Consider the following 144179-nt stretch of genomic DNA (forward strand, 5'->3'; position numbering starts at 1 on the left):
CTTACGAAAGTTTTTCTTAAAGTTTTTCAGAAGTGTCCATACTATTTTTCCAAAGTGTCCATATTATTTTTCTAGAGAGGCCAAACCACATTATATTCCCACCAACAGTTAATGTGGGTCCCCTTTCATCACATCTCAGCTAGCACTGATCGTTTCTGGACCTTTGAAGTTAGAATTTTCACTGATGCGATGTGATACATTATCAATTGTTTTTATTTGTATTACCCTGATAATGAGTGATGTTGAACACTTTTAATATGCCTGCTGAGCATCTGTATATATTGTCTGAGGAAGTGTGTACTGAACTAATATCATGTATGACGTGTTAATATTTTCACCAGTTCATTGTGGTGTCTTTTGATATTTGGAGGGGGGCACATCTGGCTATGTTCAAGGGCTATTCCTGGCTCTGCACTCAGGAATTATTCCTTGTAATACTTGGGAAACCATATGGGATGCCAGGAATTGAACCTGGATCAGCTTGTGTGCAAGGCAAATGTCCCACATACTGCACAATTGCTCTGGCCCCTCATGTCTTAAGATTTCAGTCATTTCTTTCATAAAAAGACACTTTTCACTTTACTTTCTCTTTACTTTGATTACATTCAATATTTCAACAAAAAAACTCACTATTATTGTTTGGAGTGGTTCTTGGTGGTGGAATATGTCCACTGGTGAAGGGATGGGTGTTTGAGCATTGTGTAACTGAGACTTGAGCCTGAAAGCTTTGTAACTTTCCACATGGTGATTCAATTAAAAAAAAGACACTTTTCAGTTTGTCTACTTCTGCTAGTAAGGTTCGTCTTATTGAAGACAACTTTGAGTTAAAAAAAAACTTGGAGAGTTCTCACTGATGTTTTTAATGAATTTTAAGAATGCACTTGATTTTATGCCAGCCCTGTAGATAAAAACGGTGGCATACTTAATAAGTAACTGTAAAACGATATTTTATTTTATCAAGGACATGTTTGATGGTCCCAAAACTGGTATATCAGTATCTTGGTAGAGAGTGAGAGCCAGAGGTCCTGGGTGCACCTCTATCTGATCACATCTTGAAAGTCTAGGGTTGATGGGAAAATATCGTCATGTCTTCCTGAGAACTGGCAATATTGAAGCTGTTACAATGAGGAGGGCTTTAAAGCAAAGCATGGGTGTTGAGTTAAGGAAAGAATCATGGGCTTTGACCCAGCAATACCACTGCTGGGAATATATCCCAGAAAAGCCAAAAAGTATAGTCGAAGTGACATATGCACTTATATGTTCACCGCAGCACTGTTTACAATAGCCAGAATCTGGAAAAAACCCGAGTGCCCTAGAACAGATGACTGGTTGAAGAAACTCTGGTACATCTATACAATGGAATACTATGCAGCTGTTAGAAAAAATGAGGTCATGACGTTTGCATATAAGTGGATCAACATGGAAAGTATCATGCTAAGTGAAATGAGTCAGAAAGAGAGAGACAGACATAGAAAGATTGCACTCATCTGTGGAATATAGAATAATAGACTATAAGACTAACGCCCAAGAATAGTAGAAATAAGTACCAGGAGATTGTTTCCATGGCTTGGAGGCTGGTCTCTCATTCTGGGTAACTCAGGGAAGGGACCACCAAGTAAAATGTGGTTGAAGGTCATGTGGGGGAAGCGTGATGCGGGCCGAATACAGACTAGAGACTGAACACAATGGCCACTCAACACCTTTATTGCAAACCACAACACCTAATCAGAGAGAGAGAACAAAAGGGAATTCCCTGCCATAGTGGCAGGGTGGGGTGGGGGGGAGACGGGACTGGGGAGGGGGGAGGGATGTTGGGTTTACTGGTGGTGGAGAATGGGCACTGGTGAAGGGATGGGTTATCGAACTTTGTATGGGGGAAACATGAGCACAAAGATGTATGGATCTGTAACTGTACCCTCACGATGACTCTCTAATTAAAAATAAACTAATAAAAAAAAGAAAGAATCATGGGCTTAAGTTTTTATCTTCCCAGGATGACTTGTACATGGGACGGTGTCCTCAGCCTAGAATTATCCGGGGACTATCTCCCATTCCCCTTCATGACTGTCTCAGGTGGAAACATTTGGTAACAGAGAAATAAATATTGCATGAATGAGAAAAAAAGAATGCACTTGATTTTTATGGTCATAAATCTATTTTGAATTAAGTTTTGCAACTTGTTTAAGTATCTAGTTCTCTCTCTCTCTCTCTCTTTTTTTTTTGCATAAGACTCATCAGTTTTCCCAGCACCATTATTTTATTTTTGCTTTTTGGGTCACACCCCGCGATGCACAGGGGTTTCTCCTGGCTCATGCACTCAGGAGTTACCCCTGGTGGTGCTCAGGGGACCATTTGGGATGCTGGGAATAGAATCTGGGTCGGCCTCTTGCAAGCAAATGCATGGCCAGCTGTGCTATCACTCCATCCCCCCCAGCACCATTTTTGAAGAGGCTTTCCTTGTTCTTCTTAATGTGCCTTGCTTATTTGCCATAAATTAACTATTCACCTGAGGTCTTTCATCTGTGCCTTCAATTCTACTATATTGGTATCAGAATGTTTTTAATCATGTAGTCTGTTTTTAAACAGTTTTGATTACAAATTACTATATCTGTATAGTAAAATTTAAAATCATGGAATATGAGTCTTCTTACATTATTATACTCAGAATTTCTTGGTATTCTGAGTTTTCTAGCTCCATATACATTTTAGTAGTATTTGTTCTATGTTGTTGCAAAACATCAAGGGAATTTTGATGGGAACCATGTTGCATCTGTATAGATTTGGTAATCATTTTTTTGTTTTATTTTGGTGCCTCTTCTGATGATGCTTATGGACTACTCATGGCTTTGAACTCAGGGATCATTACTGGATCATTCCTGGAAGGGATTTGAGGACCTTAGGGGTGCTAAGGGCCAAATTTAGGTCAGCTGACTAAAATACCCTCCATACTCTCTCTTTAGTCCCAGTTTGGTGGGCATTTAAATATTAATTCATCTTGTAAATGAACAAGGAAAGTTTCCATTTCCATTACAGGGACCTAAGCAATAATACAGTGAGTAAGATGCTTGCCTTGAACGCAGCCAACCCAGGTTTTTGATTCCCAGCATCCCATGTGATCCCCAAGCCCCACCAGGAGTAATTCCTGAGTGTAGAACCAAAAGTAACCCCATAGCATTGACAGGTATTGCCCCAAACCCAATAATTAAAAAAATCAACATTTCTTTCAATAGTGATTTACAATTTTCACTAAATGAGTATTTCACTGTTTTGGTAGGCTGATAACTATGTACCTGCTTTTACCATAGCCATAAAAGACGATTGTTTTCAATTCTTTCTCGTCTACATTATTTTTTGCTTATAAAAATGCTACCAATTTCTTTGCCTTTATTTTGCTAATTTATTGTATATATTTACTGTTGCTAGAATATCTTTAGTAGGGTATTTAGGTTTTTCTATCATAGCATTTGTGAATAGTTACAGTTTGACTTTTTTGTTACCAATTTAAATTTTCTTTCATTCATTACTTGCCTACTGCTGTGGTGAAAACTTCCCAAATTGTGATGAATACTAGGGGGTGGGAATGAACATACTTATCATGTACCTGATCTTAGAGGAAAGGGTTTCAGTTTTTCACCAATAAGTGGTGTTTGGTTGCAGGTTGTGGCTTGGGGCTTGTAGATGTTGGTTTGAGGTTTGTGGTAAATGATCTTTACTGTAATAAGTTTCTTCTGTTCCCATATTATTGAGGGCTTTTATATGAATGGTTACTGAATATTGTTCAATTGTTCAACCTTTTCTTTGTATCTATTGATATGACCATATGATTTTAATGTTATATCATATGATACACTGCACTAACTGAATTTCATATACTGAACTCTCCTTTTATCTCTGCGATAAATTCCACTGCTGATGATGTAAGATCCGTGTCACACATTGTTGAATGTGGAGAACTATGAATTTGTTGAGGATCTTTGAATCTGTGTTCATTAGGTAAGCTGGTCTGTAAGTGTTTAGTGATATTTTTGCACTTGATAGATGAAGTCATAGAAAATGGAAATATTCTGTTCAATTTTCTTGGAGAATATGAGGATAGGAAATAGATCCTCTCTAATGATTTGGTAGTACTCAGTAGCTGACCCATATTTACTTTTTAAAATTTTAATTTGAAGTGGAAAATTTGGAAGGTTTTTTTCCCCATTATAGTGTTTGCTTTTTTCTTTCAATTTTGATATAGGCAATGTGATTTACAATATTGTTAAAAGTACAGTTCCATGTTTACAGTGTTCCAACTCCATACCCAACACCAGTTATAATCTTTCACCACTGTCATGCAATCTCCTCCTACCCTCACCCCATTCCCTTGGACAAATTTTCTAAACAATTTTATTGATGTATTGAGATGTATTATACAGTTAATCATACTTTTCATGGATAAATCATTTCAACACCACACCTACCACCAGAGAGCTGACTTCTCTTCATCAGTGTCCCAAGGACCCCTCACCTCCCCATGTAAGTTCAGTTCTGTAGACAAATTCTTTAGTTCAAATGGTTTTGATCATTTTTTTGTTACCTTAATATGCTTCTTTTTCTTTCTCATATATGGGATTCACCCCTCCCTCTCTCTCTCCCTCCCTCCCTCCCTCCCTCTCTCTGTCTCTCTCTCTCTCCCTATCACATATAGGTTCCCTATATGTGATACCTACACATATAGGGAACTAGGGCTAATCTGGAATTCCACAAAACTGTAAGTCAATGATGAAAAGGTGAAGTATTTTTTTCAAAACCTGTAGCTTTTTTACAGGAATATAAATTAAAAAATTAACATTATGAGTGCCTGTCGAGTTGACAGGTGGGGGTGGAGTGGGGATTGGATGGGGAGGGAATCTGGGAACACTGGTAGAGGGAAGTTGACACTGTAAAAAATGTAAAAATGTGTGTTTTAAAAAATCATGCCATCTTTGGGCTGGAGATACAGTACAGTGAGTAGGACACTTGCCTTTGCATGTGGCTGACCCAGGTGGAATTTCCAGGACCACCTGTGGGTCCCTGAAGTCTGCTAGGCACAGAGCAGGAATTAAGCCCTGAGCAGTGCCAGGTATGACTCAAAAAATGACTTTTTAAAAAGTGTGTCATCTTGACTAAGGCTTTTATTTTGTGTGAATTTTTTATTAGTCATAATTTGGTGGTATTAATAGGTCTTTTCAGGTTTTCTATTTCCTCCTTAATCTGTGGATATTTTAGGAGATTAAAGGTGTATTTATCTCAGATTCTCAAATATTATTTGTATTCCTGAGGTATCTGTTAAAACTTAATCTCTTATTTTATTCAACTTAACAATTTTGCCTCTTTTTTTCTTGAGTCTAGCTACGAGATTCTCAATCTTGCTTATTCTTTTTAAAAATGATTCGTTTTACACTCATCTATTATATCATGTCTTTTATTTCTATATTGCTATTTTCTATTCTAATTTTATTATTTTACTCTTACTTTCCTCAGAATCCCTTTGTTGCTCTTTTTAAAATTTCTTGATATCTGAGATTAGGTTATTTACTTGCCTTCTTTCTTGTTTCCCAATGAGCACCTCTACTGCTATAAATTTTCCTTTTAGTACATTTTGCTGTGTCCAGTATGTTTTGTTAGATTGTATCTTCATTCTTATTTACTTCCAGGAAATATCTGAGAAATTATTTTATTTCCTGTTTGACCTAATGGCTTTTATGTAATATGATGTTTATTTTACAAGTGTTTGAGTTTTCCCTAAGTTTCTTTTTACTGTTTACTTTCACTCTATGAACTGTGATATGGGAAGATACTTGATATGATTTATACCTTCTTGATTTTTGAAGATTTTTTGTCTAAGTATGTGGTTTATCCTAAAGAATAAACCATATGATTTGGAGTAGAATATGTGAGAGGTTTTGTGAGTCAATTTTTCCTTGTTGATTATTTTGTCTGGTTGATCTGTCCAACAGTGACAGAGGGGTATTAAATTCTCCAAGTACTATGGGCTAGAGAAATTGTTCAAGGGGTTGTAGGGCATGACTTTCATATAGAAGGCCTGGGTTCTATCACTGGCACCACATGGTCCACAGAATACCTCTTAGAGTGACCCCAAAACTAAACTAAATTTCTTTCTTTTTATTGTGTTGCTGTAAAAATTATCCTTTAAGCCTGTAAGTAATTTATTTTGATGATCCTTCATTTGGTGCATACATGTTGATGGTTGTTTCATTCAATTTTAAAATTTTATTTAACTAAAGAACTGAGATTTACAAAGTTATTGATAGTTGGGTTTTAGGCATATAATATTTCAAGACCAATCCTACCATCAGTATCAACTTCCCTCCACTAGTGTTTTCATCCACCCTTACTCCCAGCCTGCCACCTTGACAAGTACTTGACAAAGTTTGGTGATTGCAGCTTAGATCTCATGTTCTCAGTGTTTCTGAGTCTATGATTTTTTTAAATTTTATTTTATTATAATGAATCACTGTGAAAAAGTACAAAGCTTTCAGGTATAAGTCTCAGTCATATAATGATTGGAACCTCATCCCTTCACCAGTGCACATGTTCCACCACCAAGAACCCCAATATACCCCCTCCCACCGAGCCCCCACCTAAGTAGCTAATGATCTTCATTTAATTCTCTATATTTTGAATACATTCAATATTTCAATAGAGAACTCACTATTACTGTTTGGAATTTTCCCCCCAACAATCAGGCCTGCTGAAAAGGCATCATTTAATACATGCAGTTCTGTAAGAAGCCACTCTGGGTGCCAACATGGGTTAGAAGACCTCTTGGATCATAGTCTTTAGGAGCAGAGGGTCTATTTCTCGAGCAACAGCTCCGGATCTTATCTGAGCCCTGAATCTGTGATTTGTATATATAGTTATGCCACATCCCCAAATCGCCAGTATTAGGGAGGCCGTTGAACTTTACTCCCCCATTACCTTCCTTTCTCTTCATCCATACCTCTGGATTGTTAATGACATATGGTGTATTCTATATGCCAAAAACAGTAACAACAAGTCTCATAATGAAGACCTTATCGGTGCCCGCTCGAGCAATCAATGAACAAGGGGTCGAGGGGTCGACAGTGCTACAGTACTACCTGTCCTTTATTTAAAAAAAAATATTTCTATTGAAGACACATTGCTTCAAAATACTATGTTTTTGCATTTAATCATTATAAACCAACAACTGTATATATAACAAAAAAGAGTAAGCAAATTTTTTGTTTAGCTGTAGAATACAAATCCTAGCAGTATAAAACTTTTTGCCCTATTTTCATTGAGATAAAAAGATTTCAAACTTCAGAATTAGGTGTTATTAATAAAATGGTGACAAAGCCACTTTTCTAACTGCATAGGGACACAAAGCATATCACTTTCTGCTTCATCTTCATCAATCCTTTTGGTTTACTTGAAATTTTAATATTCTTCAGTAGTTTGCATATACACCGAAATTTTATAAGTATGTGATTTCTATATATCATTGTACATGAATATTTAATAATAAATCTGCACAATTCCTAATTTTTTCTTTTCTTGAATCACCGTGAGATAGTTACAAGCTTTCATATTTGGGTCACAATCTCACAATGATCAAACACCCATCCCTCCACCAGTACACATTCCCCACCACCAATATCCTGGGTATACCCCCCCTTTCCCACCCTCCGCCTGCCTCTAAGGCAGACAATATTCCCCACACCCTTTCTCTACTTTTGGGTACTATGGCTTGCAACACAGACACTGAGAGGTTATCATGTTTGGTCCATTATCTACTTTAGGCATACATCTCCCATCCCAACTGGTTCCTCCAGCCATTATTTTCTTAGTGATCCTATCTCTATTCCATATGCCTTCTCCCCTGTGCTCATAAAGCAGGCTTCCAGCTATGGGGCTATCCCCCTGGCCCTTTTTTCTACTTTCCTTGCATGTCAGCCTCATGTGATATTATTTTATACTCCACAAATGAGTGCAGTCCCTCTCCGTCTGTCCCTCTCTTTCTGACTCACTTCACTTAGCATAATACTCTCCATGTTTATCCATTTATAACAAATTTCATGACTTCATCTCTCTTAACAGCTGCATAGTATTCCATTGTGTAGATGTACCAAAGTTTATTTAACCAGTCATCTGTTTTAGGGCACTCGAGTTGTTTCCATATTTTGGCTATTCTGAACAGTGCTGCAATGAATATATAGGTACAGATGTCATTTCTACTGTGCTCTTTTGGAGCCTCAGGATATATTCCCAGAATTGGTATTATGGTGCTTATGGAAGCTCAATTTGTAGTTTTTGAAGGACTGTCCATATTCATTTCCAGAAAGGCTGGACCAGTCAGCATTCCCACCAACAGTGAAGGAGCGTCCCTTTTTCACCACATCCATGCCAGCACTGGTTGCTTCTGTTCTTTTGAATGTGTGCCAGTCTCTGTGGTATGAGATGATATCTCATTGTTCTGATTTGCATGTCCCTGATGGCTAGCGATGTGGAGCAATTTTTCATGTGTCTTTTAGCCATTTGTATTTCATTTTTGAGGAAACTTCTGTTCATTTCTTCTCCCCATTTTTGATGGGGTCGGAGGTTTTATTTTCTTATACAATTCTACAAGTATCTTGTATATCCTGGATATTAATCCTTTATCAGATGGGTATTGGCTAAATATTGTTTCCCATTCTGTGGGCTCTTTCTGTATTTTGGTCACTGTTTCTTTTGAAGTGCAGAAGCTTCTTAGTTTGATGTAGTCCCATTCGTTTATATTTGCTTCCACTTGGTCAGTGCTGTTTCGTCCTTAAAGATGCTTTTAATTTCAATGTCATGGAGAGTTTGCCTACATTGTCTTCTATGAACCTTATAGCTACATGTCTGATATTAAGGTCTTTAATCCACTTTTATCTGACTTTTTAATTTTTTTTTAAATTTTATTGAATCACCGTGAGATAGTTACAGACTTTGATGTTTGGGTTACAATCTCACAATGATCAAACACCCAACCCTCCACCAGTGCACATTCCCCACCACTAATATCCCTGGTATAGCTCCCTTTCCCACCCTCCCCCTGCCTCCTGGCAGACAATATTTCCCATACTCTCTCTCTAATTTTGGGCATTATAGCTTGCAACACAGACACTGAGAAGCCATCATGTTTGGTCCATTATCTACTTTAGGCATGCATCTCCCATCCCAACTGGTTCCTCCAGCCATTATTTTCTTAGTGATTCCTTCTCTATTCCATCTGCCTTCTCCCCTCTGCTCAAGAAGCAGTCTTCCAGCTATAGGGGAATCACCCTGGCCATTGTATCTACCGTCCTTGGGTGTCAGCCTCATGTGATGCTACACCACACTCCATAAGTGAGTGCAGTCCCTCTCCGTCTGTCCCTCTCTTTCTAACTCATTTCACTTAGCATGATACTCTCCATGTTTATCCGTTTATAAGCACATTTCATGACTTCATCTCTCCTGACAGCTGCATAGCATTCCATTGTGTAGTTGTACCAAAGTTTATTTAACCAGTCATCTGTTTTAGGGCACTCGGGTTGTTTCCATATTTTGGCTATTCTGAACAGTGCTGCAATGAATATATAGGTACAGATGTCATTTCTACTCTGGTCTTTTGAATCCTCGGGATATATTCCGAGAAGTGGTGTTACGGGGTCATATGGAGCTCAATTTCTAGTTTTGAAAGACTGTCCATATTGTTTTCCAGAAAGGCTGGACCAGTCAGCATTCCCAATAAACAGTGAAGGAGCATCCCTTTTTCCCCACATCCATGCCAGCATTGGTTGCTTTTGTTCTTTTGAATGTGTGCCAGTCTCTGTCGTATGAGATGATATCTCATTGTTGTTTTGATTTGCATCTCCCTGATGACTAGTGATGTGGAGCATTTATTCATGTGCCTTTTGGCCATTTGTACTTCTTTTTTGAGGAAACTTCTGTTCATTTCTTCTCCCCATTTTTGATGGGGTTAGAGGTATTTTCTTATACTGTTCTACAAGTATCTTGTATATCCTGGATATTAATTCCTTATCAGATGGGTATTGGCTAAATATTGTTTCCCATTCTGTGGGCTCTTTCTATATTTTGGTCACTGTTTCTTTTGAAGTGCAGAAGCTTCTTAGTTTGATGTAGTCCCATTTGTTTGTGTTTGCTTCCACTTGCATGGTCAGTGCTGTTTCGTCCTTAAAGATGTTTTTAGCTTCAATGTCATGGAGAGTTCTGCCTACATTTTCTTCTATGAACCTTATGGATTCATCTCTGATATTGAGGTCTTTGATCCACTTTGATCTGACTTTTGTGTGTGGCATTAGACAGAGGTCAGTGTTCATTTTTTGTAGGTAGCTATCTAGTTTTCCCAGCACCACTTGTTGAAGAGGCTTTCCTTGTTCCACTTTGCATTTCTTGTTCCTTTGTCAAAGATTAAGTGGCCATATATTTGGGGGTCTGTGACAGGATGTTCAACTCTGTTCCATTGGCCTGCAGGACTTTTTTTTATCCCAATACCATGCTGTTTTAATTACTACTGCTTTGTAGTAGAGTTTGAAGTTTGGGAAGGTGGTGGCACCCATCTTCTTTTTTCCAAGGATTGCTTTAGCTATTCGTGGGGGTTTATTGTTCCATGTAAATTTCAGGAGTGTTTTTCTATTTCTCTGAAGAAAGTCATGATTATCCTGATAGGGACTGCATTAAATTTGTATAGTGCTTTGGGCAGTATTGCCATTTTGATAATGTTAATTCTCCCTATCCATGAGCAGGGGATATGTCTCCATTTCCTAGTGCCCTCCTTTATTTTTCGTAGTAGTGTTTTGTAATTTTCCTTGTATAGGTCCTTCACCTCTTTAGTTAAGCTGATTCCAAGGTACTTGATTTTCTGAGGTACTATTGTGAATGGGATTGTTTTTTTAAATGTCTCTTTCTTCTCTTTCATTGTTTGTATATAAGAGAGCCATGGACATTTGGGTGTTGATTTTATAGCCTGCCATTTTACTATACCGACTTATTATTTCTAGTAGCTTTTCTGTAGAGTCTTTAGGGTTTTCCAAGTATAGTATCATATCACCTGCAAATATTGATAACTTGATCTCTTCCTTTCCTATATGTATGCCCTTGATATCTTTTTCTTGTCTAACTGCTATGGCCAGGACTTCTAGTACTATATTGAATAGGAGTGTCGAAAACGGGCAACCTTGTCTTGTGCTCGATATTAGAGGGAATGTTTTCAGTTTTTCCCCATTGAGAATGATACTTGCTGTGGGCTTTTGGTAGATGGCTTTGACTATATTGAGGAAACTTCCTTCGATGCCCATTCTGCTGAGAGTTTTTTTTATCATAAAAGGGTGCTGAATCTTGTCAAATGCCTTCTCTGCATCTATTGATATGATGATATGGTTTTTATTATTTCCTTTATTAAAATGATGAATTATGTTGATAGACTTGTGAATGTTAAACCATCCTTGCATCCCTGGGATGAATCCTACTTGGTCATGATGTATGATCTTTTTGATGAGAGTTTGGATTCTATTTGCTAACATTTTGTTGAGGATTTTTAATTGGTGCGTTTAACCCATTGACGTTGAGAGAGATTATTGTTATGGGGTTTTGTCCCATTTTTCTGTTGAAGTTTTGTGTATTTGATGGCCCTGTCTTGTGTTGGTCTGTAATTCTTTTTCTTTGTGGTATCTTTGTCTGTTTTGGTATTAAGGTGATATTTGCTTCATAGAAACTGTTTGGAAGTGTTTTTGATACTTCAATTTCCTGGAAAAGCTTAAAGATGATTGGGAGTAAGTCCTCTTTAAAGTTTTGGAAGAATTCACTAGTAAATTCATCTGGGCCAGGACTTTTGTGCTTAGGGAGACTTTTTATTACTGTTTCAATTTCCTTGATGGTGATAGGTCTGTTCAGCTATTCCAGGTCTTCTTGGTTCAACCATGTGAGGCTATAGGAGTCTAGGAATTTATCCATTTTCTCAAGGTTTTCATGTTACGTGGCATAAAGATTCTCAAAATAATCTCTGAGGATCCTTTGAATTTCTGTAATTTCTGTTGTAATGTCCCCCTTTTCATTTATAATTTGGTTTATTAAGGTTTTCTCTCTCCCTTTTTTTGTGAGTCTTGCTAGTGATTTATTGATCTTGTTTATTTTCTGAAAGAACTAGCTCTTGGTTTCATTGATCTTTCGGATTGTTTTTTTGGTTTCCATCTCATTAATTTCTGCTCTGAGTTTTATTATTTCCTTCATCCTGTTCGGATTGGGCTCCTTTTGTTGGTCATTCTCCAAGCTCTTAAGCTGTAAGGTTAGGTTACTTATGTGGATCCGCTCCTCCTTCCTGAGGAATGCTTGTAGAGCTATGAACTTTCCTCTTAACACAGCTTTTGCTGTGCACCATAGGTTTTGGTAACTCGTGTCCTTATTGTCATTCATTTCCAGGAATCTTTTGATTTCCTCTTTGATTTCCTTTCTAAGCCACTCATTGTCCAATAGTAAGCTGTTTAATTTTCAAGTGTTTGATTTTGTTTTCTGTTTGTGTGCATGATTTATTTCTAATTTCAGCACATCGTGGTCAGCAAAGATCGTTGATACAATCTCTATCTTCTTAATTTTATGGAGGTATGTTTTGTGGCTCAGCATGTGGTCTATCTTGCAGAATGTTCCATGCACACTTGAGAAGAATGTGTATTCAGCTTTTTAAGGATGAAGTGTCCTGTATATATCTACTAAATCCCTTTCTTCCATTTCTCCCCTCAGATGCTGTATTTTCTTGCTAAGCTTGAGTCTGGTTGATCTATCAAGAGGTGATAAAGTGGTGTTGAAGTCTCCCACTAGTATTGTGTTGCTATTGATGTCTTTCTTCAAGTCTATGAGTAGTTGTTTTTAGTACTTTGCTGGTCCTTCATTAGGTGCATATATATTTAGTATTGTTAGTTCTTTCTGTTGTACAGATCCCTTTATCAATAAGAAACTACCTTCACTGTCTCTTGTGGCCTTCTTCAGTCTGAAATCAATGTGGTCTGCTACTATGATGGCTACTCCAGCTTTTTTATGGGAGTTGTTCACCTGTAGGATTGTTTTTCAGCCAGTGTTTGCTTTGAGCCAGTGTTTGCTCTGACTGCTGAGATGTGTTTCTTGCAGGCAGCAGAATGTTGGGTTCAATTTTCTAATCCATCCAGCCACTCTGTGTCTTTTAATTGGTGCATTTAACCCATTGACGTTGAGAGAGATTATTGTTATGGGGTTTTGTCTCATTTTTCTGCTGATGTTTGGTGTATTTGAGGATCCTGTCTTGTCTTAAAGTAGCCCATTCAGTTGTTTTGTAACCATGGTTTTGAGTCTATGAAGTTCCTGAGCTGTTGTTTATCTGTGAAACTGTGTGTTTTTTCTTCTGTTATGAATGAGAGTCTAGCTGGGTAAAGTATTGGTGAGGCATTTATTTCATTGAGATTTTTCATTATATCACACCACTGTTTTCTGGCCGTGAAGGTTTCATCAGACAAGTCAGCTGTGAATCTTAAGGATGCTCCTTTACAGGCAATTTCTTTCTTTGATCTTGCTGCTTTCAGGGTTTTGTCTATATTGAAGGTTTTGGTCATTTTGATCAGGATGTGTCTTGGGGTATTTTTATTTGAATTTCTTCTAGCTGGTACCCTTTGGGCTTCCTGAATGTGGTCACATGTTTTCTTCTGCTCTGGGAATATCGTAGCAATGATGTCTTTAACAGTTTTTTCTTCCTCAGGGTTTTCTTCCTGTCCCTCTGGGACTCCAATAATTCTTATGTACTCCTCTTGGCTTCATCATGATATTCTTTTGCCTTGTGTTCCCAGATTGTCAGTCTCTTTTCCACTTTCTGTTCTTTTCTAGAGAGTCTCTGGACTTCATCTTAGAGCTCACTAATTCTGTCCTCAGCAGCTGTTACTCTGCTGCTGAGGCCGTCCAGTGAATTTTTTAATTCTACTACTAGGTTTTTCACGTCTGACATTTCTGTTTGTATTTTCTGCATCTCTACCTTCAAATCTTCTTGTTTTTATTGGTATTACTTCCCATTGTTTATTTTAGCTCCCTAAACATCCTCAGTAGCTCCTTTCTAAATTCCTTATCAGAGAGGTTGCATAGCACTTCATTGCTGTTGGAGACTTTTGGGCTAGTCTCTTCAACAAGCAAGCTTGGTGGGGATCTGAGTTGTTTTACCATTGTGACCTATGTGTCTCAGCCCTTCACACTCACTGTTACTATTCTCTTTATGATTCAGTATTAATTATGGTGGGCTTAATGATATTGGCTAATGTGTTTCTATGGTTATGCTAACCTGGTGAAAGTTCCAGCTAAGAGGGTAAACTTCTGGCTCTTGTGGGATATGGAGGGAAGAGAATAACTTGCAGTCGCTAAGCCCCGACCCGGGCTGGTACCTGAAGAGAGTGGCAGAAAGCATGAACACGCTTCCTATTTATATTGCTAACATGTTTCAACAATATTAATGAAAAGAAGCCAGGATATTTCTATTAAAATATATCTAAAGCATAAGTGTTAACTAAGAAAGGAAAAAGCAATTCGTCTAAATTGCATGGCAACAGAGATATTACACAGAAAGTTGTAAATGTTAGAGAGAATGTCAGAATGTTAGAGTAAATAAGGTTATTATGTTTACAACTTTATACATACCTCTTCACATATTTTCTGAAAATTATATGTATCTATTTGTTTATGTGCATGTATATACCCATATGTTATTTACACATATCCATCTATTTGTGTATATATAAAATATATAAAATATTAAATTTTATAAAATATATAAAATATGAGACAGAAATATTTATTACAGAGGGCTGATATTACTAGTGAAATAGGTTATGTCCACATTAAATCTTTATCACCAAATACTAGATTGCCTGAGGAATGACCCTATATGCTTTTCACTATATCAACTTCTGTTTATGCCTCTATTTATTTCTGGCCACCATCACTTCTTTTTTTTTAATTAGTGTATCACAGTGAGGTACAGTTACAGACTTATACCATCACTTATTTGTGAACAATTTTCAGCAAAGGATGCAGGGGTGAAGATAGGTTGCCAAATCTCCTGGTAAAATGTTTGCTGGTCGAGGCTGAGTATACAGTGAGACCCTGTAGATTCAGAGCAGAAGTTTCAAGTACATGTTGGTAGTTGCAGAAAACCACTCTAATGAGTGCTGGGATGTGGCCAAAATAAATCAAACAAAACCAAAATAGAATTTTCATGCCTCCTGGTCTGGAAGGACTCTTGCCCTCAGAGTGAGCCGTGTGCCTGAGTCAGAAGTAGGGACTCCATCCTGCAGTTACATGGAATCCCCTCACTTTCAGACGTCAAGTGTACTGCAGCCATATATAGAGGATGTGAAAGCTACTTCCTTACTTTGGCCCTGAACACCAGAATGATGAACTGCACACCACTGCTACACCTCCAGCCTGGACTATAGCTTTTATGTTCGCTGTTGCCCAGCAGGGGAACATGATATAGAAGTGTTTATACACCAGTCCTGTGTTCATCCAGATTGCACTCCTAATCAGCTTGATGTTTCAATCAGGGCAAAACTCTGGCTCTGAAATCTATATTCCCTTCTCCCTCCTTGGAAATGCACTGAGCACTGTCCTTGGAAAGCTTTGGGTTCTTTGTACAGTTCATGATTATAGATGGGCAATGGTCTCCAATTTGTCCTCTCAGTGGGGACCCTTGAAAAACGGTATCTATTTGACCAAGGTACTAAAGTTTATAGTTCTTTATTTGTGGTGCCTGCACATGTGCTTGTCAGGTATCACACAGTTGAAGCACACTTTACGGTTGTGGTGCTTTCAGTGAGTGGCTTTGGTCCTCACAAATGTGCCAGTGAGGGATTGCATTTTCTGGCCATGTACTCACATGTTTTTATTTTTATTTTATTTTTTATAAATTTATTTCTTTTTTAATTAGTGAATCACCATTAGGGTACAGTTACAGATTTACACATTTTCATGCTTGTTTCCCTCATACAATGTTCAAGAAACCATCCCTCCACCAGTGCCCATTCTCTACCACCAATGAGCCCAGTATCCCTCCCATCCCCCAATCCCATCCCCCCCACCCGACCCCGCCTCTGTGGCAGGGTGTTCCCTTTTGTTCTCTCTTTCCTTTTGTGTGTTGTGGTTTGCAGTATAACAAAATTTAATTTAACTCCCAATGCTCAAGCAAAGTTTTACCTTCTCTATACTTTATCCCACACTCCTCCATTGGCACATAATCTTTCTAATGTGTCAGCATGGAATCTTTTAAATTAGTACATTTTTAAATTAATGAGTTACCGTGAAGGTACAGTTACAAATTTACCCATTTTCGTACTTCTGTTTCCCTCATACAATGCTTGAGAACCCATCCCTCCACCAGTGTCCATTCTCCACCACCAATGAACCCAGTATCCCTCCCACCCCTCCAATCCCGTCCCCCCCACCCCGCCTCTGTGGAATGGCATTCCATTTTGTTCTTTCTCTCCTTTTGGGTGTTGTGGTTTGCAATAGGGGTATTGAGTGGTCATCCTGTTCAGTCTCTAGTCTACTTGCAGCATGCATCTCCCTTCCCGCGTGGAATCTCCAACCACATTTTACTTGGTGTTCCCTTCTCTATCTGGGCTGACTGTCCTCCAGCACTTGAGGCCAGCTTCCAAGCCATGGAGTCAACCTCCTGGTATTATATACTGCTATTCTTGGGTGTTAGTCTCCTACTTTGTTGTATCATATTCCACAGGTGAGTGCAATCTTTCTACGTCTGTCCCTCTCTTTCTGACTCATTTCACTTAGCATGATACTTTCCATGTTGATCCAGTTATATGCAAAGTTCATGACTTCATCTTTTCTAACAGCTGCATACTATTCCATTGTATAGATGTACCAAAGTTTCTTTAACCAGTCATCTATTCTCGTGCACTCGGGTGTTTTCCAGATTCTGGCTATTGTAAGCAGTGCTGTGATGAACATATAAGTGCAGGTGTCATTTCGACTATACTTTTTTGCTTCTCTGGGATATATTCCCAGAAGTGGTATTGCTGGATCAAATGAAAACTCAATTTCTAATTTTTTTGAGAAGCGTCCATATTGTTTTCCAAAGCGGCTGAACCAGTCGGCATTCCCACCAGCAGTGTAGAAGGGTCCCTTTCTCCCCACATCCTCTCCAACAGCGGTTGCTTTTGTTCTTTTGGATGTGTGCCATTCTCTGTGGTGTGAGGTGGTATCTCATAGTTGTTTTGATCTGCATCCCCTGATGATTAGTGATGAAGAGCATTATTTCATGTGCCTTTCGGCCATTCGAATCTCTTCCTTGGAAAAATTCCTATTCGTTTCTTTACCCCATTTTCTGATGGGGTTGGATGTTTTCTTCTTGTAGAGTTCAACCAGTGCTTTATATACCCTTGATATCAACCCCTTATCGGATGGGTATTGGGTGAATATCCTTTCTCATTCTGTAGATTGTCTTTGTATTCTGGTCACTGTATCTTTTGCGGTGCAGAAGCTTCTTAGTTTAACATAGTCCCATTTGTTTATCTCAGTTTCCACTTGGTGCTCACATATTTTTAAGTAGTGGCACTTGCATACCTGTTTGGTTATCACCCCTGTGATGCGGCTGGAAACTTCCTATGGCACTAGGGATCATAGGAACAAAGCTGCCAGGTTTAAACAGCAGAGCTGTCAGAACTGTCAGCACATGTCGAACACCAGAGATTTGACCTTGTGACCAAATACTTGCAAGTCAGGTACTCTATCTAAGTCATTTCACTATTTCTTTGGAAGTAAACTCATTTTAGTTTTAACTAAAACTTATTAATTCCCATCAAGGCTTGAATAAGCCAAGTTATTAATGCTATGCTTTAAACTTTAAAAAATATTTGTAGGGAGGCTGGAGCAATAGCACAGTGGGTAAGGCGTTTGACTTGCACGCGGCCAACCCGGGTTCGATTCCCAGCATTCCTGAATGCAGAGCCAGGAGTAACCCCTGTGCATTGCTGGGTGTGACCCCAAAAAGAAAAAAAATGTTTTTAGTAAGTGAGAGATAGCACAGGAGTTACCACACTTGATTTACAAACAGCAGAGTCTGGTTTGATTACTGGAACCACATGTGGTCCCCTGAGCTCTACCACAAGTGACCTCTGAGCACAGAGGGAAAAGTAGGCTCAGAATCTATTGGTTCACTGGGTATGCCCTCCCCTAAACAATAAAAGAATATTTAAAACGCTTTCACATTTGGGGTTGTTTCCCTAAGAATGAATAAGGAAAATCTGTGAAAATAGTGACAAGTAGTCATTTTCTGTTAACTGATGTTTAAAATAAACCTTCAAATCCACTCAGTTTTGAAGCCAAGAAAGAAGCAATCAAGAAAATAACAGGTAAAATTGAGACAAACATTAGAAGTAATGTGTACTTCAGTGAGTTTTTTTGTGGTGATTCAGAAAATTTCTGGGAAAGATAACAAAGAAGCTTTCAAGCTCTTCTATACTGGTAAAGCTGGGAAGATAAACATTCAAAAATCTAAATTGTGTGGCCAAAGAGTTGGGTGAGAATCTCACTGATGAGGAGCTGCAACATTCTGTTAGATTTCATTTCAAACACACATATAGATTTAGAGCCTGCCCTGTGTGAAACTTGTTCTTTTGGAACACAAACTATATTCTTGCCACTGGTCTCTCTGTATACCTTTAGTCACAATCTCAAATCTATTTTCCACTTCAGAAAGTATTCTTTGAATATTACTAGGCTATAAGATGAAATTGTGTAATTTGTTTCTTTTGTTTGTTTCTATGCACATGGAACAGAGGATATCATGCTGAGTGAAGTCAGTCAGAAGGAGAGAGACAGATATAGAATGATCTCTCTCATAAATGGGATATATAGGAGCAGAGTAAAGGAATACCAAATACATAACTAAACTTACCATGGCAGAATGATATGAGGTACCTGGGATCATATCTGGACCAGCTACCTGCAAGCAAACCTCTTACTCTCTGTACTAGCGCACCTGATTTGGTGGTTTATAATTTTTATTTGAAGCACTATAATTTACACTACTGTTAATGATACACAACTTTCCAACAACACACCCTGATTCAATGTGTGCACTTTAGCCATTGCCTCAGCATTACTTCCTACTCACCCCCCTAACCCTGACGTTGGTAAGCTCAGTTCTATAAATCAGTTCTCAGGTTCTGTAGCTTTGACTATTTGTTATTCTCTTACTATTTGTTAATATCCCCCACACAAGATGGATTATTCTGTACCTGTTCCTTTCCTTCTGATTTACTTCACTCAGCATGATGCTCATACATATATGAGCAAGCAAATTAAGTAACTTCATTTTTTCATTTCAGCTGAATGGTAGTTTGTTTTGTGTTGTGTATATACATATATACGCACACATACATATATATGTATGTATATGGTGAGTTAAAAATACTGCTTCTGGTAAAAGGGAAATCATTTAAATATTATGAATTATAAATTTGAAGATATTGAATAAATTATAAATATATTTTTCCTATAAGTCTGGATAGTTGAGACTTGATATTATAGTGGGAGGCATATATATTTTAATACACTAATTTTAAAAAATTATTTTTAAAAAAGGGGGCTGGAGCAATAGCATAGAGGGTAGGGCATTTGCCTTGCACACGGTCAAACCGGGCTCGAATTCTAGCATCCCATATGGTCTCCTGAGCACCACCAGGAGTAATTCCTGAGTGCAGAGCCAGAAGTGCAGAGCCCTGTACATTGCCAGGTGTGACCCAAAAAGCAAAATATATATATATATATATAATCAAATTTTTAATACATATTCCACTAAGCTACTGGTATGTTTTTATATTTTAAACCAGTTTTCTATTACTATAAAATTTTATTTAATTTCCATCTGATGTATTTTTTAATCTTATAATAAGTTACATAAAATGCTAAAGATAACGATGGAATACTGTGCCATATCACAAATTCATTGACTTTCATATTAGGATACATTAGTTATAAAAGTAGACATCACATACCAAATATGTGAGTCTCCACAACCACTGGTTGTGGCTCCCAAACAAAAATGAGGCTGTCTTTTGTAAATTGCAAAGGTTATTAAGAGGAAAATACTTTGAGACATAAAATATATGAACCATTTGATTTGTAAATACTTTCAATCCTTCTTGAGCAGATCTGTTACTTAATTTACTTGCTCATATATGTATGCATGTATTTATGTATTGCCATCTTTTCTTTTCTTTTTTTTAAAGTTTTTGAGCCACATCCAGTGATGTTCAGTTGTTACTCCTGGCTCTGTGCTCAGGAATTAGTCCTGGCAGACACTGGAGACCATATAGATTGCTGAGAATTGAACTCCTGTCCACCTTGTGCAAGGCAAATGACCTCCCTCTATACTAGAGTTTCCATCCAATATTTCCATCTCATGTTCTAAGGAATTTGATAATGTGAAGCAACTCAATGGTATATGTTCATAAATCCTCTTATAGCCTAGTTCTCCCTCTCAAAGAACCTGGCAAGTTACCGAGAGCATTCTGCCTGCACGGCAGAACCTGGCAAGCTCTCTGTGGTATGTTCGATATGCCAAATACAGTAACTATGATGGGTCTCATTCCCCTTACCCTGAAAGAGCCTCCAATGTGGCACCACTAGGAAGAACAAGTAAAGATAGGCTGCTAAAGTCTCAGGGCTAGGACGAATGGAGACGTTACAGGTGCCTACTTGAGCAAATCGATGATCAACGGGATGACAATGATACAGTAATACCATGGCAGTGAGATATTGGGGTCAGGGTGGAATGGTTCTCCAGAGAAAATGGTGGAGGGAAATTGACACTCTGTTGGGGGGGTGTTGTGTTAGAATGTTGTGTATATGAAATCCTATTATTGACAGTATTGCAAAATTGTAAATCATGGTTACTTAAAATTAAAAAAAAACTTTCATAAGCCATTGTAAGATCATCTGATTAATTTCCTAAGGCATAAAGAGAGCACATTATAGTGGAGGCAAAGGTCTCAAAGCTCCTGCCTGTCTGCCTATATTGCTTGTCTTTCATGCTTTCTACTTGTATGCAAGAACAAAATGACTTATAAGACAAGCACATGTTGTGGCTTCATCCTTACAGCACGGACCATCATTTCTATGGGCCAAGTTTTAATTGACACCTGAGCATTATCTTTTATAAAAACCCAGCAAACTCTCTCACATACACCTGTATGTGTATTTCTGCTATTTCTGCTGTTACATTTTAAAAGTAACATATAATTTTGAAAATAAATGAATAAAATAAGACCCAAACCTTTGGAACTACATTTCAACTAAGAAAAAGATACAGAAAACACTCAGATGTTGTTTCAATGCAAGTTACTAAAAGTATATAACAACCAGATAAAAGGTTTTATAGAATCTTAAACTAAAGCAAATTACTTAAGCAAAAATCTTCAATTTAATGATTTTTTAATTTTTCATTATCTCTTTAAAAGGTCTAGGTATTGGAGCTGAAATGTTGAAGAGGCTAAGTCAGGTATATATTACTACTTCTATTGGTATTCAAGCTTTTATTTCTTCATTAAGTGTTTTCAAAAAGATATAATTGCACAATCTGAAAATAACCACCAAATTTTTAATTCAAATTAAGGTGAATTTTAAAATCAAATGCTCACATAGTTTATATTTAAAATTTTATTTTTGCTTAATCTAAAGATTTTATACACATATTATCTGCTCACAGAAAAGAGATAAGGAGGCAATTTTACCCTTAAGATAGGCACATAGTATGCATATGATAGTACAAAACAAGATTCTTTTTATTTTGCAAATACATGCAATTTTAGAAAATATTCCCTTATAAAGAAAAATAATAGTGAGTCAAATATATTAAAAGTCCTGTGCGTACCGGATTTTGAAAGTATTAGAATTTTAAGGATAGGGTTAAATTCAATAGAGGCTGGGAAGATAGTGCAAAAGAGTGGAGCACATGCATTGCATGAACAGGACCATGAGTTCGATCTATGGCAAGACTGGGAATAATCATGGAGGCCCCAGTACTGCTGGGCCTACGTATCACACCATCACTGGCATAAGCATTAAGTATCCAGCCTGGTTAGCTGAGTATTTCTGGGGTTAATCCTTCCTTGCCCCTGACCCCCACCCCGAGCATGGTTTGGAGAACTCAAATCTCAGAATCTCAGAAATAAAAAATGGAGGTATGCAGTAACTTTGCACATCACCAGGAACTTGAAAATTTTTGTAACCCTTTTACTGAAACTATAATAAAATACAGAACTCAACAGGGCCCTTTAAAAAAACAGCTTTAGAGAAGTCTAAGAGATATAACTATTCTTACTTGGATGTATTATACACTCACAGTACCTTGCATATAGATCTTCAGTGAAATTTGTTGATGAGTAAAAGTCACCTTTTTTTTTTTAAACAGATTGCCATCAAAAATAACTGTAACAGCATGCACTTTCTTGTCGTCACTTGGAACAAGGCTTCTGTGGACTACTACACTCATAGAGGGGCTCTAGATCTTTCCAGTCAGGAGGGCTGGCATCTGTTCAAGTTTAACAAAAGCCAACTTATGGACATGGCAGGGAAAGAGTGAATAACTCATCATAACTTGTTCCAATGTAAGCTTCAAACTCTCAATGTCACCTGAGTCCAACAGCAGTTAACAGTACAATAAAGCAAGTGATCAAATACTGGGTTGATGAGATATTTTACTTTGAAATAGATTTTACACATACAATCTATTCTACATTATCCAAATGAAAATAATAACAGATACATATGCAGATGTAATATGTATAGAGAGGCTATTAGCAGAGTCATTAATCTATGAGAGAAGATAATTTAAAAATCTCAATTTGGTTTCAGGCATTTTTATTTTTGAGGGGATTTTTTTCGAGCGGTCTGTAACATCAAGCAGTGCCCAGGGATACTCCCAGCTCAGTACTGCAGATACTCCCAGTAGTGCTCGGAGAACCAGGCAGTGCAGGTATTTGAATCTAGGTCCCCTGCATACAAAGCATGCACTTATCCAGTTGAGTTATCTCTCTAGCACAGGATTTTATTTTATTTACCTATCATATCTTACCAAATTAGGGGCTGGAGCGATAGCATAGCGGGTAGGGCGTTTGCCTTGCACGCGGCCAACCCAAGTTCGAATCCCAGCATCCCATATGGTCCCATGAGCACTGCTAAGGGTAATTCTTGAGTGCAGAGCCAGGAGTAACCCCTGTGCATTGCCGGGTGTGACCAAAAAAGCAAAAAAAAAAAAAGATTCTTATATATCCACGTAATAATCTATCTGAAATTGGGGTAACTGTAATAATTAATGGTAACATTTTTTCTTACATGGTTAACAATGCCTATTATATTTGATGAAATATGAGTACATTGGTATGAAATGGACAGAAGCAGAAAGGTTTTATTTCAAATACAAAGTCTAATTTTGAAGGTTTCACTAGTAAGTGAACTGCATCCCCATTTTGAGCAGCTCAAATATTTTTGCCTCTTTTTCATCACCCCATAACTACATTCTATCTCTGAGCATGTGTATTTCCTTGATTTTAGTTGTATCAGTGTATATGCTACATATTATACTTTTTGTTTCTATTCTTCCTAATCCTCTGATGGAATCATATTTTTACATGCTGTGTTGCAACCAGCATAGTGAAATATGTGAATTCCGACCATATAATAGGCAATTTCATGGGCATAAAAGCTAAGAAGTGATTACCACAAGAAGACTGATCTGAGAAAAAATGCTACACTAATTTTAATTTTATAATACATTTTATGGGTGTTCATAGCTATAAATACCAAGTGCAATGGGAGATGGAAGAAAGAGCATTTGAATATTCTATCTTGGAAAATTGAGAAGGGTGAAACTGGAGTTGGGTTTGAAGGATGTGCTGAAAGTTGAAATATGAAGCATGACATAAAAATATAAATATATCAGGGATTGGCTTGGCCCTGCCCAGCCCCAGTCTCAGGACACTGAGACGCAGTGCAGCAGCTGCATCAGGGGTTGGCTTGCTACTCAGGATCACCATCTTGCTGCACAGGTCAGGATTACCCCCACCCCATGAAGTGGAAAAGAAAAGGGAAGGCTGCTAGCCATCTGGGCTTGTGTCCATCCAGCCCCTGTCCACCACTGAGGCAAGTGCAGCAGCAGTGTTGGGGGCCAGCTTGGAATTCAGGATCACCATATTGCCCCAAGGTAAGGAATATCCCATCGCAAAAAGGACAGCCTCTATGAGCTAATCATTTCTTCACTTTTCCATTACTGTTTGTGAGCATACAAAGGTATCCTCACTGTAGTCACTTAGCTACACAAAAACACACAAGAACTATAAACTACACGTCACAACAGGAAATTAATACAGAAACTCAGGAGGTTTAGTGAGTAAAGATGGTAGCCCAAAAGACTCAGCCAATAGTAATGAGCTAAATAACCTCTCTGATTAGGAACTTAGAGGGAAATTGTTGAGGATGGTTAAGGAGCTCAAATAATAAATGGAGTGGACAGCCAACAAAACATAAGAAGACATGAGAGCAGAAATGAGGAAACTAGAAACAAATGACAGAATGAAAAGCTTGGTAGACAAAATGAAAAACTCATAGGAGGGCCCAAGCAGCAGAATAACAGTTGATGAGGACAGAATCAGTGAGCTCCAAAATACGGTGCAGAAAATCTCCAAACAATAGCAGAAAATTGGAAAAAAGTCTCAAAATAAATGAACAACTGACAAAGGAAACTTTGGGATGAATTCAAAAGGAACAACATAAGAATCATTGGGGTCCCAGAGGGCCAGAAAGGCAACACTGATGAAGAATCAACAGAGATCTTTGCCAGAAGGTCCCAAAGCTGAAGAGTGCATGCACCCAGATCAAGGAGACCCTAAGAGTATAAACTAAAAGAAATCCAAACAAAAAGATCTCAAGATTTTAGCCCATGTTTCTTTTGCCACATAGAAACTTTTAAGCTTGATATAGTCTGATTTGTTTAGTTTCTATTCTGTACCTTTTGCCAATGGGATCTTATCTTTGACGACTCCTTTGAGTTCTGGGTCTTAGAGCGTTCTGCCTCTATTTCCCTCTGTCACTGTCACTGTCATCCCACTGCTCATCAATTTGTTCAAACGGGCCCCTCTCGGAGAGCCCAGCAAGCTACCGAGAGTATCGAGCCTGCGCGGCAGAGCCTGGCAAGCTACCCGTGCATATTGGATATGCCAAAAGCAGTAACAAGTCTCTCAATGAGAGACGTTACTGGTGCCCACTTGCTATTTCCCTCAATGTACTTTATAGATTCAGGTCTGATCTCCAGACTCACTTTGAGTTTACTTTTGCGTAAGGTGTGAGAAATACATTCACCTTAAAATTCTAGCATATGTTTATCCAATCCTCCCAACATTTTTTTGTTGAAGGCTGTCTTTATTCCATCTCATACTCTCAACTCCTGTGTCAAATTAACTGACCATATATATGGGGATTTATCCTTGGATATTCTATTATGACCCATTGGTCAGAAAGTCTTTTTTATTATTTCAGTACCATACCGTTTTGATTACTATTGCTTTATAGCATAGATTCAAGTTAGGAACGGAGATGTCTCCCAGCTTCTTGTTGAAAAAGTATGTTTTTCTAAAAACTATGTTCTTGGCTATGCAAGTCTTTTATGATTCCACACAAACTTTATAGTTGACAGTGCTAAGTCCTTTAAGAATGCTTTCTGCATTTGGATAGGGATTGGATAGAATCTATATAGTAGTATTTGTAAGATGGTGTATCTTGACAATATTGATTCTTGTAATCCATGAACATGGAATGTTTTTCCACTTACAAAGATTTTCAGTGATTTTAACACTCTGAAGATCTTAGGAACTTCACTCTTTATTGAGTATTTTGAAGTTTTCATGGCCTCTCCCAATCTTTTTTTTTTTTCACTTTTTTGAGTCACACCTGGTGATGCTCAGAGGTTCCCCCTGGCTCTGCATTCAAGAATTACTCATGGCGGTGCTCAGGGGACCATATGGGATGCAAGGGATTGAACCTGGGTTGGACACGTGCAAGGAAAACACTGTAACTGCTATACTACTGCTCCAGTCCCAATCTCTCACCTCTTTTGTTGATTATTGTAGGATAACATGGGTTTGTAATTTTGGCCCTGCCACAGGGAGGTTAAGTTTATTGAGCTATTCCCACCACACTGCTCCTCATTCCCATCCCCTATCTGTCCTGCTTATCTCTCTGTGCTCCTTCTTGCAGCTGCGTCTTTTGTCTGAGTGCCTGCCTCTGAATTCTTTCCCTACATTCTTTTCCCTCTGTCCCCCTTGCTAGTCTCTCTGTGCTCCATCTTGCTGTCTTCTCTCTCTCTCTCTCTCTCTCTCTCTCTCTCTCTCTCTCTCTCTCTCTCTCTCTCTCTCTTTCTTCAACTCCCTGTATTGGGGGTAGTCACCACAACCATCCAGCAGCAAAATCAACATATCAAAAGCCCTTCTTCTGCTCAAGGGCAAAATACCACTTAGGGGTGTTTCTGCTCTCCTTAGTTCAGTAACTTAATTAACATCTTAATTCTACTTCTTAATATTAGCTATTTTGTATGGACACAGTAAGAGATACATTGAGCTTGTAGGGTGGCTCTCCTGGGAAACTTTCACCACAGACTCAGACTACAGTGCTCAGGCTGGATTAATCATTCCTAACCCTAGCCAGGTCTGAATCTAGTTATTCCTTTTTGGATCATGACAGCATTTGTCCATGACCATGCTCTTATAGTTAAGTACTATGGCGCTTTGGCCAGGCCCATTTCGATGCCAGGGTAGCACATAGCTCACAGCTTACCCTGGATTCATCCAGTCCATTGTAGACACCCTTCTTTGGGGCTGCTAAGAAGGAAGAGCAACCGAGGCTTAGGTCGACAGAACAGATGCCCCAGAGGTAATATTATCTGGAGTCAATTAACTCCCAAGTTACAAAAGCATAGCATTGTCTTCTTATACCCATACAATAAAGGACATTGCTCTGAATTAACTATGCAAGGGACTTAAGGAGAAGGGAACAACAATGCCTACAAGTCAACAGAGCACAAAAGAAAGAGGTTACAAATAAACACAGAGGAATGAGAGCATTGTTGATGGGAGTAACCCAATAAACCCAAGTTCCCTCTGACAAGGCAGAAAGGACAAACCAATGATATCCTACAGACTCCTATGTACTTGATGTTTTTGAACAATTTTAAATGGGAGAGACTCTTTGATCTCTTTCTCCTCTCATTGTTTACAGGAATACAACCTAATTTTGTGAATTGACTTGGAGCTGGCCACTTTGCTGTATTGGTTTGTTTCTAGGAGCTTTGTGTGGACTCATTAGGGTCTTTACTGTGTATCATCACGTCATCTGCAAATAGATAATTTGACTTACTCTTTTCCAGTTTCATCCCTTCAATTTCCTTTTCTTGTCTGATTGCTTTCCAGACTTCTATACAATGTTGAGTAATATTAAGGACAGTGCACATCCTTGTCTTGTGCCTGATCTTTGTGGCAATGTTTTCAGTTTTTCATCAATAAAACTATGGGCTTTTATAGATAGCTGTTACTAACTGAAGTAATGCTTCTTTGAACCCCATTTTATTATGAATGGATGTTGGATCTTGTGGAAAGCTTTTTCTGCATCAATTTATAGTCACATGATTTTTATCTTTCCTTTAACTGATGTAATGTACTGTGCTAATCAAATTGTGTATACTGAATCTTTCTTGCATGCCTAAGATGAATCCCACTTGATCATGGTGTATCATTTTTTTGATGTGCTATTGGATTCAGTTTGCTAAGATTTTTGTTGAGGATTTCTGAATTCATATTTATCATAGAAATTGAGTCTGAAAAAAATGGACATGGAGAGTATCATGCTGAGTGAAATGAGTCAGGAGAAGAGGGACATAGATAATGATCACACAAATTTGCAGGCTATAAAACTACATAGTATGAGAATACCCAAAGACAGTGAAATGAGATAGGGCAGAGGGAGGAAGAGATAGAGATAGAAATGAGAGAAAAAAAGTGTCTGCCATAGAGGCAGGCTGAAGGGGGCTCACGGGAAACGGGACATTGTTGGTGGAAAATGCACACTGGTGGACAGATGGGGGTTGGAACATTGCATGACTGAAACCCAATTTTGTACATGTGTATCTTACAGTGATCTGATAAAAACATTACCAGAAAACACAGAATAGGCAGAGAAAAGATAATAGTAAACCATATTCAAAAAGCAATTTGTGTACTATAGATATAACACATATTTGGGAGCATGAAGAGTGTGGAATTAGAATACAGGATTAAAGGTAACCTGAATCATATATAAAGGGTCTTATTTATCATATTAAGGGTCTTGCATATACTCTATGCAATAAGTCATTAGAGATATCAGAAAGACGACTATTAGCAGTCAGAAAGACTAATATTATAATTATATGACATGAGTTAAAAGACACTTTATTAGCTCAAACTCAAAATCGATTTCCAATCCCTTGCCCCTGCTTTTCTTACCACAGAAAAATAGGTATCATTTCTCCTATATGAAGTATAGTTTACAACAAATTACGTATTTAGTTGTCCTATGCAGAAGTTCTAAGAAACATTTATTTTGGCTGGAGAGACATTACAGGGTTTAAAAAACTTTGCATGCAGTGGGATTTGGTTTGTCCTCCAGGTGCTGCTAGAAGCAACATCAAAGTAGAGACTAATGTAGCCCATGTATTCCACAGGATGTGGCTCAACTCTATGCCCTAAAATTAAACAATTTAATTCAGAAGCATCTGGTATAATACTTCCCCTAATCATTCTTCCTACTCTAACTGTATATATGTTCCCCAGAGGTGTACAGTCATTTCTGACCACCAGATGACAAATAAATATACTAAACAGTAGAATGGAAAATGAAACAGTCTAGGTGCTTGAAGGCATCAGTCATGTAGCTCACTGCCAACCTTGTACTGCTAAATTGCAAACTTTAAATAGAACCTTATTTATTGAAGTTACTGTCAAATGTTTTACCATTACTTGCAAGTAGAACATATTCTGAAGTGACAGACAGTAGTAAGACTCTTGGTTGAATAGCATATTCAGGAGGCAAATGGAATAATACAGGAGTAAATATGAAGACCTGAGTAAGAATAAGAATTAGAGAAGGTAGAATAGATCTGAAAAATAGAAATGAAGAGAAAGATACAGATGAAACTTAGTTTCTGGTACACTGACAGGGATATCTATAAGATACCCCTTAGATATCAGCTAGATACAAGTAAGTACAAATAGAGTTAGATGCAAAGTTAGGTACAAATAGTAAAGATAGGTCTTAGCCCTGAAGAAATATGAGCTATAAATATACACAATAAGACATATGTATGCTGACTGTAGTAAGTAAAATATGTTAATGGATATTAGGCCATACAGAATTAGAAAAGAGAACAGGGATGCAACATGAGTAGCATCACCATTTAAGGCATTAAGAATGAGAAGTAGGAATTAAAGCAAAGGGAGAAGAGAGTTTCAAAAAGGAAATGGTGGCAAAGTTCATAACTCAAGGAGGCATAGAAAACTGAATTCATAAGAGGAATTGAAAGTGAGGAAGAAATAAAGCTTTTCATTTTATGTTTTTTAAAAAATGAAATGTGGTCATCAGAGAAAGAGAAGGAAAAGATAGCTCAAGAGAAAGGCAGGAAAAGAAAAGATCTGATGTCACTTACAAGCTGAAGAAAAAAGTGAGTGAAAAGAGGAAAAAGCTAAATTAAACACAGTAGAATAAGGTCTCTATAATAAGAGAAGGAATGAGATCAGGAACACAAAGCATTAGCCTTAGAAAAGGAGGATGCAATGCTTAACGGGGGAAAACCTTGAAACTACATGAGATACTGGGAGTGGTGCTCATGTCTAAACATCTTTTTTCTCTTTCATATAAATCTGCTGCTGCTTTTTGTTTTAGGTTTTTGGACCATACGGAGCAGTACTCAGGGCTATGCCTGACTCTGGGCTCCTGATTCATTTTTGGTAGTGCTCAGGGACCATAATGGTGCTAAAGATACAACCAGGATCAACATGCAAAGCAAGTGTCTTACCCCCTTAAGTATCTCTTCAGCGCTACATCAAGTATCTCAAACTGGATCATAGGGCACTACAAATTGAACATAGGGGCAGCATGATGAATGTTTGATTTGTATACCTATAATACCAGGGTCACATAAACTTTCATCAGGTGAAAAGGGGTTGCTAGTGGAAAGTATTTAAGAAGCTCTTGATAGGGTATATAATCATTATTGGCAGGTTTGAGAATAAAAGGCTTATAATACCTCTCCTGGGTAACAGAATAAGAAACTACCTAGGAACCAGCAGAAGGATTAGTAAGGAGTATATGGTCCTCTTTAATATTTAGAGGTGTTTTTTGACATTTAAGAGGTGGTAAAACTAAGGGAAATAAACAGACAAAGCCGGGTCCAAGAGACACAAAATAGAGATATTTTATTCTACCACTGAATCATGAAAAAGGGCACATATGTCAGGAAATGTAAAGCATCCTTTTACTATATACCCAGATGTCTTCAAATTTAGGTAACATTACTCTAGAAAATCTAAAGAAATACAAACACACACACATACATATATATGTGTATATGTATACATATATATGTATATATAATTCAGGCTCATTGGTGTAAAATGTATTTACTATTTTTAAATACCCTTAAAAGCCATCAACTCTATCTTATACTTTTTCCTCTACCTTTATCATAATTTAATGCATTTAGATTTTATTCAGTTTGTGTTTTAGTCACTCATGTAATTAGTCACACATACTACATAGTATTAGAAGATGCAAAGGAACATTTGGTTTAAAGTATACTATTCATGACAGCTACCAGCTACATGATTTTTTCATCAGTACTTGCAACTTCACACATCTTGTGATTTTCTCTGCAGACTACTTCAGCTTCTTGTGCTGTACATATCTACATCTTCTGGAGAGGACTGCCCGTGATCCATGAGCTTGGGGTCAGGCACGAACTTTGCAGCACCTGATAAAGTATCAAAATAGAAGTACAGATTACTTAATTACTAAAACACAGAAATCCTAAACCACGCGGCCGCTAACACGGCCACGTGACCTTATATCTCTTCATTCTCATTAGTGGAGAACTAATTATCAAATGTTTCCTTGTCAATAGGGCCATATTTCGGGGGAATAAACTCCAAGAGGAATAGTGAGTTCTGTGTTGAAACCCCAACAACAATAGTGAGTTTTGTGTTGAAATATGGAATGTAATCAAGGTAAAGAGAAAATGGAATGAATTTTATCAGTTATGCAGGTGGGGGTGGGGGGTGGGGGGTGGGAGGTGTACTTTTTCTTTTGGTGGTGGAATATGGGCACTGGTAAAAGGACAGGTGTTTAAGCATTGTATAACTGAGACATAAGCCTGAGAACTTTGTAACTTTCCATATGGTGATTCAATAAAATAAATAAAAAAAAACAAAATAGAAGTACAGATTACTGATGTAATAAATTGGTACTGGAAATGCAACAGCAAGACAGATAAAAGAAAGTCTCTGCTAGCATGGACATAACATTAAAGCTGGGTGAAACAGACAAATTAAGTAAAAGACATAACAGATGGTAGTTTAATGGGGAAAATAAGAGAGGGGCATATATAGGTCAGGAGAGATCTGATTTTAAAATATAAGTCTCCTGAAAAGGTGGTATCTGGGCAAAGACTAATGTAAGTGAGAATGTATCTGAGGGATTTGCCATACAGAATGAGCCAACAGTAAGCATAACAGAACCAAGACATTATCTAAGGAAACACAAAATGGCCAATAATGGCTGGAACAGAATAAGCAAAATGTGATGATGGGTACAGTGAGAGTGATAGCAGACATGATCAGAAAGATAACAGAGGGCACAAAGAGCCACGGTAAGATTTCTCTTTAAGTCAAATAAGTTGCTGGATAGTTTTGGGCAGAGGAATGCCATGAAGCTATATTTTAAAATAATTACTCTACGCCACTGGGAGAGGAGATTATAAGAGAAGAAATGCAGAAGCCGTGTTGGGAAGTTTTGGAGAAGTGCCAATGCCCTTTAATTAGGGTAGTAGTAGTGGACTGGGTCCCAGATAACTTCTGAACATAAAATGGATAGGATTTCCTAAAGGACTGAATATGTTATATAAGAGCTTAAGTTGAAAAACTAAAAGAATTGAGTTCACATATACTGAGATAATAAAAACATGTTGAACTATATTTGTGCATTGTAGTCAACTCAGTCCCTCCAAAAACTTGGTCAAGGTTTTTCTCTAAGTGTCTCCCAACCATGCTACCCACTTCTTGTCCTTTGTAACTATTCATTTGCTAGGTGGAAAATGAAGTGTTATGTTTTAGATGTGCTAAATTTATATCACTCATGAGATATGCGAGTATAGATATTGAATAAGCAGCTAGAAATATTAGTTCATAGAGTCTATTAAATGCCTGGACTGTTATTTTATGATTCTAGCCTACGGACTTTTAAACTAGGGGATTATATAAAATAATCTGGAGTATTGGAGAAGAGGTCTAAGAAATAATCCTTTGGAAATACTGAGTTTTTGAGGGAAAGATGATTAAATTAACATTGCTAAGAAGACTGAGGATGAAGAGCTAATCAATCAAGTACGAGATACCAAATCAGGCTTTATTTTACAGACCACATGAGATTACTTAAAGGAAGTGAGAATAAATCACCCCCATGTAAGACTGCATAAAATGGATTGCATAAGAAGAGGATTTACAATCAATAAAATCTTGGATTTGGAATTGTGTGATATTGATAAATGGTGATTTTGATAAATGCATTGCATGCCTGGCAAAATATGCTATTTCTTGCATTATCTCAAAATAGCAAGATGATGTGGGTGTTTATATCACCCACTTTCACAAATAAGAAAATTTCAATTTTGTGAGATAGAGAAACTACAGACTAGCAGTAGGCATGGTTTTCCATGCTGCTAGGAGCTAAAAACACATGACTCAGCTGAAAGATTTACCCTGCGTGCCAGCAAATGGAAGTAATTTCAAACCCACACACTGAGATGGGTGCTGCATGCCCTAATGCCTGGCTCATCCAACAGGTCAGATCATCGGTGGGCCTGGGTTTTGAGTGGATGACTCACCAATTTATCCACTGTATCCCATAAGAGTCACAAATTGGTTCTTAAACAGAACTCTCACCAGGGCAGGCTGGCTACCCTAAACACATTAGGCCAAATAGTGCATTTGACCCTACTCCAATCAACATTTTCTCAAAACCCACAAAAGTAATGGTGAGTCACAATAAACAATACAAACCTAATAAAAAGTAACAGTAAGTTCAGGTCAAGGAACACATTCCATAAATGAGAGCAAGAGGCTTCACACAAGAACACCAAAGTGGAAGGGAATATCCTTGAGGGAGAAAGAAGAAACCACCACTAACTGAGCTCCTCCCAGAATGCTCCATGGCAGTGATGGAGGGGTCGCTGATAGTATATTGGCATATTGGAAAGAACACCTCCAGATTACCACAGGCACCATGAGGAAAAAGTACAGAACACCATCACAAATAGATGGAAATAGGAGCTCTGAAACCTCAAAAGGGAATAACCACATGAAACAAAAAACTCAATTGGATGCCCTCAAGAATGACAACAGTTGAAGACAGACTCAATGAACTAGAAGATGAACGGCAGAAAGCATCCAGGCAACAGAAGAAGATGGAAAAAAGATCTCAAAATAATGCAAGGGCTAAAGAGAACTATGAGATGAAATCAAGTGGCACAGCATAAGAATCATCAAAGTCCAGAGGGACAGGAAGACAACCCAAATGAGGAAGTAACAGTCAAAGACATCATTGCTGAAAATATAGCAGAGTTACAGAATGCAGGCATCCAGATACAAGAAGCCCAAAGGGTACCAGTAAGAGACTCTAATTAAAAGACTTCATGACATATTATAATCAGCATTAAGAAAACCATAGATTGAGATACAATGCTGAAAGCAATAAGACCAAAGAAAGAATTTACAGACAAAGGAGCAGTCTTAGATTTACAGTAGACCTATCAAATGAAAGCTTCTGGGTCCAAAGTCGATAGTGGGATATAGTTTTAAAAGCAGTAAAATTAATTAGTATTCACTAAGAATACTATGCCCAGGGATAAGTGAAAGAGAGGGGTCTAGTATATAATATATATATATATAATATTTCACTTATAATTAGATAGAAATACATACACACACACATGGCTTTCATTCCCCAAAACCTGAATGCACATTCTTCTCCAGTGCTTACACGACATTCTTTAAGAGAGATCACATGCTGGGCCACAAATCATAGCTCCATAATATTAAGAGGACAGAAATTGTATCAACTTTCTTTTCAGAACATGAGGCACTGAAATATAGAAATTAATCACATACAGAAATGGAGAATCAAATCAAACACCTGGAAATTAAACAGCCAGCTACTGAACAACCAGTGGATTAGAGAGGATACAAATGATGCAATCAAAAGATTTCTGGAAACCAACAGAATAAGGATATGACCTACGAGAACTTGTGGAACACTGTGGAACACTGTGCTAAAAGTAAAGTTTATAGCTCTGAAAGCATTCATCAGGGAGGACCCCCCCTCCCCAGCAAATTTGGTTTCACAGCTTAAGATCTTGGAAAATGGCCAACAAAAGGAGCCCATACCAGCCACGAGGAAGAAAATAAAACTTGGAGTAGAAATTAATGAACAGGAATCAGAAAAACAATCCAAAATATCAATGAAACGAAGAGCTGATTCTTTGGAAAAATAAACAAGATCAGTAAAACACTAGCAAGACTCACAATGAGAGAGAATCCTAATAAACCAAATCAGGAATGAACAAAAGACAGAAACCACAGAAATTAAAAGGATCATCAAAGATTACCTTGAGAATCTTTATATCACGACACTAGAGAACCTAGAAGTATTAAAGAAATTTCTAGATTCCTATAACCTCCCAATGCTGAAACTAGATTGGGAATACATGAACACACCTATCATTATCGAGGAAATTAAAATGGTTATGAAAAGTCTTCCCCCAACTCTCTAGAGACTAATACATCTCAAAGGAAATCAACAAGCCATGAAAATTTCTTAGAGTCCAGTTAAAAATTCAACTCCTGCTGGAATATCCAGTTAAAAACTCTGAATTTCCTGGAACATGCACCTGCAATGAAACATCTCTGAACTTTACAGCAGTGGCAGTCCAGTAGTAGTATACCAAATTGGATGAGATGTAATGTGGAAACCAACCAATCTTCATTAACAAAGTAATTAACACAAAAGGCTTAACATGTAACATTTTAGTAATCCCTCAGATAGGGACTTAATGTAACCATGATGAGATACAATAGTTTTCAATAATTTTTTCTAAGGAAATACTTTTTATTATTCTGTTAGTCATTTACTGGTAACAAGCAATATAAAATAAATTATGGTGGGCCTGCTAAGGGTACAGGTGTGGGGGGTGGTTGTGAAAATGAAACAGTGGTAGAGGTAAGGTAACAGTGGTGGTAGGGTTGGTGTTGGAATATTGGATTCCTGTAACAAACCATCATGAGAAACTTTGTAAATCACAGTTTTTAAACAAAGTGTGGGGAAAAAAATCCAGGCCCAGATGGAATCACTAGCAAATTCTTTCAAACCTTTAAAGAGGACCAACTGTCAATCCTTTAAAAATGTTTCCAGGACATTAAAGAAACAGAAACACTTCCAAAGAGACCTATGCGGCAAATATCACCCTTGTTACCAAAACAAGTCAGAGACACCACAAAAAAGAGAATTACTTGGGGCTGAAGTGATAGCACAGCGGGTAGGGCGTTTGCCTTGCACGCGGCCGACCCGGGTTCGAATCCCAGCATCCCATATGGTCCCCTGAGCACCACCAGGGGTGATTCCTGAGTGCGTGAGCCAGGAGTGACCCCTGTGCATTGCCGGGTGTGACCCAAAAAGCAAAAAAAAAAAAAAAAAAAAAAAAAAAAAGAGAGAATTACTGCCCAATATTCCGTTTAAACACAGATGCAAAGATCCTCAACAAAATTATGCAAGTAGAAATCAACAACTCATCCAGCATGTAAAATAGGCAGAAACTCTTTTTATGTTTACAGGCACTGCATGCTTTTTTTTGCTTCACAACTAACGTTTATTTTACAACATGAAGGTGTGAGCAACACTGAATGGACCAAAACTATTGGCATGCATCATTTATCATTAAATTTATTTAAGGCATGTACATTGGTTCTGGACATAATGCTACTATACACTTAGAAGGTTGCCCAATATTGGTGAATATAACTTTCATTTGTACTGGATAGTAAAAAACTTCATGTGAACTTGCTACAGTGGGGTGTTCAGGAGCAAAACCTGCAATGAAAACAACTGGGGACTTAGAGTAGTCCATAATTCAAATCCTCCTAATTAATACTGAAATTAAGTACTGGATATCCCCCACGATAGAGACTGTGTTGGAGACGCTAACCCTGACACACAAAATGCCCATTTTTTTGGATTATCATCTTATAAGAAAAGGTTAGTTTATACATCCTTGAGTAGTATATCTCAGAGGAATAGAGACAGGATATTACCAGAAAGGTATCTAAAACTTACTACTACATAAAAACTACAAGTTTTATTATATGTACTATTTTGCACTGTTTAATATATTCAATGAAACTTATGTCTTACTATTCATTTTATACATTTAAAAACATCTTGAGAAGGGGTCTGTAGCACTTAAAAAAAGGAGAGAGAGAGAGTAAAAGGGAATGTGCCTGCCATAGAGGCAGGGCAGGGGCGTTGAAGGGAAGGGTATTGGGAACATTGGTGGTGGAGAATGGGCACTGGTGGAGGGATGGGTACTTGATCATTGTATGACTGAAACATAATCACAAAAGTTTGTAAGTCTGTAACTGTATCTCACAGTGATTCATTAAAATTTTTTTAAAAAGTTACAAATCAGCCTATTTCTCAAATGTATCTTTACTGCCCCCTGATGGAAGCTATTGCTCGATACAAGTAAAAAGTAGTATGATATCAAACTATTGGTATAAGTTTGGTAAAGTTTAGGTAAACGCATATGATAAATAAGTATCTCTGTATAAGTATAAATGCACATAATTACTTAAAACACACATAGTTTTAATTTTTATAACTCCTAGATAATTTATATTCTTGTCATACTCTGGTCAAAGATTCAGATCAAACACTTTTGAAAGCCCCCTTTCCTTTATCTTCCTGTCTCAACATTGATTCAGAGGTTTCTATTGTTTTGCTTTGTTTTGGGGCCATACCCAATGGCACTCAGACCTTAGTCCTGGGTCAGGTTTGTGATAATTAACAGAGTGATCTCCTCAGGCATGACTCCTGGAGGTGCTTTGGGGATCACATGGAGTTCTGGGGATTAAACCCTGGAGCCACAGTTTTTGAAATTTTTAATTTATCCACCACATTTGTGAAACATTATATATGAGAGGAATATACATCAAAATCCCCTATCGATCTTTTCCTATAATCTACCTGCTAGTAGAGGCTTCACCTCTGAAAATTCTGTCTTATAATTCTCAGACTAAATTTCTTTTTTGGGGAAAAAGAATGAAGGGTTATATGAATCCCCCTCTAGATCAGAACTACCTAGCCTATGTTATCTGATTTTTGTCTTTTAAGAAAGATCCACGTAATATTTTATGGAGTAAATAAAGATTGCATCTTTCAACTGGGGAATTTCTTAATCTGGTTAATGATTCAAGGGCTCTTTATCTTTCTGGTGGTAGGAATGGTGAAATATTATATGCCTAAAAGTCAACTATCAGTAATTCAATAACCTTGTAAATCAGTTCTCAAATTGAATAAAAAAAATAAAAACCTTCTGAAATATCCACTCTCGGTGGGGTTGAATAGTACAACGCTAAGGTGCTTGCTTTGCAAGTGGCCTACCCAGTTTCAAACCTTGGCAACCCATGTGGTCCATGTTGCACTGCCAGGAGTGATTCTTTTTTTTCCTGATTATCAAAATCTTTTTATTGAGGCAACACAACGTTAGATTCAATTTTTTTATGGTTTAATTAGTGAGTCACCATGAGGGAACAGATACAGATTTACACATTTTCGAGCTTGTTTTTCCCTCATACAATGTTCGCAAACACATCCCTCCAGCAGTGCCCATTCTCCACTACCAATAAACCCAGTATCTCTCCAACCCCCAATTCCATCTCCCCCCCCACCCCACTTTGCCTCTGTGGCAGGGTATTCCCTTTTGATCTCTCTCTCCAATCGGGTGTTGTGGTTTGCAATAGGGGTATTGAGTGGCCATTGCGTTCAGTCTCTAGTCTACTTTCAGCACGCATCTCCCTTCCCGCGAGGAATCTCCAACCACATTTCACTTGGTGTTCCCTTCTCTATCTGAACTGCCTTTTTCCACAGCATGTGAGACCAGCTTCCAAGCCATGGAGCCAACCTCCTGGTACTTATTTCTACTACTCTTGGATAAAAGGCTCCTACTCTGTTATTTTATATTTCACAGATGAGTGCAATCTTTCTATGTCTGTCCCTCTCATTCTGACTCATTTCACTTAGCATGATACTTTCCATGTTGTTCCAATTATATGCAAAGTTCATGATTTCATTTTTTCTAACAGCTGCATAGTATTCCATTGTATAGATGTATCGAAATTTCTTTAACCAGTCAACTGTTCTAGAACACTCGGGTTTATTCCAGATTCTGGCTATTGTAAACAGTGCTGCGATGAACATATAAGTGCTGATGTCATTTCAACTATACGTTTTTGCTTCTCTGGGGTATATTCCCAGTAGTGGTATTTCTGGGTCAAATGGGAGCTCAATTTCTAATTTTTTGAGAAGCGTCCATATTGTTTCCCAAAAAAGGTTGAACCAGTCGACATTCCCACCAGCAGTGTAGAAGGGTCCCGTTCTCCCCACATCCTCTCCAACAGTGGTTGCTTTTGTTCTTTTGGATGTGTGCCATTCTCTGTGGTGTGAGGTGGTATCTCATGATTGTTTTGATCTGCATCTCCCTGATGATTAGTAATGTGCAGCATTTTTTTATGTGCCTTTTGGCCATTTGTATCTCTTCCTTGGGAAAGTTTCTGTTCATATCTTCGCCCCATTTTCTGATGGGGATGGATGTTTTCTTCTTGTAGAGTTATATCATTTGCCTTGCAGAAGCTTCTTCGTTTAATGTAGTCCCATTTGTATCTCTGTTTCCTCTTGGTTGGTTAGTTGCATGTCATCTTTGAAGATACTGTAGCTTCAATACTGTGGAGGGTTTTGCCAACCTTGTCTTCAATGTACCTTATGGTTTGTGGTCTGATGTTGAGGTCTTTATTCCATTTAGATCTGACTTTTGTACATGGTGTCAGGTCGAGGTCTAAGCCCATTCTTTCACACGTAGTTGTCCAGTTTTGCCAGCGCCATTTGTTAAAGAGGCTTTCCTTGTTCCACTTCATATTTCTTGCTCCCTTATCAAAGATTAGATGATCATACATCTGGGGTTGTGTGTAGGGATATTCCACCCTGTTCCATTGGTCTGCGGCTCTGCCTTTGTTCCAGTACCATGCTGTATTGATTGTTACCGCTTTGTAGTAAAGTTTAAGGTTGGGGAGGGTGATGCCTCCCATCATCTTTTACCCAAGAATTGTTTTAGCAATTCGTGTGCATTTGTTGTTCCATATGAATTGCAGGATTGCTTGATGCATTTCTTTGAAGAATGTCATGGGTATCCTTATAGGGATCGTGTTGAATCAATATAATGCTTTGGGGAGTATTGCCATTTTGACAACATTGATTCTCCCTATCCATGAGCATTGTATATGTTTCCATTTCCTCATGTCCTCTTTTATTTCATGGAGTAGCGTTTTATAGTTTTCTTTGTAGAGGTCTTTTACTTCCTTGGTTAAGCTGATTGATTTTCTGGGGCACGACTGTGAATGGGATTGCTTTTTTCATGTCCCTTTCCTCTGCCTCATTGTTTGTGTATAGGAATGCCATGGATTTTTGGGTATTGATTTTGTAGCCTGCAACTTTACTGTATAAGTCTACTGTTTCTAAGAGTTTCTTAGTAGACGCATTAGACTTCTCTAGATATAGTATCATATTCTACTAATAGTAAGAGTTTGATTTCTTCCTTTACTATCTGGATGCCCTTCATATCTTTTTCTTGCCTAAGAGCTATTGAAAGCACTTCCAGTACTATATTGAACAGAAGTGGCGAGAGTGGGCATCCTTGTCTTCTCCCTGATCTTAGAGGAAAGGTCCTTAGTTTTTCCCCATTGAGGATAAAGCTTGCCATAGGTTTGTGGTAGATGGCTTTGACTATCTTGAGGAAAGTTCCTCCAAAACCCATTTTGGTGAGAGTTTCCTTAATGAACGGATGTTGGATCTTGTCAAATGCTTTTTCTGCATCAATTGATATGATCATATGGTTTTTATCTTTACTTTTCTTGATATGATGGATTGTGTTGATTGATTTCCGAATGTTAAACCATCCTTGCATCCCCAGGATTAATCCCACTTGGTCATGGTGTATGATCTTCTTGATGAATTGTTGGATCCTATTTGCTACTATTTTGTTGAGGATCTTTGCATTGGTGTTCATCAGGGATATTGGTCTATTATTTTCTTTCTTAGTGGTGTCTTTGTTTGCTTTTGGTGTTAGGGAGATATGTGCTTTATAGAAACTATTTGGGAGAGTTCCTGTTTTTCAATTTTCTGGAAAAACTTGAGGAGAACTGGCTACAGGTCTTCTTTAAATGTTTGGAAGAATTTGCCAGTGAATCCATCTGAAAATGGGCTTTTGTTTTTGGGGAGACTTTTCATTACAGCTTTGATTTCCTTGATATTAAGGGGTCTATTTAGGTATTCCAAGTCTTCTTGGTTCAGTCTTGCGAGATTGTAGAAGTCAAGGAATTCATCCATTTCTTCTAGGTTCTCTTGTTTCATGGCATACAGACTTTCAAAGTAGTCTCTGATGATGTTTTGAATTTCATTGATTTCTGTTGTGTTGTCCCCCTTTTCTTTCCAGGTTTGGTTTATTAGGGTTCTCTCTCTCTTTTTCTTTGAGTCTTGCTAGCGGGTTATCAATCTTGTCTTTTTCTCAAAGAACCAGCTCTTGGTTTCATTCACCTTTCACATTGTTTTCTGTGTTTCCATGTCATTAATTTCTGCTCTAAGTTTTATTATTTCTTTCCTTCGGTCTGGTTTCGGTTCCTTTTTCTGGTCCTTTCCTAAGGCCTTGAGCTGTGAAGTTAAGCTCTCTGTGTAGGCCCTTTCTTCCTTCCTAAGGAATGCTTGCAGAGCTATAAATTTTTCCCTTAACACTGCTTTAGCTGCGTCCTATATGTTTTGGTAGCTCGTGTCTTCATTCTCGTTTGTTTTGAGGTATCTCTTGATTTCTTCCTTGGTTTTCTTCCTGACCCACTCATTGTTCACCACTGAGCTGTTTAATTTCCAGGTATTTGCTTTGATTCTCTGCATCTGTGTGTGGTTAGCTTCTATCTTCAGCGCATCGTGGTCTGAGAAGATAGTTGATACAATTTCTATTTTTCCGATTCTATTGAGGTATGTTTTGTGGCCCAGTACATGTTCTATTTTGGAAAATGTTCCATGTACACTGGAAAAGAATGTGTATTCTTTCTTTTTGGGGTGTAAAGCCCTGTATAGGTCTATTAGGCCTCTCTCTTCTATTTCTTCCTTCAGAGTCAGTATTTCCTTGGTGAGTTTTATTCTTGTCGATCTATCCAGAGGTGATAAGGCGGTGTTGAAGTCTCTGACTACTATTGTGCTGCTAGCAATGTCCTCCTTAAAGTCTGCTAGGAGTTGTATTACGTATTTAGCCGGTCGCTCATTAGGTGTGTATACTTCTAAGAGTGTGATTTCTTCCTGTTGTACATATCCCTTGATAAATAAAAAGTGACCTTCGCTGTCCCTTCTAATCTATTTCAACCTGAAATCTATGTTGTCGGATACTAGGATGGCCACCCCAGCTTTTTTGAGAGACTTGTTTGCCTGCAGGATTGTTTTGACTTTGAGTCTGTGTTTGCTCTGACACTTCAGGTGTGTTTCTTGCAGGCAGCAGGATGTTGCGTTTAGTTTCCAGATCCATTTTACCACTTTGTGTCTTTTAATTGGTGCATTTTGGCCATTGACATTGAGAGAGATTATTGTCATGGGGCTATGTGTCATCTTTCTGTGGAGTTTGTTGTTCTTGCAGGGTGTTTCCTTGTCTTACAATAGCCCCTTTATTCCTTCTTTTAAGTTTGGTTTTGAGTCTATGAAATTCCTGAGATTTTGTTTATCTGTGAAGTAGTGTATGGTTCCTTCGAGTTTGAGTGTGAATTTAGCCAGATAAAGTATTCTTGGTGAAGCGTTCATTTCGTTGAGTTTTTTCACTATGTCCCACCATTGTCTTCGGATTTGGAGGGTTTCCTCTGATAGGTCTGCTGTAAATCTAAGGGGTGCTCCTTTATATGTGATTTCCTTCTTTGACCTTGCTGCTTGCAGAACTGTGTCTCTATCCACTGCATCCATCATTCTGAGTATGATGTGCCTTGGAGTCTTCTTATTTGGGTCCCTTTTTGGGTACTCTTCGGGCTCTTTGGATCTGGATGCCTGCGTTCTCCAGCTCTGGAAATTTCTTAGCAATAATGTCTTTAACTGTTTTTTTCATTGGGGTTATTTCCCTGTGCTTCTGGTACCCCAATGATTCTTATGTTGTTCCTCTTGAAATCATCCCCAATGATTCTCATTCGCTCTAGAGCCATTTTGAGGTCTTTTTGCCATTAGTTGTTGTTGTCTGTATGCTTTCTGCAGCTCATCTTCAAGTTCACTGATTCTGTCTTTGGCTATATCCATTATACTGTTGAGTGCACCTACTGAGATTTTGAATTCATCTATCGATTCCTTAATTTGTGTGACTTCTGTTCGTAGCTTTGAGATTTCTGCTCTCATTTCTTCCTGCATTTTTTTGGAGAACCATTCCAATGCTTCATTTATATCCTCCCTTAATTTATTGGATGTCTTTCCATGGTTGCTTGCAGTATGTGGAAACTCTTTAAGATTTCCTCTCTGAATTCTTTGTCTGAGAGGTCATATATGTGGGTAATCCCTGTTGAGGCTTCCGGAATCTTTTCTTCATCCTCTCTTCGTGGAGGGGATTTTCACTGCTTCTTCATATTCTTAGGGAAGTATAGGGTTGACACCTTGTAGTTGTCTATCCCTATTGTCTTTCGCTGTAGAAGGGATTCTGGATGAGCTAAGTTTATGATGATAGCTTTGTTCCTATTCTAGGATACTTCCTTACTCTCAGGCGTTCTTTCTATTTTATGTGGGGCCTCTCATGAAGTTTTAAGGCTATTCTCTCTTTATGCAGGGTTTGTGCAGGTTTAAATAACTCTGGCACGGGGCCGGAGCGATAGCACAGCGGGTAGGGCGTTTGCCTTGCACGCGGCCGACCCGGGTTCGATCCCTGGCATCCCATATGGTCCCCCAAGCACCGCCAGGAGTAATTCCTGAGTGCAGAGCCAGGAGTAACCCCTGAGCATCGCTGGGTGTGACCCAAAAAGCAAAAAAAAAAAAAATAACTCTGGCAGGAGGTCACTCCCCCTTGCAAGCCACGCCCCCCAAGATACAAGCCCAGCCCCCAGTAACCTTTTGTGATGTGGTGTGGGGCGCATTCACACCTGGCTGGACGGGGAGAGGCAGGTCTTGGGCAGCAGGCAGGGACAATGGGTGCCCAGGCAGGGCTATCGGCAGGCGGGTCCAGTGGCGAGAGGGGCGGCGCGGACGGGCGCATGGTGCGCTCACACACCAGGCTGGCTGGCTCGCTGGGGAAAGGCGGGTTTTGGGCAGCAGGCAGGGTGATATGCGGGCGGGTCCAGCGGCAAGAGGGGCCACACGGACAGGCGCGCAGCGCACTTACACGCCTGGCTGGCTTGCTCGCAGGGGAGAGGCGGGTCTTGGCAGGAGTGATTCTTAAGTGCGGAGCCAGGAGTAACTACTGAGCATCACCCAGTGTGGCCCCCAAACAAAGTAACAATAAAAAAACTTTATCTCCTGAGCCACTACACTTCACTTAACACTGTTAATTTCTAATAAAAGCATGTATTGCTTGAAGTAATTTTTAGCAGATTTTATAAGAAGCTGATATAACAAACAGGAAAGAAAGATGTTTAAAGCACTGGGTCATTGTTTCAAGGACCATTTGGCAGTATCTACTTATTGATAACTAAGCACACATTTTTTTTTGGGGGGGGTCACACCTGGTGATGCACAGGGGTTACTCCTGGCTCATGCACTCAGGAATTACTCCTGGTGGTGCTCGGGGGACCATATGGGATGCTGGGATTCAAACCCAGGTTGGCGCATGCAAGGTAAATGTCCTACCTGTTGTGCTATCGCTCCAGCCTCAGCACACACATTTTTCACTAACAAGTCAAGCAAGAGGGCACACCAATCTGTGCTCAGGGCTTACTTACTGTTGGCTTTGTTTTCAGGGATCACTCCTTGCAGGCTTGGAGGATCATATGGGGTGCCAGGAATTGAATCCAAGTTGGCTGCATGCAAGGCAAGCACCTTACCAGCTGTCCTATCGCTCTTCCCCTAAAATAGCTTTATTCCATTTGTAAAATACTTGGATGATATCCAGTACCCAGTGTCACAGCAATTCAAACAAAGAAACTGATCATTACAAAATATTGTTGTCATACTTCGTTTGATTTTTCCCATTATTTATTCTGTGTGATTCAGTCTGGCCATTATCTGTTGACCTTTATTTGAACTCAATACTTCTGTCCTCTTTTGAATACTGTCTGTGGCTAAACACATAGACTGTCACTGTCATCCTTTTGCTATTGATTTGTACAGACAATGACTCAAATTTTCAAGTAGTGTATTTTCATGTTTAGAATATCCAGTTGGCTTTTTATCTTTCTGTGAGGCCCTCCAAAGCAGTATTCTGGGGACCCAAGGGTAATTCCCAGCTCATAACTAGGCCAGTGGGCTTAAAGCTAGGTCCTGGTAATATGGTGCTGTTGGGGACCTGAGGTGCAGGGGTCCCCAAGGCCATACCCAGTGGCACTTGGAGGCCTACAGGACTACAGCAAGATGTAGGGAGGGAGCACATGGTACAGGATATTATCAGGTACTAAACATACACACAGTCACTTTATATACCCTCTTTGCATGACTAATACTTTGTTTATATGATTGGTACTGTGTGGGAAAAAAAAACATAGAAACTCCTGAAGTTATTATCTGTTAGGGAACTCTTGCTTATTCAGAAAAGGTCAAGTTCTTATTATCTCAATCCAATAAACTGCAGCTTTATCAAGATTCAGTCCATCACAGTTTCCTCTCAGTTCCTCAGGTATGACACTACCAAGCTTCATGCCCATGGAGAGACTAATGAATTTATTTCTACTTGGCACTAAAAATCTAGTGAACTCAGTTTTGCCCTACAGAGGTTCTCAGCTATGAGCATTTCACAAATGTAGCAAATCCCATGACCTCTAGATTACAGATGTATGGCACATATCATTATTCAAAATCAGGACTCCCAAAGCATTTTTCTGCAATGGGCCAAACTATTTTTTACTTTAAATCATAAGATTTCCATTACTACTGCTCAACTCTGTCACTATAATCAAATGTGGTCACAGACAATGCAGAAATGAGTAAGGATGTCTTTGTTGCAATAAGTTGTATTTATGAACACTGAGATTTGAATTTCATTTAATTTTCACTTGCCACATATTTTTTTCCTTTTTCTTTGATGGCTTAACATAGAAATTATTCTTGGCTTATAGAATGTACAAAAGTAGGTAGTGGAGCAGATGTGGCGCAAGGGTCACTGTCTGCAAACATCTGAGGTTTAAGAATATTAATTCTTTTAGGCTGTGAGAGATTTCACTGTAGTTTAAAAAATAAAACAAGATTTAAAAAACTTCATGGTCATGGTGAATGAATTATAAATTTAAGATCTGTAAACACAAAATAATATAGTTTTCACCATAAATGAATATAGATGATCAAAAACAACCAAATTCATATTCAAAGATGTGATTAATAGCACACCCAATGTATTCTGTATGGTGATAAATAGTGGTAATGACTAGGCGCCCAAGCTAAGTGATATAGTCCCTAAGTGTGCTCAGTGAAAAACAGTTTATTAGTTCAATAAACAACTACTTTATGTGACTGATGTTATCTTCAAATTCTCATTAAGAAAGCTCTAAGTGGGGCTGGAGCAATAGCACAGTAGTTAGGGCGTTTGCCTTGTACGTGGCAGACCCAGGTTCAATTCTCAGCATCCCATATGGTCCCCTGCGCACTGCTAGGAGTAATTCCTGAGTGCAGAGCCAGGAGTAACCCCTGTGCATCACGAAGTGTGACTCAAAAAGCAAAAAAAAAAAGAGAGATCACCGACCTTTCAGAAGCAAAAGGGTCCCATGAGTGAGTGCTCCAGCATGGCCAGAAATGAGCAAGCCCTGTAAGACCCCACCCAGAACAAAGCCCCAACAACCAATTACCCAGAAAAGCAAGTATCCATAATTAAGCACTGAGGCCCCAGCCTGGAGTCTTACAAGTCCTTGGAGCAACCAGAGACAGGAGCCCTGTCCCTGCACTGCTGACTAGGAAATATCCAGGAGAGCTGAACCCCTGGGTGAGAGTTACCAAGGGGATTGTAAAAATAATAAGTCATTCATGAGGCACACCACAGAAGAAAAATAAAACCATAGCTGCATACTCCAGATAATACAGATAGACCAACAGGGGTTTCCACCCCATAGTGACCCAGGGAGTAAATAAAACAACATCCACTTTTGAGAGAAGCCTAGAAGCAATAAATGTGCCACTCAGACTATGGAGAACCAGGAACAATATAATAAGGAACTCAACCATCTCAACAGAGGGTGACAAAACTCCAGAAAATCTCCAATTATGTTAGACTTTTATAATCTGCCAAAGAAGACTTCAGAGTAATAATCTTACCAGTGTTTAGTCATCTAAAAATAATTGAATAGAGAATTTAAAAAACCGGAGACATAAAAAATTAAAGAACTCATTCAAACAGAAATAAAGGAACAAAAGAATAAAACAGAAAGTCTCCGGAGAAAACTAGATGAAGCACAAACTGAATCAGTGATTTTAAGATACATAGCAGCTCCAAAAAATAAAGAATCAATGGAAAGAGACTGAGCAAAACAGAAGCAAATATGAGATATTGTTCACAAGTATAGGAAGAACAACTTCAGAATCACAGGAATCCCAAATGGAGAGGAAAAGGAGATGAAAGCACATGAATTTCAAGAGGCCCCAAAGAGTACCAAAGTAAGCCCAAAGAAAACACCAGGACATATTGTGATCAAAAAGTCAAGATCCAAATACAGAGGCAGACTTCTTAAAGCAGCGAGAGAAGCAAAATCTCACATACAAGGGAAAAACTTTAAGATACACAGATTTCTCTAAATAAACTCTACATGTAAAAAGAATTAGAAAAAACATATTGAATGAAAAGAAACTCCAACCAAGAATCTCTACCCAGAAAGTTTAAAGAAGGATAAAAACATTCTCAGACAAAAAGAAACTGAAGGAATTTGTAGCATCTAAACCAGCTCTCATAGGACTGAATAGCACATATATAACTGTAGCACTGTCTTCCCGTTGTTCATCAATTTGCTCGAGCAGGCACCAGTAACATCTCATTCGTCCCTCTCGTGTGCTAGGGTAGACCAGTGGTGTCTGTTCACTCCAGGAACACAAAGTGAGACTTGTTACTGTTTTTGGCATATCGAATATGCCATGGGGAGCTTGCCAGGCTCTGCCACTCGGGCAGGATGGTCTTGGTAGATTGCCAGGCTCTCCGAGAGAGACGGAGGACTCGAACCCGGGTTGGCCGCGTGCAAGGCAAACACCCTACCTGCTGTGCTATCGCTCCAGCCCAGCACCATATAAACAGAAAAAAAAATAGCATAAGCAACCAAACTCCTCACAGATATAGGGTAACGGACTTCTTCATATCAATTATTACTCAAAATATGAAAGAGCACTGAACTCTTCCATAAAATGGCACAGAGTGGCCAAATGGATCAGAAAACAAAATCCAACCTTTTTTGCCTGTGGGAAATCATCCCATGAATGCAGGCTCTAAGATGTGGGCAGGATCCTGGGTTAAGCAAGCTTAAGAAAAAGCATTGACCTAAGCAGAAAGTGTTCAGATAAGAAAAGCAATGGCCTATATTGCTAGAGAAGCAACGGGTCTAGGCAGGAAAAGTCCTGCTAAATACAGGCATAAACAGGAAATATCCTGCTATGGAGAATACAGGCTTGAGCAGACTAGCGGGTGATGTAAAACAGACAGCTTGGCAGGGAGAATCCTGCCAAAAAAGCAAAGTATTCCCAGAGTCTCAAGGTTGTTTTTTTATCTACTCCTCTGTCCCCATGCCCACACCTGCACTAGCAGTTTAATAATTGTTTTATATAGTAACTCATTATGAATGCTGTAATAAGAGAGAAGAGTAAAATGGATGTTGTACCTAATAAAAAGGCAAAGGAGTTCTTTGTTCAAGGCTGTTGAGATTAGCTTCCAATTTAGATATGCCACATCTGATTCATTCTTGACACTTGCCCCAACTGATGGAATATGGTGCTTACTTTGCACATAGCTGCACACAATCCACCCAGGTTCAATACTGGTACCATGTATAGTCCTCCAAGCCACACCAGGAGTGATCCCTGAGCTCAGAGCTAGGAGCAAGCCCTGGGCACTGCTGAGTGTTTTCCTTGCCCCTGCCCCTCTACCCGCAAAAAGCAGTATAGCCATACTTGTATCAGACCGAAAAATAAAGAAAATAATATTTAGGGGAAAGAAATTAAGATAGGAATAGGCACTACATACTGGTTACGGGGCAAATATATAAATAATACTTAAATCTTATCAGGATATATGCACCAAGTGAAGGGCAAGCAAAGTTCATAAAAATTCTACTAATAAACCTGAGGAGCTACACCAATGGCAACACAGTAATAGAGGGTGAGTTTAATATTCCACTCACCTGACTGGACAGATCAACCAAATATAACATTATTAAAGAAACAAAAGTCCAATATGGGGGCTAAAAGACCCATGTAGAACACTCCCCCACCCACCCTCCCTACCAAAAACTATGGACATTATTCCCTATTGCACACAGAGCATAAGAATATGCTGAGACAAAGAGTATCCACAAAGTCAAAAAGAGAAATCAAATTTATTTTCAGACCATTATATCATGAAGATAGAAATCAAGCATGGAAAACTATGAAAATCTCCAAAATTTAGAAACTTAGAAACATACTGTTAAAGAATAATTGTGTATAAAAGGCAGCTGAGACTGAGAAGGGACTACCAAGTAAATGATGCCTGGAGGGCTCGCTCAGGATGGGAGATGTGTGCTGAAAGTAGACTATGGACCGAACATGATGACCACTTAGTACCCATATTGCAATCATAACACCCAAAAGGACAGAGAGAAAAAGGGAATGTGCCTGCCACAGATGTGGGGGGTGGGGCGGACGAGGGATACTGGGAACACTGGTGGTGGAGAATGGGTACTGGTGGAGGGATGGTTACTCGATCATTATACAGCTGAAAGGTAATCAGGAAAGTTTGTAAGTCTGTAACTGTATCTCACAGTGATTCATTTAAAAAAAAGTATTCTGGGTCTTAAAAAAAGAGGAAATTTTAAAAATGTGCTAAAAATTCCTTGAAATGGACAACAATAAAGACAAAAATGTCAAAAGATCTAAATATCAGAAAAGAAGTAAGTACTAAGAGAGAATTTCATAGAAATTTAGGCTTACATCTGGAAAGTAAAGCAAAAGTTAATTACCTAACTTCCAAAACTCAGACACTAAGAACAACAAATGGATCCCAAAGTAGAAGAAAATAATAAAATATAGAACAGAAATCTGTGACATAAAAGCCATTTCCTCAACCCGATTGAAAACTCACATTTATGTAAAATGATACAAGCCCCAAGCCCTAAAGTACCTTATAACTTAAAGGGAGATATGGAATACAGATGACATAAAGACAAAATGCATTTGAAGCAAACACATATTCACATAAGCACTAATTATAATAATTAAACATTATTCAAAATGAAATTTCTAAAAGCATTAACAATCAACATTAACAATGAATGCAAGATGAATGATTCTAAACAAACCTGACATGGATTCTGATTTGGTCTTGGTCTCCGTGCTGAGTTCTGCCGGTAAAGGTACTGAGTGTTTCAGATCATGAGTTGATTTAGCAGATACTTCTGTTTCAGTAGAGCTTTCTAGCTGTGTACCAAAAAGATGTTTCTTTCATAAGTATCTTATCAAAATGATAAACTATCCTACAAAACTAGAGCATGTGAAAATATTTTTGTGTTCCATCTCATTTCATTCTTTCCTTTACTTCTAATACTCCCATTATCAGCTAATGCACATCAGAATAAAATTCTCATTTTGATCCTCTAAAACTCTACCTTGGTTTTGGCTTTAGGTTCAAGAAGAGACTCGTTGCTGTATTTTTTGGCCCACATTGATTGAACTGCTTCATAAATTTGCTGGCTTGTAGCATATGCTCTTTTTCCAGTTACCTAATTCAAAGAAAATCTGAGTTAATAATATGTATTTTTAAAATAGTAACACATTAACCAACATTTAAAATTGAACACATTTCACAAATACTTAAAAATACATCAACTATTCTGTATGAATACCTAGGTCAGACTGGAGCGATAGCACAGTGGGTAGGGCGTTTGCCTTGCACGTGGCTGACCTGGGTTCAATTCCTCCATCCCTCTCATAGAGCCCTGCAAGCTACCGAGAATATACCGCCCGCAGGGCAGTCTGGCAAGCTACCCGTGGCATATTCAGTATGCCAAAAACAGTAACAAGTCTCACAATGGAGACATTACTGGTGCCCACTTGAGCAAATTGATGAACAACGGGATGATAGTGACAGTGCTACAGTGCCAAATGTTTTATGATTATCCTAATTATATTATATTAATGTAATTACAGACTACATTTATAATGCAGACACAGTATAAAATAATTATCTTAAACATTCTAAAATTTAATTATAATATCATTTATATTTTCTTATTGTGCTTAGTGTTTAAATTGTATCATAAGTATGCATAGGAAATAACAAGGTGTGTAGAGTTCAGGGCTATTTATCGTTGCAGGCATCTGTGAGCATTTTGGAACATACATTGAGAATAAGGAGAAACAATGGTAGTAAGAGTGAATACTTGGTACACCAAGAGTGAATACTAGTGTATACAGAGGTGTGCGGGTAATGATGTGTCAGAGTAAGCTGACTGTAACAAATGTACCACTGTAGACGGAACAGTGACGTTGATTAGTGATGAAGAGCATTTTTTCATGTGCCTTTTTGCCATTCATATTTCTTCCTTGAGAAAATTTCTGTTCATTTCCATCCCCCATTTTTGATGGGGTTGGGAGTTTTCTTCTAGATTCCAACCAGTGCCTTGTATATCCTTGATATCAGCCCCTTATCTGATGGGTATTGGGTGAATATTTGTTCCCATTCTGGAGATTGTCTTTGTATTTTGGTCACTGTATCTTTTGCAGTGCAGAAGCTTCTTAGTTTAACATAGTCCCACTTGTTTATCTCTGTTTCCACTTGGTTGGTCAGTGGCATGCCACCTTTGAATATACCAATAGCTTCAATGTCGTGGAGAGTTTTGCCAACCTTGTCTTCAATGTACCTTATGGATTGTGGTCTGATGTTGAGGTCTTTCATCCATTTTTATCTGAATTTTGTGCATGGTAATGGGTCAAGATCAAAAGAACAAAAGCAACCACTGTTGGCAGGGATGTGGGGAGAAAGGGACCCTCCTACACTGCTGGTGGGAATGCCGACTGGTTCAGCCCTTTTGGAAAACAGTATGGTCGCTTCTCAAAAAATTAGAAATTGAGCTCCCATTTGACCCAGCAATACCATTTCTGGGAATATATCCCGGAGAGGCAAAAAAGTACAGTCGAAATGACATCTGCACTCGAATGTTCATTGCAGCACTGTTTACAATAGCCAGAATCTGGAAAAAAACCAAGTGCCTGAGAACAGATGACTGGTTAAAGAAACTTAGGTACATGTACACAATGGAATACTATGCAGCTGTTAGAAAAGATGAAGTCATAACCTTTGCATATAAGTGTATCAACATGGAAAGTATCATGCTAAGTGAAATAAGTCAGAAAGATAAAAAGACATAGAAAGATCGCACTCATCTGTGGAATATAAAATAAAAATAACAGAATAGGAGAATAACACCCAAGAACAGTAGAGATAAGTACCAGGAGGTTGGCTCCAAGTCTTGTATGCTGGCCCCACATGCTGGAGGAAGGGGCAGCTCGCACAGAGAAGGGAACACCAGGTAAAGTGTGGTTTGAGGACCCGCACAAGATGGGAGAAGGGCGCTGAAAATAGAATAGAGTCCAAACACGATGGCCACACAGTGCCTCTGTTGCAAACCACAACACCCAAAAGGAGAGAGAGAACAAAAGGGAATGCCCTGCCACAGAGGTGGGGTGGAGTGGGGGGGATGGGGTGGGAGGGTGGGAGGAATACTGGAAACATTGGTGGAGAGGACTGGGCACTGGTGGAGGCATATAAACAAAATGCAAACATGAAAGTTCATAAGTTTGTAACTGTAACTCATGGTTATTCACTAATAAAAAAAAGAAAGAAAAATGCCCTGATGAGATCTGAAAAAAATTTACATCTTAATTCTCTTAGGACTGGTGATAAAATGCTGCTCTGCTGGGGACCACCAGGGAGACCCCACTGGTACTCAGCGAGAGATTAATCCCTTGAGATTCCTTGGAGATTATAAGATGAAAAAATATAGCTAGAATTTAGTAACAAAGAGAAAAGATGAAAGATACCCAAAGGAGCTTCATTAAGTAAGAATGGTATTTTGTAGATGAATACCCAAGAGAACCTGATCTAGCAGTGCTACATCTCCAACTGGACCCACCCCAGCATCTGACAGTTTGATGCTCCCAAACACCTGTGGTTATATCCAGTTGCCCTTGGAGGTCAGAGTGCTAAGGTTCAAATCCATGCTTCACACATTCTAGGCATCTGATCTACCACTTGAGCTATCTCCCCAGCTCGGGTATTTTCCTGATGACGAAAGATATTAAATATCACTTGTGTTCACTTCAAATTCACAAATATTTGATGATTTACCTGTTTGTATCTTTTGCATGTGGGATCTATGGATGTAATTCAGTAGCAGAGTGTGTGCTTTGCATGTATAATACCTGGATACAACCCTCGGCAATTCACATGAAAATATGAGTTTTTACTGAGCTGAAGATGATTTCATATATTTTGATATAAATCTGTCAAACAAACGTATTATAAATATTACTTCCAATCCATGTTTCTTTGAGGAGAAAGATTTTTTTAATATCTCACCATTTTTTTGGAATCACCATGTTAGACCATTTCAAAGCTGTTTATGATTGGGTTTTCAGTCATACAACCTTCTGGTGGAGTCTGGCCGGGGGCATAGTGGCGGTTTAGCTTGTGGGAACAAGCGGCTGCTGGGGGTTCTGCTTGGGTGGGCACCAGCCCCTATAAACGACTGAGGTCTGTTCAGCCTTACACAGGTCTGAGATTAACTGCAGCTTTTGATCTCCTTCAAGAGAGATTTATGGGTCTCTGGATAAGGCCGATAAATGAGCTTGTAAGATGGAGGTGGTGGTAGTTTGCAGGTATGGTTCCGACATACCTAACTTTTGGAGGTTTAATTTCTTGGAGAACTTGGTTCCGAGTTGTGGAAGTCCAGCCAGAGGCAAAGTGGCAATTTGGAGTTGCCCATAAGCCATAAGCCACCTCCTGCCGGCGCCAGATAATTACCTCATCGGCCACCCTCCAGAACTCACAGCTGCTTCTCCCAGAAAAATGCATAAAATGAAGCCCCCATAACCATGCCACGGGACTCTGCACCAGGGGTGCCCAGAGGGGGGGGGTGAGAGCCCTCGCCGCCCCAAGGGACCCAGGCCTGGCAACCGACCTCCAATACCTAATGGCCACAACACTCCATGCTGTTTTCCACACACTCAGGCCTCACGCATGAGTGAACATATTCCTGGACACATCATGATAAAGGGAAATCTATCTATCTATCTATCTATCTATCTATCTATCTATCTATCTATCTATCTATCTATTATACACACACATATATGCCTCTCGGAGAGCCCAGCAAGCTACCAAGAGTATCCCGCCTGCACAGCAGAGCCTGGCAAGCTCCCCGTGGCATATTCGATATGCCCAAAACAGTAACAGTAACAGGTCTCATTCCCCTGACCCTGAAAAGAGCCTCCAATCCTTGGGAAAATGAGTAAGGAGAGGCTGCTAAAATCTCAGGGCTGGAACAAATGGAGACATTACTGGTACCCACTTGAGTAAATTGGTGAGCAACGAGATGACAGTGATACAGTGATACAGTGAAGGAAGGCCAAAGGCACCATCAGGATACTGATGCCCTCACCACCCCCACGCCAGTCCCCGTGTCCAGGTTGACCCACCGGTGGTGAAGTCCAAGACCAAGGCTAGGGCTGCTACACTTCACAGCTTGGGCACTCTAAGTGGGCTGTAGCCACCAGTCTGGCAGACCCTGACCAGGGGGCGCCCCCCCCCCCCCCAACCTATATCTCTAGACAGCTGGTGCTCAGGGAGGTTTTCCTCCATAATATGCTGTGGGCAGCACTGGTGAAGCGGGCTGGTCGGAGGGAGAAATGGTGGTGGGGACGTGCCATGGACGGTGAATGTTGCCTGAGCCGGCCTCCCATGGTGGGAACCCAGGTGCCCTGTCAACTCCAGGACCCGCGGCAGTGCCGGGTTGGATCCGAAGAACCCTGTTCATTCACGCTAAGCTTTGGCCTCCAAGGCGACCAGCTGCCCACAGTGCTAAAGGTGTGGGAGCTCCACTAGCTCTCGCATGGGCGCCACCACCATCCTCATGAGTCCCCCTCTGGCTAGGGCTGTCATGGGCGCCAGTTCGCTTCCACTAAAAGCCAGCTTTCTGAGAGAAAATATTTCAAGGGCACTTTCAGTCATTCACACAGAAATGTTATGACCCCATCAGCTCCGCTGTTCTGAGCACTGAGCGCTGCTTCCGCTCTGCCGACTCTCGCACCTGATGCTGTGTCGCCACGTCTCTCCTGAATTACGAGGGGCAGGATTTTTCATTTCAATGGTCCAATTTATCGGATCTTATATGGTTCATGCTTTTTGAGCACTCAAAAATCAGTCTACTGTAAAGTCACAAATATTTTCTCCAGCACTATTTTCTAGATTTGTGGTTTTAGCTTCTACGGTTTTAGGTCCATGATTCATTTCATGCAATTTTTCCCCATGTTGTGAGGTAACAAGTGATGTTCGATTCTCCTCTATAAAGATATGCAGTTGCTGGAGCCAGAGAAACAGTATAAAAGAAAAGCATTTGCCATGCATGTGGCCGATCCTGGTTTGATCCCCAAGAGTGTATATTTTCCTTTAATTATTTCCAGGAGTGACCCTGAATACAGGGCAAGGAATAGCCCATGAGCACCATGTCCCCAAATCCCAATTCCCAATACCCACAATGCCCCCAAAAAACCTATCCAGCTGTCAAGTCACTGTCCCCATTGAATTGTTTAAGTGTTTTTTGTCAAAAATCAAATAAGCCAGGTAAGATCTGGAGCTGCTGAGCGCAAAACGGACCCTCTGCTCCTAAAGACTATGATCCCAGAGGTCTTCTAACCCATTTGGGCAGCCAGAGCAGCTTCTTACAGAAATACATCTAGACTGTGAGCTGGGCTACAACTCTGTGCCGCCAGGGGATGGATTTTTTCCTCTCCACCCTGTTTTTCTGCGTGGAAAATGGCAGCGGCAGCAATATCCACGTGCCGAGAGCCACCTTCTAAGACTCCCAACCCAGAGGTATGATTTTTACAGTTTTGTGGCTCATAGGCGATCATGGGAAGCGGGCGTTACCGGCACGCCCTCGGCCCAGATAAGATCCAGAGCTGCTGAATGTGAAACGGACCCTCTGCTCCTAAAGACTATGATCCCAGAGGTCTTCTAGCCCATTTTGGCACCCAGAGCAGCTTCTTACAAAAATGCATCTAGACTGTGAACTGAGTTAAAATATCAGAAATCCAAAACTGTGTGGCCGCAACAGCATTCATAGTCTTCATTCTCAGCAATGAAATTATTAAATGATGCCTTTTCAGCAGGCCTGATTGTTGGAGGAAAATTCCAAACAATAATAGTGAGTTATCTATTGAAATACTGAATGTATTCAAAGTATAGAGAGAATAAAGTGAGTATCATTATGTACTTAGGCGGGGGCTGGGTGGTAGGGGGGTATTTTGGGGTTCTTGGTGGTGGAACATGTGCACTGATGATGGGGGTTCAATCATTATATATCTGAGACTTAAACCTGAAAGCTTTGTATCTTTTTCATGGTGATTCAATAAAATAAAAACTTAAAAAAAATCAAATGAACACATATCTTCACTGTATTATGTTCTGCTGAATAAAAGGCCCAAAAAATGTTTTAATACAATAGTGGTGAGGTTATAGGCACCTTGGTCATGGAGGGACAGTAATTATGTACACCATAAAAATATGTGCAAATGCTACTGTAACCTTGTTATAGAAACTATAATAAAAATCAAACTATATCTGCTACCTGGAGTTTGGAAAAGACAACTTGAAATAAGTACTTTTAAAAAACTTTTAGATGTATGAAAGCCTTTTCTTTAATTTTATCATGTTTTTTCTCCAATTATAAATAAAAAGCATCAATGAACTTTTGTAACAGTATGAGACAAAAAATGAACTTAAAACATACCGAAGCCTAGAACGCTGAATGAACTCCTGAACATGCCCTTCCTATTACTTATAACACTTCTTACTGAAAATATCCTTGATTTTTTTTCTTTTCCTGTCTTTTGGCTTATTGCTGACAAAGGAAAAGCTATTGACATTTCAAATTTTAATGAAGTTTTGGGGGAATTTTCCATGACTGTATTTTCTATCAACAAAATATTTTAGCTAAATTTTCATTCTTAATTACAGCTTTCTTGTTTTTAATAAGTAGATACCACCACTTAAGAAAAAATAAAACTACTTGTATAAAGTCTTCTTCCCATCAGTATAACCTTTCACTAATAGTTGGATCAATATTCTTCCTGAGTTTTTCATTTACATGTACATTTAATATATACAAACATAGCATTTCATTTTACTTTATTTTTACACACAAAGCATTTTAAGCTAAATGAAATGCTGACAAAAATTGATAAAAAAAGACATATGTACTATATCTGTACTGACATGGATAGAAGTTTATAATGAACAACAGAACTGATAGAAAAGATTAGCCCACGATCCCCCAGACCCTGCCTCCCGTCACGCCTCTCTGCTCGCTCCCCAACTGCGCGACCACTGTCCTGCAGGTAATCAGCCCACCCTGAGCACTGCCAGTGTCCCAAGTAGTTACTGGGGGCGTGGCCTGTATCTCAGGGGGCATAGTCTAATAAGGGGCGTGGCCTCCCACCAGAGCAGCCGTGGTTATTATGACTTTTCTAGCATAATCTGTATAACCTGTTTCTTTGAAAAATACCCTGGTCATCTCAATCACTCTATGTTAACAGTCTATTAGCTTATTCTAACTTTACAAAAACTAACTGTGAACAATAGAAACTTTGCAAGGAGAGCATAGCCTTAAACCTTCATTACGGTTCCAAAATAAATCAGGATGAATGACTGAGAGTAAGGAAGAATTGTAGAACAGGAACAAGGCTACCATTATCAATTTAGCACAAAGAGAGACCTTCCTCCTGCAGCAAGAAGTAATAGGGATGGATAACTAGAACGTTCCAACTCTATACTTCAATACTAATAAGGAGAAACAGCGAGAGTCCCCTCCACGAAGAGAGGATGAAGAAAAGGTTCCAGAAACCTCAATAGGGGCTACCCACATATACGACCTTTCAGAAAAAGAATTCAGGGAAGAAATCTAGAGGAGAGTCAATGGACTCCAAGCAACCATAGAACAGACATCCAATAAATTAAGGAAGGAAATAAATGAAGCATTGGATCGGTCCACCAAGAAAATGCAGGAAGAAATGAGAGCAGAAACTTCAAAGCTACAAACAGAAGTCACACAAATAAAGGCATCAGTAGATGAATTAAAAATCTCAGTAGGAGCCCTCAACAGTAGAATGGCTACAGCCTAAGACAGAATCAGCGAGCTTGAACATGAGTTGCACAAAGACAACAATAAATAATGGCAAAAGACCTAGAGCAAATCAGAGTCCTAGGGGATGACCTCAAGAGGAACAACATAAGAATCATTGGGAGTACGAGAAGCACAGGGAAATAACCCCAGTGAAAAAAAAATAGTTAAAGATATCATTGCTAAGAAATTCCCAGAGCTAGAGAACGCAGGCATCCAGATCCAAGGAGCCCAAAGAGTACCAGCAAAAAGGGACCCGAATAAGACAACCCCAAGGCACATCATAGTCAGAATGATGGATGCCGTGGATAGAGATACAATATTGCAAGCAGCAAGGTCAAAGAAGGAAATCACATATAAAGGAGCACCCCTTAGATTTACAGCACACCTATCAGAGGAAACCCTCCAAACCTGAAGACAATGGTGGGACAAGTGAAAAAACTCAACGAAATGAACGCATCACCAAGAATACTTTATCGGGCTCAACTCAAACTAGAAGGAGCCATACACTATTTCTCGGATAAACAACAGCTCAAGAACTTCATAGACTCAAAACCAAACTTAAAAGAAGGACGAAAGGAGCTATTGTAAGACAAGGAAGAACCCCACAAGAACAACAAACACCACAGAAAGATGACACAAAACCCCATGACAATAATCTCTCTCAATGTCAATGGCCTAAATGCACCAATTAAAAGACACAGAGTGGCAAAATGGATCTGGAAACTAAACCCAACATTCTGCTTCCTGCAAGAAACACACCTGAACAGTCAGAACACACAGACTCAAAGTCAAAGGATGGAAAACAATCCTGCAGGAAAACAAGTCCCTCAAAAAAGCTGGGTGGCCATACTAGTATCCGACAACATAGATTTCAGGTTAAAAAGATACAAAGAGACAGGGAAGGTCATTTTCTATTTATCAAGGGATATGTACAACGGAAGAAATCGCCCTCTTAAACGTATACACACCTAATGAACGACTGGCTAAATAGTTAAAACAACTCCTAACACACTTTAAAGAGGACTTCGCTAGCAGCACAATAATAGTTGGAGACTTCAACACTGCCTTATCACCTCAGGATAGATTGACAAGAACAAAACTCAGCAAGGAACCCTGACTCTGAAAGAAAAAATGGAAGACAGAGGACTAGTAGACGTATACAGGGCTTTACGCACCAAAAAGAAACAATACACATTCTTTTAAGTGCACACAGAACATTTTCCAAAATAGACCATGTACTGGGCCACAAAACATACCTCAATAGAATTGGAAAAATAGAAACTGTATAAACTATCATTTCAGACCACGATGTGCTGAAGATAGAAGCTAATCACACACAGAAACGGAGAACCAAAGCAAACACATGGAAATTAAATAGATCGGTGTTGAACAATGAATGGGTCAGGAAGCAAATCAAGGAAAAAATAAAAGAGATACCTCGAAACAAATGAGAATGAAGACACAAGCTACCAAAACCTATAGGATACAGCTAAAGCTGTGTTAAGAGGAAAATTTATAACTCGGCAAGCATTCCTTAGAAAGGAAGAAAGGGCCTACATAGATAGCTTGACTTCACAGCTCAAGGTCTAAGAAAAGGACCAGCAAAAGGAACCCAAACAAGACCGAAGGAAAGAAATAATAATAGTAAACATTAGAGCAGAAATTATCGACATGGAAACCCAGAAAACAATCCGAAAGGTCAATGAAACCAAGACCTGGTTCTTTGAGAAAACAAAGAAGATTGATAAACCTCTAGCAAGACTCACAAAGAAATAGAGAGAACCCTAAAAAATCGAATCAGAAATGAAAAGGGGGACATCACGACAGAAGCCAAGGAGATTCAAAAGATCATCAGAGACTACTTTGAAAGTCTGTATGCCATGAAACAAAAGAACCTAAAAGAAATGGATGAATTCCTTGATTCCTACAATCTCCCAAGACTGAACCAAGACCTTAAATACCTGAATATTAAGGAAATCGAAACTGTAATCAAAAGTCTCGCCAAAAACAAAAGCCCAGGTCCAGATGAATTCACTGGCAAATTCTTCCAAACATTTAAAGAGGGCCTGCTGCCAGTTCTCCTCAAGCCTTTCCAGGAAATTGAAATAACAGGAACCATTCCAAACAGTTTCTATGAGGCACATATCTCCCTAATACCAAAGGCAAATAAAGACACCACGAAAGAAGAAAACTATAGACCAATATCCCTGATGAGTGTCGATGCGAAGATCCTCAACAAAATATTAGCAAATAGGATCCCACAACTCATCAAGAAGATCATACACCATGACCAAGTGGGACTCGTCCCGGGGATGCAAGGATGGTTTAACATTCGGAAATCAATCAACACAATCCATCATATCAACAAAAGTAAAGATGAAAACCATATGATCATATCAATTGATGCAGAGCAAGCATTTGACAAGATCCAACATCCATTCATGAAGAAAACCCTCACCAAAATGGGTTTTGGAGGAATTTTCCTCAAGATAGTCAAAGCCATCTGCCACAAACCTATTGCAAGTATTATCCTCAATGGGGAAAAGCTAAGGGTCTTTCCTCTAAGATCAGGGACAAGGCAAGGATGCCCACTCTCACCACTTCTGTTCAATATAGTACTGAAAGTACTTGCAATAGCTGTTAGATAAGAAAAAGAGATTAAGGGCATCCAGATAGGAAATGAAGAAATCACACTCTCATTATTTGCAGACGATATGATACTTTATCTAGAGAAGCCTAAAGCCTCTACTAAGAAACTCTTAGAAACAACAGACTTGTACAGAAAAGTTGCAGGGTATAAAATCAATACCCAAGAATCCATGGCCTTCCTATTTGCAAACAATGAGACAGAGGAAAGGGACATGAAAGATGTAATCCCATTCACAATTGTGCCCCAGAAAATCAAGTACCTTGGAATCAGCTTAAATAAAGAAGTAAAGGACCTCTACAAAGAAAACTATAAAACGCTACTCCATGAAATAAAAGAGGACATGAGGAAATGGAAACATATCCCCTGCTCATGGCTAGGGAGAATCAACATTGTCAAAATGGCAATACTCCCCAAAGCATTATAAGATTCAACACGATCCCTATTAAAATACCCATGAAATTCTTTAAAGAAATGGATCAAGCAATCCTGAAATTTATATGGAGCAACAAACGCCAGTGGATAGCTAAAACAATTCTTGGGAAAAAGATGATGGAGGCATCAACCTCCCTAACCTTAAACTTCACTACAAAGCGGTAACAATCAATCAGCATGGTACTGGAACAAAGGCAGAGCCACAGACCAGTAGAACAGGGTGGAATATTCTTACATACAACCTCAAATGTATGATCATCTAATCTTTGATAATGTAGCAAAAAATGTGAAGTGGAACAAGGAAAGCCTCAACAAATGGTGCTGGCACAACTGGACAACCACATGCAAAAGAATTGGCTTAGACCTCGACCTGACACCATGCACAAAAATCATATCAAAATGGATTAAAGACCTCAACATCAGACCACAATCCATAAGGTACATTGAAGACAAGGTCAGCAAAACCCTTCACGATATTGAAGCTACAGGTATCTTCCAAGATGACACGCAACTGACCAACCAAGTGGAAACAGAAATAAACAAATGGACTATATTAAACTAAGAAGCTTGTGCACCGCAAAGGATGCAGTGACCAAAATACAAAGACAATCTACAGAATGGGAAAGGATATTCACCCAATACCCATCCAATAAGTGGTTGATATAAAGGGTATATAAAGCACTGGTTGAACTCTACAAGAAGAAAACATCCAACCCCATCAGAAAATGGGCCGAAGAAATGAACAGAAACATTTCTAAGGAAGAGATACGAATGGCCAAAAGTCACATGATAAAATGCTCTTCATCACTAATGATCAGGGAGATGCAGATCAAAACAACTATGAGATACCACCTCACACCACAGAGAATGGCACACATCCAAAAGAACAAAAGCAACCGCTGTTGGAGAGGATATGGGGAGAAAGGGTCCCTTCTACACTGCTGGTGGGAATGCCAACTGGTTCAGCCCCTTTGGAAAACAATATGGACGCTTCTCAAAAAATTAGAAATTGAGCTTCCATTTGATCCAGCAATACTACTTCTCGGAATATATCCTGGAGAAGCAAAAAAGTATAGTCAAAATGACACCTGCACTTAAATGTTCATCGCAGCACTGTTTACAATAGCCAGAATCTGGAAAAAAACCGAGTGTCCGAGAACAGTTGACAGTTAAAAAAACTTTGGTACATCTATACAATGGAATACTATGCAGCTGTTAGAAAAGATGAAGTCATGAACTTTGCATATTAATGGATCAACATGGAAAGTATCATGCTAAGTGAGATGAGTCAGAAAGAGAGAGACAGACATAGAAGAAAGATTGCACTCATCTGTGGAATATAAAATACAGAGTAGGAGACTAACACCCAAGAATTATCGTATATAATACAAGGAGGTTGGCTCCATCGGCTGGATGCTGGCCTCACATGCTGGGGGAAAGGCAGCCCGGATAGAGAATGGGACACCTAGTAAAATGTGGTTGGAGATCCCGTGCGGGAAGGGAGATGCATGCTGATAGTAGACTAGAGACTGAACACGGTGGATGGACCCAGGGCAAGCCATAAGCTACCCGACTTGAAAAGGACAGCCTAAGTGCCATAAGAAGTATGATAAATTAAGAGCACAGTCATGGAACAAACTGTCATGACCACAAAAGAAGTAACTGAATAAGGACTCTGCTGGGATTAGGAAAAACTATGCTGGCCTGAGGATTGCAGTCTAGGAAATAAAGTGAGATGTCACTAGGAAAATCCACCCTTCAAGCTAATCTAGGGTACAGATAAAGCCTATATCTCTTACAGTGTTCATATAAAATGATTAGAAATATTATTAAGAAGCAAATTTAATATGGTTTTAAATGGATTGCTAGAAAGGAAAATGAGAAAGCAATATGCCATAAGATGGAATTCTGCCCTTGGGTGGATCTCCTAGTAGAAATCTTGAGTACTGGAGGCCCGAGATGATATTCTGCCCTTGGGTGGATCTCCTAGAAGAACTGACCATGAAGTTCACTCTTTATGTCCATGTTCAACCACACCTCTGTGTAATTGCTTCCCACAACTCTTTATAATTTCTATATAATAACACTGAGAGGTTTGAATATATAGCCACTTATTACCAACCACTATTACCAGCCTGTGGCCCCGTTCCATCTTTCAGTGGGGAAGGTCATTGTCCCTGAATGCACCAGGGACCCCAGTCACCATGGGACTGTGACAACAGACACACATTAGATTTCTCAAGTCAAACTACAATCAAGTTAAGGAATGACAGAGCTAAATATCCAGACCATAGAGCCAACAACACTGAAATTATCAGGACCCAGACTTTAATAATATACTTAAGAAGGTACCTATTGAGATGGCAGTCTGAGGGGGCCCAAACTTTAATAAATAAACTTGAGAAGGTGCCTACTGAGATGGCAGGCTGAGGGGACAGGGTGGAAGTATCCTGTGAACACTGGTGGAGGGAAGTTGAAACGATGGTAAAATTGATGATGGAACATTGTATGTCTGAAATCCAACTAAGTATAGCTTTGTAAATCATGCTGCTTTCATAAAATAAAATTAGGAAAATGACTACAATCAAGCGAATGTTAGATGTCTTTAACTGTCCTTTAGTTTTCAAAAGCTGCATTTATAATTGCACTAAAAAATCAAGTACCTAAGGAATCAAATTAAGAAAAGGAGGTGATAGGCTGGAGTGACAGTACTGCAGGTAGGGTTTTTGCTTTTCATTCAGCTGACCTGGGTTCAATCCTTAGGACTCGATATGGTCCCTTGAGCCCATCAGGAGTGATCACTTAGTACAGAGCTAGGAGTAGGATATGAAACACCTCTGGATGTGGATCAAAAACAAACACAAAAAAGGGAGGTGAAAAAAATCGTATATCAAAACCTTTAAGTCTTTGGTAAAAGAAACTGAAGACACAAGTAAACAGAAAAAAAACCATACCTGTGGATTGGAAGAACTAACATTCAAAGATACTGTCCTTTCTAAAGCATTGTACAGATTCAACAGAATCCCTGTGACAATGCAAATGACTTTCTTCAAAGACATAAATCAATTATTAATGAGATTTGCAGAGAACCATAAAACTCCCTGACAGCCAAAGCAGTGTTGAGAGAGAGTGAGAGAGGAGGCATAACACTGATAGAATTCAAACTATATTCTAAAGCTACAATAATCAAAACAGTGCAGCATCAAAATAAAAGCAGACACTCAGACCAGTGGAATATAATTCAATAAATATATACTTAGATATTTAAATATATTTGAGAGGTCATAAGTATACTGACCTCTATATATCTTAAAGTATATCTGAGAGATCATAAGTATATGCTCACATATTTGAGAGTTAACATAAGACAAAAAAGTCAAAAGTATAAAGTCAAAAGACAAAAGTCTCTTCAACAAATGGTGCTGGGAAAACTGGGTAGAGACATGCAAAAGATAGAAACAATCACTATTTCACACCACATACAAAAGGTAACTCAGAATGGATTAAAGACAGATGTCAGACCAAAATTCACAAAATGCATGAAAGAAATGAAAGGAAAATTTGACATGCCACTGATCTCTAAGGCGTCTCCAATGTATTGACTCCCATAGCAAGAAACAAAGCAAAAAAATATCTAAATTAGACCACATCTAATAAAAAAGCTTTGCTGTTTCTGTGCTGCAAAACTAATGATTGTTGAAGCAAACAGAGCTGAGTGAATTATCTGTACAATGTACCCTGACAATGGGCTAATATCCAAGATATGATAATGTAGTATCATCTTAAACTATAAAAATGGGCTCTATCATAAAGGCCAGAAACAAGTGCTGGTGGGGATGTAGAATAAAAGCAAAACATATTCACAGCTGGCAGAAGGGTACATTGTACAGATAATTCACTCAAAAATATAAATATTCCTTCAGATATTTATAAATAGTTTCTATAAAATTATTTATATTTAAGGGGAAATATATTTAAACACACTAGGCTCAACCTTTAACAACATGTTAATCTCTTATAGAAGGGCTTAATGGCTCCTGGGTGAAACACAACAATATTCATATACTTTCCTCTAAGAAACAGTTTTTGAATCATTTTTAGCAGATTATTCATAACAAGCAACACAAAATGAATTATTTCGGTTCTTATTTGGGGGCAAGGTTTGGGGTTTGGGAAAGAAACATTCAAAATATTGTGGTGGGAAGGTGTAATGGTGATGGGAAAGTGTAATGGTGGTGTGACTGGTGTCTGAATATTAAATGTAATCAAATGTTGCGAACAACTTTATAAAAATAAAATTTTAAAGAAAAAAATATAAAACAACCCAAGAGTCCCAGAACAGTTGACTGAGAAACTGTGGTATATATACACAATGGAATACCAAACAGCTACAAGAAAAGATGCAATATCACAATTTCCAATTCACTTCAACATGGTTGAAATTCAGCATGGTTGGTATCATGCTGAACATGAAGGAAGAATATCAAATCATCTCTCTCATACATGGTGTAAAAAGAAACACAGTAAGAAATTTTAAAGGGGTCAATGATAATAGACCCTGATCCCACTTGTGGAACTTAGTTTGGGGTGTATGTGTGGGGGGGATTAAGTAAGAGGGAACCCAAAGAAAGTGTTGGAGAATTGCAGACATTCTGTTGGTGGGTGTGATGTAGTAATATTGTATTCCTGAACATTGTCATTATTATCATTAACAATACTATAAATAACAGTACCTAGACAAAGAATGGAAAATCAGAAACATCAAAAAAGTATTTGTGCATATATACATAAAGAAATACTAAAGTGAGCTAAAATAAATGCCAAAATTTTTCATTTTGAAGGATCAGAAAGATAGTACAATGAGTGGGGTATTTGCCTTGTATGTGTTTGACCCAGATTCAATCTCAGGCACCCCATATGGACCTTGAGCCTGCCAGAAGTTATCCCTGTAGAGTCAGCAGTAAGCCATGAATACTGCGGGTGTGGCCCCAAAACAAAACAAAAAAAGGAAAAAAAATTACATTTTGATACAACATGGAAAGAACTTATTATAGAAAATAAGTCAGAAAGAGAAAGGTAAATACAAGATCATCTCATTCACTGATGTCTTATAAATAAATCAAGGAAAAGTTCAGTAACAAGAAAGGCTAAGATTCTAACGTGAGTACTGAAGATATCAAAGAGGGATGGATGGGAAGGATTACATGCAATGTGGTGGAAGGATAACTGATACATTGATGAATGGTAACAGTGCAGACCTAAAGCTTACACACATTTATATTCGTGTAAATCATTTAACACACTAAAACCAATGAAAAGGTAATGAAAAAATATAAACATGGGCATGATTGTTTCTGGAAAAATTAAGTTAAATGCTTTAAAAGATACAAAACTAAATTACAAAAAATATTAACAAATTAGAAAAGGAAAAAACAACTGCAATAAAATACTGGTTAAAAGGAATAAAAATATAAGGAAATTCTGTACCCATACATTTTTTAAAAAGTCGTGTTTTAAAATGGTCACTTTAGTTAAATAAAATATTCTGAATAGCACTGTAGCTCTGTCATCCCGTTGTTCACAGATTTCTTCAAGCGGGCATTAGTAACGTCTCCATTGTGAGACTTGTTGTTACTATTTTTGTCATATCGAATATGCCACGGGTAGTTTGCCAGGCTCTGCCTTGCAGACGGGATACTCTTGGTAGCTTGCCAGGCTCTCCAAGAGGGACAGAGGAATAGAACCTGGGTTGGCCGTGTGCAAGGGAAATGCCCTATCCTCTGTGCTATTACCTGAATGTTCTGAATATATAGAATAAATAATGTGAAAAAGACTGTAAGAAAGATGTTATAGACTTTCAAAACAGGAGACCCACAGTTATAGAAAAGTCCAGAGAGAAAAATGTACACATGTTAATTTGAAACACAACATTTAGATAACACATCTATAATTTTTTAACTTCCTTTTTAAACATTTTTATTATTGACCAAGGATCCTGAGAATACAAAATTATAAGGCATTAATCGGCTACATAAAATGTTATATGTAAACATATGTAATATGTATATGTATTATGTTATAATCTTCCAAAAATATGCAGCATGTTATAAGTTTCCAATTTTTTTTTTTTTTTTTGCTTTTTGGGTCACACCTGGCAATGCACAGCGGTCACTCTTGGCTCTGCATTCAGAAATTACCCCTGGTGCTGCTCAGGAGACTATATGGGATGCTGGGAAACGAACCCAGGTCGGCCTCGTGCAAGGAAAACACCTTACTCGCTGTGCTATCTCTCCAGCCCTTAAGCTTCCAAATTTTACATGACATTCAGAGGAAAATTGTTTCACCATTAGAAATATAACATGATTTAGTCATAGAAAAACTTTTAGCTCTTACTAGTGACTTCTTAATCACAGTAAGGTTTTATTTTTTTATTCAGTAATTCTTCTACATTAATTTTTCTTCTGTCCTTATTTTATTTAATAATTTATTTTTATAATTAAAAATAATATGCAGGGGCTGGAGCAATAGCACAGTGGGTAGGGTGTTTGCCTTGCACGTGGCCAACCCGGGTTCGATTCCCAGCATCCCATATGGTCCCCTGAGCACCGCCAGGAGTAATTCCTGAGTGTACAGCCAGGAGTAACCAACCCCTGTGCATCGCCGGGTGTGACCCAAAAAGCAAAATATAAATAAATGAATAAATAGATATATAGATAGATAGATAAATAATAAAATAAAATAAAAATAAGATACATATAATACTATAAGCCTTATTTTATGAAGCTGAATCTATTTTTCTAAATGTATGCCTGGGGAAATACCGAGAATGCCATTTTTGTTTATTTTTGGATAAAACCTGCAGATTCTGTGCATGATAGATTGCCATCTGGGTACTTGGGGAACTATATAGTGCAAGGATTGAACCTAAGGCTCAATATACAAAGCATGCATCTACCTCTTTAAGCTGACCCTAAAATCCGTCAAATTATGTCAAATATTTTATCAATGGACACTTTAGTTGTTTACTTACACTTCTCTATATAGCTAAAATTATTTAAGTATCAATGTTCACCAATTTAATTTTAAAAGGTCATTAATGAGAAAAACAATCAGTGACAAGACCAAGCCCTAAGGATAGAAATGAAAAGAAAAGCAGGAAACCTTAAACTGAATAGAACCCTAAACAAATCAATCACTGTTAAACTCCTTTGGGCCATAGTTTGATATTGGTAAAAAGGAAAACATTTTTATTCATCACTAACTCAATCACAACTAGATTTAAAATAGTGCTCTCTTCCTCTGCTATAAGCTGGTAGAACTTGGTCACATGATAAGCTACATAGGACACTATAAACTTAATATTCTTAAAATAAGAAATAGGAAGTTTTGCACATTGTAAAGCTATTATTAATCCAAATGTATTCAATTAAATACTGACACAAACTATTCAATTAGAACACCCACAGGGTTTGTAGGTAGACAAAACAGGTATATTGTAGATGCAATAAATGTGTTACTTAGTTCCTGATGGCTTTAAAATTGACTTATGTATGTATGTAGTTTTAGTTTAATCTTCAGAAGCTTCTGTTACCTAATTAGTTGGGATTGTTCTGCATTATGTTAATCTACTACACAAAACACTACAGCAAGTATAATTTTCTGATAACAACTGGACTTTACATCACTCAAAGGAAAAGGGAAAAAATGGAGATTCATTCCAAAGGATGAAAATCTTTTCCCACATAAATTCCAGTTCAATGTCTCTGAACTTAACCCTCAAATCTAAACAACATAAATCCAGCATTTACGTTGTTGAATTATATTCAAATAAATATATTCTGTTTTATCTGCGATGGACACACAGTTGAAATGGATTTCCCATGCTGAAATGTTTGGAGTGGGTTCTAAAATAGTGCTCAGGAGGCCTGGGGGCCCCCATCAGTGATTCTCTGACAACCAGCTGGTAATTTAATGCAAGGACCAGAGAATGCAAGACCACACCTGGCAGTGGTTGCAGGACCATATATGTGATGCTGGGAATCAAACTTAAGTCTACTGAACCCTATACTGTAGTGGGATTGCTTGGAGCACATAGACTAGAGACTAGAGACCAGCGTGGGACAATGAACTTTGTATGACCTGCACTGGGGGCTTGGGAGAGTCCTGTGCAGAGGGCCTCTTGAAAGAGGGGCCTTGAAAGTAAAACCTACCAGCAAGATAAGCAGGGCACATCCTGCCCGTACATACTTCTCGTGCTCTAAGTAACCTTGGGAATAATTTGACTTGGTATTTTTAATGAGAACATCTTGAGACAAACACAAAATATGTCTGACCCATGAGAACATCTTTGGACTTGGCTACGTGCCTGGGCCAAGGTATGCAAATAGTATAAAACTGCTTGCTTGAGAATAAACGGGGCCTTCAGCCTCGATAGCTGCTGGTCAACACATCATCTCTGAGTCGGTGGTCTTCCTTCCGGAGCTGGCCTCCGGCAGCTGGCGCCCGAATAGGGACCCCCGAGACCCCCGGGGAAGAAGAGAAGAAAAAAGAAGTAAGCGCTCGGTAAGTGGGCGCGGGGACAAAAAAAAAAAAGAAAGAAGTAAGCGCTCGGTAAAGTGGGCGCGGCGCTCGGTAAAGCGGGCGCGACAAAGAAAAAAAAGGGGGTAAGCGCTCGGTAAAGCGGGCGCGGGGGAAAAAAAAAAAAAAGGAAAGAATGGGGCAAGCTTCAAGCAGCAGTCCTTTTATTCAAGTATTGAGAGCGTCCATGGAGGCGCGGGGAGCTGCTGTCGGGCAGGGACAGTTAACCAGATTTATAAAATTTGTAAGAGAAATATGCCCTTGGTTCCCAGAAGACGGGAAGTGGAGGCTATTATGCCGTGACGGATCTCGTGATAGCCTTCGGAGAATAAAATCTGACACTCAGATTGATAAAAACTTAGAGCAGAATGCTACTGCAGAACTTCATATTTATGACACCTCTGAGCAAGGATGTGAGGAAAACAATAAACCTGTAATCCAGAAACTTTACCCTGCTTTACCTGAGGAAGTGAGTGAGGAAGAATGGCAACAATTCAATGACCAAGTAGAAGGTTGTAATGGGGAAATTATTGGAGCAGCTCAAACTATTTCGTTACTGACTCAGCTCAGGAACGAAATTCAGAATATTGCTGAAGCTGTACGAAGATTGCAGGAACCCTTGCAAGGGAATCCTGATTTTGAGAGAGCTTTCCAAAGAACTTTTCCACCTCTTAATGATGAGGAGGAGTTTCCTCCTACTCCCCCAGGAACTTTTCCTGAGCCATACAATTCTGAGCAAAAAGGGGGACCCCCTGAAACAAAAAACAATAAAACCATTGTAGAACCTCTCTTGAAGGTTCTTCCTTCTGCCCCTCCATTTTCAGACCCAATAAAAATTCAGGCTCCTAAAAAGGAGATGGGACCCATTGTCTCATGCGGTGCCCCAAAGTTACAGAAATTTGCAGGCGCCATTCAGCAATCCGTCTCCTTACCTATGTCTGTGCCTAAAAGAACGGGCATGGATGAGATAATGTCTCCTTTACAATTGACATTACATGAGGCCAGGCAAGCCGGAGAAACTTTAGACGGTTTTGAAGAAGCCAGACTGGCTTTCCCTGTGACTGAAGTGAATGGCCACAGACAATATCATGTTTTACCTTTTAAACAATTGAAGGAATTAAAAAGTGCCTGTGATCAGTACGGACCAAACGCTCCTTTTACTGAGACAATTCTTTTCATGATTGCCCAAGAGGCTCTCCCACCTTATGATTGGAAAACTATTGCAAAATCTGTTTTAAATGGAGGGGATTTTTTAGCATGGAAGTCAGAATATGCTGACTTGGCTACCCGGCAAGCAACTATAAATCAGAGAAATCAGATTGGAATTGACTTTGATATGCTTACGGGAACGGGAGCCTACCTGACTCCCGACACCCAACTAAATTTTCCCGTCCAGTACTATGAACAGGTACGAGATATTGCAATGGGGGCGTGGAGAAAACTCCCTAAAGGAAGGGGCTCTCAACGTACAGCAGAGTTGTCAAAAATCAGACAGGGACCAGATAAGCCATTCGCAGATTTTTGCTCTCGTTTAGTCCAAGCCGCTTCTAGAATGATAGAGGATGAAACTGCTGCACAAATTATAGTAAAGCAGTTAGCTTTTGAAAATGCTAACACAGCATGCCAGGCTGCTATTAGGCCATGGAAAAACCAGTCAAATCTCAGTGACATGATCAGGTTGTGTGCAGATATAGGCAGTAGCTACATACAAGGCATGAGTTTTGCTGCTGCTATGAAAGGAGTGCCTCTGGTTAATATCGTGCAAAAACAATTCGGTCGCGGCTTAGGACGGAGAGCTATTGGGGCTCCAGGAAATTGCTTCGGTTGTGGTAGAGCAGGACACCAAATAAAAAATTGCCCTCAGAGACAGCAACGGCAAGGACAGACGTCCCCCGGAAATCCTCCGGGGAACGGTACTCCTGGGTTATGCCCTCGGTGCAAGAAAGGGAATCATTGGGCTAGTGTGTGCCGTTCAAAAATTGATATTAATGGAAGGGCTCTGCAATCGGGAAACTTTTTTCGGGGCCCTCCCCGGGCCCCGAAACAAATTATAGGGGCAGCTCAGACTATTCCACTGCTGACGCAGCTTAGAAGTGAAATTCAGAACATTGCTGATGCAGTAAGAAAAATGCAAGAGCCCCTGCAAGGGAATTCTGATTTTGAGAGAGCTTTTTTGCTCTCAAGATTACCAGCAACCCCATTGTCAGGGGGATAAGACCAAAGATAGTGTGGACATCTGTACGGCAGGTTCAGGAATTTCAGTGTGAATGTGGTGAGTAGGTGCGCACCCGTGTGAAAGAAGGACCGGTCCGAGCGAGTGCAGGAGTATGCTTAGTACGTGTGCCTTTAGTGTGTGTGTAGTTGTCTCATTATCTTTCTCTTAGTTCTGCTTATTATCAGCAGAGAAGGCAGGAAAATGCAAGACCATGTGGTTAAGTGTTTAATAATATCAGGAATGAAAAAAAATATATCACTAAGGTAGCCTATCCCCAAATCTGATAAGATACTAGTTCCCTGCCTCAAAACTAGTCTTGACCAAGAAAGAAAAATGCTAGCATCTGACCACCTTAAGTTTCAACAATTTTGGAAAAGTTTTGCCGGCTTATATAAACAAAAGCGCTTTCTAGACCCATTTTTAACAGACAGGGAACTGGCTGGTCAGGCGGGGAAACGGGGAGCAATGTTCCCAATCGGCCGACAGGGCTTAACTTTGCCCTGGGGACTGCTCCTTCCTTTCTCCGTCTGTCCGTTTTCTCCCTGCCATTTCTGAAAGGTCAGATCGAAAGATCAACTGCAGACGTGTGCACATGTATGTGTGGTGTTTTTAGTGAACTAATTGTCTGTCTGTCTGTCTGTCTATCTGTCTGTGGAACACTCGAGTGTTAGAGCTAGTTTGAAGTCAGTAATTCTTAGACCTGGGCAGACAAAAATCAAGAGAGATCAGAGTGATATGAAGCCCAGCAATTTAAAAGATCTAGGTATTTTTGGAACTTGTTAGATCAGGTTAAACAAAGATTTCTAATTAGAATGTGGCGCCTACAACAAAATTGAAATTTTTAGTCTAAATTTCTTATTGGAAGAACATTAATAGTTGTTAACAGTTGAAATTCTTTTGAATTCCAGTATCTGTACTATCTAGAAAAAGCTACAGAACTAGAGCCAGAAAACTAAAAAGTGAAATAAGAATTCAGAGAGTGCAAGGCTTTATCTTACAAGCCTCAGTCAATTTTAATGAGGAATTTAGCTGTTTTTCAAGCAACAGAGGTACAGAAACCCTCAAAATAAACAAAGTTTTCTTCTGTTTCCATAAACATTTGACAGTCCAAATGTTTTTTTTTTCTATGCTATTATCAAAGTTTGGTTAAAAAAAATGTATATATATATATGTGTGTGTGTGTATATATATATATATATATATATATGTATATGCCCATAGGGCTCTTTCTGTGTTTGAAAGCATGTTTGTATTGTAGAATTGTTAAAATTAGAAAGCTCATGATTTGAACTAAAGTACAAAAACTATCAAAATTAAGTCAAAGAAGTTTTTACCGTGTTTCACAAAAATTGATGGTCCAAAAGTCTTATGCTATTATACCAATGTATATATTTATATCTGCACTGGGTTAGAATTATTTGACCTAGAGAATCTTGTGAGTTGAAATAATTGTGATCTATGAAAACAGGTTCAAAGAATAATGCTTCAGTTAAAATATTATTTTCTAGAGTTGCAAAATTGGTTGAAAAACTCATTGTACCTGTGTTTTATTTGATCTCTGAGACTTCTAGTAACTAAAATTTTAAAGCTACTTAGCTCAGGATTATAAGGGGTTAATCTCAGTTGTCACTTTGGGAGTTTCTAAAGATTTTCCCTGGATCCACCCCCCCCCCTGCATTCCCAGCTCAGCAAGCTCTGCCTCAGTCAGATATGCAGACCCTCCCTAAGACTTGCTAATTTAGCTTGTTAACTCTTCTAGGTATTTGGCTATTGCAACCTTGTAAATGAGAAAGGGCTTGGGAAACAACTGATCCTTATATTTGCATTAAAATCTGATGAACACAAAAAAAAAAAGAAAAAAAAAGAAATGGTGGGAAACCTCCTTGTAGGAGGAAAGGTCTCTGCTTATATTTTAACAGATGACAGACCTACTAATCCATTCTGGATCCTGCTACGGCCTCATCTGGAGTAAAATCCATCCTCCTGGCTCAGTCTCCAGACCACCTGAGACTCCAACACTCCAAACTTCAGCCTAGAGCAGATCTCAGCTGGAAGTCACAAGAAAATCTAAAGAAGACTCAGCAAAACAGAACCCAAATGGGGAAGCACAGGCTGAATTGGCCTGAGGACTTAGTCTGGGATTTACGGTACCAACCTAATCCTGAACTTCAGAGAATTTTGTACACCAGTGTAGAATCCTTACTGTTTCATGGTAATCTATGACTGTTTTAATCTTAAAAATTGTTCCTAGAAATCAGAATTCTAAAGATGTCTCCAGGTTAATATATGTTGTAAGAACTTTAGTTGTGAGTATCTTTAAAACTTTTTGAAAATCTATAAGAACCGATATAATGTTTGTGACTGCAGAGTAGTTTTGCCATGTTAAATAAGATGATTGTCAACTTGTGTCCAAACTTGTGAGATCATGTTGTACCAATCTCAGTGAGTTTAAACTTGTGGGATAACTATAGATGTATATCTTAAGTCAGTGAAAAGTAGAAAAGCAAAGTGTAATTGTTTTTGAAATGGAAAAATTACAGGATGTAATGGATGTCACACATGAGCCTTCTTTTGGCCGTTTAAAATATGTTCATGTTGCAGTTGACACCTTTTCAGGCTATGTCTGGGCAGCACCCCTGCCTGGGGAAAATGTAACACAAGTACAAAAATTTTTATTTCAATGTTTTTCTGTTATGGGCTATCCAAAGCATTTAAAAACTGATAATGCTCCTGCTTATACATCTACAGCCATGAAAAAATTCTGTGCTACTTTTTCTATCCAACATAGTTTTGGAATTCCATATAATGCTCAAGGACAAGGCATAGTAGAACGTGCTAACCGTACTATTAAACAGTATCTTTATAAAATAAAAAAGGGGGGAATAGGAATACTGAATAAATCCCCTCAAACTATTATATCTCATATACTCTTTATAATTAACTTTTTAATTTTTTCGGATGATCAATCCACTGCCGCTCAACGCCTATGGCAAGTACACAAAACAAAACAAACACATCCTTTAGTTTTATGGAAGGATGTAATCACTGGAACTTGGAAGGGCCCCGATCCCGTTCTTATGTGGGGAAGAGGGTATGCTTGTGTTTTTCCAACAGACGCTGACTCTCCTATCTGGATCCCAGAACGACTCATTCGACATGCCGAGGGAATTTCTCCGTTTGCAACACCGCTTGGGAAGTTTGTGACTGGGCACCATCCAATGACAGGTGTGAACCTGTAAACCTAGTTGGAGGAATATGGACTGGAAATAATAAGACTTTTCAAACATCCCTCTGGAAGCTTGTGGCATGTATGTCTCCTGTGACATTAGGACGTGCTGGTATCACCTCGGATGTAGAAGGACAGTATAACAGTACCGATGTAACTGTTCAAGCTTGTGTGCCCGAGCCGTATGCCTTGATTATAGGAAATCTTACTGTTAGTATTTTAGATTCAGTATACAATGTATCCTGTTTTAACTGTACCTTGACTAACTGTATTAGAGGAATTTCTCCTCACTCTACTATGTTAATTGTTAAACAACCCTCCTTTGTGTTATTACCTGTTAATCTGTCTGTTCCCTGGTATTCTGAGAAAGGAGCTATGCTTTTTGCATCTACTTTACAAGAATTAACTCGATCTAAGCGCTTTTTAGGTATGATGATTACAGGAGTAGTGGCTTTGGTTACTATGATAGCTAGCACCACAGTGGCTTCCGTGGCTTTAGTGTCAGGCGTGCAAACTGCTGAATATGTGAATAATTTAGCTAGAAATGTCTCACTTGCTTTTACCACCCAAGAAGATTGGGATTCTAAAGTGGAGCAACGTCTGAATGCTCTTTATGACACTGTCAATATACTAGGTGATGAACTTTTGCAACTAGAGACTCATACAAAATTAAGATGCCATTATCAGTTTCCTTCAATTTGTATTACTTCTACAATTTATAATGACACTCTTTTCCCATGGCACAAGATAAAAAATCATCTATATGGTATTTGGCATGATACTAATACTTCTTTAGATCTACTTTCCTTGCATCAAATGATAAAAAGTATTCAAGATGCCCCATCCTTGGATAAAACATTTGTCCAAGAAGCTCAGGCATTTGTACAAGCGCTTAAACAACGATTTCCCCCATTTTCTCATTGGCTGTATTCTCTTGTCGGTATTGCTTCTGCTGTTTTGATCTTGATTGTATTAATTGCTGTTAGTTGTGTTTGTCTCCGGGTGCTCCTGACTATGGCCAAAACTTCAGCAAAAAGAATTCGGAAACTGCAATTAGAAAATGAGGCTCGTTCCTTATGAAATAAAAAAGGGGGGACTGTAGTGGGATTGCTTGGAGCACATAGACTAGAGACTAGAGACCAGCGTGGGACAATGAACTTTGTATGACCTGCACTGGGGGCTTGGGAGAGTCCTGTGCAGAGGGCCTCTTGAAAGAGGGGCCTTGAAAGTAAAACCTACCAGCAAGATAAGCAGGGCACATCCTGCCCGTACATACTTCTCGTGCTCTAAGTAACCTTGGGAATAATTTGACTTGGTATTTTTAATGAGAACATCTTGAGACAAACACAAAATATGTCTGACCCATGAGAACATCTTTGGACTTGGCTACGTGCCTGGGCCAAGGTATGCAAATAGTATAAAACTGCTTGCTTGAGAATAAACGGGGCCTTCAGCCTCGATAGCTGCTGGTCAACACATCATCTCTGAGTCGGTGGTCTTCCTTCCGGAGCTGGCCTCCGGCACTATACAGTACTTGTTAACATAAAAACTGGTATGAACTATATTTATCTTAAAGTTAAATGTTCATTTCTGTATGAAATTTAAAGATTGCCATACTGAATATTTGATACATTAGAATTTTGCTATTACTTAAAAACTTACCTTTGCAATTATTACTGACTGAACTGGGTAACAAACAGTTGCTCCTAATGTGGCCAGTCCAAGTGGGTAAGCAATTTTCTTAAACTTAGAACCTATGAAATTCAAAATCATAATTAAACTCCAGATACTCCAAAGACTTGATTTTATGATTTTGTGTACTACCTGTTTCCCTTCAAACTATTTACCCTGTGTAAAATTACTCTCCTTATAATATGTGAAAAAGCATGAATAATGCAATTGTAAATAGGTTACATAAATCACAAAAATAATTTTGTGTACTAATTTAGATGGCAGTTATTCTCACAATTCAATTGACACCCAGCTAAATGTTATGTCAAATTTAAGAAAAGTGTTCTCCAGAATGATCTCTCCATTATGTGAGATATGAAGAAACAGAGAATGGAAATAACAGATGCCTAAAAGCAACATAAACTGAGAATCTGTTCTCAGTATGAAGCTTACCACTGTGATGGGAGGGTGGGTGAGGAACCCTGAGACATCGTGGAAGGAAGCAGACACCTGACAGGAAGGTATAGTGCTGAATAGGTCTTGTATGAAATCCTACTAATAAAACACAGTGACCCCAAAAGAAATAACAGAAAAAAAGGTAAAAAGTGTTTTCAATCTAATATTGATAATTACTTAAACAAGAGGCATTGGTTATATTTTTGGCCTTTTTCCAGGTACTGTCTTAAGGAAAAAAAAACCACACTTTTCCACATTTGTAATATGTTGTGAACACTATCTTTATACTTAAAAAAATAAAGTCTTCACTGTTGGTGGGAATGCCAACTGGTTGAGCCTTTCTGGAAAACAATATGGACAGTACTTCAAAAACTAGAAATTGAGCTTCCCCACAATACCACTTCTGGGAATATATCCCGAGGATGCAAAAAAACACAGTAGAAATGACATCTGTACCTATATGTTCATTGCAGCACTGTTTACAATAGCCCAAATCTGGAAACAACCCAAGTGCCCTAGAATAAATGACTGGTTAAAGAAACTTTGATACATCTACACAATGGAATACTATGTAGCTGTTAGGAGAGATGAAGTCATGAAATTTGCTTATAAGTGGATAAACATGGAGAGTATCATGCTAAGTGAAATGAGTCAGAAAGAGAGGGACAGACATAGAGGGACTGCACTCATTTGTGGAGTATAAAATAACATCACATGAGGCTGACATCCAAGGACAGTAGATATAAGGGCCAGGGGGATTGCCCCATAGCTGGAAGACTGCTTCATGAGCGGAGGGGAGAAGGCAGACGGAATAGAGAAGGGATCATGATGACTGGAGGAACAGTTGGGATGGGAGATGCATGCCGAAAGTGGATAATGGACCAAACATGATGACCTCTCAGTGTCTGTGTTGCAAGCCATAATGCCCAAAAGTAAAGAGAAAGTATAGGGAATATTGTCTGCCATGGAGACAGGGGGAGGGTGGGAAAGGGGGGTATACCGGGGATACTGGTGGTGGGGAATGTGCACTAGTGGAGGGATGGGTGTTTGATCATTGTGTGACTGTAACCAAACATGAAAGCTTGTAACTATCTCACGGTGATTCAATAATTTTTTTTAAAAGAAGTAATAAAGAGTCAGGAAAGATAGGGCTGCAACAACACTATTATAGGTAGGGCTTTTTTCACTTTTATGAGACCACAACCCTTCAAAAAAAGAAATCTTACAAACAGAACCTCACTACTAGGAATTTAAACATATAAAAACCTATAAATTTCAATCTACTCTGGAGAGCCTGGGGGAAATATCCAGTCTGAATAACCTTGCGCTTATTTCCTTCTATCCCTGAGTGTCTAATTTTATATGCTTATTGTGTGTTGTTCATTTGCACATGCCCACCATTCTCCCTCAAAAATATGGATATTTTTCCTAAAGTGTATGGAGTATTATAACATTCTCGTGGAGGGATGTGTTTGCGAATGTTGTATGAGTGAAAAACAAACTCGAAAATGTGTGAATCTGTATCTGTACCCTCATGGTGACTCACTAATTAAAGAATAAAATAAATTAAAAAAAAAACAAAAACTGGACCCCATCTGTAGTGTAATAAACAGGCTGTGCTAGTCATACTAGCTTCCCAATCTAAAAACTGTTCTCTAGAAAATAAAGATCTCTTTTTTTTAAAATCCAATTGTTACTGATTTCTAGATAAAATGAAAAAGCTGTCTATTTCACAAACTACATCCTGAGGTTGCTGATGTTTGCAATTTCGGTCAGGATGAGAACTGAGAGGATATAAAATTTTATGTGGGGCTGAAGCAATAGTACAACAGGTAGGGTGGCCTTCCATGTTGCCCTCCTGGGTTTTATCTCTAGCATCCCAGATGGCCCAATGAGTACTACCAGTAGTAATTATGCGGTGCAGAACCAGGAGTAGTCCCTGAGCATCGCCATGTGGATGACCCAAAAAACAAACAAAAAAATTTTAGCTGAGATATCAATATGTACCCCAAATCCAAAATATGGTGGTCATAACTAAGCATTTTTGCTATTACACATTTTCAATTAATGTAAAATTTTCAAGATATTTTTGATAGCAAGAGATACTTCTTTTCTGTCCCCTCCCTTCTCCTGTGTATACTGTTGCTGCAGTACATGAGATAGCACGCATGCTTGCTTGATTGTGGTGCTCACATATATGGTGGTATAACTTGCTGGAGGTCACAAATCAGGTTCTGATTGCATATTTGCCCACGGTCATTGGGGAATCCCACACTTTTTGTTGCAGTGTTTGTATACATGCTTGCAGAGGGTCACACACTTCAGTTGTCGTACTTACACATGTGCTAGCCAGTGATTCACACTCCTAACAGTGGTGCTCACACAATCTTTTTAGTTGTGGATTTCACTAGGAATTTCCCACTTTAATTTGCTACCTGACTGTGGTACTGATGGAATTGCTGGTCACATCAGGGATAACAGATAACAGTACTTGCAAGCACAAACATTGTAAAGCTGCCAGAATTGTGCTTAGCGCAAACTCACAGCTTCACAACTGTGAAGGAGGCACTTTAGCTATATGAGCTAACTCTCTCTACCCATCTCACCAAGGTACACAAACAGCAAAACTCTTAGGATCCCTATTAAGAGCATGTGGGTGGCATCAGAGATTGAACTCACAGTCTCACACTTGCAAAACAGGTTGTTTTAAGTAGTGAGTCATTTCCTGGCCCCCGTAGCTAGAATGTTAAGACCTAAAGGACATTATCTACAAGAAAATAATACACTACAATTTTAATGGGAACAGGTATATACTTTAAAGCTTTATTGTTTTTAGATTGACTTCTTTAAGTCAGATTCATTAAGACTAAGCAATCTGTATGTGTTTATGGTTCAATCCTTCAGTTTTTAAATAGTATTTTGTATGGAGGTACCAGAGTTCAGTTTATCATGAAAAGGTATTTAGTTTTTCTCCCCAGTTTTCAGTGATTATTAATAAATAGAGCTACCAAGAAGTTTGTATATAGGCTCTTCACTTCTCCATGGTAAATACACAGGTAAATATTGAATCTGATGGTTAGTATATTATTTTCTTAAAGCTTCCTTTAAAATATTAGGTACAATGAATTATAGTACTATTATAATTGGGTTTCATGCATAAAATGTACCAACATCACACTTTGTACCAGTATCCCACTGCGCCCTCCACTATTGTTACCCCTAACCCTGATCCAACACCACAATGAGCTCAGTTCTACAAAAGACTGTCAATTTCTGTTGACTTTGGTCACATGTTATTTCCTTACTATATCTCCTATATTTAATTTTATGAAAAATCATTTCTGCCATACTTATACCATTTTGCATACTCACCAGAAGTACTTGAAAATTTCAATTGCAAAATAATTTTGAATATAATTATATGGCAAGTTTTTAAAATTTTAGACGTTATAATAGGTATTTACTGGTATTTCTGTGGCTTTCATTTTTAATTCTTACCAACTAACTGTACTGAACATTTTTTATAATATCTAGTCAACAAGAGCTCAACTAAAGAATCTACACATTCTATGGCAGCCTATCCGAATAATACTTGACTCAGGCATAAAGTTTTCCTATAAAATTCAGAAATTATTAAAGCACTGAAAGAGATAGAGTATTTTTAAAAACCTTACCTTTTCTTGCCAAAACCAAGCCCGCCAATCCTGACACTGTAATCACTCCAATTTTGGGAAGGAAATCTTGAGGTGGATTCTTCAGAAAGTCATATGCATCTCAAGAAATCAATTAAAATGAATATAAATGACAATACAACTGGGCATTACATAATAACAGATGGTTTACAGATATCAAAAAGTGCTACACAAAATAATGACTTGAACATCAACTTAGAAAGCTGGTTACTCATACAAATTAAAATCTTCCTTCCATACCTGATTTAACAATATGTTTTCTTAATAATACAGGCATTATTTCTCTTAAATGAAATATGACGTCAAAGCACACGACCTAACAATGATTTTTTTTTTGGTTTGTTTTGGGGTCACAGCTGAAGATGCTCAGGAGTTACTCTGTCTCTGCACTCAGGAATTACTCCTGATGGTGCTCGGGGATCATATGGAAACCTTCAAAGGAACCCAGGTTGGCTGTACACTTGGCAAGTGCCCTACCTGCTGTATTATCACTCCAGACCCAGTTTGTCTGGTTTTATCTATTCAAAGATTGGAAGGATCCAATAAGAACTGAAGTTTTCAATAGGGAGCTTCAATAATAGTCTAAGAGTACACATAGCTACTATAATCTCCATGCCTATACTCCTTAATAATCTCAAAGAAGCTACTGATCTTAATTAAAAACCCATGATCAGCATGAGAAGCATGACAAAAAGATATGAAGAGGGAACAGAAAACCAAATTTCTTGGCTTTATATGTAAATTGTTTCTGATACCGTACAATACAAAAACACACTCTCCTAACATACTTAATTATTTAATGGTGATACTGTGGGATCATCCCCACTACTGCCAGACCAGATAAGATAGGTATCATTCAGCATAGCACAAGCACCACCATTTCTAAGTATCAGTCATCCTGTACCCAAAGCTTGCTTAGTGTAAAATTTATACAGTCATGGCCATGGCCTTGAGGCATATCTCAGGATTACAGAGTTAGCTAGAAACCCTGATACACAGCAGGATGTGGAAACCTTCGGTCAGTCGGTCCTCGGAGAGAGATGAAATATGAACTCCCAGATGGTAACAATCAACAGGAGTTTGACATGGCATTTGCCCAGCACAAACCAGCTGGAGGGAGCCAATCAAGTAAAAGGTCACCAGGAAGTTAGCTAAACCACCAAGAACTGGGCAACTTGCAAAATCAGGGATAAAAAGAAGGGTGCGAGAACAAAGGACAGAGTTACTCTCCTACTACAGGGGACAGCCCTGACCAGTCAGCTTTCTCTGGTTTCTGAACTAAATGCTTGTGCCGAATAAAACTTTATACTACAAAGCTCATTTCTTTGTGTGGTCTTTCAGATACAGAACCCTAACAATACTAATTTAGTAATAGTCTTTAATACTGCTAAGGAATATAATTTTGAATTACTTCCTATGCAGCTTCAATAATATATAGGTCATTTACATCCTGAAAAAAATTAGGATTTTTAGTTAGTCTGTTTCACACACAATTAGTCTGACAGTTGATATGAATATTAGGACATTATTGATGTTGCCAAACACCATTATCAAACTAAACTATACTAGAGGCTGGAGAGGTGTATAGCTGGTAAAGTATTGGTCTTGTATGCAGCCAAACTGGGTTAGATCCTGAGGACTGGAGCCATAGCACAGCAGGTAGGGCGTTTGCCTTGCATGCAACCAACCCGGGTTCGACTCTCAGCATCCCATATGGTCCCCCGAGCACCGCCAGGAGTGATTCCTGAGTGCAGAGCCAGGAGTAACCCCTGAGCATCGCCAGGTGTGGCCCAAAAGCAAGAAAAAAAATGGTGGTTAGATCCTTGGCACCTCCTATGGTACCCTAATCCCCAACATAAGCAACCCTGAGAACAGAGCCAGGAGTGACCATTGAACACTGCCAGGCATCCTACCCCCCAGAAAACCCACTAAACTATAAGCAAATATAATTGCTGCCCACTAGTTTAAATATTCTAGGGTGGGCGAGGTAGCATATAGTGTTTCCAAGCATTCAATAACAAAATATCATATATTTTAGAAGCAATTAGCACTTATTTAATGCAAAGAAAATAATAAAAACATGTTTCTAATTTATAATTTAAGAGTATATAGCCTGGGCGCTGAGTTAGTAAAAATACAATAGAATATTTCCAGTTACCATGGTTCATTCACCTACCTCTTCCAAATTGTGCTGTATCTAGTATCCGATTTTTCACAAAGATATATACACCCTAAATAAAAAGGATGGGGGGACATTTGCATTTTAGAAGATTTTTTAATTAAATCAAATATTCTGTCTATGATACTGTATTACAATGCTGACTTAGCCAAATAAAAACCTAGTTTTCCTAATTATGTGCCCTAAGGACACGTCAATTTTTTTTTCATTTTTCACTTTTTATGGATAGCTAACATGGATAATAACTATTAATTTTGGGCTGGAGCAATAGCACAGCGGGTCGGGTGTTTGCCTTGCACATGGACAATACGGGTTCGATTCCCAGCATCCCATATGGTCCCCTGAGCACCATCAGGAGTAATTCCTGAGTGCAGGGCCAGGAGTAACCCCTGTGCATCACCAGGTGTGACCCAAAAAGTAAATAAATAAATAAATAAATAAATAAATGTTAACTTTGTCTTATGAGACAATAAAGTTATGGCTATAAAATAATCAAAGCATCTCACAGAAAATATACTAATGAAATACAAAGTTCTATTATATTATTTCATAAAGCTAAAAATGAGCAGTATTTAAATAAAGCATGAAGAGAGATATATATTTCAGCTTAGAAGCAATATCCTACTAATATACACCCCGAAGCTATAATGATTTGCATAGATAAAATAAAGCAAAATACCTAAATAAAAGAGCTTCATTATTTAACATTTTACTGTGCATTAGAATGAATAAAATGCTAAATATGATCTTTATCTAAGGACAGAACTCTTCTTATACAGAGTAGTATTCATCTAGTATTTATATAAGAATAAGAATTCTCTACAATTCAAGTTTATATTACCCCAGTGAATAGATTAAACTTTTTAATAAATAGTTTTACTTGTTTTTAATGTATTTTAAGAAAAGGTAAAATTTAGAAACTTTTATTGAATTATAGTTATATTACAATTACATCATAATGAAAATAAAGGCATGTAATGATTTATCCATAGTAATTGTCCACAACCATGGTGTACTCTTAATGAAAGAAACAGAAAACACAACCCAAACACACGCCTCCTTTTCTGAAGTAGCTGCTATGAAATCATGCAATGAAAACAACCAAAAAAAGGATATTTAAAGCAAAGAAAATGGAAATAATTATATTGATAGAAAATAAATCAGTACTGCTATGGAGATAGCTTGGTTTCTAATTACTCTTTCTCAATTTTTTCAGTGATCATAGACGCAAAGCTTCATGCTATTCAATTACCATGTTTAATTCACTGTCACTGAGTTATTTTCCTTCAGGGACTGTATCGAGAAAATTTCAACTTCAGTTGAATGAGAATCATTTATTATTGAGAGATCTGGAAAATCTCCCTTAGATGTCTTAGGTGATTGCCACCTAAAATTTAAAGACACTAAGAAATCGGGGCAGGAACCGAATGTGCTCAACATGCTTCTATGTCTAATGTACCACATAAATTGAGTAAGAATTACTATTAAAGGTAGATAACACTTTTAGAAGAATATTGTAAGGGAAAGTAATTTATATCAAAGATGAAATGAATTTTTAATCACCCCTTTTCAACCTATTTATCTCATTTTATAAATAGGATACATAGCTCTTTAAGTCTTAAATTGGTAACATTGAGTAGCAGCTGAAAAACTTCTCAAAAATAATCTCACTGAGTTCAAGTTTGAGAAAAGGCAGGAAATTAAGTCTCAAAGCAATTTAAATCTGAATAATCTGATTCTTGGCATATAGCCCCAGGGCTATTATTTAGATTACAATTAGTTAAAACAATTTATATTTTGATTAAATTATTAAGAGTGTGGAGCACAATTAGTTCTATCAGAATTATATGACACATAGACTTTTTCAAAAAAACATCATATTTATCAGATGTTCAAAATAATCTGGAATGATGTGAATGTATATATGTTATTTAATTATAATTAATTTTATGCATTCATTTGTTTATGTACAAAAATCCAGTGAATTTTCTTTTTTAAAATAATGCACTGGGACCACCGAAATAGCTCAAAGGGATCCCACTGGGAGTGACTCCTCAGTATCAAACTAGGAATAGGCCCTAAGTACCATTATGATGCAGCCCCCAAAACAAAATAATAAAAATGATGACAACAGCAGTAGTCAGTTAATAATAATAGTACATTAGAAGGCTGGGGATGGGACCAAGGAAGACAGTGGTCAGGAACACATGCCTTGCATACACAAAGAACCAGGCCTGATCCATGGCCCCACTTGAACCCTTGAGCATCACTGAGAGTAAATTTAGTGGTCCTTGAGCACTATGTTCCAATCTCAAGCAACTAGGTGGGCTAGGAATGCTGCTCAGAGCAGAGCAGTTCGCATATATGACAACCTGAGTTTGATCTTTGGCAATTCAAAGAAAATAAATGCTTATTTTAATTTTGCAATGTTTTTAATTGATTGAGTTTATGATTTACAATAGTGTGAATGATGATTTACCATACACATAATTCGAACACCACACTTAAAAGCACAAATAGTACAGGAGGTGCTTACCTTACATGCGGCTGGCCCTGGTTAGATCACTAGCACCACATGGCCCCCCAATCATTGCCAGAAGCGACGCCCGAGCATAGAGCTGGGAGTAAGCCCCAAGTACTGTTATGTGTGGTTCAAAACCCCCCAAAAATAAATTTAAAAGAACTAGGTTAACAACTGAATAGGTTAGATCTGAAAAATGTGGTTACTAGATCAGAATAATGAAAACAATGGTAACAACAATATTTATGAAACTGACACTGGAGGATGTTGATATGATGATGATGAAATACCAGTACCTGTATCAGCTTCTTCAACCATTCTATTGCTGGATAATGCTGATTGAAGGCAAAATATTAAAATAAGGTGAATTCTACTTTTGCCCAACAGCTAACAATAGGCAGAATGGTCATTTGAGCTAAGTCTAGCAAGTGGTCATTTTGCTTAAACAAATACAAAAAAATTCAGAAGTTATTCAGAATTTCACATGAAGGCCAGTGTTTGATCGATGTTAAGTGATATAAATACTTAATGAGTTACTTTAATACACAGTAGTGGTATAGCAAATGTCTTCTTAAACTTTTTCCACTAGTGACCCCTCTAGGCCTGAGAAAGTTTTACACAACCATTGGATATACAAAAATGTAAATTAGATACAAATCATTTACTGATAATGAATCATAAAAATTCATCTTAAAATAAAGTTTTAAAAAGTTATGTGATCTCTCTAAGCTGCAACACCTGAAACTTTGTAATGTGCCTGTCAGCCTGACAGGGGATGGGGTGGGGGTTGACAGTTGGCAGAAAATATGGGAACACTGGTGGAGGGAAGTTGATACTGGTGGTGAGATTGGTGTTGCAATATTATATGCCTAAAGCTCAACTATGAACAATTTTAAAAATCACAGTGCTTTAATAAAAAAAAAGTTAAGTGATCTCATATGGGGTCATAAGTCACGGATACAATGGATTAAATATGGCCCTAAATTCTTTGCTCATCCTTCTATTTAGTAGTATCTAATTTACCTCCCTGGATTGACTTTGGAGATTTCACAAAGGAATGCTGTAGAAATGGAATTCTTGGTCATCTGAGGATAAATATGAGGCATGTGAAATTTTGCCTGAGGCCTGTAGTAATAGTTTCTCTAGAAGTCCTGAACTGCCCAGGTAACTTATTTGACAACTTTGAAACCACCTTTTCTAAGGGGCCATGTATCAACTTCCCCAATGGAAAACGACTTTCTAACAATCTTTGATAAGGTGCCAGGCATGTGAATGTGGTTGTCTTAAACTGTTCAGATGAGCTCATTCATGAAATGGATAACCTTCATGTGGTACTAAGATCACTTGATCTGATTCTTGTGTTTCAAGTGATCTCAGTCAACACCACATGAAACATAAGAATTACCTTTCAGAGCTCCAATCAAATTCCTGACCCACAAAATCATTAGACAAAATAAAAATCATAGAAAGATTGCTATTTTAAACTTCTAGATTTGGGGGACTTTGTTACATATTAGTGAGTAACAGCAAACAACTAGTATGTAATACATGTCAGAAACCATTATGGGAACTGGCTTACCTTGCACCAACCTATATAACAACCAGTTGTAGAACGGATGGATGTAAAGCCCATTTGTAAATGACCAGGCTGCTCCTGAACATACTTGTACCGCAGAGGTGGTGCAGTATAAATGGGAAGCTATAGGCAAAAAAGAAAAGATCTCATGTTAACTAAAATGTCTTCCTTCCTTTATCAGCAATATGGCAAGAGGAAAGAATGCTCATCAATCTTCCCCCTAAAACAACTAAAAATGCTATTATTTTCAAAAAATCATCTTAAATGGAGGCTAGGAAGATAGCTGAGGGGTTGGGGATTCCTTGCAAGTTCAAGGACCTGAGTTCAAAACCCTGGACTCCACATGGTCTCGCAACACTGCAGGAGTATGATTGTGTTGAGACCCACGGTTGCTGGGCCGAGGCAGCTCCACACCCCTTGCTCTAGCACTGACTGATTGGTCAATTGTCAGGGGAACTGGTCCCTGGGTCCCCAACACAATGACTGAGAGCCTCCATCTCCAAGTAAGGAGAAAACATCATAATAAATTAAATATAACATTTTAAACTGCTTAGAGACTACTCATTCAGAAGCCATTAGTAGTGAAGACAAAAATCTACACAAATAAATAAACCAGTTTGTACATTGGTATCATTTGCTGTAAAACAGGGTCCTGATAAACACGATGTCCTTTTAAAGCATGCACTTCAAAGTGTTTAACATTCTCAAGTTAATGGTAACTGGAAATAAACAGTGTACTTCAAGTCTCTTTGAAAACTGAGCATTTCGAGATTGGGAACAAAGTGGAGAGGAGAGCAACAGTACATAAAAATTGACAAACAAGAACTCATAATCTGCAACATAAAACCACTTGGATAATCTGAGAAATCTCAAATTGAAAACACAGAAAGAAAGAAAAAAAATCAAGCTGAGACACATTTACAGTACTCCAGGCTAGTATCTCTGACATGGGCCTTTATCAGAAGTAAATAAATGCCTTTTCTCTAAAGGAAGCTAACTAAACATCAAATAAGTATAACAGATAAAGTTCTAAGAAATATGAAATCAGTTTTTCTGCAGCAAGGGAAATTTAGAAACACAAGCAAGCAACTAGACAAGAAGTAGCAGGGGTCCAAAGTGATAGCACAGTGGGTAGACTGCTATCATGCAGGCATCACACAGACAATCCAGGTTTGAGCCTTGGCACCTCATAGGGTTCCCCAAGCCCCAGGAGTGATCCCTGGGCATATAGACAAGAGTAAGTCCTTAGCACCGCTGAGTGTGATTCCAAATTTTTTTTAAAGTAACCGAAACATTAAAAAAGATTCAAATAGGATAAGGTGTTTGCTTTGCACATGGCTGGCCCAGGTTCTACCCCCAGGATCCTATAGTCCCCTGATCACCACCAGGAGTGATTCCTCATTACAGAGCCAGGATAACCCCTGAGCATCACTGGTTGTGATCCAAAAAGCAAAATAAAAAAAAAATGATTCAAATAAAAAAGAATGTATATCAGAACATATGTACTACTAAATACATTTTTACCTTTATAGAGAAGAATGTAGGGAAAATTTACTAAAAGCAATAAATGGCACATACTACCAAAGCTAATAAAAAAGAGAGAAAATCTAGAAATAGAATTAAAAACTTGAAGAATATGATATGTGTAGTAGAGTGAATACAGCCGTGAACTAGTAGATCTGAAGAAACTATGCAGAGGAACAAAAATTAAATGACAGAAACATGGAAGATAGAATTAGAAATACATAATACATATATGTATATACATATACATATACACCACACACACGCACATATATTTCTGTGTGTAGAAGAGTTCCAGAAGTTAGAAAAGAGAACTGGACAGAGGCAGTTTATAAAAAGAGCAACTAAAAAACTGTTGATAGATTAAAATCCAATATATCCTAAGTAAGGTAAATGAAAAGCAAGCCAGAATTAGATAAATTACAGCAAAACTCCTTAGCATCCACAAAAAAAGACATCTAAATATATCCAAAGTGATGGGTAGGGCACTTGACTGGTGAAAGATATAATAGCTGAGAATTTCACCAGTCAAGGAGGAATACATGTACACAGATCCAGGAGACCAAAAGAATGCCAAACAACATAACTCAATAAAAACCAAGAAATACCAAACTCAAAATGGAAAGAATCAAATTGAGAAATAGAGTACTTAAAGGGACAAGAAAGAAATAAAGCCAAAAACACAAGGAAAATAACACAAAATCAACACCAGAGTTCCCAAATTAATCTCACAAGCAAGAAGGAAAATGGTGATACATTCAATGTTCTGAAAGAAAAGAACATCCAACCAAGAGACCTCTATCCTGAAAGACTATCACTCATACCTGAGAGGGATAAAAACATTTGCAGACTAAAGAACAAATGAAGACATTGGTTGCAACCAAACAGTTTTGCTATAATTACTGAATAGTCTATAAAATACAAGTGTTGAACTGAAAGAACAATAATACAGGAAAAAAGGCAACAAATTTCTTTTTAAAAAATTGTTTTTAATTTAATGAATCACCATGAGATAGTTACAAGCTTTCATGTTTATGTTACAATCTCACAATGATCAAACACCCATCCCTCCACCAGTGCACATTCCCCACCACCAATATCCCGGGTATAACCCCCCCTTTCCCACCCTCCTCCTGCCTCTATGGCAGACAATATTCCCCATACTCTCTCTCTACTTTTGGGCATTATAGCTTGCAACACAGACACTGAGAGGTCATCATGTTTGGTCCATTATCCACTTTCGGCATGCATCTCCCATCCCAACTGTTCCTCCAGCCATCATGATCCCTTCTCTATTCCGTCTGCCTTCTCCCCTCCGCTCATGAAGCAGTCTTCCAGCTATGGGGCAATCCCCCTGGCCCTTCCTTGTATCTACTGTCCTTGGATGTCAGCCTCATGTGATGTTATTTTATACTCCACAAATGAGTGCAGTCCCTCTATGTCTGTCCCTCTCTTTCTGACTCATTTCACTTAGTATGATACTCTCCATGTTTATCCATTTATAAGCAAATTTCATGACTTCATCTCTCCTAATGGCTGTCTACTATTCCATTGTGTAGATGCACCAAAGTTTCTTTAACCAGTCATCGCGACTAATTTCTTAACATCAATAATCTCCCTGTTCACGAAGGGCTCAACTTTCCTATACAACGGAACAGAGAGGCTATATGCATCAGGAAACTTTTATTACTAATGGGAAAAAAAACTTGAGTTTGCATAATAAACAAACGTTACAGGCGAAATGATGGAAAGCAATCCGAAACAATAAAATGACAGATTTTAAAAAGCAGGGACTGCCATAGTCATATAGGATAAAAGAGCATTCAAGCTAATGAAATTACTAAGAAATAAAGGGATAAACAGATCCAGTGGATTTAACTCTTTATAAAAATGAGATATGCACAAAAATGAAGGACATCGACATTTATAGAGCAACTGCTAACAGATGTGAAGAGGTATATCAATGCCACGTCAATAACAATGGGAGACTTTTAACAACCCACTTCTGTCATGCAGCACAGCAAGGATTTGGAAGCAATACAGGTTAATTTTATAATCTTATAGATGAACAATGGCCTGAAAAGGCTGAGGTGGCCATACATATATTAGACAACATAGAATTCAAATTTTAAAAGATTATAAGGGACGGGGGCTGGAGAGATAGCATAGCGGGCAGGGCATTTGCCTTGCATGCGGCCAACCTGGGTTCGATTCCTCCGCCCCTCTCAGAGAGCCTGGTAAGCTACCAAGTATATCTCTCCCACAGGGCAGAGTCTGGCAAGCTACCCATGGTGTATTTCATATGCCAAAAACAGTAATAAGAAGTCTCATGATGGAGACGTTACTGGTGCCCGCTTGAGCAAATCTATGGGCAAAGGGATGATAGTGATACACTGATACAAGGATGGGGAAGGTTATTATCTAATTATCAAGGGTTCTATATATCAAACCCTTACACTTGGACCAGAGAAATAGTACATTTGTGTAGGGTATTTGACTTGCACAAGGCTAACATGCACCCCATAATATCCCCTGAGCATTGCCAAGAGTGATCCCCGAGTGCAGAGTCAGGAGTAACCCCCTAAACTTCATCAGGTGTGGCCCCAAAACCAAAAAATGTATTAAGAACCAAGAAATCAACAAAAAGGGTTAAAGACACATACCAAAAAACCTCTTATGTCACTACTAAAAGACATAGAAGACAGAAGGAAACAAAAGCAAATCCCTATTCATGAATCTGAGGATTGATACTGCCAACAAGACATACTTCCCAAAGTACTATACACATTCACTGCATTCCCGAGAAAATTACCTATAACATTCTGTAGAAAAATAAAATTCCAAAAATAAAAAACCAAAAGAATCCTAGCAAAAAGGAAGATGGGAGGCATTTTCTTTCCAACTGTAAATTATAATATAAAGCTAGAGTAATCAAGGCAGGTTGGTACCGCAATGAGAACAAACTTCTAGACTAATGTCATATAACTCAGATCCAAAGATATATCCTCAGCCAAACTTCATTAAAGGAATGTTAAGTGGAGCAAGAAACTGTCTCAAAATGTTTCTGGGAAAATAGTTTAGTTGCAAGCAAAAAAATTAAAAAAAATCTCAGTCCAGTATCTCATACTTAACACAAAAGTCAATTCATCTCAGTCTCAGATCTCAGTTCATACAATGATACCAATAAAAGCAAAGGCAGAACCCTTTATAAACTGACTCTAGCAGCATCTTCAATGAGTTAATGCCACTGTCCAAGGAAACACAAGTAAAGCAAAGTTAAATAAATAGGAATACACCAAATTCAGAGGCAAAACACACAGCAAAACAAAGGATGATTAGGGTACAAAGACAATCCACAAACTGAGAGAAAATATTTGCGTACCCTTCATGTAAGGAAGCATGAATATTCAAGATGTATAGAACATCTATAAAACTTAGCAACAAAAAAAGCTTAAAAAATGGACTGTGCGTCCTCCCAACTCTGGTTGAAAGCTGCATGTTGAAGGTAGACTATAGACCAAACATGATGGCCACTCAATGCCTCTATTGCAAACTACAACATCCAACAGGAGAGAGAACAAAAGGGAATGCCCTGCCAGAGGAAGGGTGGGGTGGTGGGGGTTGGGGTAGGGGAGGTGGGAAGGATACTGGGAACACTGGTGGAGGAGAATGGGCACTGGTGGAGGGATGTAAACGAAATGCAAACATGAAAGTTCATAAGTTTGTAACTGTACCTCACCGTGATTCACTAATAAAATTTTTTTAAAAAATGGCCTGTGAAGATGAACCAACACACCTTTAAGAAGACATACATATGGACAAATTAATTCACCTAGGTTTCAGCTCACATCAGTCAGATTGGCAAAAAAGACTGGGCCAGAGCAAAAGTATAGTGGGTAGGGTGCTGGCCTTTGGTGCAGCTGACTGGATTTAATCCCCAGCATCCCATATGTTCCACCAAGACCCAACAGGATTGATCTCTGAGCGTAGAGCTAGAAGTAAACCCTGAGTACTGCTACGGGTGGCCCACAAACAAAAAAAATAAGAAAAACAATAATCTATGTATGGAAAATGGAATGTTCACTGGTTCAATCTCTTTGGAAAACAATATGGACACTTCTCGAAAAACTAAGAATTTAACCTCCATAAAACCCAGCAACAGTACTTCTTTGCCTCTAACTGAAGGGCTCCCAAAATACTATTTTGAAAAGACATTTGTGCTCCTATGCTCACTGTAACACTATCAAAATACCCAATATTTGGAAACAATAGATGACTAACGAAATTGTTTTATATATAAACAATGGAATACTACCCAGGTATAAGAAAAGAAGAAATCATGGTATTTTCCGGCATTTGGAGAGTATTACATTGGGTCAAGTCAGTCAAGGAAAGGAATAGATTTAGAATGACAACACTCATATTTGGAATATAAACAAAATAACTCTAGAAAAAATAAATCTGTACAGGAATGTGGTAGACTGCATAATGCTTTTGCAAAACAATATGGTTATTTCTTAAAAAAACTAACAAAAGAGCTTCCATATTACCTACAAATTCCACTACTTGGCATTTACCCTGTAGCACTGTAGCACTGTCCTCCCGTTATTCATCGATTTGCTGGAGCGGGCACCAGTAACATCTCTATTGTGAGGCTTGTTGTTACTGTTCTTGGCATACCAAATACACCACGGTAGCTTGCCAGGTTTTGCCACATGGGCGGGATACTCTCAGTAGCTTGCCGGGCTCTCCGAGAGGGATGGAGGAATCGAACTAAGGGTCGGCCACATGCAAGGCAAATGCCCTACCTACTGTGCTATCGCTCCAAGATGGAAAAATTTAAAAAAGGAAATATTGGCAACCAAAAAAAATTAAGGGGGCTGGAGCAACAGCACAGTGGGTAGGGTGTTTGCCTTGCACGCGTCCGATCCGGGTTCGATTCCCTGCATCCCATATGGTCCCCCAAGCACTGCCAGGTATAATTCCGGAGTGCATGAGCCAGGAGTAACATCTGTGCGTCGCTGGGTGTGACCCAAAAACCTCCCAAAAAATTAAGAAAAAAACCCTCATTCACTGATAGTGAGAATGTTATCTGGAAACATTCCATCAACTCTGGAAAACTGTATAGAGTGTAGACTACATAATACTTTCACAAACAATACGGTTATTTACCCTAAGGGTCCAAAAACTCTATTCAGAAAATATATTTTGCTCCCATATTCACTGCAGCACTACTCATGATAGTTAAGACCTGTATCCAAGGGCCCAAGAACAATGACTGGATAATTTACCATTACACTGATGAAACTGGATGGGGATAATACTGAGTTGAGTTTTAGAAAAACTGGAGAGCCACATGCAAAAAAAGAAGTCAGATCCCTATTACCACACCATATACAAATAATAATAATAACAATAACAACAACAACAACAATAATAACTACAACAATACATTTTTATTTTGGGGGCTGCACTCGACTGTGCTCAAGGCCTGGTCCTGACTGTAATTAGAGATCACTCCTGGTGGGCCTTAGGAACCATATGGGGTGAATTCACATCTAACGAAAAGGTTGGTGGTTCATGCCTACCCAGGAACAAAGTGTTGGTGCTACACTCCACGTGTATTTGGTGGCTGAGAGCCACCTCCCCATCCTCCCCAGGCCTCCCCAGCAGAAAAACAAAGAAACAGGAACACAAACTGATGGCGGAAATGGCCCATTTAATGCAGACCTGCTAGCATACTCATAGACCATCTGAAGGGGTTTGAGGTATAGGACTGCACATACATGTGATTGATTATTTACAGAGGTAAAACATTTCAGCAGAGGCAATTCTCTTGGGGAGATTAACTCAAGAAGACACTCTCTCTCCAAGGGACATGTATATTGCTTTCCTCTTTCCCTTAAGTTGTACATATTAAACAATAAGTTTACTTCTTATTAATACTTGTAGTTATTTGGATAAACACAGTAAGAGCTACAGATTCCAAAACAGTTCTCTGAGCTGAGAGCAAACAAGGCTTTTACCGTAAATCCCAGACTAAGTCTTCTGGGCAGTTAAACATACAGCTGAGACTAACTTCTTTTTTTAATTTTATTTTTAATTTATTTTTTAATGGGGCTGGAGCAATAGCACAGCGGTTGGGCGTTCGCCTTTCACGCGGCCGACCCGAGTTCGATTCCTTCGACCCTCTCGGAGAGCCTGGCAAGCTACCGAGAGTATCGAGCCCGCACGGCAGAGCCTGGCAAGCTACCCATGCGTATTGGATATGCCAAACACAGTAACAATAAGTCTCTCAATGAGAGATGTTACTGGTGCCCACTCGAACAAGTCGATGAGCAACGGGATGACAGGATGACAGTGACTGAGCAATATTTATTTTTTAATAGTGAATCATCGTGAGGTACACATATGTATTTTGTATATATAAAAGTTTACATACTTACAAACTTTTATGTCTGCGTTTCAGTCATACAATGATTGAGTACCCATCCCTCCACCAGTGCCCATTCTCCACCACCAATGATCCCACCAGTATCCCTCCCACCATTCCCTCCCATCCCAACCCCCACACACTCTGTGGCAGGGCATTCCCTTTTCTCTCTCTCCCTCTGAGTGTTGTGGTTTGCAATAGAGGCATTGTATTCGATCTGTAGTGAGACTAACTTCTTAATGATATCTCTAGGGTCTTTTTGGAAGAGGAAGAGAATTATCCTCCATTCTGGCTGAGTGCCAGCAGCATCCGCGTCTGCCATCTGCCATCTCTTAAGTCCTACCTCGAGGCATTGCTTGCTCATTCAACCTTCCAGTCCTTGTTCCCATAACTCCTTTAGTAGTTACTCGTACCCTGAACTGTGCAACTGCATATGTAGCTCTACTAGTTGCACCTCACACTGTACACTTATACCTCCTGTCACTGAGTGAGCCCTCAGGGCTTTGTGCGTGTATGTGTGTTCTAGCTCTCTCACCCTTCTTTCACTCCTTCTCTTCTCTCATCTTTCTCTGTAGGGACAACTAAGGACAGCTTCCCACTATGTAGTCAAGTCTACTGAAAAAGCTTGATGACTGTTCAGTAGGGTTGCTGGAATACTAGCATTCCCACTCTGCAGGTACCTGTGGCAGATGCGACTAATCTGAACCTCACACCCCAGACACTGCCCAGGGAGACCAAAGTGGGTAGAATAGGTAGTCCATAGCAGCCTCTTTGGAAGTCAGTACCTCCCTCACTCCCTGCTTCTCCTATGAACATGATTTAAAGTACCCTAGAAGACCTATATCTTTTGGAGAATAGGATAAATCACCTATGACTTGACATATATCATATATATACACATTGGTGCAAATAATTTGGTATAGCAATTATGAAAAACATTAGGGATGTTTCTCAAAAAGTTAAGATATATGACACAGGACTCACATTTCTCAGGATATATCCAAAGGATGTAAAACCTGAATGTTAAAGTGGCTATCTTCATCGCAGACTTTGTCACAAAAGGCAAGATAAGCGGGTTTGATCCCTGGCATCCCATATGGTCCCCCAAGTACTGCCAGGAGTAATTCCTGAGTGCAAAGCCAGGAGTAACCCCTGAGCATCGCTGGGTGTGACCCAAAAAAAAAAAGGCATGATGAGGGAAACATAGTGTCCCTCAATATACGAATAAAACATGCGGTGTATGTACATAATAATGCATAATATGAATAACATGATATATAATATAATATGATATATTAGTATACTAGCAATATGAGTACTATAAAATTTAGGGATTATGTTATGATCACATTTGCATCATATTTACATTATATAGTATTCACAAACTTTTAATTACCTGCTCTGGTTTCACTAGCTGCATTTTTAGTTCATCTTCTTTAGCTGCATATACAACTATAGATGTGCATATCAGACTTGCAGGAATGGTTGTCAGCTTTCCAATCTAAAAAATATTCATCAAAAAGACAGTATAAATTGGGGACTTCTGATAAACACTTTCATTTGATTATATTAAACATTCCAAATGACTTCATATACTCAAAATTCTCATGATAGATGGTAAAGTCACTATCACTGTCATCCCATTGTTCATTGATTTGCTCAAGCGGGCGCCAGTAACGTCTCCATTAGTCCCTGTCGAGTGGTAAGGTAGCTCAATGGTGTATTAGGGGCTCTTTCAGGGTCAAGGGAATGAGGACCGTCATTGTTACTGTTTTTGAAATATCGAATACACCACGGGTAGCTTGCCAGGTTCTTCCGTGAGATGGTAAAGTATTACTTATTATTTGCAGCAAAACAATTTTATTCTGGGACTAAGGGGAGGGAGCAAGCAATGCAGTTAATAAAGAAAAAAAAAAAAACCTGAACGGCTCTCACAAAGGGTCTGTATAGAATATTCTCCTCGTCCCCTTGTTCTAAAGTTTTTTTGTATATATAAAAGTTTATTCCGGGAGTTGTCATGAAGAAATTTGAATTTTTGGCAGTCTTCTCTCAAGTTCTTATCATAACTTTTTGCTCCTATTGAATCTGGGTCACTGTCACTGTCATCCGTTGCTCATCAATTTGCTCGAGCGGGCACCAGTAAGTCTCCATCGTGAGACTTGTTACTGTTTTTGGCATATTGAGTGGGCTGCTGGAGTGATAACACAGTGGTAGGGCGTTTGCCTTGCACACAGCCGACCAGGGTTCGATTCCTCTGCTCCTCTCGGAGAGCCCAGCAAGCTACCAAGAGTATCTGGCCCCCACAGCAGAGCCTGGCAAGCTACCCATGGCGTATTCGATATGCCAAAAACAGTAATAACAAGTCTCACAATGAAGATGTTACTGGAGCCCGCTCAAGCAAATTGATGAGCAACTGGTTGACAGTGATAGTGACAGTGACCTGTGTTGAATCTGGGTAGTGTCAGTTAATTTAATCAGGTCTCAAGTTTCAAAAGATCCTTTTTGAACAGATGACTGGTTAAAGAAACTTTGGTACATCTACACAATGGAATACTATGCAGCTGTTAGAAAAGATGAAGTCATGAAATTTGCATATAAGTGGATCAACATGGAAACTACCATGATGAGTGAAATGAGTCAGAAAGAAAGAGACAGAAATAGAAAGATTGCACTCATATGTAGAATATAAGTAGCAGAGAGGTACAAGCTAGCAATGTTACAACTTCTGGAAGAAATTTCTCTGGGCTTAGTTACTAAAATACCAAAATACAGAAATCCAAAACCTTGTGGCCGCTATTGTGACCACAGACCTCATATCTCTTCATTCTCAGCAATGGAAAACAAATTATCAAATGCTTCCTTCCCAGCAGGTCAAACTTGGGGGGGGGGGGACTCTAAACAATAATAGTAAGTTTTTTGGGTTTTTTTTTGTTTTTTGCTTTTTGGGTCACACCCAGCGATGCTCAGGGGTTACTCCTGGTTCTGCACTCAGGAATTACTCCTGGCAGTGCTTGGGGGACCATATGGGATGCCGGGGATCGAACCCGGGTTGGCCGCGTGCAAGGCAAACGCCCTACCCGCTGTGCTATCGCTCTGGCCCCAATAATAGTAAGTTTTTTGTTGAAATATTGAAAGTAATCAAAGTAAAGAGAAAGTAAACTGAAATTTATCAGCTATACAGGCGGGGTGGGAGGCTGGGGGGGTGGGGGGAGGTTTACTGTGGTTCTTGGTGGTAGAATATGTGCACTGGTAAAGGGATAGGTATTTGAGCGTTGTGTAACTGAGACTTAAGCCTGAAAGCTTCGTAACTTTCCACGTGGTGATTCAATAAAAAATTTAAAAAAGATCCTTTTTAGCAATGATAATTAACTACTTCAAATGGAATAAAGCAATATGATAATTAACAGGGAGAAGTGAATCCAAAATATGAGAAATAAAATGAGATATATCATAGTAGTCACTTGGGATACAAATATTAACTGAGCAACTAGTGTGTGTCAGATCCTAATCTCAGTATTGGGATACATTAGGGATCAAAACAAATTCTTGCTCTTGTGTAGCTAATAATATTCTAGTGGAGCAGAGACAGGCAATAAATACACTAAGTTATATGGTACAGCTGGTCCTTCAACAACACGGGTCTAAACAACCAGAGCTGACTTACTTGTATATTTCTTTTAAATATGTTTCATTCCAATGGTGAATGAACTTGTAGTAACCATAAAGTGTATGGTATCATATATGATACCTATATATATATACATATATCATATCATAGTACATATCACTCTAAAGGACCCTCAAGATTCTTCTTCCTACTCTTTAAAGCAAGGCATTCCTGTGCTATGAATCAGTTACTAGTGTTATAAAGTATAGCTCAACTACTTAAGTGAATCTCTTCATTCTTCATTGCCTGATGCTAATTTACTAATGGAGAATTTATTGAGCACATAAGTCAGACTGTGGCTAGTTTCTAAAGATGGAGCGATAGCACAGCGGGTAGGGCATTTGCCTTCCACGCGGCTGATCTGGGTTCAATTCCTCCATCCTTCTCAAAGAGCCCGGCAAGCTGCTACCTTTGAGTATCTGCCCGCACAGCAGAGCCTGGCAAGCTCCCCGTGGCGCACTGGATATGCCCAAAACAGTAACAACAAGTCTCACAATGGAGACATTACTGGTGCCCGCTCGAGCAAATCGATCAAATCGATGAACGAGGGGACAACAGTGCTACAGTTAAGTATTGTCCTCAAAGTAGCTTCAAAGTTTAGGAGTACAGAAGAAAAAATGCCCTCTATTATTAAAATAAGAGCCGAGAGGCCAAGGGCACTCTTATTACAGGAGAACTGTGTGCTTAGCAAACTGGGAGAATGTACACATGTCTGATAAAGGAATGAGCTATGAGCAGGAACAAAATAGAGGACAGTGGGAAGGAGGGACACAGAGCTCAGAGAAGAGCAAGGAAAAAGAGGCTTGGAGTGCAACAGTTGCGAGGGCTTGGGGGAGATAGGAGATGGAGCTGAGAGGGGCAAGCAAAGCAAACGTTCCAACCATGAGGGCTGCGGGCTCGCAGAGACCAGGATGGAGTGCCATCTTGTGTTTTAAGCAAGGAGGGGGACAGCTGGATTTGCCTTTTAGTAGAAACAGTGGGGGCCCACGGGAAAAGCGGCCAAACCAAGTGCATGGAAACCAAGCCAGGGGCAGTGAGGCCAGTCAGAAGGGTGTTCGCGGAGCAGAGCCATAGCACAGCTCGTCTTGCACACTGCCAAGCAGGATTCAATACCCGGTCCCCCATAACGTCCCCCACCCCACCCCCGAGCTTGTCACGAGTGATCTCTGAGCGTAGAGCAGGATGCGGCGTAAACACACTCAACAAAGACGGGAGCTGGCGATGCACAAAAAGCACGTGAGCAAGAACTGCAGAAATAAAGCGAGAAGCACGGATCGAGCCCGATACTGCGCCCATCTAAACATCAGCCAAACACTGTTTTGTGGGTACAATGCTACTCCCTTGTGATTCTTTTAAAAACAAAGCATTGTTTGCCATACAAGGGGCCCTCCCTGGTTTTAAAGCCTGTATCACCAAGGCTTCGCACATGTTTACCCAAATTTCGCGGGTAATTACATTATTCACAATTACATGATTGTGAATTACATTATTCACCATTCTACCCATTGCTCAGCCCGGCCGAGCACTTGAGACCCGATGCATGCATACCTGGCGTCTGCGGACTACTGTTTTAGAAATCAACTACTTGGGGGCCGTCAGCGAGCAGCCACACAAGCCAGCTCCGGTCCACACCGACTCCTAAATGAAAGCGTTTTTCGCCATTTCCGAATTCAGACGCCACTGACACTCTTACTCCAACTCAAACAGGAGAAGACCCAGCAGCGTCGCTCTCACGGTCTAGGCCACAACAAACCCAGTTGGGACAACGTCCTTCGAAGGCTCGCAAGGCTCCACCGCGGAGGAGTCCTTTGCCCTCAATGCAGACCCAGACCCAAATCATTGCCGGCGGGCTGGCCGGCGGCCATTTTTTTTATAATTATTTTCCGGTTTTTAGAGACCCTTCCCTGCCGGGGATCGGGAGAGAGCGTTTTGGGAATGAAAGGCTTACGAGAGGGCTCGCGACCGGGGGTCGGGAATGGCAGCGTGCCGGGCTGAGGAAACGCGACCGGCGAGAGGCAGCTGTGTGGCGGCTGCTGCCGTCCAAGATACCCCGACCCTGCCGGTTTCTCTCGCAATCGCACCCACTCCGCTACCTGCCGTGCCGTGCGCGGCTCCCGCCTGACGCTAAGGGGAGCCTGTGTGGAGTCGGCAGCGCGCTACCGGCTCTCAGAAACCGGGCGAGGTCGGTTTGTTTTCACGTACCTTCGCAACCGCCATATCTGCGATCGTCTCGTCGCCCAGGGCCGTACGGGGCGCGGCGAGGGCCAAAACAGCTCCAGCCACACCCCTTCGCCGGCCGCCCGGCCACGCCCCTCGCCCGCGCCGCCCGCCCCCGCCCCTTCGCCTTCCGGCTCCCGCGGCGCCGGGGCTTTGGATAGGGCCCTCCGAGGCGTGTCCGATCCCTGTCACCCCGCGCCCCCAAGGGACTGATGCCTTAACTCAGAGCCAGAAATAAGCCCCGAGAGGACAGCCGGGGGTGGCCCCCAGAGCAAAACACAGAACTGGTCCTGGCTCGCATTTGGAAATGTCTTTTTCTCTAGACGAGTCCATAGACTGTGCAACAGGGAATAATCACAGTTAAGGGCTGGAGCCGTAGCAAGCGGGGAGGGCATTTGCCTTGCACGCGGCCGACCCGGGTTCGATTCCCAGCATCCCATATGGTTCCCCCGAGCCCCGCCAGGAGTAATTCCTGAGTGCATGAGCCAGGAGTAACCCCTGTGCATCGCTGGGTGTGACCCAAAAACCAAAAAATAAAAAAAAAAATTAAAAATAAAAATAATAATCACAGTTAAAAATCCTGAGACCCGCCAAACAGCAATTGCTATAGGGAGAAAGTTCCCGACGACTACATCAAAGAAAGAGAACTGTAAAAAAAATAAATAAATAAATAAACTCTTTCGAGGACAACTGAGTAAACAGTAAACAGCAGTGGCTTCCCAAATGGCACTAGGACCGAGGAGGACCTGGACAAACAGCGGGTGAACAAAGGTACTAGCGAGGTACCAGCGAGCCAGCTGGAACTACTTTGTCCCTCCCCGCTCTCCGTACGAACGTTTGGGCGGAGGAAGTCGCGGATGTGGCGGCCGCGAAGGTCGGGAAGGCCAGCAAACGTTACTCAGGTCCTTTGAGCGCAGGTGGCTTTTCGAGTGACTCTACTAGGGCTCCTTTTAGCTCCGGAGCAAACAGGAGGGAGTTTCGTACCGGGGTGCCGAGAGAACGCGCGCGATCGGGGAGTCCGGAGCGTTAGGTGCTCGTGGCCCGCCCGGCACGGCTGGTCCCCTCCGCCCGGAAGCGGCGCGTGCCCAGTGCCCGGCCAGAAGCTGGCGGTCACGCGCGTGCCGCGGTGCCAACTGGCGAACGGCTTCCCGAGGAAAAATGGCGCTGGCCGCCCGAGGAGCGTCAGCAGCCTTCTGGGTCTTGATCTGAGAGGACACGAGAGACCTGAACGCTGATCCGGGGGGCTGCCTGGCGGGACGCTTTTTTTAGGACTTTATTTGGGGTGGAGTAGACCAGGCTAGAGACGTCCCCGAGGCTCCGAGTCCCCGAGTCCATCACTTGAGTTGGATTAAAAATGTCAGTTTCTGGGGCTGGAGCGATAGCACAGTGGGTAGGGCGTTTGCTTTGCACGCGGCCGACCCGGGTTCGAATCCCAGCATCCCATATGGTCCCCTGAGCACAGCCAGGAGTAATTCCTGAATGCAGAGCCAGGAGTGACCCCTGTGCATCGCTGGGTGTGACCCAAAAAGCAAAAAAAAAAAAAAAGAGAGAGAAAGAGAGAGAGAAAAGTCAGTTTCTTCTGGATTCTGTAATGGAGGGGGAAGAGGTTTCCTTTAGGGGGGGTCAGTGTGTACCGGAAGTGGCTTACGTGGCTGCTAGCTGCTGTTCCCTAAGTAGATTGCAATAACCATAGTCTAAAAATGTCACGTATCTGCGTGGCGCCTTTTCAGTCTAAAAGGCCCTGCTAGGCTAGCAGGAGAAATAAATGGGAATGACGTAGTTCAGCCAAATTTGGATTTTGGGTAAACATCTTTGGAGCATTTATATACAAAAGCTTTAAAACCGAATAAGGACCCCTCTGTAACAACATTGTGCTATCATGAATACAGAAAGTACCAGTGAAATAAACCAATATTCAGCCGATGTTTAGATTTTTTTGTCTGCTTTCCTTTGGACCCCCAAAGTGTTTATACTAAAATACAAATCTATGCCCTTCCCTGCTTAAAACATGTATTGGCACTTCATCCTGGTCTCTGGGATCCGGTCAGACTCCTATGGAAATAAATGCTTGACTTACATAGACTTTTCAGCTTCATTTTCTCTCAGAAGCCCTCCTAACAACTCTTTGACTCCAAGCCTTTTCCCCTGCTCAGAAATCTCAGAACAATAGAATAGAATTGAGAGCCCATAAATAAACCTTCACATATATGGGCAGTCAGTTTATAAAACAGAAAAGAAAGTCTCTTTGGTACGTAGTGCTTGGGTAATTGGGTTTCAGTACAGCTGGTGTGGACCAAAACCACAAAAAAAATTGAAATTTGACCACTAACACCATGCACAAAAATAGTTCAAAAAGATTCAAGGCATCAATTTTAGAAATTAATCCATAAAAAATCTGAGAAAATATGGGGACAGTGCTCCATGATATTGATTGGCTTCAGTGATATCCTTGTGGATATTTTCAAAAGACATATAGTGCTCCCTGTTGCATGAACGTTCGTGCAATCGGAGGCGCTGAGGTAGGAACGCAGAAGAAATGCCTTGATTGGAGGACTAAGGCTCGCTCTGGCTCTTAGCCAAGGCAGAGGGCCTCGTGGACCTCCTTTTATTGATCATGGTAGCTCTAAAGGACACAATATAGTGACGTCACCAAAGGCATCAAAAATTGTTACAGGGAGAACATTGAGACAATGGAAACATATTGTTTCCTTGTATGGGTAGGCCTATAGCCTCAGGAAAAGAATACAGAACTGAGAAGGAAAAGATATAAAACGGAAACTGAAACCTTCTACAGGCACCTGGATACAAAACCAAAACTGAAACCTTCTTCAGGCACCTGGAATCTGCATCCCAAAGACTATGCTGGACCAGAGCCTACAATTTACAATATCAAAGGTCAGGCCTGGCTAACACCATCTGCATGTCAAAGACCAGCCAGGCTTCTGTGAGAGAAGGAAAAACTGCTCTTTTCAGTATGCTGAAATTATTTTTCTGAAGGCAGCTTGAAGGGGGAAAATGTTCAGCTTCATCCAAACCAGTCAGGACACACGAGAAGTCTCGCCCATTTTCATGGGTCCCTATGTTCCTGTCCGTAGTACGGTACAGTCTACATGGGCTCGCCCTGGTAGCTCAGTCCAGCCCCAACAGCTCCCCAAATTCAAAAATTCCAAAACCACATCTCCATTAAAAAATGGGGAGTATTCCAAATGTATGACCATCTAATCTTTGATAAGGGAGCAAGAGATGTGAAGTGGAGCAAGGAAAGCCTCTTTAACAAATGGTGCTGGCACAACTGGACAACCACATGCAAAAAAATGGGTTTAGACCTTGACCTGACACCATGCACAAAAGTCAGATCAAAATGGATTAAAGACCTCAACATTAGACCACAAACCATAAGGTACATTGAAGACAAGGTTGGCGAAACCCTCCACGATATTGAAGATAAAGGTATCTTCAAAGGTGACACGGAACTAAGCAATCTAGTAAAAACAGAGATCAACAAATGGGACTACATTAAACTAAAAAGCTTCTGCACCGCAAGAGATACAGTGACCAGAATACAAAGACTATCCACAGAATGGGAAAGGATATTTACACAATACCCATCAGATAAGGGGTTGATATCAATGGTATATAAAGCACTGGTTGAACTCTACAAGAAGAAAACATCCAACCCCATCAAAAAATGGGGCGAAGAAATGAACAGAAACTTTACCAAGGAAGAAATACGAATGGCCAAAAGGCACATGAAAAAGTGCTCTGCATCACTAATCATCAGAGAGATGCAGATCAAAACAACTTTGAGATACCACCTCACACCACAGAGACTAGCACACATCCAAAAAAACAAAAGCAACCGCTGTTGGAGAGGATGTGGGGAGAAAGGGACCCTTCTTCACTGCTGGTGGGAATGCCGACTGGTTCAGCCCTTCTGGAAAACAATTTGGACGACTCTCAAAAAATTAGATATTGAATTCCCATTTGACCCAGCAATACCACTGCTGGGAATATATCCCAGAGAGGCAAAAAAGTACAATCGAAACAACATCTGCACATGTATGTTCATCGCAGCACTGTTTACAATAGCCAGAATCTGGAAAAAACCCGAATGCCCCAGAACGGATGACTGGTTGAGGAAACTTTGGTACATCTATACAATGGAATACTATGCAGCTGTTAGAAAAAAGGAGGTCAAGAATTTTGTAGTTAAGTGGATGGGCATGAAAAGTTTCATGCTGAGTGAAATGAGTCAGAAAGAGAGAGACAGACATAGAAAGATTGCACTCATCTATGGTATTTAGAATAACAGAGTGGGAGACTAACACCCAAGAACTGTAGAAATAAGTACCAGGAGGTTGACTCCATGGCTTCGAGGCTGCCCTCACGTTCCGGGGAAAGGTCAACACAGAGAATCGATCACCAACTACATTGTAGTCGAAGGCCATGTGGGGGAAGGGAGTTGCGGGCTGAATGAGGGCTAGAGACTGAGCACAGCGGCCACTCAACACCTTTATTGCAAACCACAACAGCTAATTAGAGAGAGAAAACAGAAGGGAATGCCTTGCCACAGTGGCAGGGTGGGGTGGGGGGGAGATGGGATTGGGGAGGGTGGGAGGGACACTGGGTTTACAGGTGGTGGAGAATGGGCACTGGTGAAGGGAGGGGTTCCCAAACTTTGTATGAGGGAAGTATAAGCACAAAAGTGTATAAATCTGTAACTGTACCCTCACGGTGATTCTCTAATTAAAAATAAAAAAAAAAAAAAAAAAAAATCAAAAAAAAAAAAAAAAAAAAAATGGGGAGTATTACTAAACTGACACTTCTCCAAAGGGGACACACAGATGGCTATGGCCAACAGACAGAAAACAAGGAGAGGCTTTGTATCATGGATCATGGATACAATCAGTGACAATGACCGGTCAACTCATGCTAATGAGAATGAGAAGGGCCAGAAGATATATCAAGAAATGAAAAAAATAAAAGTGCTGATGGGGACTTGGTGATACCAATCCTCAATTATTGGTAGCAGGAATGTAGCTCAGCCTTGGTAAAAATGCTGTTCCACTCCTAGGTATATATCTCAGGAACACAAAGGGACTAATTTGAGATGATATATGAACACCTATGTTCATTGCAGCATTATTTAAAATAGTTAAGATCTGGAAGCAACCCAATGACCAACAACGTATGAGTAGAGATACATACACCTTGTGTTAGTATATTCTTATTTCATTTATCACTCACCCCTGATTTATTACGAAGCAAATCTAAGACCTTATCTATGAATGCTAGAATACTTGAAAATCACTGTACAGATATAATAATTCCTTAGTATTAAATACCTAGTCAGTGTTAAAAATAAGCCTGAATGTTGCATGATTTTTTAAAATTTTTTATACTGACTCAAAATAGTGCCCTTCATTGAGTATATTGATTTAAGTTTCTCTCCCTTCATTTCTTGCCTTTATTTCATTGTTTTGGGGTAACACCCAATGGTGCTCAAGACTTACTCCCTGCCCCGTGAACAGGACACACTTCTGATGGGGCCGGGGAATCATATGGTTTGCCAGGTATGGAACCTGGCTATGAAAGGCAAGTTCTCTATCCACTGTAGAGTCCTTAGAAGAATCTGACTTTACAAGTCACAGGGTCTGATTTGGGAGTATAATGATTAACAGATAGGGCAAGCAGAGCACAAAGGAGAAATTAAAGATAAACACAGAGGAATGGGAGTGCCTGGGGAGCACTGTGATGGATATAACTCAATAAACCTAAACTCCCTGCAGCAAAGGAGAGAGGAAAAACCAACCAACATTATCCAATAAAAGGGTATAAATGTTTATTTTATTTTAATGCTGCAATGCTACCACATCAGATCTGCGACTCAAATGCCAATGATACTTCACCACAATCTTATTGATCCCTTTCACCCTCTTTTAACTGTTGGTGGTGAGCCCCACGGGTGCTTGTGTGAGGCAAGGAGATAGTCACTTTCTCCTGATCCTCTGCCACCTCTGCCACCCCAAGACCATGCTGGGAAAACTACAACTGACAAATCTTCTATGAGACCCTGCTTGGAAGGGGCCCAAGCCCCTCCAGCCTCACCAGCTGGCCACCATGCCACACCGGTGACCACTTGGTCTTGATCCCCACCACCCAATTTCTTGGAGAGCCACGGACTCAGGTTGGGACAAAGAATTGCTCTTTGTGGGAAAGGAAAGTCAGTCCTAGACCTTACCCAGGCTTACCCGGTTCTTGTCTTGCCTTGCAGAAAATAATTTCAGGCGTAGACGAGCACTGAATTAGAACAGATTTTATTTGAAGGTTTTTGAAGGTGTGAAGGGAGGGAAAGTGAGAGAGAAAGTAACAGGCTCAAGGGAGAATATGGTCTTCTCCTAGGGCAGAGAGAGCCCGTACATTTATCCCAGCATTAGGTAGTAAAGTACACGTCTCAAGAGGGGAGATTTGGGAGACACATATGTGAGGGTGACACACGCGCTCATCGGCCACATGGGCACAAGTTGCACTTGGACTTGGGCAGCATATGTGTGAACTCCCTTTGTTCAAGGTGTTTTTTTTTTATAATGGTACTTTTTTTTTTAGTTTACCTTTTTTTTTTAATTTTATTTTATTAAATCACCATGTGGAAGATTACAATGCTTTCGGGCTTAGGTCTCAGTTATACAATGCTGAAACAACCATCCCTTCACCAGTGCCCATATACCACCACCAAAAAAAAAAAAACCCACACAGTACACCTCCCATCCCGCCCCCCCACACCCCTACCTTGTAACTGATCAGTTTCATTTTACATTCTGTTTACTTTGGTTACATTCAATATTTCAACACAAACCTCACTATTGTTGTTAGGAGTACCCCAGTAGATTCAGACCTACTGTGAAGACAAATAAGGTCTTGAATTTCTGTACTTTAACAGAAATTCGCAGTTTTGAATTTCTGTACTTTAACAAGAAGTCCAGGGAGATTTCTTCCAGATATTAGATAATTGCAGGCTTGAAAACGCAATCTGTGGTCGTCTTAATATGGCGGCCACCGCGCCCTTCATCCCGGGAGAGAAAGAGGCGAGAGAGAGAAATACCTTTCCTCTCCTGGGCGGGCACGGGGCCGAGGCTTAGTTCTCAGGCTGGAGACATTCTGCGAGGAGTTGCTCACACCGAAAGATGTTTTGCTGGGTCTGGATTCACGCTTGTGCAGCTGCGGAGAGGCCGCACATGCGTGCGGCCCCCGGGATCACATCTCGGCGGTGGTCAAGGTGGTTTTTATAGGGTTTTTCCAAGCCCGCCCTACATGGGGCTTTCTAGCTAGATAAGAGTCCTTTGTTAGCTTGTTGTTAAAAGTTGGGAGTGGTCTTCTTTGAAACTCTTTTTTCTTGACCTTTGTTCCTGCTGGATCTTCTGTCTGTGAGGATGGATCCAGCCTTCTCTGGACTGGGCTAAGTGAGAGTTAATCAGATTAAAGGAAGGAATTGAGAGTTCTTTAGTAATTTCCTTCAGGCCCTTTCTGTGGGGAGGGGTCCAGTCTCCTCAGGGTCGGTTGCTTGAGAAGCTCTTATCAGGTCTTGCTTTCTGTATCCACACCGTGGGTCAGATTTAGGACTGGTGGCTTTATTAATTCTCAGAAATTTCATTGGTCTACCTGCCTATGTCCTCACAACCACCTGGTGACATCAGTTCTGACTAATGGTTTGTTTTCACTGGACATTGTCTCTTCCACTGCTATATATACCAAGTATGAAATGATCCTCTCATACTTGTTATTCTCCTTCTGATTTATTTTGCTTAGCATGAATCCCTCCAATCTCATCTGTGTTATAACACATGGCATAATTACAGATAATAATTTAAGAAAAAATTACCTAAAATAACATACATTCTTATAACATTTTCAACATACAGATGAATCTTGTGTTTTGTACTCTTCTCATGTACACATGTGGACCTATTTAATGTATAAACTTTCTTACTTCTCTCCCCCTTATTAACATCTCCCTGATGGCAAAAGGTCATATAGTGTGGTTTTTGAGTATATTGAAATCTTAATGACTAAAATATAACCCATATGGGTATATTATTTTAAAATTTTATTTAATTTGAATATTATTACTTCTCCTACCTTATGCCTGCATCAATTTTAGTGAGTATCATTCTTTTTATTTTATGGGGATATGTTAAAATATAGAAACATATACATAGTTTTAAACTGTCTTTGATAAGAGCAAGAGTCAATGCTCATCATTTTCCTTTTTCAATACTGCATATTTAGATTTGTAGTTATATCCTTATCTCAGATTCAATTTGCATGCAATTTTGATTTCTTCTTATTTATTGTGTTGCTTATTATCTATTGTGTTTTCTGTAAAATTATGCTGATTACTGGGTGACTTTACATAATTTACCTGACATAGATATTGCTAAGATATGGCACAGTCACTGAAATGAAATAAAGGTGTGTCACTAAAACTTCTGTGTAGCTTAGCTCTGAAATAATACTTAACAGAAGAAAAAACAATAATAAACTTTCTCTACAAGATTGATAATTCTTTGCTGTTGTTGTTTTGGATGACAACTGGCTTATTCCTGGCTCTGTGCTTAGGGTTCACTCCTAGAGGTTCTTGGGGGGACATATGCTGTTGTAGGGATAGCACAAGAGTTGGCAATTTTAAGTGTCTTACCCCCTGTACTGTCTCTCCATCTCCTAGGTGTTGTTTTTTAATCAAAAGAACTCCAGAACAGCTTTGTAATAGGATAAATTAAATCTATGCTGATACTTGTAAAAACTTGCAGACTTTTATCATACAACTTTTCCAACTAAAGGAAAAATCTGATTGTTATGTCTAGAAGTGTGTTGACTTTTACAAGTGTCACAAAGTTTTGGTGTAGTGATACTATCACTTTTGTTATGATACTGAAAGGACAGGGTAGGGTAAGGAGAATGGTTTTTCTCTGAAAGCAAAGGTCTTACTAGAATTTCAGACTAAAAAATATTCAAATGTTTTCCTCTGCTATCAGCCAACCAAACATTTTTCTTGTGTCACTCTATCAACTCTCTTTAGATTTCAAGCACTTAATCAATGATTGTATTTTTGGTTAAAATGGAGTGGGGTTCATTATTGTGCTCACTATTGTTTCCCGAACTTTTAGTTTCCTAGTTCCTGGATAAGGCTAAATACAGAATATTTAAACATTTATTTTGCTAAAAACAAATCAAGTCATGCTTCTTTCTTATGTAAATTTATGTTTTTTGTCCTGGAAGTCTTCTTTACTAGGAACAGGAACAGGATGAACCAGAGTTTATATATGAAAAAATTAACTTGCCACACGTTGCTGATAATTAAAACAGATTAGTTATTAGTTATCCTGGGAGAAAAATAATCTGGATTAAATTGCATATTCAACAAAGCATATTAAATATTTTAGTGCTAACTTTTCATTATATTAAAATTGAGAGAAACATTGAGAAAAAAAACTTCCCTGATTATCTTTAGTTAGTGTAACTAAAAGCAAAAGTCTTTTACACAATGTTAATTAATTTTAATTTTGTTTTGCTAGGTATTCTAATTTATCAAATTTCAGATTGAAATGGGAGGGGGACACAACTTTCCTACACGGAAAATCCTACACTGCAAGATACCTTTTTTTTCCGTAGATCAGTTTATATTTATTTTACATGTCATGATACATACCCTTTTTTGAATTTTATTTTAAGTGCCAACGTTTTCAGAAATGTTAATGGTATGATTTCATATGTAAAACCTTCAGCACCATATCTTCCACCAGAGTATCTGATTCCCTCCGTCGTTGCTCCCCTCAATCCCCATGTGGTAAACTGCCTACAGAGCCAGTTCTCAGTTTATGTTTCCTTTGGACATTCACTATTCTTCTACTATGTTCTTTGTATCCTGCACAGGAAAGAGATTATTCCTGATTGTCTCTCTCCTTCTGACTAAGTTCAGTCATCATGATAGTCTCCACATAGCAACAACTTTCATGGTTTCATCTTTGCTATAGCCAGGTATTCCACTGTGTATATCTACCATAATTTCTTTATTCAATCATCTGCTCTTGGACATTTGGGCTCTTTCCAGATTTTGGCTGCTGAGGATAGTGCTGCAATAAACATAGTGTGCACATGTATTTTTCTGAATACAGTTTTTGGAACCTTGGGGTAGATGCCAGGACATGGAATTGCTGCGTCATATGAAATCTCAATCCTTAGTCTTTTGAGAAGTGTCCGTATTGGACAGTCCACAATCCCAACAACAGAGATTGAGGGTTCCTTTTCTCCCACACCTGTGCCAACCCTTCTGGTTTTTGTTCTTTGTGATGTGTGCCAGTTTCACTTGTGTGAGATTTTATCTAATTATGGTATTGATTTTCATTTCCCCATTGATAAGTGATACAGACCATATTTCATGTACCTTTTGGCCACCTGTATATCTTCTTTAAAGGAGTTTCTCTTTATCTTGTCCCCCAATATTTTGATGGGGTTGGTTGTTTTTGTTCTAGTAAAATTCTACCATTGCTCTACATATATGAAATATTAACCTGCTGTCAATATTTTGATGGGCAAATATTTTCTCCCAGTCTTTTTGGTGTGTTTTTAAATTTTGATCATTAGTTTATTTTGAACTACTGAAGCTTCTTAGTTTGACATCATCCCATTTGTTATTTTTACTTTTGTCTGCTAGTCCAGTGGTACTGAATCATTGAAGACAAGTCTATATTCCATGTCACTAAGTGTCCTACCTATGTTTTCCTCCAGTTTATGAATCCTGGCTCAGAAAGATAGCACAGAAGGTAAAGCACTTGACTTGCATGCACCCAACCCAGCTTTGATCATCGGCACACCATATGGTCCCCTGAACACCACCAGGAGTGATCCCTGAGTGCAGAGCAGATGTAGGCAGCTATATAGGGAAGGGCCCATGGCATTGGATTTCCTAGAATGTAATAAAACCAATAGTTCAACGCTGCAAAGAGCCCACCTTGTGAGCTTAGGCCTGGTAAGACTTTCACCTGGCACCAGCAACAGACCCAGAGAAGACTGGATCCTCCTCTGAGAGAAGCTCCAGCAGGACAAAAAAGACGAGGAAAGGAGTTTCAAAGAAGACCATCCACTGCTCCCAACTCTACCCTGTTGACTACCACCCTTGCGATGATCTGTTACCTAGCTAGAGAGCCCCATGTGGGGGAGGGTGGAGAAACCCTATAAAAGCCACCTTGAACAAAGGAAGAGCGCAATATTCTGCCCAAGCCCAGGTGCTGCTTGTGCCCATGTAGCTGAGCACATGTGGTGCTGAAGCACAGGTATTGCCTGCATCTCCCCTCTTAGATATGTACTAGGGCTCTTCCTCTCAGCCTTTGGAGAAGCCCATGTTCTCTCTTGAGCATGTTACTCTCTCTCAGTTTCTCTCTCTCCTTCCCCTACCACCTCCTAAATAAAATCTGTTGTTACTTCACTGCTCGTCTGCTCCTTTGAAATTCTTTTCTGCGAGGCAAGACAAGACAGGGCAAGACTGCGAGGTAACCCTGGGTAAGGCCTAGGACTGACTTTCCTTTCCTGCAAAGAGCAAATCCTGGCTCCAACCTGAGTCAGTGACTCCCCAAGAAATTGGGTGGTGAGGATCAACTCCAGTGTGCAGAGGACCGGACAGACATCAGATGAGACTTGATGATCACCTAGTGGAGCTGGAGGGGCTCTGGTCCATGCCATTCAGGGTCTCATCGCAGACTTCATCATTCCTCATATTCCCAACTGGTCCTAGGTGGCAGAGGCGGATCAGGAGAAAGTAACCATCTCTCTCCTCTCTTCCTCACATAAACCACTGTGAGGCCCACCAACTTCAGAGTTGGGAGTAAGTCCTGAGCACAATGGGGTGTGGCCCTAAAACATAAAAAAGTCACTGCCACTGTCATCCCACTGCTCATCAATGTGCTCGAATGGGCACCAGTAAGTCTCCATAATGAGACTTGTTACATTTTTGGCATATTGAATACACCATGGGTAGCTTGCCAAGCTCTGCCGTGCGGGTGAAATACTCTCGGTAGCTTGCTGAGCTCTCTGAGAGGGGCCGAGGAATCGAGTCAGCCGTGTGCAAGGTGAACGCCCTACCCGCTGCGCTATTGCTCCAGCCTCTTCCTACCACACTAAAAAAAAACTGAAAACAAAGGACCATAGTAATAGTTCAGAGGGTAGGGCATTTGCCTTGGATATGACAGACCCAGGTACAATCCCTGGCATCCTGTAGGTCCCCCTTCCCCCCTCAGCACAGCCAGGAGTAATTCTTGAGTGCAGAGCCAGGAGTCAGCCCTGAGCATCACCAGGTGTGACCCAAAAAGAAAAATAAAAAAAAACTGAAAACACAAAGTGGACCAAAAATCAAAATCAAATATGCAATAAGCACGCCTGCACGCATGCACGCAAGCACACACGCACACACACACGCACTCTCTCTCTACTGAGGGAGGGCTGGAGAAACAGTTCAGCGGAGAAGGCACCTGACTGGCCTGTCCTAGACCCTTGTTCCATCCCCAGCACTGCATATGGTTTCCTGACACCACCAGAACTGAGTTCTGAGCACAGGGTCCGGAGTAAACCCGGAGCATCTGCAGATATGGCCTCCGCAAGGGGAGGCAGGGAGAAAACTGCAAGGTTGGTGGGGCTGGCTTCTTTGTCTGTATTGGTTATAAGAACATCATTTCTATTACATTATAGGAAAGATGTTTTCATTTGTTTTCTACTAGATCCCCAGGAGTCTAGAACAATCCCTGGTACGCGCCAGATACTTCATGTATATTCACTGCCTGAGTTATGTGCGTGTCAGATGAATGCTTCAGAGCACCTACACCCAGGCCAGACAATTGTCTGAACGAAAGCCTGGGCCACACTCTTTGAGGAGTTTTTTTTGCTTCCACAAGCAAGTAAGAAACAAAATACCTGTTTTCCAGTGCCCCTGATCACAATTAAAATTACCAGTTTTGTCATTCTTTTTTCGGTATTATGCCCAAAGTTCCTGGGAGAGGGAAGGGGCTGTTTTTGTATGTTTTTGCTGTGCCAGGATCAAACACAGAGTTCCACAGACACAAAGCGTGCCCTGCCACTAAGTCACATCCCCGACAAAAGAAATGACTTTTTAATTCCTGAGGTATAATTGCCCTGTTACATAATGTTTCACCCTAAGGAGCCTGGCTTTTGTCTTTTCATTCTGAAGGTAATGAAAAAGCAGGCAACCAAGGACAAATCAGGCTCCGGCAAACAGTGGAACTCCTATGATTAATTGTTGAATGAATGGAAATTCTTTCCGAAGGCATTTACTCATGATCTTTGTCAACGTGGCTTCTTTTAGCATTTGCTAGGCAAACAGGACGGGGCAGATCTGAAACTATAAATACAGGTGGGCAGGAACCCTCGGGAATTCTGACACTCTCAACCTCAGAGGCCAGTTCAAGAGCAAGCAAAGCACAGAGCTTTGGGTAAGCCTTACCACCTTTGAAGTTTCCCTAACACTCTCAGTTACACCCCTAATTCCCTCCCTTCCCCGTAAAAAAAGAAAGAAAAACTGGAGTGGGGTTGAGGTACTATAATTTATAATATTGTTAATGCCTATCAAAAATTTTTCAGTGACCTAGAAAGATTGGAGGGGACAGACAGAGGATCTTGTTTCCAGGTGTCGTTGAACGTAGAGTTCAAGGTCGCAAAGTTCTCTTTCTTGGTTTTGTGGGGCTTGAGCATGAGGTTCGGCCCAAGTGTCCGGAGAGCGACCTGGAGCGTGGCAGTGGCTGGGTAGTGGATCTTTAATCTCCGGCATCTGAGGGAGGGGGTCAAACCCGGACGCCCCACCCTCCCCAAGCCAGATAAATAACTCACCGGCCGACCCCCACTACATCCACTACCCAGCCACCGCTACCGCTACGCTCCAGGCCGCTCTTTGTACCACATGACCGCAAAGCCGCAACACACCATAAGACAATAAGACACTTAGTACTATTCCTGCACCAAATTTGATGTGTTCAAATATGGTGTGAACCATGGTAACACCTGTAAGGGCTATTGGAGTCCACCCTAAAAGCCTCCATCCCTCTCGGAGAGCCCGGCAAGCTACTGAGAGTATCCTGCCTGCACGACAGAGTGTAGCAAGCTACCCGTGGTGTATTCGATATGCCAACAACAGTAACAACAATGGACCTCATTCACCTGACACGGAAAGAGCCCCCAATATGTCAGCGTTAAGAAAGATGAGCAAGAAGAGGTGAAAAAATCTCAGGGACGAACTAGACTACCAAAATGAAGAAAGACTAAAATGATTGTCTGTACTTTCAACGCACATACACTGGCATCAGAAGCATCCATTGAGGACCTGATGGTGCAAGCGCAGAAGATCAAGTACGACATCATTGGTCTGACCGAAACGAGAAGACATCAATTACATCACGCCATTTTCGACACTGGAGAAGAACTGTTCCTCAAAACATGCGACAACAGAGGCATTGGTGGTGTCGGTGCCCTTGTCAACATGAAATTGGCCATGACCATTGATTCATTCGAATGCCTCACATCCCAAATCGGACGATTATGCTTGAATAGATGTGGCTCACTTCCTGCAGTTTCTATCTTCATCATCTACGCACCAACATCCAACTACGATGAAGAAGAAATTGAGAGGTTCTATATGGAACTGTAGAAGTTCTATAAAGAAGACTACACCTTCTACAAGATCAGTGTTTGTGATTTTAATGCCAAGATAGGCTCAAGAACATCGCCAAAATAACTCCACATTGGGACCCATGGCCTAGAATGGAATGATCAGGGTGAGAGACTGTCTGAGTTCATCATGTTGACCAAGACCATCCATGGTAACTCACAGTTACAAAAGGCCAAATCTAAACGCTGGACATGGGAGTCTCCCAGTGGACAGTTCCACAATGAAATTGACCATATCATATTCAATCGAAGGCTTTGCCTGACCGATGTCGTTGTTGTCCCAAAATTCCAAATGGGATTGGACCACCGTCTTCTTCGTACAAAATTCTACTTCTCAGAGCAGGGAGAAAGGTCTGCAAAATTTAAGTCTAAGAAGGGAACTCCCAGAATGATCACCTACTGGGAGCTATTTGGCACTATTGCAGCAACGTGGGAAGATGCTATCTATTGACAATATCTATGAGGAATATGATCAACTGGTTCAGCACCTCCATGACTGTGTGAAGAATGCTGAGAATGAGAAAGCCACAAAGAGACGCCTATCTTTGGAAACTCTCGAGCTCATTCATCAACGTGGTTTGGTGCGAGTCTCAGGCAATCACAAGCTAACGTCTGAGCTCCCAAAGCTGTGCATAGATGCGATAAAAAAAAGACCTCAAAGAGAGAAGAGCAGCAGTGTTGGCTGATGCTGCAGAAGCTGGGAAAAGTATTCACAACGCTCGCCTGTCCTTCGCCAACTACAAGACCAAGATGACTGCACTCCAATGTCCTGATGGATCTATCACATCTTCCAGAAAGACAGTGGAGAGGATTATTCAGGACTTCTACTCGGATATCTTTGATAACCATGTCCACCTGCCCACAAACCAAATTCCACAGGATGGATATGTCATTCCCAACATCCTCCCTTCTGAAATCCAACATGCCATTCCTTTGGTAAAGACGCGTACAGCACCTGGTCCGGACAAGGTCAGACCCGAACAACTGCAGAATCTGCCGCCAGTACTCATTAATACACTGGCTCGGCTCATTACATGCTATCTGTCTGAATGCAAAGTTCTATCTCAGTGGAAAACCAGTAGGACCGCTCTGTTGTACAAGAAGGGAGACATCCATGACGTGGGCAACTATCTGCCTGCTGTCTGTCGTCTACAAGTTGTTCACTCGTGTCATCCTGAATAGAATAGGCAGAACACTAGACGAAGGACAACCATGCGAGCAAGCCGGGTTCCGAAGGGGATTCAGCACGATAGACCATATCCACACAGTGACCAAACTCATTGAAGTTTCACGAGAGTTCAAGATGCTGCTCTGTTCATCGACTTAAAGAAGGCCTTTGATTCTGTTGAGATTGAAGCGGTCATCGAAGCCTTAGCCAAACAGGGCGTTCAAACTCAGTATATCAAAATCCTCCACGAGCTGTATTGTGTATTCACCACCAGGATCTCACCACTCTACAAGGAAGTGATCATTGATGTAAAGAGAGGGGTGCAGCAGGGTGATACCATTTCACCGATACAGTGATAGGAGAAAGATATAATTTCAGTTTTTGAGGATATGAAATGATTTAATAAATCTATAACTCAAGACTACATGGCAGATAATGAGTATTTCTGAATAATAGTCATCAAATAATTGCCTGTTTTGCCTTAATGTTCAATTTAATTTTATATTTTTCTACTTGAGTACTGATGTCTCCCCAATCTCTCATAATGTTACATCATAGTCATATTACTAACTATATTAAAAATGCAGTAACAAAATAATAATATTGTTAACATCCTTTCCTATCTTTTGTTGACAAGCTTCACATTTAGAAATATCAGTAATTTTTCTGCTATAAAGTCGTTTGAAACCACTCGAAATGATATTTTTTCATGGATTATACAAAAATTTTGCTTGGCTCATTTTCTTCACTATATAATCAGGTTGAATGAACTATGCTCATTGGCTGTAACTTATTCATCAGCGGTATAGTGTTTATAAGATGAAATAAAATAGTGTTCTTGATAGTTTATTTTTTTCCATTTTATTTTATACTTGATTATCTCTCTTATTTAGAAAGTTCCAAGATATTGAGTGTTAAAATTTATAGGCTGTTCCCAATTTATGACAAAATTTTGTTTTAGTAATTCATTTGTAGTTCGAATGTTTCATAAAAAAAAATTCTATAAAAGCTCAAGTGACTGTGGTTGCCAAAGTAACCTCAAAGCAAAGGAAGTTATGTGTGTGAGTATGTGTGCAAGCACTTGTGTGTTTGTGAATATGTGTTTGTATAGGTTCACAATGAAAGTAGTGAAAAGTATTGTTCGAGTTATATAGAAAAGAGGTTACATTTCCAGGGGGCTGGAGTGATAGCACAGCGGGTAAGGCATTTGCCTTGCACTTGGCCGACCCAGGTTCGAATCCCAGAATCCCATATGGCCCCCTGAGCACCGCCAGGGGTAATTCCTGAGTGCATGAACCAGGAGTGACCCCTGTGCATCGCTGGGTGTGACCCAAAATGCAAAAAAAAGAGGTTACATTTCCAAAGTCAGCAACATTGTTCCCAAAACAGGATTATTGCTTGGTTATGTTATGAATAGTTATGAATGGAACAATAATATTTGATAGAGTGACCCCCAACGTTGAGTAGAGTTAGTAGTGAATAAATAAGGTATTACATTTTTTGGTATTCACAACTTAAAAAGTTGGGAATTGTGTGTGTGTGTGTACATGAGTGTATGCTTGTTTGTGTATGTGTGTGAGAGAGAGGAAGAAAGAGAGATGAGAGTGATAGGTTAGGAAGTGTAAAGGATGAGGGAGAAAATATTTTTTTCTACAAATCTACTTAGAATTCATTAAATTTTTACAGCATGCCTATATTTATGATGTAATAGTCTATCAATAATTTAATGATGGGATGAAAATTAAAGAATATTGCAATCATGTATGCTATTCTACAGTATTTCTTTCTTCATTACTCTCTCTTTTGACTTCATATACAATATACTTCTTTCTAACTGCTTTTTTATCTATACTTTTACATGTAATGAGGCACTTGACAATATTTGATCAATGATTTAGTCCTTAAACATTCCGCCTAATGAAACCAGTTATCTTTAAAAGGGTTACATGCTTATAAGAAACAAAAACAAACTACAGAATTTGCTTATTTAATCATTTCGTATTTATTATTCTCATTACCCAAAATGAGACCTTAAAATTCTTGAAAATGTAGTTCATTATTAATTTCTCTATGTAGAACATGGTATACTTGCAGTAATATAGGCCTCAATTTTTTTATTTACATAAAATTTTATTGTTCCCTACCAGTAAGTAAAAAAGAGATTATCATTTATATTTTTATTATTTATTTATTTATTTACAGACTTACAACTTTTCGTGCTTGTGTTTCATTCATACAATGCTCAGGTGCCCATCCCTCCACCAGTGCCCATTCTCCACCACCGATGATCCCAGTATCCCTCCCAACCCCCCACACCAGCCCCGCCACCCCACCCTATTCTGTGGCAGGGCATTTCCTTTTGTTCTCTCTCTCCTTTTGGGTGCTGTAGTTTGCAATAGAGGCATTGAGTGGCTATCGTGTTTGGTCTATATTCTACTTTCAGCGCTCATCTCCCATCCCCAGCAGGTCCTTGATCCACACTTTACCTGGTGTTCCCTTCTCTATCTGAGCTGCCTTTTCCTCCAGCTTGTGAGGCCAGCTTCTAAAACGTGGAGCCAACCTCCTGGTACTTATCTCTACTATTCTTGGGTGCTAGTCTCCCATCCTGTTACTTTGTATTCCACAGATGTGTGCAATCTTTCTATCTCTCTCTCTCTCTTTTTGACTCATATCACTTAGCATGATACTTTCAATGTTGATCCACTTATATGCAAAGGTCATGACTTCATCTTTTCTAACAGCAGCATAGTATCCCATTGTGTAGATATGCCAAAGTTTCTTTAACCAGTCATCTGTTCTCAAAGTTTTTAAACCTGGCAAACATATCATATCCAACAGTTGTTGAACTCACCACATCCAAATTTGTTTCATTGTAGCTATATTAAAAATTTTATGGAATATAAATTTCTGTTGAAATGGTCTTTAATTTTTTTCCATTGAATTACTGTGAGATACTCAGTTACAAAGCTTTCATGATCAGATTTCAGTCATACAAAGTTCGAACACCCATTTCTCCAACAGTGTGTATTTGCCACCACCAATGTTCCCATTATCTCTCCCACCACCCATATTCCACTACAACCCACCAGTGTGCCTCTATGGCAGTCAATTTTCTTTTTACTCACTCTTTACTTTGGGGCATTATGGATTGCAATACAAATTTTGAGAGGCCATAATATTTGGTCCTTTACACACTTTCAGCAAACATCTCCCATCCTGAGCATTCCTTCCAGACATCAATGTTATAATGGTCCTATCTCTATCCTAACTGCCCTCTTCCCCAGCACATGAGGCAGGCTTTCAACTGTGAACCAATCCTCCTGGCCCTTGTTTCTACTGTCCTTTGGTGTTAGTCTCATACTGTGTTATTTTATATCGCACAAATGACGGAAGTATTCCATGTCTGTTCCTTTCCTTCTTAATCATTTCACATAGCATGATACTCTCCATGTCCATCCATTTATAAGTGAATTTCATGACTTCATTATTTGCTAACAGATACATAACATTCCACTGTGTATATGTACCATAATATCTTTACCCAGTTATCTGTTTTCAGGCACTTAGGTTGTTTCCAAATTCTGGCTATTGTTAACAGTGCTGCAATGATCATACAAATGCAGATTCTGTTTTGACTCTTTTTTTGAACCCTCAGGATATATTCCCAGAAGTGGTATTGCTGGGTCAGATGGAAGCTCAATTTCTAGATTTTTGAGTTATGCCCGTTTTCAAAACAACTGGACCAGTCGGCATTCCCACTGACAATGAGTGAGAGTCCCTTTCTCCCTGTATCTGCACCAGCACAGGTTGTTCTTGTTCTTTATTATGGGGGCGAGTCTCCATGGTGTAAGATCATATCTCATTGTTGTTTTGATTTGCATCCCAATGATAAGAAATGTAGAGCATTTTTCCATGTGCCTTTTGACCATTCCTATTTCTTTTTTTGAGGAAGTTTCTGTTCATTTCTTCTCTCCATTTTTTGATGGGGTTGGAAGTTTTTGTCTTGTAAAGTTCTACCAGTGCCCTACATATCATGAATATTAATCCTTTATCTTATGGGTAAATATTTTTCCCACTTCTGTGGGCTGTTTCTGTATCTGTTCACAATTTCTTTTGGGATGCAGAAGCTTCTTAGTTTTATGTAGTCCCATTTGTTTAATGTTTGCTTCAAGTTGCTTGGTCAGTGGTATTACGTCTTTAAATATGCCTTTAGTTTCAATTCCTTGGAAGGTTATGCCTATATTTCTGTCCATATACCTTATGGATTCAGGTCTAAAATTGAGGTCTATAATGAATTTTGATCTGACATTTCTGTGGAGTGTTAGTGGGAGGTGTGAGTATAGGTGAGTACAGGTTTTACATGTTGCTCTACAGTTTTCCCAGTACCTCTTATTGAAGAGATTTTCCTTGCTCCACTTCATATTTCTTGTGACTTTATCAATGATTAAGTGATTATATATTTGAGGATCTGTTTCAGGGTATTCAACTCTACTCCATTGATCTTATCTCTGTCTTTATTCCAATACCACACTGTTTTAATTACTACTGCTTTGTAGTAGAGTTTGTAGTTGGGGAAGATGATGCATCCCATCTTCTATTTCTCAAGGATTGCTTTAGATATTCGCAGGGGTTAATGTTCCATATGTATTTCAGGAGTATTTTTTATATTTATTGAAAAATGTCATGGGTATCCTTATAGGGACCACATTGAATCTGTATAATGGTCTGGGGGAATTTTAATGTTTTGACAATGTTAATCCTCCTGATCCACGAGCAGACGATGTATCTCTATTTCCTTCTGTCTTCTTTTATTTTTTTGAAGTAGTGTTTTGTAGTTTTCTTTGTACTGTTCCTTCACGTCTTTAGTTAAGCTGGTTCTGAGTTACTTGATTTTCTGAGGCACAACTGTGAACATTTTTATATATCTTTTTTCTATCTCATTATTTGTATATAGGAAAGCCATTCGAGAATTGATTTTGTAACCTGCCACTTTGCTCAGCAAGCTTATTGTTTTTAGGAGGTCTCTTGTAGAGTCCTTAGGATTTTCTAAATATAGTATCATATATCTGCAGATTGTAATAGCTTGACCTCTGTCTTTCCTATCTGGATGTCATTGATATATCTTTCTTACGTAACAGTTATGGTAATTATTTCCAGCACTATATCAAATAGATATGTCAAGAATGGGTAAGGTTGTCTTGTCATGATCTTAGAAGTAAGGATGTAGTTCTCCCCCACTGAGAATAATATGCTTGCTGTGGCTTTTATAATTTTTTAATTTTTAAAAAAATTTTGGCTTTGTCTTTTTTGAGGAAAGCTCCTTCGACTCCTCCCTTTTTTTTTCTTTTTGATTCACACCTGGCGATGCACAGGGGTTACTCCTGGCTCATGCACACAGGAATTACTCCTGGAGGTGCACGGGGGACCATGTGGGATACTGGGAATCGAACCTGGGTCAGCCACATGCAAGGCAAACACCCTCCCCGATGTGCTATCCCTCCAGCCTCTTGACTCTCATTTTGTTTACAGTTTCTTTTTTAACAATGGACAGGGGCTGGATCTTCTCAAATGCTTTCTTTGCAACTATTGATATTATTATATGGATTTTATCTTTATTTATATTGATATGGTGATTATGCTGATTAACTTGTGAGTGATGAACCATTCTTGTATGCCAGGGATGAATTGTATTGGTTATTATGTATGATATTTATGATGAATTCTTTGATTGCATTTGCTAGTATTTTGTTTAGGATGGTTTCATCTGTGTTTATCAGGAATATTGGCCTGGAATTTTCTTTTTTTGGGGTGTCTTTATTTTGTTTTATTTTTAATCAGGGTGATATTTGCCTCATAGAAACTGTTCAGAAGTGTTTCTATTTCTTCAATTTCCTGGAAAAGGTTGAAAAATATTGGTAGTAGGTCCTCATTAAAGGTTTGAAATAATTCACTACTGAATCAATCTAATCCAGGACTTTTGTTTTGACAAAAACTTTTGATTACCATTTCAACTTCCTTGATAGTGATAATTCTGTTTGGGTATTACAAATCTTCTTGGTTCAGTCTTGGGATGCTATAGGAATCCAGGAATTTATGCATTTTTTGAGTGTCTCATGTTTAGTGGCATAAAGAATTTCAAAGGGGGCTGGAGCGATAGCACAGTGGGTAGGGCGTTTGCCATGCATGTGGCCGACCCAGATTCGATCCCCAGCATCCCATATGGTCCCCTGAGCACCGCCAGGAGTAATTCCTGAGTGCAGAGCCAGGAGTGACCCCTGTGTATCGCCAAGTGTGACCCAAAAAGAAAAAAAAAAGAATTTCAAAGTAATTTCTGATAATCACTTGAATTTCTGTAGTTTCTGTTGTGATGTTTTCCCTTTTTATTTCTGATTTTGTTTATTAGGGATCACTCTTTCTTTGTAAGTCTTGTTAGTAGTTTATAAATCTGTTTATTTTCTCAAAGAAAAGATTTATTTAGTTTTTCTTTTAGCTTAGTTTTTCTTGTAATCAAGGAAGCTATTGGTTTCGTTGATCTTTCTGATTGTTTTTGGGCTTCCAGGATGTTAATTTGTGCTCTAAAATTTTATTATTTCCTTCCTCCTTCCTGTTTTAGGTTCTTTGTGATGATCATTTTCAAAGATCTTCAGCAGTGAGGTCAAATTATTTATGTGAGTTATTTCTTTCTTGCTGATAAATGCATGTAGAGGTATAAAGTTTCCTCTTAACACTGCTTTTACTGTGTTCCACAGGTTATGGTAGCTTATGTCTTCATTTTCATTTGTTTCCAGGAGCTTTTTATTTACTCTTTTATTTCCTCTCTAAGACACTGGATGTTCAGTAGTTAGCTGTTCAGTTTTCAGATGTTTTATTCAATTCTTCATTTCCAGGTGTGATTTGCTTCTATTTTCATTGCATCATGGACTTAAAAGATAATTGATGCAATTTCTATCATCTTAATTTTATAGAGATATACTTTGTGACCCAGCATATGATCTATTGTTGAGAATGTTGTACTGAAGATGAAAAGCTATATATATATAAATATATATATTTATACTACTATATATATTCATACTATTAGATATATTATATATAAATATATATTTATACTACTATATATTCATACTATTAGATATATTTATAAATATATATTCATATATTTATATAAATATATAATATAAATATATATAATAATATTGCATAAATATATATTTATGATATATTTATAATATATAATATATAAATATTACATAAATATATACATATATAAATATAAATAAAATAAATGTATATTTATAAATATATATATTATATAAAATATATTTATACTACTATATATGTATAAATATATATGTATATATATACATATATATATTTATACAACTACCCCCTTTTCCACTTTGTCCCTCAGCTAAAGTATTTCAGTGCTGAGCCTTAGACTGGTTGATCTATCGAGAAGTAACAAAGCAGTGTTGTAATCTCCAACTATTATTGTTGCTAACAATGTCTTTCTTCAAGTCTATTAGCAGTTATTTTATGTATTTTGCTGCTCCCTCATTAGGTGCATATATATTGAGGAATGTGAGTTCTTTCTGATATACAGAGCCCTTGATCATTCAGAAATGACCTTCACTGTCTCTTATAACATTCTTCAGACTGAATTCTATGGGTTCTGATACTAGTATGGCAACCCCAGCTTTTCTGAGAGGTTTGTTTACTTGAAGAATTGTTTCCAGCATTTCACTTTGAGTCTGTGTCTGACTGTTCAGATGTGCTTCTTGAATGCAGCAGAGTGTTGAGTTCAATCTATCCTGCCACTCTGTTTCTCTTTCTCGGTGCATTCTTCCCATTGACATTCAGTGAGATTACTATTGTGGGTTTTTCTTCCATTTTTCTGCAGGAGTCTGATGTGTTTGAGGGTTTATCTGGTCTTAAAATAGCTAGTTTAGTTTTTCTTGTAAAGTTGGTTTTTAGTCTATGATGTTCCTGAGTTGTTGTCTGTGAAGCTGTGTATTGCTCCTTCAAATATGAATGAGAGTCTAGCTGAGTACAATATTCCTGGTGAGGTGTAATTCATTAGATTTTCACTATATACATATAGTGAAATATATATATATATATATGTATATATATATATATATTCCACTACTGTCTTCATGCCCGAAGGGTTTCTTCATATAAATCTCCTGCAAATCTAAACAGTGTTCCTTTATAAGCAATTTTCTTCTTTGATTTTGCTGCTTTCAGTATTCTCTATCTATGGTTTTCATCATTCTGATCAGGATGTGTCTTGGAGTTTTTTATTTGGATTTCTTTTACTGGTACCCTTAGGTTCTCCTGATTTCTGGTGCAAGCACTCTTCAGCTCTGGGTACTTGTCAGCAATGACAGTTTTGACAGTTGCTTCTTCATCAGCATTTTTTTCCTGCCCCTCTGGTACTCCAATGATTCTTATGTTGATCTTGAATTCATCCCAATGTTCTCTTGTCATCTGTTGATTTATTTGGGGGCTCTTTTCTATCTTCTGCAGTTTTCTGGAGATTCTCTGTACCTCAATCTGGAGCTCACTGATTCTACCCTCAGCAGCTGTTCCTCTGCTGCTGAGGCCTTCCATTGAGCTTTTCATTCCATCTACCAGGATTTACAAATCTATCATTTCTGTTTGTAGTTTTGTTTGTATTTTCCTCATTTCTGCCCTCATATCCTCTTTTATTTAATTGGTGGTGTGTTGCATTGTTTCTTTGATCTCCTTATGCATCCTTAACAGCTCTATTCTAAATTCCCTATCAGAGAGGATATATAGCTCATTATTACCCGTTTGGTCATCTGTGCTTGTGTCCTCACTCACTGTTTTGCTTTACAATTATGACCTTGGCAGATTGGAGTCTTTTGCTCACCATTGCCTTCCGTTTTCGTTGTTGTTGTTGTCGTTGTTGTTGTTATGCTAGTTGGAGTAGGCACTAATGGTATTTTGTCCTAATATATTTTGTGTGGTCAGGCTGCCCTAATGAGACTTCCATGTAAGAGGCTAATTTGTGGTTTTTATGATATGTGATGGTGGAGATTAACTCCTGTACACATTAGCAATTGTGGCTTGGGTAACTACTTCTATGGGTCCTCTGACCTGTTGAGGTATTAGGCTCTTGAAACTTAGGGCTCTCTTTCGGAGGTGCCTTCAGCCTAAGGCCCACCATTCCTTGTTGCTCTGTCTTTTCTGTTGAAATATTCTTTTTGACATGAAAACACCTCTTTAGGCAATGAATGTGAAGATTTTTACCATTATTAATGTTCTCCTAATTTAGCCTATCAATATTTGGACTCAAGCTGGTTTGGCCTATTTTTGTCTGTTTAGTTGACCTAGATTGGATACATCATTCTGTTATTAGAAGTAAGGGGGTCTGGCAAAATAAATCTGAGCCATCATATAAACAATTGATTCTGAAGGTCTTATGGGAAGGCTTTTGGAAAATATTTTACTCAATAGGAATAATAAAAAATTTTTCTTAACTTTGTATTTAAGGCAATTGGTTCTCTTTTGGTTTCTCACTAATTATTGTTGATTTTTTTTCCAGTGGTAAATGGCTATTTTATTCACCGTGAATTGTATTTATACAGCTTGTAATTACAAATACTTTAAAGTAATTTGTTAATTTGCTTTTACATTTAAATTATTCATTCATGCCTCTTCTGGGATATGGAATTGTTTCTGGAGCCGTCGATTGCTGAGACTGTTTTCCCCAACCTTTGGTCTGTTTTAAAGTAGGTTCAGTGGAAGGATAAGTTAGCACTTACTGGTGAGGTGGTGAATTTAGGGACCAGAAAGTACATGTGAACCCAGTGAACATTTTATATAAATTCTCTTCTAAAGGATGGGGGTTGTTGTTGGCATTTTGTTTGATTTTCTGATTTGTTTGGATATTGACTGCAAATAGCCTCTTTAAGTAGGTATTTACAAATAGAAGAATAAATCAAGTCAATCACACTGGCATAAAATTATTTATTAGGTATTATGCTCTTTGCCCTAGCCCCAAAAGAAATGATTCAGTTCAAAATCAGTTAAAATATCATTTGAAACCATTGGGGGAAAGCATGTATTCTGATTTTTCAGTGAAATGCTCAATATAATTACCAATTTAGTTTTCAAAATTCTTGCTATTTTTGATGCATGAGACTTTGAAAATCATTGTTGGTTTTTGATCAGCTCAGTAAACCACACATGATATAGATTAAAATGTAAGGTTGAATCGGATGTGTTAATATTTTAGCAAATTAATAATTTTTCTCCAAATTATTCATATAGTAATTGGCAAATGACACTGTGAGAGCTATTTTGGATTGTCAGTTTTATTTTGTTACATTCAAGTTGAGATAATTTACTAATACATATGAAAAGACGATTTCAACTCAACTTTTTTCTGTCAATTCATTTCAGGACCCGACTTGATCAAATAAAGAATGAAATAATTCAATAACAGAATAGCCATGAGGCACTTTAGTATTGTAAAAAAAAAGATGAAGTGGATATTCAAGAGAATGACAGAAAGGTTGATGCACAAATTAACCCATTATAGTAACTTAAAAAAACTTGGCAAGTTTCCAGAAAAACTTGACATGAGAGGTTTTGTTTCATCTTAGGTTAACAATCACCAGAAATTGTATCTTTTATGGTAACAAAATATAGCATAATTTTTTAAAGTTACAAATTGAAAAAAATCATGTAAATACATTTAAGAAGTTATTTAGCAACACATTCTTCTCATTATCTGTATGTTCATATTACATTTTAAAGACTAGCTTAACCAATAATTATTTTTATTTTAAGTAGAATTAACTTATTAATTTATTTCCATGAATATATGACCATGAAAGAATGAAGTAAATCATTTTGAAATCAGAATATAAATCTTTTGGCCACTCTAATCAATCTTTCTGTTGAATACATTATTTTCCAAATTTCGTCTTCCTGAGAAAAGCATTATCAGTTGAATTCCTCAAATATTTAAGATAATTATAAACAAAGGGACTGGTGCGGTAGCACAGCAGGTAAGGCATTTGCCTTGCATGCGGCCAACCCAGGTTCGATTCCTCCATCCCTCTCAGAGAGCATGGCAAGCTACCAAGACTATCCCACCCACAGGGCAGAGCCTGGCAAGCTACCTGTGGCGTATTCGATATGCCATAAACAGTAACAACAAGTCTCACAATGGAGACGTCACTGGCGCCTGCTCGAGCAGATCAATGAACAACGGGATGGTAGTGCTACGACCATGCTACAGTGCTATAAACAAAAGTATTTTTTGGTTAACTTTTTCCGGGATTTGCCAGAGACACTAATTTTGTTTTACATATTTGTTTTTAATGTAGACAAAAGCTACAACTGTTGATACAGTTCTAGATTTTAAAGTGATTAGACAACTGTCACTGTCACTGTCATCCCGTTGCTCATAGATTTGCTCGAGTGGGCACCAGTAACGTCTCTCATTGTAAGACTTATTGTTATTTTACTGTTTTTGGCATATCCAATATGCCACGGGTAGCTTGCCAGGCTCTACCGTGTGGGCACAATACTCTCGGTAGCTTGCTGGGCTCTTCGAGACGGGCAGAGGAATCGAACATGGGTTGGCCACTGTGCTATTGCTCCAGCCCTGATTAGACAACACATACCAAATATTACTGTCACTGTCACTGTCACTGTTACTGTCACTGTCATCCTGTAGCTCATCTATTTGTTTGGGCGGGCACCAGTAACATCACTCATTGTGAGACTTATTGTTACTGTGTTTGGCATATCCAATACGCCACGGGTACTTGCCAGGCTCTGCCATGTGGGCGCAATACTCTCGGTAGCATGCCAGGCTCTCTGAGAGGAGCGGAGGAATCGAACATGGGTCGGCCGCGTTAAAGACCTACTGCTGTGCTATCACTCCAGCCCATACCAAATATTAAAATTAATAATTTTAAAACATCTATTTTTTGTGAAAATTGTTATATCTCACCATGGGGTTGTTAGGTCCTTGTACTAAGCTTTTTGTTCCTGTTGCGTCTTCTGTGTTATTGTTTTTATTGAGTTTTGTTGGCTTCTATGTTACTTTCCCATCTAAATTGGGGTGTTCCTACTGGAAGTTCAGTATTGGGAAATTTAGAGGTCTTGCACAGCTGTACATGCTGCTGCTTGATCCAGAAACTTCAGGATCTCTGATCTGGGCCAATGAGTTGACATGGCAGTGGTTGTGGGAGGTGGGCTTGACTGCTGTCGCTGCTGGAGCTTTCAGATGTAAGGGGGTTGGGAGAGGCTGCCAGCCCCATTCCAGGAAGACCCAGAGTACCCACCAGGATAGCTGAGACTGTTTGTAGTATGGTGTCTCTACAAAGAGTATTAGCAAAGTGGGGAGTTGAGCCCTTGGCATGTCTGCAGCGGTGGGGTGTGGGGTGTGGGTTTCAGGTGCTAGGGCTTTTGTAGGGTGTTGACTCCTTCGCTTGACCACCCTCCAAAGGGCTCCCCAGAGTTTTCAATCTGGGGTACCTGAGTATCCATGAAATTTAGCTACTTGGCTTGGAGTATTAGTCATGAATAATAAAGCAGGGCTGGTGGGTGATTCATCATGGCAGCGACTGTGGGCTAGAAATACTAATTAAAAAACTTTAGTGCTGAAAACATAAAACATTTGGTATGTTCAGATATATAAGAATATTATGTAATTTAATTCCATATTTTTAAGCTTTGGTTATAATAAACTATTATATAAAATATTTTACTTAGTGTTAACTACTGTATCACCTTTGAAAAATAAACCATAAATAATAAATGTCCACTGTCTGCAGTTCTCAAGTACACTGAAATCTGTCAAGGAATTTAATTAAATCCTTGAATAAAATTTTATTTACATTTTTTTGGGGGCTACATCTGGAGGTACTCAGGGTTTACTTCTGGTTAAGACCTACTTAGGGGTTAGTTTTAGCAGTGCAGAGGTGACTATGTGGTGTTAGGGCTCAAACTTGGGTTGCCTATGTGTATGACCAGTGCTTTATATACTCTATTCTAGCCTTTTCCTTGAATAAAACTTACTTGTAAGTGAAAGCTATTTTCACAGATTAACCTTAAAGAAAATAAACATTATTTTCATCTCTTAGTATGGAAATTTTTTGTAACTTAAACGAGATACAATTTCACTTGTATTCATGTGTCTTTTGCTCCCAAGTTGACATTCGTTTCCCTATATAACAGGTTATGAGCATTATTTTTTTCACATATTCTGAACATTTTTGTCTTCTACACTATTTCATTATCAAATAAACAATGAATGGAAGACGTTAGACTCTTTCTATGTTATGGTATTGAGTAGGTTGTTTGGCTAACTTATAGTAAGAATTTTTATTTTGTTTTTGGGTCACACCCAGCAATGCTCAGGGCTTACTCCTGGCTCTGCACTCAGGATTTACTTCCTGGTGGTGCTCAGGAGACCATATGGGATGCTGGGAATCGAACCTGGGTCGGCCGGCCGTGTGGAAGGCAAATGCCCTACCCACTGTGCTATCGCTCCAGCCCCAAGAATTCTTTTATTAATTTTAAAGTGAACTCTTATTTTCTAAAGTATTTAATGGGAAAGGGTGTTTATTAATATATGGTAGTCATTGTGATGTTGATAGACGTTGATGCATAAACGTGGAAAATAAAGTAATATTAAATTTCTAAGGGAAGGTGAACATCTATTTTCCCTAGAAAATGCTGTTAGTAAAGGCACATAGTTTTCCAAGTTATTAATGAATATATTGTGAAGTCTAAGCATAATCAATAACAATTGAAAAAATGGCTACATGTATTTAAACTGTCACATTAAAATTTTTAAATGAATGAACACATATTTTGATGAGACATCCATAGAGACAGAAAGCATATTAATGGTTGCCATGTCTGAGGAGGGACTAGTGACGGAAATGGAGGGGGCCTATTTAATGGTTCCAAGATTTCATTTGGGGATGATAAAAACTTCCTGGATTTAATTGGACCGGAGATTTCACAACATCTGAATGTAGTAAATATCAATAAATAGCAAGTACAATTAACAGGGGGAAAAAGTAACATTATTTTCTTCATTAAGAAGTACAAAATAATTAGTGTTTATTTGGGATAGAAAATAGAAAATATGCACAAGTAAATGGATTATGTATCACTAATTATCATATTCAGAGCTAGTTTGGAGCAACTTAATACCTTCTATTTGAAAATTTAGGTGGAAGGAGGAATGAAGCACTCTATTTTGATGGTAGTCTTCATCTAAAATCTATGCCATGTGTTTTACTCATTCCAATATAGGAAGATAATTCCTAGACACTATAATTTGAATTCTGAAATGTTAGCCACATTTTTACTCAATTAGTTAAAGCTTATTATTAGTGTTTTGTTTAGCCAGGAAAAAGTAATAAAATAACTCTTATTGCGAGTTTTTTTATTTTACTGCGAAAGTTCATTTATGGAAAACAACTATTTTTTCTAATGTCAAGTCTAGTATCTTAGCAATATTATTTTATTGCCTGTAGTTAGTTAACATTATACTCAAATTTACATAAGAAGCTATAAAATTGTAATAGGCAACTACAATATCTCTAAGGAGGTGTGCTCCATTGGGAAAACTGCAAAATTGCTCTCAATTGAAGTAAAAGTCCTAAGAAGATACACATTTTGTACTTTCTTTTGGGTTATAAAATAGTACCTAATTTAGATGTATAGTTACATTCAATTATACATTCAAATATAATAGAAAGCAAATTGCAATTTGTACAGTTATACACAGATACTATAATCTAAATTAAATGTATTTATTCTCTCTAATGAAGAATAAAAAGTCTAAAATCCAGTTCAAACCAATTTACTTATATTTTACTGATATTGTGTTGTTTATATTTCATCAACAAGAGTACAACTTGTTTCTCTCAAAAATAGTTTAAAGTATGGAAATGAAGCTCAGTGGTACAGCCCTTGCCTTGATATGTAAGGTTTGATTTAACACTATACACACACAAAAGAACAAAAGCAATTCATCAAATTTTTAGCAATCATACTTTGCATGCAATTTAGAGTGCTAGAAAAAATACTTGATAAAACTTCATTAAAACTGTAATCATACTTTATTTTAGGGTTAATCAGTTAAAACATGTTTTCAGTAAAACGTAACCAAATTTGGGGATCTTTTGTTCTTAACATTATGTTAACCAAAATACCTAATATTCTATTTATATAAATGAGATAGTATAATTTTGAGAATACTTCTGACATACTGGCAAATTAAATAAGATTTTTGAGAAACAATTCTCTTAAAATATATTTGTGATATTTTATACTTAGTGAATTTTATTCTCTGTACATAGAGGGAAGGAACAAAAACTAGTGTGGGTATGCATAAAAGGTGGTAGATTTAAAAATTACAGGTTTGAAGAGTTCATTCTGAAAAAGAACTCTGTGCTGAAAGGAGGTAAAGTGATAGGCATGATTCACTTTCAGTAATAGTATTGAAAACTACAGAGCCTAAAAGGAAAAAAGGAAAAGATGCATACCAGAGAGGCAGGGTGAGGGGTGCAAGGAAAACTGGAGACATTATTGGAGGGAAGGGGAAAACTGGTGAAGGCATTGGTGCTTGATCACTGTATGCCAAGTTAATCATGAATAACTTTTGTAATTCAAGGTGATTAAATAAATTTTAAAAAGTTACTAAGCAGCCTTGATAAGGTTTACGTCATGAGCTATACAGATATTTATAGAGTGGTAGATTAATCAGCCTAACTGTAGTCAAGAACGTTTTGACATTTTATTGGCTAAAGGGGTCAAAATAGAAGTAATACTGTGCATTTTTATTTTATCTTATATAGGTGTTTATTAAAGTAAATCAAAGTATTTCTTTAATCATCTTCATGACCTCATACTCAATTAAAGAAAAATTAAAAGAAATTTAAATTCTACCTTTATATAAGCTTACCTTAAAAAAGTAACTCACAGCATCTGAGGATATGACAAATTTTTCAGTATCCGGTGATTCAGGTTCTACTTCTATATTGAAACAAAGGAGTAGAATATTTGAATTATAGTGAAGATTTAAACTGGAAATATTCTTGGTACCAATGAGTTTCTGGACCCTAGAGCAATCTTTTTTATTAATTAATTTTTAATTGGACTGGAGCGATAGCACAGCGGGTAAGGTGTTGCCTTGCACGAGGCCAACCCGGGTTTGATTCCTCCAACCCTCTCGGAGAGCCTGGCAAGCTACCAGTGGCATATTGGATATGACAAAAACAGTATCAAGTCTCACAATGGAGACATTACTAATGCCTGCTCGAGCAAATCGATGAACAATGGGATGACAGTGCTACAGTGCAATGCAATTTTTAATTGAATCACCATGAATTACAAAGTTATAAAGATATTTGTCATTGAGTTTTAGGTATACAGTGTTCTAACACCAATTCTTTTAACAGTGTCCAGTACCCTCCACCTATATCCCCAGTTTCCTTCCTGTCACCCAAATAACCTCTGTGGTAGGCATATTTCACCTATGTGAATGTCCTACTGTTCCCTTCCATAACTAATTGTTCCTCACCCCCATCCAGTGGAAAGCTTCCTCCTAAAGATCAGATATCTTGATCTTAGTTTCTATTGCTTTTGGGCATTTAATATTACCATAGGAAGTCTTTTTATATTCCACAGAGGTCATTCTGAGTCTGGATAAAGAAATACACTACATAAGCACAACGTAATACTTCTTAGCTATAAGAAAAGATGAAGTCATACAATTTGCTACTATGTGGATAGATCTGGAAATTATGACATTGAGTGAACTCAGTCAGAAGGAGAGGAAAAGACTAGATTAATCTTTAAAATGTTATATTCTTTGGCATCAAAGACATACCTGGACTCACTGATGTGATTAAAGCTAGCAGAATTCATGGAACCAGCATAATATTTGAAGCAGGCAGCAGATTTGTAGTCATAATTAACTATGTAATTTCTACAGTGTATAGATGGACAAAAAATTAAAGTGATAAAATTGTCAGATGTATAAGCATATCTATGTCTGCATCTAAAGTGGGTGAGTTACCATAAATAATATTAGGAATAGACAAATTGTGGCCAGCTTCTGACACTATGATTCAGGGAAATTATGGTTATTTCTTGAAAGTATGGAACTACGGGCATTATGAATATTTATATTACAATTTGGGGTGGTGACAGAATTGAATATTATTAAATGTATAAATCTAGTGTTAAAATACTAGTACCTGAGGCACAGTTGGGGACAGTGACACATCGAGGGTGAATAGCACCATTAACTAATGGTGGTGTTGATTTCAGTGACATTGAGGATCCTATGTATAGAGTTGGGTGTGCCAGTGCACCTAAGTACGTCAGCAGAACTCTTGGCTGGTAATATAATGGGGCTTTACTACAGAGTTAGAGATTTCTGCACATGTAAATTCTGAGAAATATTTAAGGTCTGAGCCATAATTTATGACTGCTGCATAATTGTGTTCAGCAGCAATGGGGGATTATGTATCATACTTGGAGTCAATACCATTGTTATGACAAATCACACTATTGTGATAAATATCATTACCAGATATGAGATTATAGAGTTAAGGTTTTTTTTTTAATAATTCAAGGGCTATTGCTATTGGGGCCTATTACATTGTTATTGGACCTCGGTTTGTTTCTGTAGTCAAAATCATTGATTTCGTTAGAGCAACTGGTTCTGGGGCCAGGGTTATTGGAACCTGTTATATTTTGTGGGGCAGCACTATTGTTTTGTAGACCATACCCCTTGATACTAGGGATATATCTACTGATATTAGGATAGGTTCTATTTGTAAGTCCCATTTAATTGTTGGGGCAAGTGTCATTGCCTGGCTCATTGGTATTAATGGTGCCAGACTATTGTTGGAAACAGAAGTGTAGTTCAGATAAATTCCACATGGGAAACCAGAGGTTTGGATATTGTTTAGATTATTGCCATGTTTTAATTATCAGTAAGATCCTGACCAACACCACTGTGTAGATGAATCGTATAATTCAAATTGTTGTGATGTGTGTCCACAGACTCAGTGTTATACTTTGAGGTATCATCATTGGTAGTTGCATTATTTTTGTTGCAGTCAGTTTCATTGTTGGGGCCTGTCTCACTGAAAGTAACCATCACTGTTAGAAATAGCTCCACTTGTTAATTCAGCATTGCAATTGGGATCAATCCCACTGTTGTGTCTGTGATATTTTCATCATTGCTATCTTTGGGATCAGTGTCATCAGGGTCAGTATTATCTTTGGGATATTTCTTATCTTTGGTATTGTTTTCCTCTTCATAATCTGCTTCATCTTTGTGATATTTCCTTCTTCAAAATCTTTTCATCATCATTCTCTGTCTATTCTTTGAGAAAGAACTTGTCTTTGGCATTGGGCTGATCTTTGAGATTGTCAGTACTGACCAGTTTATTCTTATTGTGAAGATTTACTTCATTATCAGGAGTGACAGTAAGGTGAAACTTGCTCTTAATTTTAAGAGAAAGACCATTGCTGATGTTGAAGACATTGTTTGGAACAGGGGAACGTTGGGTGAACATGGATGACTCATGGTATTTTGAGGATTAAAGGAATAAACTCTATGATTTTTGATAACTGAGTGGCATTTACAGTGTAAATTAGAAGTTGATACTAAGGAGTACTTAAAGTTCTCCTAATGTCAAGGACAGCAGATACCTACAGGGTACTAATTATTTAGGGACTGAGATGAAGGATTATTCCAAGAAGTTTTAGGCTACCTAACAGATTTTGCATCTAGAATCCAGGAGTAAAGAACAGTCAGAGTCTGAGTCATCATCAGAATTCATGTAACATTTATGTAAAGACTAACTTACTTCCAAAAACATATGTAACATAGTTTGACTCTGGTGTTCAAAGAATATGTATTATTTCTATGGGTTTTTAAATTTGCAGCAGTCTTAAGGATTATGGAGATGAGGGCAGACAGAAACTGAAATTATGAAGTATAATTATTAGAATTTAAGAGCTGAATGGGATTTTTAGATGCATAACTGAGAAGTAAACTGATATCTATAATCCTTGCAATGACTCATAGACAGAATTTTTAAGCTGTAATTTCTTTTCATTCTTGTTATCTGTGCAGATGTATGGATCTTGTGGAAAAACGGTGACCGTGTTTTTCCTTCAGGTTTTGCTGTGAGTCTTGCTTGTTTCTGGGAGTAGGAGACATCTCTTTTAATTGCATAATCTTGTCATCACTAAGGTATCTTAGAAGTTGAATTCTGGAGACTTCTAGAGAGAAAACAGTAGAGTATTAGCAAGGATAATTTAAAAACATAAAGAACTCTAACTCTAACACATATGTTACAGAACAAATATGTGCAGAGAAAAATATTATTTTTATTTTTTAAATTTAATCACCATGAGATACACAGTTATAAAACTTTCATGATCAGGTTTCAGTAATACAATGTTCCAACATACATCCCTTCACCATTGTACATATCCAAACATCAATGTCCCTGGTATTCCTCCAGCCAACCCCACCCCCACCCCGCTTGCCTCTATGGCAGACATTTCTCTTCTTTATCTGTCTCTACTTTTGGGTATTATGGTTTGCAATACAGATAATGGGAGGCCATTATGTTTGGTCCTTTACCCACTTTCGGTGTGCAACTCCCATCTAGTGTGTTCACTTCCAACCATCACTGTCATACTGATCCCTTCTGTATCCCACTTGCCCACACCCTCAGCACTTAAGTCAGGCTTCTAACCGTGGACTAACTCTCCTGGACATTGTTTTTATTATCCTTTGGTGTAATTCTCATACTATTTTTACATGCTATATTAGAGTGCAGTCATTCGATGTCCCGCTCCTTCTGACTCAATTCACTCAGCATAAGCTCCGTGTCCATTCATTAACAAGCAAATTTCATAACTTCATGTTTTCTGCCAGCTGCGTAGTATTCCATTGTGCAGATGTACCATGTTGTTTAACCAGTCATCTGTTCTCAGTAACTACAGTTGTTGCCAGATTCTGGCTATTATGAATAGAGCTGCAATGAACATACAAGTGTAGATGTATTTTCTGCTGTGTGTTTTTGTACCCCCAGTATATATTCCCAGAAGTGGTCCTGCGAGATCACATAGAAGTCAAATTTCTAGTTTTTTGAGGAATGCCTATATTGTTTTCCAAAAAGACTAGAGCAGTCAGCGTTCCCACCAACAATGAATGAGAACCCAATTTTCCCCACATCTAGACCACCACTGGTTATTCTTGTTCTTTTGGATATGTGCCTGTCTCTGTGGTATAAAATGATAATCTCATTGTTGTTTTGATTTGCATCTCCCTGATATTGATAAGAGCTCTTTTTCATCTGTCTTCAGGTCATTTGTATTTATTCTTGAAGAAGTGTCTGTTTATTTCTTCTCCCCATTTTTTATTGGGGTTGGATGATTTTTTCTTGTAAAATTCTACAGTGCCTTGTATATCTTTGATATTAACCAGTTATCAGCAGGGTATTGGTGAATAACTTTTTCCATCCAAGGGGCTGACTTTGTATCTTGTTCACTCTTTCTTTTGAGATGAAAAAGCTTTGTAGTTCAATGTAGTCCCATTTTAAAATCTTTGCTTCCACTTGGTTGGTCAGCATCATTTCATCTTTTTTATTTAAGCACTGTGAGGTACAGTTGAAAAGCTTTTGGGATCTGGTTTCAGTCATACAATGTTCCAACACCAATCCCTCCACCAGTATATATTTCTCACCACCAATATCCCCCATATTACTCCTACCACTCTCCCACACCAGCCTCCTTCTCTGGCAGGTACTTTTTGCATTTCTCTTTTTTTGGCATTGTGATTTGCAGTACAGATACTGATAGGCCATCATGTTTGGTCCTTTATCCACTTTCAGCACACATCTCCAATCCAGAATGGTTCCTTTCAATCACTATTGTCATAATATTTCCTTCTCTATCCTAAATGCCCTCTTATCCAGCCCTTGATGCAGACTGCCAATCATGGACCATTCTTCCTGACACTTGTTTCTACTGTCCTTCAATGCTGGTCTCACACAATGTTTTCTTTTTTTAATCCCACAAATGAGTGTGGCCATTCTGTTTGTCCTTTTTCTAATTTATTTTACTGAGCATGATACTCTACATGTCCATTCATTTTTAAGTGAATTTTATGACTTCATTTTTCTGTCAGCTATATAGCATTCCATTGTGCATACAAACAGTTTCTTTAACCAGTCATCTGTTCTTGGGAACTCAGGTTGTTTTTAGATTCTGATTATTTTCAGCAGTGCTACAATAAATATACAAGTGCAGATGTCATCTCTGCTGTGTGTTTTTTTCACCCTGGGGGTTTGTTCCCAGAAGTGGATTGCTGGGTCATATGGAAGCTCAATTTCTAGTTTTTTTTTTTTTTGAGGAATGTCCATGTTGTTTTCCAAAAAAGCTGTACCAGTTGGCATTCCCACCAGAAGTGAATTAGGGTCTCTTTCTCCACACATCCACACCAACTCTGGTTGTTCTTTTTATTTTTGATTCATGAGTGGCAATTCATCTTTGTCTTTAGCTTCAATGTTGTGGAGAGTTTAGCCTACATTTTCTTCAATATACCTTATGGATTCAGGTCTGATGTGTTTGGAAAATGTTACAGGGAATACATTCTGTCTGTACAATGCTTTGGTAAGTATTGCATATTGCACAATGTTAATCCTCCTGAACATGGGGTGTATCTCAATTTTTGTCTCTTTTTTATTTCTTAAAATAGTGTTTTGTAGTTTTCTCTGTTCAGGTCATTCATCTCTTTCATTAAGTCAATTCCAAGGTGCTTTATTTTCTGTGGCACATTGTGAAAAGGTTTTTTTTTAAAACATCTCTTTCTTCCATTTAATTATTTCTATGTAGGAAAGGAAGGTATTGATTTTGTAACCTGCTACTTTATTATACAGACTTATTGTTTCTAGCAGCTCTTTCTGTAGAGTCTTTAGGATTTTTTTTTTATTGAATCACCATGAGAACAGTAACAAAGCTTTCAAGTTTAAGTCTTGGTCTTACAATGATAAAACACCCATCCCTTAACCAGTGCTCATTTTCTACCACCAAGAACCCCAGTATACCCCCTATGTATGCCCCCTCCCCCTGCCTGTGTGGCAGATGATTTCCACTTTACTCTCCCTCTACTTTGATTACATTCAATATTTCGACAAAAGGCCCACCATTATTATTTGGAAATTTCCCCAACAATCAGACCTGCTGAAAAGCACATTAGATAATTTGTTTTCTATTGCTGATTATGAATAGCAAAAGATGCCGCGTGGCCGCAATAGAAGCTGTGTGATTTTGGATTTCTGGTATTTTAGTAATAAGTCTGGAGCTGTTTGTGGGCGGCATCTCAGGGCCTCGTTGGGGCAAGGAGAAGGACCAGAACCACCCCTCATCCTGTGAGGCCCCGCGTGTCTCGTCACAGTAGTCTCGTACCTGGCTGTCCAATAGGCTCTGAAAGATGGCATCCACTACCCTGCCATGGGCAGGGGGAAGGCAGAAGGGACACACACCTTTTCCCACCTGGAGTGGCATATCGCCATAGTTTAATCCACAGTCCAGATGCATTTCTGCCAATAGCTGCTGGGTTCCGAGATTGGTTTTTGTGCCTCTGAGATCATGGCCATTCAGGAGCCAGAGGAGCCGTTTGTGGGCAGCAACTTGGAGCCTCGTCAGAGCAGGGAGAAGAGCTGGTTCCACGAATCTTTAGGATTTTTAAGTATAGTATCATGTCATCTGCTGCTAGTGATAGCTGGACTTCTTTCTTTCCTTTCTGCATGCTCTTGATATCTTTTTTTGCACAACTGCTATGGCAAATACTTGAAAAGTAGTGGTGAGAGTGGAAAATCTTTTCTTGTCTCTTATCTTAGAGGGAAGGCTTTTAGTTTTTCCTCATTGAGAATATTGTTTGCTATGAACTTGCAGTAGATGAATTTGACTATACTGAGAAAAGATCCTTCAATCTCCCTTGTGTTGAGACCTTTTTTTTTAAATCATGAATGGGTGCTGGATCTTGTTCAATGTTTTCTCCGCATCTATTGATATGATTGTATTGTTTTCATCTTTTCTTTTACTGATATGGTGTATTATGTTGATTGACTTGCAAATCTTAATGTATCCTTGCATTCCCGGGATGAAGAGATGAATTCTACATGATCGTGACGTATTATCTTTTGGATGAATTGTTGGATTATTTTCTAGTATTTTGTTTAGAATCTTTGAGACTGTGTTCACCAAGAATATTGTACTGTAATTTCCCCCCTCTCTCTGTCTCTTTCTGGTTTTGGATCAGAATGATTTTTACCAGATAGAAATTGTTTAGGGGAGTTTATGTTTCTTCAACTTTCTGGAAAAGCTTGAAAAAATGATGGCATTATGTTTGAAAGAATTCACGAGTGAATTCATCTAGGCCATGTTTTTTGTTTGGGGAAGACTTTTGTTTAATGTTTCAACTTCCTCTATAGTAATAGGTCTGTTCACTAATATGTCTTCCTCATTCAGCCTTGGAAGGTTATAGAAATCCAAGAATATATCTAATTTTTTAGGTTCTCTTCTTTTGTGGCATACAGATTCTCAAAGTAATCTCTGATGATCTGGTGAATTTATGTGGTTTTTTTGATGTGATGGCCCTCCTTTCATTTCTGATTCAGTTTATCAGGGTTCTCTCTCTTTCTTCGTGAGATTTGCTATTGATTTTTTACTTATTTATTTAAAAGAATCACCGTGAGGTATAGTTACGAATTTGCAAACTTTTGTGCTTATATTTCAGTCATACAATATTTGAGTTCCCATCCTTCCACCAGTGCTCATTCTCCCACACAAATGATCCCAGTAACCTTCCCACCCCCCCAATACCTGTGTGGCAGGGGATTCCCTTTTGCTCTCTCTCACTCCTTTTTGGTGTTGTGGTTTGCAATAGAGGTATTGAGTGGCCATCATTTGATCTATAGTCTACTTTCAGCTCAAATATCCCATCCTGAGCGGGCCCTCCAAGCATCATTTACTTGGTGGTCCCTTCTCTATCTGAGCTGTCTTTTTCCCCAGTATTTGAGGCTGGCTTCCAAGTCATAAAGCAATCCTCCTGATACTCATCTCTACTATTCTAGGGTGTAAGTCTCGCAATTCTATTACTTTATATTCCACAAATGAGTGCAATCTTTCTGTATGTCCCTCTCTTTCTGACTCATTTCACTTAACATGATACTCTCCATATTGATGCACTTATATGCATATTTCATGACTTCATACTTTCTAACAGCTGCATAGTATTCCATTGTGTAGATGTACCAAAGTTTCTTAAACCAATCATCTGTTCTCAGGCATTCTTTTTTTTTTCTTCCAGATACTGGCTATTGTAAACAGGGCTGCAATGAACATACAAGTGAAGATGTCATTTCTACTATACTTTTTTGCATCTCTGGGATATAGTCCCAGAAGTGGTATTGCTGGGTCAAATGGGAGCTCAATTTCTAATTTTTTGAGAAGCATCCATATGGTTTTCCAAAAAGATTAGGAGGGACAGCGAAGGCCATTTTTTATTAATCAAGGGATATGTACAGCAGGAAGAAATCTCACTCCTATGCATATATGCACCTTATGAGGGACCAGCTAAATACTTAAAACAACTGCTAACAGATTTTAGGAGAACCTTGCTAGCAACACAATAGTAATTGGAGACTTCAACACTGCCTTATCACCTCTAGATAGAACAACGTGAATAAAACTCAGCCAGGAAACACTGGCTTTGAAGGAAGCAATAGAAGAGAGAGATCTATACAGGTCTTTATATCCCCCCAAAAAAGAATACACATTTTTTCCAGTGCACACAGAACATATTCCAGAATAGACCACGTGCTGGGTCGCAAAACATACCTCAATAGAATCAGGAAGATAGAAACTGTGTCAACTATATTTACAAATCACAATGCACTGAAGGTAGAAATTAATCACAAACTGACTCGGAGAATCAAATCAAAACCTGGAAATTAAACAACTCAATGTTGAACAACGAGTGGGTCAGGAAGGAAATCAAGGAAGAAATAAAAAGATACTTGGAAACAAATGAGAATGAGGACACGAGTTACTAGAACCTATGGGATGCAGCTAAAGCCGTATTAAGGGGAAAATTTATAGTGCTGCAAGCGTTTTTCAGGAAGGAAGAAAGGGCCCAAGTAGATAACTTGACTTTACAGCTCAAAATCTTAGAAAAGGACAATAAAATGAACCCAAATCAGGCAGAAGAAAAGAAATAACAAAACTTAGATTAGAAATTAATGACATGGAAACCCAAAAAACAATCCAAAAGACCAATGAAACCGAGAGCTTGTTCTTCAAGAAAATAAGTAAGATTGATAAACCACTAGGAAGACTCACAAAGAAAGAAAGAGGGGGATATCGCAACAGAAACCAAAGAAATTCAAAAGATCATCAGAGACTACTTCACAAGGCTGTATGCCACAAAAAATGAGAACCTAGAAGAAATGGATAAATTCCTGGATTCCTATAATCTTCCAAGACTGAAGCAAGAAGACTTGGAATACATGAATAGACCTATTACTATCAAGGAAATTGAAACTGTAATCAAAAGTCTTCCCAAAAACAAAAGCCCAGGCCCAGATGGATTCACTAGCAAATTTTTCCAAACATTTAAAGAGGCCTATTGTCAGTTCTTCTCAAGCTTTTCCAGTAAATTGGAGAAACAGAAACTCTCCCAAACAGTTTCTATGAGGCACATATCTCCCTAATACCAAAAGCAAACAAAGACACCACTAACAAGGAAAACTACAGGTCGGTATTCTTGATAAACACAGATGCGAAGATTCTCAACAATATGTTAGCAAATAGAATTCAACAACTCATCAGAAAGATCATACACCACGACCAAGTGGGATTCATCCTGGGAATGCAAAGATGGTTTAACATTTGAAAATCAATCAATATAATACATCATATCAACAAAAGAAATGATAAAACTATCTGATCATATCAATAGAAGCAGAGAAAGCATTTGACAATATCTAGCACTATTTATGATGAAAACTCTCACCAAAATGGGTTTTGAAGGTACTTTCCTCAATGTATGTACACACGCTCTCTTCCATATTGTCCCTCATCTAAAGTACTTCAGTGCTGACCCTTAGGCTGGCTGATTTATCGAGAAGTAAAAAAGCAGTGTTGGAATCTTCAATTATTATTGTGTTGCTAACAATGTCTTTCTTTAAGTTTATTAGCAGTTGTTTTACATATTTTGCTGCTCCCTCATTAGGTGTATATATATTGAAGAGTATGAATTCTTCCTGATATACAGAGCCCTTGATTATTAAGAAATGACTTTCACTGTCTCTTATAACCTTCTTCAGACTGAATTCTATGCGTTCTGATACTAGTAATGGCCACCCCAGCATTCCTGAGGGGGCTGTTTGCTTAGAGAATTGTTCTCCAGCCTTTTGCTTTGAGTCTGTGTCTAATTGTTCAGATGTGTTTCTTGAATGCAACAGAGTGTTGAGTTCAATCTATCCTGCCACTCCGTTTCTCTTTTTTGGTGCATTCATCCCATTGACATTCAGTTAGATTACTGTTGTGGGATTTTTCCCCATTTTTCTGCAGGTGTCTGATGTGTTTGAGGGTTTATCTGGTCTTAAAATAGCTAGTTTAGTTTTTTTTTTTCTTTTTGGATCACACCCAGCAATGCACAGGGGTCACTCCTGGCTCATGCACTCAGGAATCACCCCTGGCAGTG

General features: G+C 38.9%; 1 protein-coding gene across 3 annotated transcripts; it reads right to left on the minus strand.

The window, feature by feature from the left end:
* Nucleotides 1–30519: 30519 nt before the first annotated feature.
* On the minus strand, nucleotides 30520–102578 carry APOOL (apolipoprotein O like). 3 transcript variants are annotated; one of them, XM_055120885.1, is made up of 10 exons: nucleotides 102460–102578; nucleotides 96988–97092; nucleotides 87638–87757; nucleotides 86355–86393; nucleotides 83535–83589; nucleotides 81341–81439; nucleotides 77202–77293; nucleotides 50646–50759; nucleotides 50340–50457; nucleotides 30520–31099 (listed from the first exon to the last, which is right to left on the minus strand). In XM_055120885.1, exons 2-10 carry the CDS (start codon nucleotides 97009–97011, stop codon nucleotides 31011–31013), a joined length of 750 nt encoding a protein of 249 aa, XP_054976860.1. In that variant the 5' UTR covers nucleotides 97012–97092; nucleotides 102460–102578; the 3' UTR covers nucleotides 30520–31010. The 3 variants fall into 3 exon arrangements, with proteins under 3 accessions (XP_054976860.1, XP_054976861.1, XP_054976859.1); XM_055120886.1 differs by lacking the exon at nucleotides 102460–102578 and adding an exon at nucleotides 100807–100938; XM_055120884.1 differs by lacking the exons at nucleotides 86355–86393; nucleotides 102460–102578 and adding an exon at nucleotides 101461–101572.
* Between the last annotated feature and the right edge of the window lie 41601 nt (nucleotides 102579–144179).

This window comes from Sorex araneus, chromosome X (assembly GCF_027595985.1).
Source record: "Sorex araneus isolate mSorAra2 chromosome X, mSorAra2.pri, whole genome shotgun sequence".
NCBI classification, from domain to species: Eukaryota; Metazoa; Chordata; class Mammalia; order Eulipotyphla; family Soricidae; genus Sorex; species Sorex araneus.

Coding starts and splice junctions, on each gene's coding strand:
- APOOL (XM_055120884.1), bottom strand. Junction 87,758..96,987: donor AGCTAGTGAAACCAGAGCAG/GTAATTAAAAGT, acceptor TTTTGCCTATAG/CTTCCCATTTATACTGCACC. Junction 81,440..83,534: donor TACAGCACAATTTGGAAGAG/GTAGGTGAATGA, acceptor TGATTTCTTGAG/ATGCATATGACTTTCTGAAG.